Raw genomic sequence first — 121,896 nt, forward strand, 5'->3', positions numbered from 1 at the left:
AGCTCTCAGCAACCTTTTCAAAGAGCTGAAAATATGTATCTATATCTCCCTCATCAAAAGGAGGAACTAGATATACCTCTCTACTAGCCAAAAACCTCTCCACACGTGTTACAGCCTCAATCCTCCTACTTCTCTCCATCTCCATTTTTAACTTCTCTAATTGAAACTGTGTCACTTTCAATTGCCTCGTTCCATCTTTCAGCTACCTCTAACTCATATTCCCTCCATCTTTCAGCTTCTTCCAACTCAAATTTCCTCCGTTTTTCAGTCTCCTCTGCCTCATTTTGTTGTTTCTGCAACTCAAAGTTCCGTTTCTCTCTTTCCTCTTCCACCCTCCATTTCTCTTTCTTCTTTCACCCTCAATTTCTCCAATTCCAGCTTAGAAAATTTTCCAGAGAATAAATCTTTTAAGTCTTTCCCAACAAATTTTCCCTCACTTATATATTTCACTATAATCCTCTGTATTTGTATTTTCCTCATCCAATGCTAACTTCAGTCATTTTTAATGCCTTAGAAATAACCATCAGTTCCTCTTTTCTCTTGCTCTCCAGCTCTGCAGGTGACGATTATGACATGACAAGAATGTTTTATCTTCCATTCCTGCTGTTTTTCCACATACAAGCTTTAAATTAGCTTGAAAAATAAACAATTAACTAATAAATCATAAAAACTCCAATTTTCAAATCATTAACGGATGAGTCCTCATAAAATGTTACAAGTCCAGAGGACCCCAAAACCCAGCAGCAAAAATATGCACCGCGACAAAGGGTAACTTAAAAAAAAGTTCCTTTTAATTATCCTTGAACATGAAAATAGAATCAACCTTTAACTTATCTCTATTGACTCACTTAACCCCCTTCTAACTCTAAGCGCATATGTGTGTAATGTGTGTGTAAGTTCAGCAAAGTTCTTTGGTTCACAGTATAATCTCACTGGTTGCAGGCAATTCTTGTACTGTGCACAGAAGTTAACATTAATAAAGTTCACCAGGCTTTTATGCTTAACAGGTAAATGGTTACCACTCAAAAGGGTTCTTGTTGGTTTTCAGAAAGTTTTTTTGTTTCAGGTCACCACAGAGTTCCTTTCCATTTCTCCTATTCCAAGGGAAACATCAAATAGCCAGTCCTCTCCTTTGACCAGGCCATCTTCCAAATTTGTCCCTCTGGAACCAATGTCTGTGTCTCTTCTACTCCCTCCTCTCTGATGGCAACGCCTACTTTTTTTTCAGCTCTCTGCAAAGATCACATGAACTTCCAGACAGTAAATGCTCTTTCCCAAAGCTGCCCTGCATGTTGTTACATTTGTTGTCCTTTTGCAAACAACAGTCCATCAGGAGTCTGAGCACTCTTGCAAAAATTCTGTGCTTTAAAGTGTTTGTGTGTGACCTGCTCTAACAGACCTTTCCCAATTTATCTCCCAAACACCTCCATATACTCTGTCACACTTGTGATAAGGTTAGTTTTTTTGGTCTCAGGTAGAAGATTGTTTAGATTATTTTGAAAAAATTCTTTAGATCCAATTTTTTTAAAAATTGGAGATATTAGTGAATTGGGTTTGTTTTATAAATTGGATAAATTTCAATTAGCTTTTTTGAGATTAGTGTTAGCGGTGGCAAGGAAATGTTTAGCTATTTTGTGGAAAGATCAGATGGACCTTAATTTACAAAGATGGCATTTGGAATTAAGGTCAATTGGAGAAGATAACTTATAAATGATGGGATAAAAGATTTGGAGCAATTTGAAAATTTAAAGATTTGGGTGCAGCAGAGTTCCCCTAGTCCACATTAAGTGAATTGTGTTCAGGTATTTTTTTTTGGTAGTTAGGGGGTTTTGGGGAAGATGGGAGGGAGGCTGTAGTTTTTATGTTGGGAGGAGGGGGTTGGTTTTTTTTAGTAGTTTGAATTTTGATATATTGTTTTATTGTATTGTCTGTAATCATGGTTGTTTTTCTTATAAATATTCAAAAAAGTATTCACATTTGAAAAATTGTTCCCTGTACGCAAACTCTGGTGGAATGTTCTACAATTTATAATTAAAACAATTAAGCCTGATATTTTTAATGAAAAACTCAAGCGATCAAAATTTTAATTAAAACAAGATGAAATATTTACTCACAACGTTTTATATATATATCTGTTTTATTTCCCCTAGATATAAATATCGCAAACCCTGCGTCGTGAACTGCATCCTAATGGTGATCCTCTCCTTCACCTACCTCTCACTCCGCACGAGAAGGATGCGCAGAGAACGCTGGGTTGTCACGCAAGCGCACTGCTCCATGAAAGCCACCATCACCAAGGCAACGCAACTGTTTTAACTCGTCATTTGGACTCGCGTGTCGGAGCTGAGTTGGTGTGTCTGGTCGTCTGTGGCCACTGGAAGCTGAGTGAGGCATCCCATCGCACTGTCTTTAACAACTGTTGCAGCACAGGTGTCTCTTTATGTTGCTTTGTTGGAAAAGCCTCAACATTGACAATGTTTGAAAAATACTGCCGATTATAGCATCTTGACAGAAAGCACCTGAAAGTAAATTTACCTTATACTTAACACAGCACTACTTTAAGTGAATCTGTTCTCGGTTTCTTTTTAAGCAGTTCATTGGTACAATAGATACTGGGTGAAGTGCAGACAAATAACAATGGTGTCACATTTGCCTGTGAGTCATCAGGCTGAGAATTCAATTCAATTGAGAAAACTGGTGATACAATACCATCCGATATTCAGTGACTTTGCATTTTAGTCGATGTACTGGGCTGCGGTCCATGTCAATTACACATGAAGAGCTTTCTTTCTGCTGCATTTACAATGGTTGGTTTTATTATTTTTTCTATCCCATATAAATATAAAATTCGTATAAACAGCAAAGAAAGCATTGGTTGCCTGATCTTTTTCAACCAGATCCTCAGGAAAAGTAAATCAATATAATACTAAAGCACGAAAGTCTGCAGACATCATGGTTGGAGTAAAAACACAATGCTGGAGAAACTCAGCAGGTCGAACAGAATACTCTTTTGAGCAGAAGATAGATAACCAACTTTTCAGCCCTTCATTAAGATATGACAAAATGTAGGCAGGTGCCCAAATAAAATGGCATGGAGGAGGAGCACAGTCCCAAAGGCTTGCTGTTGTGATCTCTTTCCCTTATCTGCCTATTACTGCCTGCCCTTGGGACTGTGCTCCTCTCTCCCCACCACCCCCCCCCCCCCCCCCACCATCGTTTGGGCACTCAAAATATTGGTTCGGTATCTTTGCTTTTGCTCGCTCATAATTCATCCTAAAGGAAAGGGAGACATATGATTTCCAGAAAGAATTATGTCTCTTAAGAAAATGAAAAAAAAATCCGAATTTAACTCAAGTTTATTATCAAGTTTATGATCGCACAAGTACAACCTGACAAAACAGCATTCTCAGGTCCTTGGTGCAAAACATGCAGATACACAACAAGACATAATACGCAGACACTGACATTGACTTTTCTGGTTTCTGCTAGCCCACTATCCGCTCTCCCTCTCTTCCCCATCTCTCTGTCTTCTTTTCTCCAGCTTTCCACCCCTTCTCTCTCCATTCACTGAACCATCCCCTCTTCCCTTGTTTGCAGGTGTGTCCTCCCTCCCTTATCCACCTATTACCTCCTGCTTGTGGGACTATACTCCTCCCTCCCACCATTTTGTTCAGTTGTCTGCCCACATTTTGTTCATACCTTGACAAAGGCTCAAGCCCAAAACATTGGTTATGTATCTTTATCTTTGCAACATAAAGTATACTGTTTGACCTACTGAGTTTCTCCAACATTGTGTTTTTATTTCACTCACAGTGTCTCCAGGCTTTGGTGTTTTACTCATAACATCAACACAGGCAACAATACATATGCAGGGCAAGGACTTAACAAATAAATAAATAAATGTTGTTTCATAAATGTGAGAGTCTCAGATGGTTAGTATGAGCAGTTCCTTTTGTCATTTTGCATTCTCACTGCCATGGGAAGAAGCTGCTTCTCAGCCCGATGGTCTTACTCTGATACTCCTGTATCTTTTCCACAACAGGAGCAGTTGAAAGATGCTGTGTGCAGGGTGGAAGGGTTCTGCAACAATTTTGTGCGCCTTCTTCAGGCAACAATCCTCCCTGGCACTCTTATACTCCTGTAGATTGACCTCCATTCCATTTCTCTGCAGCATCCATACAGATGGCTACCTTCTGGCCCTGATGGAGATCTGCTGCCAGGTTAGTAAACTGGGAAATGGATGGCCATTTACCTCTCACATGATTGCATGAAAACTTTAACCAAGTAATAATGATGTTGGCATGAAGAAACAAGCATTTGCTATTCTATATCATTCTAAAGAACTTAATAAACCACATCAAAATCTATCTTAAAACATTTGAGTTCCCTCAGACTTTCATTGTGTCTTAAGCCCTTTAGGTAATCCTGTAATCCCCCTCCAACCTTTACAGAACTGCTCAACCTCAACATTCTTAAGTTTGCAATCTTGAATAATTTAAGATCTGGATTAAAATTCCACATCAACATCTTGATGATCTCTGTAAATTACAGGCAAAACTCTCCCCATTATCGATAAAATCTACATGGAACACTGCCATCAGAGAGCACCAGCAATCATGAAGGAACCACACCACCCAGCACATGCACTGTTCTTGCTGCTGCCATTGAGAAAGAGGTATAGGAGTCACAAGACTCGTATCACCAGGTTCAAGAACAGTTGATACACCTCCACCATCAGACTCCTAAAACACACTCAATCAGAGACTCATTTAAGGACTCTAACTTTGAACATTTATTATTGAATTATTTATTTTCTATATTGCACCGTCAGCTTGTCTGCACTTCTTTCTTTATTTACATTTCTCTCTTGCATATAGGTATCTTTTCTAAGTATGGGTTTTTGCACTACCAATAAGTAAAAATTCTGCCTGGCCCACAGGAAGAAGAATCTCAGGGTTGTATGTGATGTATGTACTCTGACAATAAATCTGAACTTTGAAAACATAATAAGCATATAGGAATTGGGGGCAAGGGGATGTTGATGGAATGTAGTGAGTATAATGAATATGGATGCCAAGAAAATCTAAATGGAAAATTATGGCAATATGCAGCAAGTCACCCCACATCTGTGTGAAGAGAAATGGGTGCAAATTGACATATCTTACCACAGAAATGATCTGCTGAGCATTTCTAACATTTTCTGGTTTTATTTTAGATTATCTGCAGTTTTCTTTATTTTCACCAGGAAAAATTAGGAGATTATTGGGATGTCTCAGCATTATGAAACTAGAGATAGATAGTAGCAGAATAAAGTAGGGTAGACAACCAAAACCTGACATACAGTAATCTCTAAGTTTACATGACATCAAATAATACAGAAGTTTGTAAAGATAGGATTTACTGTATTTAGTATGGAATCTTGTAAGAGAATATAGGGTTGATTGGTAACAGGACATACAGGACAAGCTGTGGGTGGAGATTATGTGGAGGAGTAAGAGACAACATATCTAACCACCTCCCTTTTCATGTTTGTTATCTCTCCTCACATTAGTCTTATGAAAGGGCCCTGACTCAAAACGTTGATTGTCCATTTCTTCATGGATGCTGCCTGATGCATTGAGTTCCTCCGATTTTTCATTGTTTGCTCAAGATTTCAGCATCTGCATTTTTGTGTTTCTTTAAAATTGGTATTGGCTTACTGTCATGTCTCTAAGTTTCCTTTTTCTTTTCAGATACTCGTTAAAACATATCTCTTTAAACAAATCTAACATATGCCTTGGTTTGTCACAACTGTCACAAAGCATCCCTCTTGGGCATTTTACTCTATTGAAGATGATATTACAAATGCAAATTATTACTGGTGTAACACTAGCTCTTGAAACCCATTGTGGGAACAAAACTTCTAATTGCATTGCTGTATTTGGAATAGTATAATCGGAAGATTTGTTTGCAGCATTAAGAACAACCCAAATGATCTAGGATAATCAATGGACATTTTTTTTAATTGCAGAAGACATTGAAAGGCAAAACAAAATGAGGAGAGGGAGCATTGTTTGTGTTTGCGTGCCATTTTATGACTTCATTTTTCTATTTTCTAAATACTTTCATGATAAAAACAGAATTATTTTGACACCAGGGTTTGGATTTTAAAGATAATTATCCAACCCATTAAGTCATATATTTCTAAAAGAGGCCAAAGAGAATAGTAATTCCTCTGAATTGTTTTCATTTTTTAAAAAGGTTATGCACAACATAGAAAAGTTAATTAAAATTAAAATGATTAAAAGTTTTGATTCGGTTAATAAAAGAGAACCATTTCCACTGGGCAAGAAGCTCAGTACACATAAGACATGAAATTATCAGCAAAAAGAAGGAAAAAAATGACATGTTATAATCTGAAATACTCTGGTAAAAGACCGGCAAAATTTAATGCAGAAAACTCCAAATCAGATCGAAGCACTCCAGGATAGATTTTCAAGCCTATAGAGAAAATAATTGAATTAACAAATAAATTAGAGGAGTCACGCGATGGAGTAGTGGCCGGACGGTGAACTCCAGCCCTCTCCAGAAAAGTCGGGAAAAACAAGAGAAAACACAAAGGCACAGAAATAAAAGTTACAGAAAAGTGAGTATAAAGGTGGAAAGAAGATGGCGACAAAAAAAGAAAAGTCGAAAGCAACGGTAAGAAGAGAGGAAGAGAAGACAAAGGAGGAAAAAGGTGAAGGCCTTACCTGTCCGAAGAGGCCCGCTGCGGAGAGAGAAACCCGCTCCCTCAGGTCGGTAAATAATGGACTACTAAAATGGCTCGCAGAGCCGAGCAAAAGTGCGCAACCGCGCATGCGCGAAGTTTCGCGCATGCGCGATGCGAATGAAAAAAAACACACCGACGGGAGGGGGGACCAGCTGGGGAGTCGATCTCCACAGCCGGCAACGACAGCTGCAGAACACCTGCAGCAAGAAGAGACCACAGAAGACAATAGAAACAAGAAAGAAGAGGAGGAAAGGGCAACAAAGAAACAACAGATGGTCAACCCAGAGGAAGAAGAAGAGGAAGAGTATGGTGAAATAGAAGAAGAAAAGATAGGCAAGGTAAAGGATATACTTGCTCTTATTAAAGGATACATGGAGTCATTTAAAGAATGGCAAACACAGGAATTTAAGGATTTAAGAAAAAGAATAAACAACACAGAGGAGAAAATAATTAAAATGGAGATGACCTTAACAGAAATGGGAAAAAAAATGGACAAGATGGAAGAGCGGGCAGTAGCAGCAGAAATGGAGGTAGAAGACTTAAAAAAGAAATTGGAGAAATCTAATAAAAAAACTAAAGAGACACAAGAACTACTAGCTCAAAAAATAGATACAATGGAAAACCATAACAGAAGAAATAACATAAAGATAGTGGGCCTTAAGGAAGATGAAGAAGGCAAGAATATGAGGGAGTTTATAAAAGAGTGGATCCCTAAGACCCTAGGATGTCCAGAACTACAGCATGAAATGGAAATAGAAAGGGCACATAGAGTATTGGCCTCTAAACCACAACCACAACAAAAACCAAGATCTATTGTAGTAAAATTCCTAAGATATACTACAAGAGAAAAGGTACTGGAGAAGACAATGGAAAAAGTAAGAGAGGGCAACAAACCACTGGAGTATAAAGGGCAAAAAATCTTCATTTATCCAGATATAAGTTTTGAACTCCTAAAGAAGAGAAAAGAGTTCAATACAGCAAAGGCGATTTTATGGAAGAAAGGGTATAAATTTATACTAAAGCATCCAGCGGTATTGAAAATATTTATTCCAGGACAACAAAACAGACTATTCTCGGATCCAGAAGAAGCACGAAAATTTGCAGAACAATTACAAAAATAGACTGAGGGAGGAAGACGGGTAATGAGAGTTAAAATGATCACGACTGATATGTATGTGGGTAAAGACAAAAATAGACTGAGGGATGAAGACGGGTAATGAGAGTAAAAATGATCACGATTGATATGTATGCAGGTAAAGAGGTATAAGAGTGAATAGAGACAATGAGCATACATGAATGTATCTGTACTTAGAGGAAAATATAGATAGTATAGACAAGAATTAATAAGGGAAGGTAATGGAATAGAGAGAATAAGGAGGGAATTAAAAGAGGGACCTTTGTGACATATGAAAAGTGAAATCTTTTCTGGGGGAGGCGGGGTGGGGGGAAATAGCGGTCACTGCAAAATCAGTTGACGCTTGCGAGTGGATTCGCAAATCCAAATGGAGAGGGGAGATGTGGTTGTCCGACAAGGGATAAAGGACAACTCAGGAGGTGAAGGGGAGATTGGGGATAAATAAGATAGAAATAGGAGAATAAGGAAAATGTTAGATGTTGTAGGAATGTTGTCTTATAAAGAGTTGAAAATAAGAAAACAGAAATGGAAAAGGAGGAAAGGTAATGATGGAAAAACGGAAAGAGAAGATAAACAAAATATAAAAGGGCTACGCTGAACTATATGTCTTTAAATATTAATGGAATACATAACCAAATTAAAAGGAAGAAACTACCAAATTTAAATGAATAAATGTATTCCATTAGAAAAAATAACATATTGGTTAAGAAATAATATTGAAATATTCGAACAAGTATAGGAGCCTTACATTAAATACAATAGCGAAAACCTACCGGGGACAAACATTACCTAAGTTGATGGAAGGAGAAGGAAAGAAAAGAATGGACTCAGTAGAATTTCTGGTGTAATTTTGTTGAATGACAACATTGTCTGACTGGCTTAATGCAACCTAGATTGTATACCTAAAATGGATGAGAGGGGGGGGTGGGGGGGTGGTTTGGGAGGAAAGGGGGGGGGGAGAAAAAGTCACTGTATATGTGTGAAAAGAAATAGTGTATATCATGGCTAATGTGATTTATGGTGTGAAAAATAAAAAAAATTTAAAAAAAAAACCAAATAAATTAAATTTATTGTTATATACCTAAGTACAATGAAAATCTTTGCATGTACATTGAACCACACAACACATAACAACTTAAGAAAAGGAAGAAAAGATAATATATAAGATAAAATAATATGAAAGAGGGAAAATACATGAATAAATATAATAATACAGGTAATAACTATTCAATTAGTTATAGTGTGAAAATTGGGCTGATCAATAGTGCAGACAGATCTTTGGTAGGTTAAAAGTAGTGTCATGGTGAAGATGATGGCTGCAAAACTGATTATTTGAGGTTCTAAAACTTCGTAACTAAAACCTAAGAGAAGAATGCAGATGAGAACATGATAAACAAATCAAAAGTGAAACTTATATTACCTATGTATTTTCCAACTGCAGTCCATTTGATTTATTGTGTCATTGTCACAATTTGTCCCCGGTCATTAATAAGATAATGAGAAATAGAAAATACTGTGGCAGTGTGACCAGTGGAAGAAACACAGCCACCACGTTGAGGGTCGTTAATGACTGTTTTCATTCAAATTAAGGGCAGCATGAGCTCAGTCATCTGGTGCATTGTGACATCATAATCGTTGCCAGGGTGAGCGCAGGAAGGGATGGTGGAGTCAGAGAGAAACCTCTGACGACGCTATTTCCCCATAGCTGCCCTGCCACGTGGCAATACAAGCAGGGCCGGTTTTGTCATGAGGAGGTGCGCTTCCACACAACCTCCCCCCTCCCCCCAGAACCGGCTACGCGTACTGTCGCTTTGGCATCCAGCCCTGGCGCTTGGGCGCAGCTCTCTGCACCGGCTGTGATAAGTCCAGTGGGCCGCCTTCAGGCAGTCCACCGTAAAAAGTTCCTCTCTCCCCCCCCCCCCAACGTCCAGGGTGAAGGTTCCACCGGACTGGTGCAAGACTTTGTATGGCCCCTTGTACAGTTGCTGTAGCGATCCATCTTGTGGTCCCCTCTACACGAAAATGTACTGGGCTGAGTCGAGCTCTTTGCGGAGATAAAACGCCTGGGGGTGGGGGAGCTAGGGAGGCCAGTCACCTGCGTAGTGGTGTCAGGGTTTGGGCCAAAAAACTCACCTGGCAGGGAAAGCAGTGCGCCATAGACCATCTCTGCTGCTGAAGCCTGCAGGTCCTCCTTGGGTGCCGTCATAATCCTGAGGAGAACCCAGGGTAGTTCATCCGCTCAGTCTAGTCCATTGAGCCTGGCCATAAGCAATACCTTCAGGTGCCTGTGGAACCTCTCCACCAACCCGCTGGACTGCAGGTGTTATGCTGTGGAGTGGTGGAGCTTGACCCCCAGGAGCTTCGCCATCTGAGTTCACAGGGTAGACATGAACTGCACCCCTCTGTCACTAGTGATGTGTGCCGGGACTCCAAGACGGGCGGTCTATTGGCTGACCAGAGTACTGGCACACTTCTCCGGGACGGCCTCCGGCCACCTTGTGGCCCAATCCACCACCGTGAGGCGGTAACGAGCCTCCTTGGACGTAGGCAGGAGCCTGACGACATCAACGTGGATGTGTTGGAATCTGCAAACTGCCGGATCAAAGTTCTGGATGAGGGCTCGCATGTGTCGCTGGACCTTGGAGGTCTGGCACGTGGTACAGTTCCTGGCCAGTTCTGCCACCTCCTTCTTCAGCCCGTGCCACACAAACCGCTCTGCGACCATCTGCATGGTTGTCTTTACTGCTGGGTGAGTGAGGTCGTGGATCAGACTGAAGACTTTCGACCTCCAGTGCGGCGGGACCACTGGGCATGGCATGCCTGTTGAGATGTCGCAGAGCAATGTGTCTGGGCTGCTGGGCACCCGGGCATCCTTGAGTTTGAGGCCCGAGATAGCAGTCCGCAAGGCCTGCGTCTCTGCATCGTTCCTCTGCGCCTAAGCCAGTTGCTCGTAATCCAGGCTGGGTGCGAGAGTATTGATGGCTGGATGGGAGAGCGCATCCGCCACTACATTGTCCTTGCCAGCCCTTTGTCGGATGTCGGTCGTGAACTCAGACACGTAAGAGAGGTGGTGCTGCTGTCTGGTGGACCACGGATCCTTGGCCATCGCTGGTGCTTGAGTAAGGGACTTTTGATCTGTGAAGGATACGAACGGCCTGCCCTCGAGGAAGTAGCGGAAATGGCCAAATACAGCACCAGGAGCTCCCAGTCTGAGGCACTGTATTTGAGCTCCGGTGGGCACAGCTGCTTGCTGAAAAAGGCCAGTGGGCGCCATTGTGCATGGAGCCACTGTTCCAGAACACCTGCCCACCCCCCACCAAGTGCCGTAGCTGTGGCTTCCACGGAGAGTGCCCTGTGTGCCTTTGGCCGCGGGTGCACCAGCAGCATGGTGCTGGCTAGAGCCTCCTTTGATGCGATGAAAGCCCTGTCCGCCTCCTCTGACCACGATAAAGTCTTTTCTTTGGTGGACATGAGCATGAACAATGGGCGCATTGTGCGCCCGGCTCCGGGGATGAAACAATGGTAAAAGTTTACCATCTCTGCAAACTCTTGGAGGCCTTTCAGGGTGGAGGATTTGGGGAATCGTTGAACAGCTGCTACCTTCTCCAGCACCGGCGTGGCCCCAGCCACCGAAATGGTGTGCCCCAGGAACTGGAAGGACTCCTTGCCGAACTGGCATTTGGCCGCGATGACTGTGAGGCCGAAATCTGCCAGCCAGGCAAAGAGTGTGCGGAGGTGGGCTTTGTGTTTGTCGCGGTTGCGACTGACAATGAGAATATTGTCCAGAAAAATGAACACAAATTCCAGGTCTTTTTCAAATGCGTCCATGAGGCGCTGGAACATTTGGGCCGCATTCTTTAGACCGAAGGGCGTACGCAGGAATTCGAAGAGGTTGAAAGGGGATATAATGGCCGTCTTACCCACGTCCTCTGGATGAACCGGGATCTGATGGTATCCCCACACGAGGTCCACTTTGGAGAAGACCCGTGCGCCGTGGAGGTTGGCGGAGAAGTCCTATGCATGGAGCACCAGGTACCTGTTGGGGGTGGTTGCGTCATTCAACCAACAGTAGTCCCCACACGGTCTCCAACCCCTAAATGATTTCGGGACCATATGGAGCAGCGATGCTCAGGCGCTGTCCGAGCGGCGGATGATTCCCAGTTCCTGGAGCCTGGAGAACTCCTCCTTTGCCTGCTGGAGCTTCTCGGGTGGCAGCCGTCTGGCTCTAGTGTGCAGCGGGGTGTCCTGTGTGACGATGTGGTGGAAGACCCCATGCTGGGGCAGGGCGGCGTTGAACCGTGGCTCTAAGATGGCGGGGAATTTGTGGAGGATCTCATTGAACTCGTCCCTGGCGGTGGCTATGGAGGCGATTTCGGGCCTGCGGGCTTCTACTGTGTCTAGTTGGGTGGAGTGGAATGTTTGGATGTTGACCAGCCTTTTGCCCTTCATGTCAACCAGTAGGCCATGAGCTCTGAGGAAGTCAGCCCCTAACAGCGCGGTGCCCACGAAGGCTAGGACGAACCTCCAGTGGAACTTCTCCTTCCCGAACTGGATCTGTGCCCTGCGGGTGCTGTAGGTCCTGATGGTGGAGCCGTTGGCTGCCCGCAGGGTTGGACCTCAAGGTCGGGTGCGAGTCTCTAATGCTGTGGAGGGAAGGATGCTGAGCTCAGCCCCTGTGTTCACCAGGAATCAGAAGCCAGTGGATCTGTTCGACACATGAAGGAAGCTGTTTGTGTGGCGAGCCGTCACAGCCATCAACGCTGGTGGTAGAAACACCAGGTCGACTGGGCCTCCTCTGGCTTGGTCTTGGGAGTGGGTTGTGGTCGGCTGGCTCCTGGTCATGCCATCTGGTTGAAGGCTGCCTCGTTCTCCCTCTTTATGCGCCAGAGGGCATCTGCACGGGCTGCTGCTATCCTTGGGTTCGAGAAGTCTTCATCTGTGAAGAGGAGCTGGATATCCTCCAGCATCTGTTTCAGGAATATCTGGTGGAAGAGAAAACAAGGCTTCCGCCAGGGCCAGCATTTCGTCCATCAGCACCGACAGACTACGGTCCCTAAGCCCATCTAGGTGAAGGAGCCTGGAAGCCCGTTGTTGGGGAGTTAGCCCAAAAGTTCCAAGCAGCAGGTCCTTGAGGGCAGTGTACTTGCCCGTAGCCAAGGGGTGGTGGATGATGTCGTCCACCCTCGCTGCCGTATCTTGCTCCAGAGTGCTCACGACATGATAGAACATCGTGGCGTCTAAGGAGATGTTGCGGAGTTGAAATTGTGCTTCTGCCTACCTGAACCACGTTCTCGGTCGGTGGGTCCAAAAGGGGGGAAGCTTGATGAAGACAAAGTTAGCCTCTGCTGAATCCATAGTGTTTTGAGTCCAGAAAAACATCTGGGCTCGTCAGGGGTCACCACTGTGGCGGTGTGAGCAGTGGAAGAAACACAGCCACCACGTTGAGGGTTGTTAACGACTGTTTGTATTCAAATTCAGCGCGCCCCTGGTCACCTGGTGCATTGTGACATTGTGATATCATAATTGCTGCCCAGGGTGCACGCTGGAAGGGATGCTGGAGTCAGAGAGAAATCTCTGACGATGCCATTTCCCCATAGCTGCCTCGCCACGTGGCAATACAACCGGGGCCAGTTCACCATGAGGATGTGTGTCGCCACACTACCACAGAATCACATGAATTATTTACCAGATTAATAAGCAAACATATAAATAATACAAAAATATTATGCTATTTTATATTGTTACTAGTAATCAACAGTGGTCCTAAGAATAGTGAAGAAACAGGACTGTTTCCCTTGCCAAGAAGACAATAATTTAGGTGAAAATTTAATGTTGTTGGTGGAAAGAAATCTGAAGGTTTTATTTTCAATCAAAAAATGGCGGTAACTGAGGTTGTAACAATCCAATGCCCAGTTCCTGGACCAAAGCCCTGCAGTTTATGACATTTTAAAAATATGAACATTTCTGATTCCATCATTTGTTCAACATGATTTGGCAACCTGACACAGCGTTCGTTCATTGCATGTATGCTATTGATCTATTCTTATATGAATAATACATTTGCTATCAAGAATAATAGGCACAGTAGATTACTCGTGTTACAATACAGAGTTGAGAGGTGGCAGAAGTAGAAATGCTTATTGCATTTAAAAAGAATCATAAACTACAGAGCTAATGGAGCAAGAACTGGGCAGTGGATTGTTGCAATCACTCTTTCACGCTAGCATAGTCTTGATAGCCTGAATTGCCTCCTTTCAAGTTGTTTGTATCAATGATTCATAGAAGGCATCCTTAGTGGTGATATTATCACAGTCATCAGTAGCAAAGTATCACATTTCAACTTTGACAATAGATTGCCTCTTCTGATGTTGCTAAAATGCTGATGTAGAACCCTGAAGCTGTTGAGAAATGACTAAACAATGTCATAAAGCAATTTGGTGGCAAATAGCATAGCTGACAAACATCAAGGTGTTTCGTTAGGAAGGATAATGCCCCACTCCACCAACCACCATCAATATGAAATTAAGTCAAGTATGTTTATTGCCATCTGATTGTCCTTGGTGCAAACCATTCAGACATACAAGACATACAACCAGACTTAACACAAGTACAGAAAAATAATACAAAAAAATAAATAAATAAACATTGTTTTGTACAAATGAGAGTCACAGATGGTCAGTGTGTTCTGTTCCTTTGGTCATTCAACATTCATACTGCCTGTGAAAAGAAGTTGTTCTTTAGCCTGATGATGCTGGCTCTGATACTCCTGCATCTCTTCCCTGACAGGAGCAGCTGAAAGATGCTGTGTGCAAGGTGGAAGGGGTCCACAATGATTTTGCGTGCCCTCTTCAGACAACAATCCAGGGAGATCACATCGATGTGGGGGGAGGGAAACTCCATTGATCTTCTTTGCCATTTTTATGGTCCTGTGGATTGACCTCCGATCCATTTCTCTGCGGCAACCGTTCCACACTGCGATGCAGCTGGCCAGGATGCTCTCGATAGAGCTCCTATGAAGGTTGACATAATGGTGGCCAGTAGCCTAACCCCCTTCAGTCTTCTCAGGAAGTGCCGTCGCTGTCGCACCTGCCAGACAAGTGAGGAGATGTTGAGTGCCCACGATAGATCACGAGTTAAGTGAACTCCAAAGAACTCTCTGACCTGCTGATCTTCTCCACCATTTTGTGTTTTTACTTCAACCACAAATTTTGGTGATTTACTTCTTAGCTTTGAACTCCAAGGAACTTGGTGCACTCCACTCTCTCTACTACAGAGTTGTTGATGTGTAGTGGAGGGTGTTTGTTCCTGGTCCTCTTGAAGTCCACAACCATCTCCTTCATCTTATCCACATTAAGATTCAGGTTGTTACTTCTGCATCATTTCACGAGATTTTCCACCTTTTCTCTATAGTGTGATTCATTGTTGTGGCTGATGAGGCCAGCTATTGTTGAGTCATCTGTAAACTGTTGGATCTGTATCTGATGGTGCAGTCATGGGTCAGTAGTGTAAACAGGAGCAGGCTGAGCAAACAGCCCTAAGGTGTGCCAGTGCTCTGCGTGACAGTACTCAATATTCTGCTACCGACCCAGAAGCTCAGAGAAATATATTGTAACCCCAGAGGTACTAGAGGTCAGCAATTTATTTTTCTATTCACTTCTAAGTGCTATGTAGATGCTTTAAAATCTATCAGCCAAATAATAGCAGATCTGATCTGGAATTTTTTTTACCAAAAATATAGACTTTATTCACAATAAATTATTTGAAAAACTGTTCAAACTCTCTTTGCACCCTTAGTTTCACATCCATACACTTCTGTCACTGTACATTGTTATATTCGATTCTATTTACACCATTACCACCACTGTGGCATCTTGTCGCTGCTTCCCCCTCTGTTATTTGAAGGGCTTCCTCTTGGTCTCAGCTCCTCAATGGCCAGTAATGGGAGGGCTCTAGAGTGTGATTATTCCCAACAGTGCCCTCGTGTTGGCTGCACCAAACTTTAGTGCATCCCTTAGCACTACTTCTGCAGCCTGGGGTGTGCCAATTCACAGCATTCCCACACCAAATTTCTGTGTGCTGAAAGACCAACGGGTTCCAGTCAGACAAAAGTGTGTTTTTCATCAAGTGATGGTCTTCCAGCAGTTCTGGATGTCTGACTCTGAGTGCATCCCGGGAACAGCCTGTAGATCAGAGAGTCCTCTGTCACACTGCTGCTGGCAATGAACCATGACAAGGACCTTTGCATCCTTCTTCACACGCTATTTGGGAATCTGCATTCAGCAAAGAGGTGGGCAACTGTCTCTTCTCCATCACAGTCTGTGGTGAAAGGCATTTGTATAGATGTATGGACTGGCCAGTCTGAACCTACCTAACCTTCCCTCATCCCTCTCTTGGCTCCTCCCTAGGTTTCCCAATAAAGGCTGGTGTGCCTGGACTTGTCCTCTCTTGCTTCTGTACCTGGAACCTGGTCAAGTAGAGTATCAGTAATGCTCAGGTTTTTGGTAATTATAGCTCTTTAATCACTCCATCTTATCGACCTGATTATTGTGTGCACCACAATTTAATTACCAAAACAAAAGCCATAGAAGCTCAGAATACAGGACAAAGCAGCATCGATCGGGAAGATGCCCGGTCACCCAGCTCACAGATAGTGGAGTCAACCCAACCACATGGAGCAGTAGCGGTTGCATCCCTGGGGTCTGCATCAACTCTGCAGTTGGTAATGGGAGAAGTTTGCCGGCTGACCCCAGGGAGCCCAACGCAGACGTTACCTTCAAGAGGTGGCTGCACGGGATACAGACATTCATGCGTTGCCACAACCTAAAGGATGCTGAAGATAAGTATGATCTCCTGTTTGCATCCGTGGGTGATTGGGCATTTCAAATAACTAGAGACTGCTGAACGTAAGAGCATTGAGTGACTCATTAAACTTCCTGGGCTGGTATAAGATCTCATAATTATACATGGAGAGTTTGATTTTCCACTGCATTATCTTATCTTTTTTTTATTTTACCCCACTGTTTGTTGCCCTCTGGTCCATCAGCAGGGTAAATTGTCTACCAGCCAAATAATGCCTCAAGTGGTGCACAGCTTCCACAATGGCCTGGGCCTCTTTCTCAATTGCTGAATGCCTGAATTCCGGGCCCTGGAGTGTTCCAGAGAAAAATGCCACTGGCCTGCCTGCCTGATTCAGCGTGGTTGCTAGGGCAACATCAGAGGCATCACTTTCCACTTGGAATGGGATGGATTCATCAATGGTGTGCATTGACTCCGTGGTAATCTCATCCTTGATGATCTCGAAAGCTTTATGAGCCTCCACTGATGGGGAAAAATCTGTTGTCTTCACTAATGGCTGGGCTTTGTCCGCGTTATTGGGGACCCATTGGGTATAATAGGGAAAGAACCTGAGGCACTTTTTCAGGGCTTTCAGGTTCTGGGGCAACAAGAGTTCTCTAAGGGAGCATATTCTCTCGGGCTCCGAGGGATACAATCCCTCCCTCCACCACGTACCCTAGTATCACCAGTCGTGAAGCTTGGAGCATGCATGCACTTCTGATTTTATGTCAGGTTTAAGTTTTTTTGCCATATCGAGGAATTCCCTTGGATTCGTATTGTGTTCCTCCACGTCATGGCTGTACATGGTGATGTTATCCAAATACCGGAACGTTGCTTCTAGTTCGTGATCGTCCACCATGTGGTCCATCTCCCTTTGGAACACTGATACCCCATTCATCAGACCAAATGGCACCATGCAGAACTGATAAAGTCAACTGTCGGCTTCAAAAGCTGTGTAGGGCCTATCCTCCAGGCAGGTTGGTATCTGATGTATGCCGACTTAAGGTCTATGTTGAAGAAGACCCTATATTGGGCTATCTCGTTCACCATGTTGGCGATTCAGGGTAGGGGGTAGGCATCCAGTAGCGTAAATCTATTCACAGTCTGGCTGTAGCCTATTACCATTTGGTTCTTTCCCGCCCTTTTACCACCAGCACCTGTGCCCAAATTCTGTGGGCCGGTTATCCATCCAATAACAGGAATCTGTACTTCCTGAATGTAGTGGATGAGTACTCCCAGTTCCCATTTGTTATCCCTTGTTTGGATATGACTGCAGCCATGGTCATGAAAGCACTCCGGACCATATTAACTATGTTTGGATACCCCAGCTACATACACAGTGATGGGTTTCTCCTTCACGAGTCAGGAGCTGTGACAGTATCTACACACCACAAGCAGAACTACTAACTACAACCCCTGCGGGATTGGGCAAGTGGAGAGGGAGAACCGTATAATCTGGAGAGCAATCCTGTTGGCCCTCACGTCGAAAGGGATGCCCATCTCCCAGTGGTAAGAGGTACTACAGGATGCGCTGCGCACTACCAGGTCCTTGCTGTGCACGGCTACTAATGCCACCCCCCACCAGAGACTCTTCTTTTCCCAGGAGGTCGGCATCTGAAACCACTATGCCAGTCTGGCTGATGACACCAGGGCCGGTACTTCATCACAGATATATTAGACCCCACAAGACAGTTCCCCTGGTGGAGAAAGTGCATCTGGTACACTCAAACCCATAATATGCATTTGTGCGTACCAGAAGGGGAGGGAGAACATGGTGTCTGGTGCACTAACACTGATCAGATGACTCCAGAAGAACCAGATGGTCAATCGACACAGCGCCCATCCACTCCCGCGCCCCCCAGATAACTGTAGAACCTCCCTCGCCAGCACCTGTCATAAGCCAAGCACCTGCAGCAATCAATCCCACAGAGATCTCGCCAGCAAGGAGCCCACCCCAACAGGGCTCTGTAACTGAAATTTCACCCACACAGGTACACAGTCCTGTGAGCTTGGTGCAAGAATAACAGGGGCCTCGCCCAACGCCTTGGAAGTCACAGAGGATCATGAGACCACTGGACAGGCTAAACCTGTGATGGACTCTATGAACTATGTATATATGTAATAAGTACAGTACGTGCTCCGTGTTGCCACATCACCCCACCAGGGTTTATCTCAAAGAAGGGGTGAATGTGGTTAAAGGAATTTGTACAGATGTAAGGATTGGCCACTCTGAACCTACCTGACCTTCTCTAACCCCTTCTTTGGCTCCTCCCCAGATTTCCCAGTAAAGGCTGGCATGCCTAGACTTGCCCCCCTCTTGCTCCTGTACCTGGAACCTGGCCAAGGAGTGTATCAGTAATGCTCAGGTTTTTGGTAATTAAAGCCGTTTAATCACTCCATCATGTCATTGTTATTATTGTGTGCACCACACAGTTATCTCGGGGAACAACGTGTGTTGTGGGTGTTGTCTGGTTGTAGAGGAAGGTTCTGACTGGGAGGGCTCTTTTCACCACCAGTCAGGCCATCCAACCAAGTTCTGATGCTTGTTTTTGAGCACTGCTGATAAAGCATTCCTCCACATGTCCTGGACACTCTGTTCAGGGAACCACCCACTGGGTCCATTTAGTCCTTGTCTCTCAGTGACTGCAGGACACTCAGTGCTGACCATGTGACCTTAAGTACTGTGACACCCTGTCCCACCTGATCATTTTCTTCCAGCAACTCCCACCATTGCTGGCACAACCAGCCGATAACTTCAACTGTGTCATTGATGTGACTGGACAATCCAGCAGTGCCAACAGCAGACTGGACACCTCTTGCAGACTTCTTATAGAGACAGTAAAGTCACAGCTGTGCCACACCTTCAGAAATCTTACAGGTGGAGCAAAGAAACAGCCCATCTGGTCGAGCTCAGACAGTTCAACCCATTTTCAGTTAGACTTTGTCTTCATGTCATGTTCTGTATCTACTGTCACCTGCAGGAGGACCAGAATGCGGGTCAGGGAATATGGAAGCTGAATATGAAATTGCTGACCCCAGAGAATGTAGAGGAACTAAACAAGGAATACACTGTTTGGAGAACAATGAGACCCTTCTTCGACTCCCCAGTGACCTGGTGGGAAATGATCAAGGAGCACATCAAGGGGTTCTTTATCATCAAATGTGTTCAGAAAGCAAGACAGAGGCAGAAGGAACTGAGCCAACTCCAGACTGACCAGCTGCAATATGTCCTTCTGCAGTCAAGAGGGGTGGATGTGAGGGAGGAACTCATAGAAGTTAAGATCTGGCAAGCCTTGCTGTTCATCTCAGAGTCCTCCAAGATCATCTTCCGATATTCAAGTCCACGCAGTGGAGCAGGATAAGATGAGAGAGCTTACGGAAGATCTTCAGATCCTTTTATGCTGAACGGAATGACACAAATGCTACAGACAGAATGGCCTCCCATAACTTTCTATCCTCTAACACAAAGGTCTTAGACAACAGCAAGCCAGAAAGCCTGGACCAACCATTTATCCTGAAGGATTTGACAGACTCTATCCATTCCTTCAGGTTGAGTAAGACTCCTGGAAGTGATGGATTACTGGTTGAGTTGCATATGGCCCTGTGGGACTGGCTGGATCTGGATCTTTTGGAAATATACAATACTATACTCCTGGCAGGCAGCATAGAAAGGGCATCAGTACCCTCATCTTCAAGCAGAAGTAGGACATCAAGAATTGGAGGCCCATTATCATTGTTAAACGTTGACTACAAAACCCTGTCCAAGGCAATTGCCAATCAAGTCAAATCTGCCCTTGGGCAGGTAATCCACCTAGACCAAACCTGCATGGGTCTGGATAAGAAGATCTCTGACAGTCTCATGCTGTATCACCAACATGCAGGACAGAGGGGTGGATACCTGCCTGGTCACCTTGGACAAGGAGAAGGCTCTCAACTGGATATCACACATGTACTTGATGGACATGCACTCCAAAATGGGGTTTGGAGAGAGAATTGGAATTGGATTAAATGCTACATGGACATCTGTAGTGCAGTTCAAAGCAATAGATGGGAAAACGATAGCTTCCTCATCATGTCTGGAGTTAGGGAAGGCTGCCCACTGATTCCGATCTTATTTGTGCCCTTTGCCAAATCCATCACGAAGGATGAGGATATGAGGAGTGATGTTTCCAGGCAATGGAGGCACAGATCAAGGCCATCCTGCACATTGTCAATGTTGCCATCTTCTGTTTGGACACACAATTAGTCTGAAGACTGATCAGCATCTATGGCCAATTTGAGTCCAAATTGTCACGGTAGAAGAGTGAGGCAATGCTCTTTGGTAACTGGTCTGGTTAATCTACCATCTTCTTCACAGTCAGATCTGACTACCTGAAGATGCTAGGGATTTGGTTTGGAGGGACTGAGGTGTCCAACAAGAATTGGTCGGAGCAGATTGCAAATGTCCACCAGATGGATGTGGGGGGCTCCCTTTCAATTACAGGGGAAAAACCTGGTCATCAGGTATAAGGTGCTCTCAGGACAACTGTACCCATCCCCCGCACCTCCGCCCTGGCAGTGACCAGAGCTGTTTTCTAGTTCATACGGGGATCCAAGATGGAATGGGTCCAAAGAGCTGCCATGTACAAATTGCTAGACAATGGGGCAATGGCATACCCAACATGGCCCTCATCCTGATGACCACCTTCTTGTGTGGCTGGATGGGGCTGTGCATGAAACCAAAGTACGAGGCCCTCTCGCGTGCCGCTATTTGCTGAGTTTCTACCTGTCCTAGGTGTTGTGAAAGATGCACCTCACCCCGTCGTCGAGCAATATCCCAGTCAGTTAGACTTTGCCAAACCATTTATCCTTCATGGAAAAGTCTTTGACACCTTTGACCACAAGGCCATCAGGCAGTGCTCAGCATGGAGTGTCTTTCAGACACTGAAATACGAGGACTCAAAGGACCTGATAGGGTGGTTCCCTGAGAAGACAGTCCAGGCCATCTGGTGGAATGCCTCATCGCCAGGGCTCACAAACAAGCACCAGGACTTTGCCTGGCTGGTGTTGAGAGGTGGCCTCGCAGTCAGATCCTTCCTGTACAACCAGGACATCACCCACCATGCACGTTGTCCTTGAGATGACTGCAGTGAGTGGAGACAGTCACCCACTTCTGCAGAATGCAGATTTTCTAAGAGGGTGTTGAGAGGAATGAAAGAATTCTTGTCACAGTTCATTCCCAGCAGCAGTGTGACAGAGGACTCTCTGATCTATGGGCTGTTCTGGGGATGCTCACAGAGTCAGACATCCAGAACTGCTGGAAGACCATCACTGGTGAAAGACGGACTTTGGTCTGCCTGAAACCTTTTGGTCTTTCAGCACATGTAGGTGCAGGTGAGGGAATGTTGCCAACTGGCATATTCCAGGCTGCAGGAGTACATGCTGAGTGATGCACTGAGTCTTGGGGCAGCCAATGGAAGGGAGCTGTGGGGAAGGACCACAGTTTAGAGTCCTCCCATCATTGGGCATTGAGGGGCTGAGACTGAGGGGAAGTCCCTCAAGCAACAGAAGTGGGGGGGGGGGGGTAAGGGAAGTGACAAGGTGCTACAGTGGGGGTAATGGTGTAAATAGAATCGAATGTAACAATGTACAGTGACAGGAATGTATGGATATGAAAGTAACGAGAGGATGTAACCAGTAGAGTGGATAGGGAGAATCAGTGGATGTGGTATATCTGGACTTTAGTAAGGCATTTCATAAGGTTCCACACAGAAGACTAGCGTATAAACTTAAAAAGCATGGTATAGGAGGTTTGGTATTAAGGTGGATAGAGAATTAGTTGATGGACAGGCAGCAAAGATTGATTCTTTGAATAAATGGATTCTTTTCAGAATGGCAGCCAGTGACTAATGGGGTACTGCAGGACTCCGTGCCGGGGCCACAGTCGTTTACAATATATATCAATGACTTAGATGTGGGAATAGATAGCAATATCTCAAAATTTGCAGTCAACACCAAGTTGGGTAGCGGAGTTGGCTGTGTTGAGGATGCTTGGAGGGTGCAGAGTGATTTGGACAAGTTAAGCAAGTGGGCCAAGACATGGCAGATGCAGTATAATGTGGATAAATGTGAGGTTATCTACTTTGAAGGTAGGAACAGGAAAGAGGACTATCATCTAAATGGTATCTGTTTAGGAAAAGGTGAGAGGCAGCGAGACTTGGGTGTTGCTGTGCATCAGTCGTTGAAAATGGGCATGGAGGTGCAGTAAGCGGTGAGGAAGGCGAATACTTTGTTGGCGTTCATAGGAAGAGGATTTGAGTACAGGTGTACAAAGATCCCGCTACAGCTGTACAGGGCCTTGGTGAGACCACATCTGGAGTACTGCGTGCAGTTTTGGTCTCCTTATCTGAGGAAGAACATCCTTGCCATGGAGGGGGTGCAGAGAAGATCCACTAGACTGATACCAGGGATGGAAGGACTTGCATATGAAGGAAGGTTGGATAGACTAGGCTTGTATTCTCTGGAATTTAGAAGATTGAGGGAGGATCTTATAGAAACATATAAAATTCTTAAGGGTTTAGACAGACTAGACACAGGTAGGTTGTTTCCAATGCTGGGAAAAGCCAGAACCAGGGATCACAGTTTAAGGATAAGGGGGAAGTTTTTTAGAACTGAGATGAGGAAAATTTCTTCTCTCAGAGGTTGGTGGATCTGTGGAATTCTTTGTCACAGAAAGTAGTTAAGGCCAGTTCCTTGTCAATATTTAAGAGTAGGTTAGATTTGGCCTTGTGGCTTAGGGATCAAGGGGTATGGGGTGAAGGCAGGAACCGGGTACTGATCAGCCATGATCATATTGAATGGTGGAGTAGGCTTGAAGGGCCAAATGGTCTACTCCTGCACCTATGTTTCTATGGGAGGGGGAACAGAATCTGAACAGTTTTCCTTTTGTATATACTTTATTATGAATAAAGTTTATTATTGGTTAAAACAGCAAGCTGGGCTGAGTAAAATAGAATTTAACCCAGAAAAGTTTGAAGAAGTTCATTTCAGTTGGTCAAATTTGAAGGCAAATGTTAATGAGGGGACTCTGAGGAGTCTGGAGGAACTGAGAGATCTTGGGGTCCATATCCAGAGCACACTTAATGCTGCTGCACAGGTTGATAGTGTTGTTAAAAGGGCATATGGTGTGTTGGCCTTCATGAACCATGTGACCGAGTTCAAGAGCTGTGAGGTAATGTTGCAGCTATATAAGACCTTAGACCCCCACTTTGAATATTGTGTTCAGTTCTAGTCATGTGAATGCTAGAGAGAGGGTGCAGAGGAGATGTTCAAAGATGCTGCCAAGATTGGAGAGCATGCCTTCTGAGAAAAGGTTGAGTGAACTTGATTTTTTTTCTCCTTGGAACAACGGAGGATGTGGGGTGGGGGGGGGGGGGGGGGGTGACCTGATAGAAGTGTATAAGATGGTAACAGTGATTAATTGTGTAGATACCAGAGGTTTTTTTTTCCCAGGGCTGAAATAGTTAATACGAGGGGGCATAGGTTTAAGGTTTTTGGGAATTAGTAAAGGGATGAATGTAAGAATTACATTTTTCACACAGAGAGTGGATGTGCATAGAAAACGATGCTGGCAACGGTGGTGGAGGCAGGTACAATTATATCTTTTAAGAAACTATTAGATAAGCACATGGAGCTGAGAAAAATTAGAGTTCTGCAGTGGGGAAATTCTAGGCAGCTATTCAAATAGGTTATTAGGTTGGCATAACCAAAGGGCCTGAACTGTACTATAGATTTCCATGTTGTATTTTCTGAACTACTACAATTCAAAGGCAATTAGGGACATGCAATAAATGCAGGCATTTTCAGCAATGGCTGGGTAAATAAATTAAGAAAAAAAATTATTAATTTTTATTTACTATTATTTTGAGAATCATCTCATGAAGTTTTACCATGATAAAATGGTACATAAATTAAACAAAATGTTGTTGAATAAGTTGAGGATCTTTGATCTGGAGAGAAGAAGAGAGGGAACCTTGCAGGCAAAAGGACTTAATGCAAGTATAGGTGTTCATAATTGCATTTCACTAAACTATAGTATGTCAGGTGTCTGAGTTAGTGAAAAGGTTGTCACTGCAATCTCCATTTATAGCAATAATGCCAAGGTTACAGATATCCTTCAGTATGACAACTAAAGCTTACAGTTATTCCAGGTTTAGACTTATGGGGTCACAAATATCTATAGCTTTATAATTTCTCTGTTGATTCTTTAAAAGGAGGACCGCAGAGATATGAAGGAACTGCAGGCTTCTTTGAGTGCAAAGCATAATCCACAAAGTATATAATCTTGAGTCAGAGTCTGAACACTATACAGAAAAAAAGAAATGAAAGACTTGCATTTCTATTGTGCCTTTCACCACTTAAGGACATCACAGCACTTTAAGCCAATGAAGTACTTTGCTTTAATCAAGGAAATTTTCACAATGCATATTCCAACAAACCAATGTGATAAATGAATAGATAACATTTCTTATTTGTGGATTGAAGGACTGATGTCAGCAGAATCACAAATGGCAGGAGGGAGATTGATCAGCTTTGAGTGGTGTCATGCCAACAACCTTGCACTCAACGTTAACAAAACCAAGGAGATGATTGTGGACTTCAAGAGGAAGTCAGGAGAACACGATCTAGTGCTTGTTAAGGACTCAGTAGTGGAGAGGGTCAAGAAATTCAAATTCCTGGGTGTTAACATCTCCAAGGATCTGTCCTGGAGCCTCCATATTGATGCAATCTCGAAGAAGGCTCGCCAGCGAATATATTTTGTGAGGTGTTTGAGGAGATTTGGTATGTCACCAAAGTCTCTCGAAAACTTCTACAGGTACCATGGAGATCATTTTGGCTGGTTGCATCACTGTCTGGTATAGAGATGCCAATTCTCAGGACACGAAAAGACTCCAGAGGGTTGTTAATTTGGCCTGCGATATCACGGCCACTAGACTTCACTCTATTGAGGACATCTATATGAGGCAGTGTCTTATTAAGAAAGCAGCCTCTATCCTCAAGGACCCCACCACCCAGGCCACTCTGCTACCATCAGAAAAAAGGTATAGGAGCTGAAAGATGAGCACTCACTGGCACAAGGACAGCTTTTTCCCCACTGCCATCAGATTTCTGAATTATCAATGAACCATAGACACTGCCTTACTTTGACTTTTCATGCACTATTTTTATTTATTGTTGTAAGGTGGTTTATATGAATGTTTGCACTGTGACGCTGCCACAAAACAACAAATTTCATGACTTATTCAGGACAATAAATTCTGATTCTGATATTGGTTAGAACATTGGGGACAACATTACTTTTTAAAGAGCCTTGCCCACATCTGACAAGTGGTCTTGGTGTAGCAAGTCGAATGGCTCAAAGACTTGTTGACTCAAACCAAGGCTTTTATGAGCAAAAGACTGAAGCGTACTACATCGAGGTCGACCAGTCCAGACTGACCTGGGTCTGGTTAGGAGCAGCCCTTTATGACCTGCCAGTAGGCGTGGCTACGGCTCTCAGCCAATCACTACTACCATGTGTAAATATATACAAATATACACATTGGTGATAGTATCTTGTACTATCACACTTGGTTTAATGTCTCATCTCAAAGATAGCATCTCCAGTAGTACATACAACAGCCTAGCTCCATGTAAGACTTTATAGCATAAACATCAGGCCCCTAGAGGCAACAATCCTGCTGTCTGGATAATCAGGAAACGTTCTTTGGCAAACCCTCTGGAGAATCTTAATGAACATTGCCTGCTGCACTTGAATCAAAACATTGAGCCAACAATAGAAATTGGAAAGTTGGAGGAATATGTTCATTAGTAAGGCACTGAGAATGATAAGAGAGTAAGCCCTCCCCCACCACTAGCTGCAAGAGTTCTTTGACATTGAAGAATGCTCTAATTCCTATTCACTACATTGGTTGAAATTCACATTGTCAGAATTGTGCTAGGTCTAAATATAGTATTTCAGAAGAAACACATACTGTATGCGGGCCATCAAATATTAACCAAACGCTTGCTCAGCAAAGTTACAGAAAAAAAATAGTTCACAGTGGGATTTATAAAATGCATTAAAAATATTGCTATCTGCCATCTACATATACTGATGCTTCGTCAAGAGGTGGGAAACATCTAGTGTTTCCTATGAGGATGATTGAAATGATTGTAGCTGATAGCCAATGAGAATTAAAACCAGAGAAAGCCCAGCTGTAGACTGCAGTACCTGTTGATTGTCCATGGTTATATTGATTGGCTAATCCAGAAATATGATTTAATAAAATTATATTAATTAAAATCTCACAAATATAGCTGATGAGTTTAAATTGGATAAAAAAATAAAGATTCACAGTATCTATTAAGATAACCTGAAATGATCTTTCCATGAATGATTTTTGAGCTGTTGAATAGTTCCAGAATTTTCTGGTTTTATTTGGACTAGCCACAGTATTTCACCTTTGTGTCTGTGTGAATTAATGGCTCTTTGAAATCCAATTAAAAAATGTTCACATGTATTTGTTCTGTTCTTGATATTTTAAAAAATCTAAATTAAAGTGACGATATAACTTTTTTCAAAAGACTAAACTCTTTTGTACTGTGGATAAGCTGAGCATTGAGATTTTGTAATTGCCTATTTTTTTTGTGCTTAGACAATACCTTTTATGAGACATGAGATACTTTGAACCTGATTTGATAAACTGAAATGATTAATGTAGGGAAGAGGTATTTGAGAAGTATAAACATTTGTAGAGCTAGATACATTGTTTCTATGACAGTGGGAGATTACACCAATTGATGTCATATCAATTATTAATTGAAATTAACAATTTAAGTTAAATCAAGGCAGTGATAGATTTTTGTTTTCTAAAGGTATCAAAGAGAAACTGAATGGAATGTGGATACAAACGCTCCAGCATCTGCATACTTGTTTAACTCCAGCCAGATTTAAAAACTGGTTAATGCAGCCCTGCTCCCATAACTTGTCATTAAAGAAGTCAGTGCCATGGCCTTCTCCTTTCTGGGAAAGCAGGATGAAAGAATATGTCCAATAGATTACATGAAGTGAAAATCTAAATACTGGATCTGTCACTATCCTAATTATTCAATCTTACCTTCTCCTGAACTGTGTTATCTGCTAATGTGTTCCCAACCTAATAGGAAACCAGTTAGAACCATAAAATATTACTGACAGAAACAGGCCCCTTCGGTCCTTCCAGTGTGTGCCAAATTTGCCTAGATCACTAACCTGCACCCAGTCCATGGCCCTTAATATCTCTCCCATCCATGTACCAGTCCAAATTCTTCTTAAATGTAAAAATTTAGCCCACTTTTACCACTTCAGTTGGCAGCTTGTTCCACACTCCCACTACTCTGCGTGAGGAAGTCCTCCCTCATGTTCCCCTAAACTTTTCGCGTTTCATTCTTAACTCACGTCCTCTGGTTTATATCTCACCTACCACAATGGAAAAAGCCTATCTATATTTATTCTGTCTATCCTCTCCTAACTTTAAATACTTCCATCAAATCTCCCTTCATTCTTCTATGCTCCAGGGAATAATGACCTAACCTGTTTAACCTTTCCCTGTAACTCAGTTCCTGAAGTCCAGGCAACATTCTAGTAAATCTTCTCTACATTCTATCTATCTTATTGCTATTTTTCCTGTAGTTAGGTGACCAAAACTGCACACAGTACTCCAAATTTAGCCTCATCGAGTTCAAGAAGGGTGTGCAGCATCACCTTTTCAAGGCCTATTGTAGATATTAAATAAATACCACTCTTGCCAATAAACGAGTGGGAATTTAATTCAAAATGCAAAGGATGTGCTTGGTTTTCTTTTAACACTCGTAGAAGCTTGTGGAAACTTGAGGAAGAGAGTGGAGAAGGGGAATTAAACAACATCTGAGAGCCTGCAGCAATGATTGCAATACCAGACAAGTAAAGGAACGAAATTTGGTGATGCCATGATTAGTATATGTTCTGAAACATTGACGATAAATGATAAAATATAATATTTACAAGAAAATGACAAAAATTAACTACATCTGTATTTTCAGCAAAGGGAACGGGATGGACTCACCAAGGATCTGAATATAGAATTAGGGATAAAATGTCATCAGAACTAATGTAGACAAATAACACAATGATAAAAATAATATCACTAAAAATTGATAAATTCCCAGCACCAATCTGAGGATATTAAAGATCAATTCCAAATTATAATCTTCCAGTTTTCTTTGTTTAGAAATCATTTCTTTACACTAGAAAATTGCTCATCGCTCTTTATAAGAAATAGAGAGGGAAAGCAGGGAACCTAACACTTGTTTGTGGGAAATTATCAGAGTCTTGAGTTAAAGATATTGCAGCAAAATAGTGTGAAAAATTCTAGTTATAAAGAGCCAGGATAGATTATTCTTGATATATTTAATTAATCTTTCTTTTGAATAGTGATGGTCAGGACATTACGTCTTTGTGTGGACTTCCAGAATGCACTTTGTAAAGTGCAGTTAGCATAGCAGTTAGCGGGAAGTTATTTCAATGCCAGCATCCTGGGTTCAATCTGGTGCAGTCTGTAAGGAGTTTCATGATCTGTGTGGGTTTCCTCCGGATGCTTCGATTTCCTCCCATCCTCCAAAAACGTACAGGGTTTGTAGGTTAATTGGTGTATTTGGACAGCATCAGCTTGTGTGCCAGAAGGGCCTGTTACTGTGCTATATTCACTAAATTTTAAATTTTAAGTGATTATTAGCTCAGGTTGAAGATTGTGAAAGTGAGAAAAATTATTTTTCTGATTGAGGAAATCAATTAAATGGTACAAAACAAAAATGGACATAATGGACAAGAACTCTAATATTTACGATAGGTCTAATAACATTTTGCAGGAATTGTGTTAGGGCCTGAGGCATCAACTACTTATTAATTATTCAGATAAAGCAATAGAGAGCATATATACACATTTGCTGTTCACACAGATTGCTAGCCTTACAAGTAATACAGATGGAAGCATAAAATTATAGATAGCCTTAAATTAAAGAGTGATTGATTAGGTAAAACACTGGCAATATGCCACTTTTTTCATTTTGAATCTAAAAAGATAGAACAATCTCTAATTCATGAAAAGATAAAAACAATGGCTATAAATATGATAGGCCAGATTCTTTGAATATAACGGATCAGTCCAGAAAGTATTAAAAAGATGAATAAAAGACGAGTACAAAGCAAGGATATGAAACTGATGCTGCACCTCCATTGGTTGGACAATGGGATTATTGTGAGAAGTGGCACCTTGTTTTAGAAAGGTTGCAATAGCATTCGTTGAAGTTGGCATGGATGGCATAGCAGTTAATGCAATGCCTTTAAAGCACCAATGATCAGAACTGGGGTTTGAATCCTGTGCTGTCTGTAAGGAGTTTATATGTTCTCCCTGTGTCTGTATGGGTTTTCCCAAAGGGCTCTGGTTTCCTCCCACTGTTCGAAACATACTGGGTGTTGTAGGTTAAGTGGGTGTAAATTGGACGACATGGACTCATGAGCCGAAATGACCTGTTACAGTATTATATGTATGTATTTTAAACAAATTTCAAAATGATACCTGGTTAAATTACAAGGAGCAATTAAAGAGACCAGGACTGTATTCCCAGAAATTTATAACAATGCTTTTCAATATACAAAGGAGAACTGTTATATTTTTGGAAGACTAGAATGGGAGAAATTTAGCCTGAGGTTTAAAGGAAGGATCAGAATCATTTTGTGGATAGGATAGTATGGACTTAAAGCCCCCTAACACACCCTGCAATTACTCTATAATTCTGTGAAATTTGAAACTCTTGTCCATATGTAGCAACAATCAATTAGTGGATTTTAATACTAAATTTGGTAGATTTCTGTTAAAGATATTGAGATATATTGCAAATTATAATTAAATATAATTTTTAATTCAAGATACAGCCTGGTAACAGGTCTTTCCATCCTACATGCCAGATTTCCACAAATATACTCCTGTGACTAATTAACCTACTAACCCCGTATGTTTATGGAATATCAGAGCACCTGGAGGAAATCCATGTGAACACAGGGAGAACATACAAACTCCTTACAGACAGTGCTGCCCAAGTCAGATTAGCCATGATCTCATTAAATGATGATCTCCTCCTATTTTTATGTATTACATCTACAATAAATAAACTGTGAATTGATTGTGAATTTTTGTTATCTAGAGACTATTCCATGGCATGGTCATGAAAAATCCTGATGCATCAGTATCAGCCCCAGGAGTTTCCTGTTTGGCTCCAAAATAGCAATATTGTGTTCAAATTTGACTCATGGAAAAGCTGCATTTCTCAAAATGTGATTTCCTCCATTTTTTTTCTTTTTCCAGACTAAGATAACAAGGTCTAAACCCTCTGCACCTGCACTGGAACACTCTTCCCCACTAGAATTGCTACCTCCCCTTGCGTTTATGCCAAATGAGGTGGATATGACCTGACCCACCCATCCCCTTTTTAGTTTCTGATGCTCCCGCTCTGTTAAATGCATCTCTTGGAGGAAGGCCAGATTTTTCCTAATTTTTTCAAGTGTGCCAAGACCCTTTTTCATTTCACCATTCCATTTAAGCCATTAACATTGAAAGTACCATACTTTACACTTTTAGCCATTACACCAGGGCTTCCTCCCTAAACGTTTTCCCTCCATCTCCACGGCCACCCCCCCCCTCCCCCCACACCGGCTGACCCAATCTCTTACCATCTGTCCATTGCTCCATTCCACCCAAGCTGTGACAGGCCCTGGGAGAAAAAAAGACACCACAAATCCATTCTCCCACACTACAATATACATACCTCACTCACAACCATATCCCTCCAAATAATAAAAGGGAACACATACCCCACACACATCATATATAAGTCACAGCCACCCTCCGCTCACACCTCTGGCGGTCAGTCTCCTCCTCTCGCCGCCATTACCCCCTACCATGCAGTCACCATGACTCTCCATTCTTACCCTCAGCACCCTCCACCCGTCCAGTCCACAGACCCTTACATATAACATCTTTTTATCATTTTTGTTTTTAATCAGAAAACATTCTTTATATAACACAGAAATCCAAGTTCTCCCAGTCTATCAGTTTTAATAATTTTTAAGTCTCATTGCCCCTTTTACTCTTTTCTACTTGGTCCACCATTTAGTGCCGGCAAGATAGTTATAAACTGATGCGCTTTCTCTTGTTCTGTAAAAAAGTTCCTTTCCCCCAAGCAACATAATTTTAAAGGTAGCAGGATGACGTAGAACACAATCACAAAGCCCTTTTGCTTTGCCTATCGCTTAATTGGTTCAAAATATTTCTGCTTCTTGAGCAGAGCTGCTCAAGAATATCTTGATAAAAGAACACTTTTGATCCCCTCTACCCCAAGGTAGAGGGGATCAATTCCTTCTGAATTGTCCCTTTTGCCGCTGTCTTGGGTAAACTTATACCTCTCATTTTGTTCATTTTAGATTGGTCACAGTGTTTGAGCTACCGAAAGAAAATAGACACACACACAGTTCAGTTTATACAAATGTTTATTACTAATTCAAAAGCTGATTTCACACTACAATATGCAAGCCCTTCCCAACTATACTTATCAACGCTTGGACTGGTCCCAACTGCCGAAGCGAGGCAACAACTGCACACTTGCAGTAGGTTGTCAGGGCGCTGATAGCAGCTTCTCCACCTCCCCCGACCGGGACGTTGCTCGGACTCTGGCTGTTCTTCCTTCTTGACAAGGGGTGTTCCCACCCCTCGGAGGGTCTAAACTTCAGCAGCAGGACCACAGGCTTATATTCCCCAAAAACAATTAATCATGCGCCTACTCCTTCTAATATTTGTCAGTCAAAATCAAAACTGAACATTACATTCTACAATTTAGAAGATTAATTATTATGGAACCAGGATGTTATGATTTTCTGGTTTATCTCGTAGATACAAAGACTTATTAAAACTTCTCGAGCAAGACAGATTGTGACCAATTCGTCAATTTCAGAGTGTTGCATTTGACAACTGCTTTCCCTGGGCCTCACAGTGGAATTCCATTTCAAAGTGTATCTTCAGATAAGTCCCCATGGCTGAGTTTAATTACATCTGCTAGTTCTGAAAGTAAGGTGACCTGCATGTGGACCCAGTGTCGTCAGTTCCACATAAGCAAAAAAGCATCTGGGTACATGGTTTTAATCCTCCATTACAGCCGCCGCCCCTCATATTTTTTCACCATCTTGAAAATATTTTAACTTTACAAGGATTGACCAGGATCTTTGTTCCATTCCTGGCTGGTTCCCAGCGCCTCCTTTCCTAGTACTTCAGGGATCCATTTAGTTATGAACCCTTTAAGATTCCCCCCCCCCCCCCACCCCAGAGTCTTCTTTCAATCCCAATATCTTAATGTTGCAGCATTTTGTGAAATTCTCCAGAAAGTCCAATTTTCCCCATACCTCATCTCTTTCTTTGAGGAGACCTTTAATTTCTTGCTCCATTGTGGCAATTCTATACTCCCCTGCCCTCTACCTCTGTCACCCTGCCTGTTATATTCACCAGGGCCCCCTCCATCCTGTCTAATATTTCTGACATCTCTGGCCCTTTTGTTTACTACCTTCTCCATCCTATTTTCCATTTGGGTCAGAGTCTGTAAAATGTCTCTTAAGGAGGGCTCCGGGCCCTCCTCCTCCCTTTTCTGTAGCAGCCCAGCCTTCCAGCTTCTCCTGGCCTTATGGCTGGACCCCTCACACACTCGATCGCCACCATTACCGCCATCGCTGTTGGCCCACTGACTCTCGTCTCTGACTTGTGCCCCTCGTGATCGCAGCGAGCGCTGTCGTGGTCGACCTCTTCTACATCCTCATTAGTTCCGAGCTCTTGCTGGCTCCACTTGAGCCTGCTACTCCCCAACTTGATGCACCTGGCCATCAGGGAGACAGCTGCTTGGCATGCAAACTTGCAAATTGCAAGGGAGAGACAGCTGTCCTCCCTCATTTCTGTTCACCCGCTCCAAGGCTCTTATTGCTTTCTCTGCCACTCGGGACCATTTCTCTGCTCTGGGCACAGCCTGTTTGTAGAATTCCCATTGGTGCTGAGCTCGGTGGGGCCCCTCCTTGATGGCTCTCGGGTCAGCACTGCCATTACTCCCAACACGAGGCACCTCCGCTTACCTCGGTTCCTTGTTTGGCCACCCATTTCCTTGCTGTATTCTTCCTTTTTTTGTTGATTGAAGCTTCTCATCCTCTTCTTATACTCAGACAAGATGTTTTCTCTTTTTTATCCAGGATTTTGGATCTTTAATGCTGTTTTATGGTCTAGGTCTGGGAGCTCTTAGGATCTGCAACCTCCTAGACACTCACCATCACGTGACCTCCATGTTTAACCAATCTTGTAGTTTTTTTAGGAGGCTACCAGGAAAGTTGATGACAGAAAGGTTGTGGATGTTGCCTAGCTGGACTTTAGTAAGGCTTTTGAAAATGTTGCCCATGGGAGGTCAGTCAGAAAGGTTCAGACGTAGTAGTGAACTGAATTCGACAATGGCTGGACGGGAGAAGGCAGAGAGAAGTGGTGGATGATTGCTTCTCAGACTGGAGGCCTGTGATTAGTGGTGTGTCTCAGGGATCGGTGCTGAGATCATTGTTGTTTGTCATCTATATCAATGATCTGGATGATAATTTGGGAAATTGGATCAGCAAATTTGCAGATGACACTAAGATTGGAGGCATTGTGGAAGGTGAAGAAGGTTTTCAAAGTTTGCAGAGGGGACTGGACCAGCTGGAAAATGGACTGAAAAATGACAGATGGAATTTAATGCAGATAAGTGTGAGGTGTGACATTTTGGAACTACAAACCAAGAAATGACATACACAATAAATGGTAAGGCACTGAGGATTGTGGTAGAATTAAGGGTACTGAAAGTGGCATCACAGGTGGATAGGGTTTGTGAAGTGGGATTCTGGCATATTGGCCATCATAAATCAAAGTATTAAGTATAGAAGTTGGGATGTCATGCATAAGAAATAAGTGAGTCAAATTTGCAGTGTTGTAGGCAGTTTTGGTTACCCAACTACAGGAAAAGATATCAATAAAAAAGAAAGAATGCAGAGAAGATTTACTAGAATGTTGTCCAGACTTCAAGAACTGAGTTTCAAGGAAAGATTATCAGGTTAGGTCTTTATTCCCTGGAGTGTAGAAGAATGAGGGAAGATTTGATAGTGATATTTTAAATTATGAGGGGGATAGACAGGTTTTTTCCACTGAGGGTAGGTGAGATTTAAACCAGAGGACATGGGTTAACGGTAAAAGGGGAAAGGTTCTGGGGGATCATTAGCCAGTACTTCTTTATCAGACACCTCAACTACAAACTCAATCAGAGAATCATTTAAGGACTCTTGTGCATTTAATTGATTTTCTTTTGTTCTCTCTGTATTACACAGTTTGTTTACATTCATTATCTGTTTACAGTTCTTTTATTTGTTTACATTTCATGTACAGTTTATTGCCACTATCAATTAGTGGCAATTCTGCTGCACCCACAGGAAAAAAAGAATCTCAAGGTTGTATGTGGTGTCATGTATGTATTCTGACAATAAATCTGAAATCTAGAATCTTCACAGAGAGTGGTGGGCATGTGGAATGAGCTGCCAGCTGAAGTGGTGAATGCAGGCTCAATTTTAACATTTAAGAATAATTTGGACGGGTACATGGATGGGAGAGGTATGGAGGGCTATGGACTGGGTGCAGGTCAGTGGGACTCGGTAAAAAGAATGGTTCAGCACAAGACAAGAAGATCCAAAGGGGCCTGTTTCTGTGCTGCAATCTTCTATTTTTTTTCATGCAGGCAAAAAGCTGATTCAAGATACTTCGGATAATTTATAGGTTTACTTACTCGTGGATAAGAGTGGGACGATTATTTTCTGTCTCTGGCTATGCTAGGGGGATTTTGAGATTTCCGTGGACCGTCCGGTAAGATGGTTCGTATGAGAAGTGATGCGTAAGTAAGTTTCGGTCCCTGAAGAGAAGTGTCTGAATTGGAACGGAGAGCCGGACCGCCGCTGGACGATGGGGACTCGACTCAGGTTCTGCTGCTCCAACTGCGGGAGGGAGCGAGGACAGCTGGGGTTTCCCGGAGAAGTGGAAGGGGGGGTTGGGGCCGGGCCGGGGCGGGGCCTGCGTCCAGGAAGGGGGCGGGGCCTGCTGCTCGCGCGCCGTGGCTGCCTGTCATCCTGTGACGCCCAGTCACGGAGGATTGTGGCAGGACACGGAGAGCGTCGCCTCGCATTCCGGGGAACGGAGTCGAGATACCGAAACGAGGACAATGGCGGTGCTGGATCTGGCCCTTCAGGGTCTCTCCATTTTCGGTCTGATCCTTTTCATCATTCTGTGGCTCATGCACTTCATGTCCATCATCTACGGGTAAGGCCGGGTTCAGGGCCTGGGGTAGGGGCTTTTTTTTAATTAATGGATGGGAACCGTTCTTCCCTCTTGTATTTGACTGGAGCGGGCCTCTTATCAAGAATATATAACGTGACTGGGGCCTACTGCGGCTCAGGGTCATTTCGGGTCCGTTGATTTACTGTTTTCCTCTTAGAAGAGAAACAGCATTTCTCAGGGACGAGTGGCAAGCATTTAATTTATTTACACTTCAACAAGAGCAATACTTTCAAAAGCCCTTGAAAAGAAAACCGGATCTCATCGACAAGGCAGTGGTCGTTTTAAATAAAAAGAAACACCGACTTTTTAAAATTCGGATTTTAATTCACTCGGGTTTACATTAAGATTTTTCATTGAATTCCTTAACTGATAGTGAAAATGACAAGATAGGAAGAACGACGAGTCTTAAAACAAAATCCTCACTTTACTTCCGCCTATGATTTTCATAATTTATAACGAATATTTTGTTCCGGGACATCCTACAAATCGTAGCCACTGAAAAAATTAATTGATCTCTTATAGAATAATTTTCTGAAGTCAAGTACTGTCTTTGAGAACTCTTCATTATGGATCATATTGTCAAAATAAACTCGAGGAAACGTCCTCAATAACTCGGTGTCACAAACTGTATTAAAATGCGTCTACGTATGCTAGTAATATTATGATGGGAATGATGCAAAGCATTTCTCCCTATCCCACCCCACCCTCCATCTTTTAGCAGTATATTTTTCTCTCTGTTGTTGGGAAATAGTTGTGTTTTGGTATAAGGTTGCCGTGTTTGCCAAAAGTTGGAAAAGATCTGTTTTTGAAAATCATTATTAATGGGTGGTTTTGTTTGTGTAATCCAAGATGAGGCAGGAATTCTGAATGTTAGCAGTGAAAGTGGCACCCTTACTTTTGTTGAGGAAACTATTATTTTGATTGTGACTTGAGAAAAGCTTGTACTTAAGTGGTGTAGGAAGCTCTACGTAATTATAAAAGTTGTCTTCAATTTTATTCATTTATGTCTTAATAAATGAATAAAATTTAAGTCAATTTTTATAATTTCATCGAGCTTCAGTTATATTTCCAGAGAACTGGAGGCAGAAGTTGGTATCTGAGAAAGATATTCGTTGATCAATGTAGTTATTCTTATCAGATGTGGTTGATTCATAATTTTAACTTGAGCAGAATTTTTAAAAACTGACCATTGAAAGATCGCAATTCCTGATCATCATTCAGCAAATTGAATTGAAAATCATTGTAGATCAAAGTGCAACCAATGCACATAGCAATTGTAGAATAGCATGTGCTTGTCTGTAAGCAGAGAAGTGGGTAGGCTCTACTTGGATCTATATGGCAATGTATTATGACATCTATTCCAGGGCTACTTTAAGCCATTTTTCTTGTGTTTTCTTCATCTATGTATCTGGAAATTGTTCCACTAATGTACAAGATGGAATTTTAACCAACCAACACTGTCAAAGCAATGCATGTGTAGTTGAAATGCTACAAAGATCACTTTCATTTTCAGCTGTCAGCCTTCCCTTGGGGACCTCCAGGCTAGGAAATTGACTGCAGCTGCCTTTTATACTTTGTTGGTAGAGTCACTCAAAGCCACTTCTTTAGGGGTATAGTGCTCTGAAAATAGACTCAATTATTATAATGCTGAGGGGTTTTTAATTGCAATTTTTGCCACATCACTAAATGGCATTCACTTTGAAATGTTTTTGTAATTACAACTGTTTTGGGCAGCAGTTGCTTAATTTATAAGGAGTAGGCTTTTCATTTTTATTTTGTAGTCTTGATCTTCATCAACTATGGCATTGAGCTAGTTATGAGTTGAGCAGATTCCCAAATCAATTATTAGTAATTTTGACATCATTGAACAACATTGTTTATTGAAGGCTGGCAAAAGTATTAGATCTTTCAAACTAGTTGAGTAATTTTGAGAAAACTTCTGGCATTGGTCATTCTGCAAGCATTGTACTGAGGGCTTGGATTGGGTGGAATTTAAATGTATCCATGAAAATAAATATATATAGATGCCCTCAATTGGGAAATAAGGCAGGGCATGTGGGAAGCACTTTGGGACCAGAGACCATAATTCTATTAAAATATCTAGGGAAAAATATGGGAATGGTTCACAAGTTAAAGTCCTAGGTTGGGGGCAAGGCTAATTTTGATGGCTTTAGATAAGAACTTGAAAGTTGATTGGAGAAGGTCTTTGCAAGTAAAAGAACATCTCTGCAAGTACAAGGCTTTTAAAAGTGAAGTAGTAAGAGTTCAGGGAGAACATGCTACTTTTATTTGTGAAAGTTAGGCCTGGAAGGATTAACAGTCCTTGGTTGATGAGGAAATTAAGGAAAAAGGAGATGTGTGTCACATATAGGCAGCTGGAATCAAGTGAATCCCTTGAGTATCAGCAATGTAGAAGAATACACAGGAGAAATGGAGATGGCAAATAGAACTTAATAGCTTTGGAAGGTAAAATAAAGGAGAATCCTTTAGATATCCTTTTATCATAAGTTTCATGAGAGCAAAAGGATAATGAGAGAAAGTAGGTGCCTTTGTATGGAGATGGTGAGGCCTTAAATGAATATTTTTCATCTGAATTTACTGTAGAGAAAATCATGCAAGCACTGCTCTGGGAGGGCCAGGTGAGGGCAGAGCTGTAGGTAACCCATTTAGCAGTGATTCTGTTAATGCACTTCTTGAAATTCATCCTGAGCATTAATTGAGTTACCAATGTATTGCACAATAAGAGAGATTTCACTAAGCTTCTCCAGAGCCTTTTGTATTTGTAGATTTTTCATGTGCCTTATTCAGTTGAATCCAAATAAGTTCCAACATCAATAATCTGAATGCCTTTTATCGATTTAATACAGACATCAGAGAAAACAACAAAATGGAGTGGAAAAACTCAGCAGGTCAGACACCATTTGTGTAAATATTCATCAGAAGTGTTGGACTAATTCGGGCAATTCTCAAAAAGCTCAAACAAGCCAATTCTGCTGTGCTTCTCTGATTTTGTGAAATAGTTAAGAACATAAGATCTGAATTTGAATGGGTAGTTTTGCCTTCTATCCAGAATCAGGGTGGTTCTTGCCCTGCTTTGGATCCCAAGTATTTAATGGATCATCCCTGTAATATCATTCACTTTTTATTTGTGATGCCAGCATGGGACACATCTTTTCAGCCTCTTTTGAAGCATTCATTCTCTCTGCAGAACACGAGTTTGCTCTTTCAATTTCACTTCCCTTCACGTGGCACCTTTCAATGCCACTAAAGGAAATGTAGACCTGTACTTTTACCTCTTCCCTTCCCCCCCCCCCCCCCCCCAAACACCCCTGTAAGGAATCTAGATGGCCCCATCAGGTGAAGCTTTGATTTACTTGTCCTTCTTTTAATTTATTGCACTGTGTTTGATATTCACAATGTATCATCTTTGTGATTGAAAAATCAAATGCTAAATGGAGTAACTACTTTGTGGAGTATCACTATTTTGACCAAAAGTATAACCCTTTGCTTCCTGTCTACTATCCAATCTCATTCTGACCTCATATGATTTTATCTTGTACCTTTCTAAGATAGCAACTTACAAACGTGTGCTTTAGGAGCAGGACCACTGCCTTGAAAATAGCGAGAGTCTTTCTTTAAACTTCCATTTGAAACAGAAAGATTCAAAGACACTTGAGCCTCTCAGAGGAAATTGCCATATCTATGATAAGTTGAATTAAATGTCCCACTCCTGCACTGACATATCTGTCCATGGCTTCATGTACTGTCAAACCCAGACCACCTGTAAATTGGAGGAGCAACACCTAATTTTCCATCTGGGAACTCTCTAACCAGATGGCATTAACTTCTCCAATTTATGCTACCTACTCCTTGTTATCCCTTACTTTCTCACCCCTCTGTTTTCTTTCCTCCACCTCTCTACCCCCTTCCCTCTCTATTCACAGATCCATTGTTTGCTGGTACTCCTTCCATCCCTTATCCACCTGCTAGCTTCTGCCTCTGGAACTGTGCTCTTTCTCCCCCACCACCATTTTGTTCATACCTCAATGAAGGGCTCAAACCTGAAATGTTAGTTATGTATTTTTATCTTTCTTTTATAAAGTACACTGGTTTGATATGCTGAGTTTCTCCAAGATTGTGTTTTTAGAGGAAATTCCTGCTTCACATTCCTGATTAGTTTTGTCAGAGTGGATCTTTTGTGTTTCAGTCATGTCTCTTCTCTCTCTTCTAAACTTCAGGGAGTACAGGCCTAGCCTGTTTTAATTGCTTCAGACACGTTTACATCCTTCCTTAAATAATGAAGCTTGTTTCTCCAGATGTGTCACACTCAACACTTTTGTATTCATTTTCTCTAGTAATTAACAATAACATTCTATTAGCTTTACTTATTATTTGCATATTCTTTATGAATTGTGTACTAGGACACCCAGTTCCCTGTACATCTCAGAGCTTCATAATCTCCTATTATTTAATCATTAAAATTATTTTATTTCCCTGCCAGAATACCTTTTTCCCACATTATACTTTATTTGCTAGACGTTTGGCCTCTCAATTAGGTACTTGTATTCATGGTAACATGTCTTGTTCAGTTTATTTTTCTGTCCATCTTTGTGTCATTGCCATACATTTTGGTGCTTACATTCAAATCACTTGTATCAATTGTAAAAAGCTGAAACCCCAGCACTGAACCCTTGTTACATCTTAGCAACCAGAAAAAATACATGTGCCTAATCTGTCTTTTTATCAATATTATTTCCCCTCCCATACCATTAACTTTTATCTTCCACAATTATCTTTGATGCAGCACCTACTTCATCAAAAAATTCCAATAAATTGATCAAATAATTTCCCTTTCACAAAACCATATTGACTTTGACTGAAACCATGAATGTTTCCAAGCTCTGAAAATATGAAAATGGTTCCAATGTTTTCTCTTTGTCAGTTGCCTCCCCTTTCGATTTGCTATTTTGCGATCCAATGAAACCTTGCCAAAATCTAAGAGTTTTGGAAATTTAAAACTAATGGATCAACTTTTTCATTAAAAACTTATTTAAAATCATCATTTGAAATCTGGTTACCCTGGTACTACTTCCCTGGCAATTGTAAATTTTCCTGAATTCCTTAATCTCTCTCCCAATTTCTGGAAAGTTATTTGTATCCTTTACAGTAAAGATTTTAAAACATTTATTCTTTTTCTTCTACTAATTCGTCAGATTCGCTTTCTTTTTGACCAAAATTTGCTTAACTTTGCTTGTGTAAGTATCTAAAATCCTTGCAATGCTTTTATGTTTATAGCCAGCCTTTACCTGCACTCTAAATTTTTTTTTAATTTTTTAAAGATTCTAGCTAATCTCTGGACATGTCACCTGTCTTGCTGCAATCTTGTGCCTTTTCATGGTTTAAAACTAACTTTTTCAGTAAAGCAAAGATAAATGATGGAACTTTTTTCTTCTTGGAATGTATCTATTCTGTGTAATCTGAGAGATCCATTTTAAATGTATACCATTGTATCTCAATGGGTTGATCCCTTAATTTAATTTGCCAGTTTATTTGGTTTTCTATTGCTCTATTTTTACCCATTATAATTGCCGGTAAGTGTAAATTTTAATGTCGGTCACCTCAGGATTTGGCATTACATTTTAGATAATAATTTTTTCCAGTTTTTATCAGAAGTGGCATATAATGTTTCATCCTTCTATTTTTCATCATCTGGGTACAATTCACGTTAGTCCTTGTTTACAGGAAATGTGTTTCCTTTCCCTGGAGGTGCATTTCTTCCACTGACTCCTGAGACTTGCCTTTTTAATAAGGAGCAGATGGCAGCTTTATGTTACTGAAAACAATTGTTGAATGAAATGTGATGCGTGTGTGCGCTTTAATGTTAAACTTAAAGCATCAAGTTTTAACTTCAGATATGCTTAAAACAGGTTTTCAAACTGCACCCGTAAACTCGTATTCCACCTTTAGCAATCCCTATGCCATAAATACTCTGTAATCAGTAAAGAATTGCTTAAGGTGGTATGTGGGTGGAAAGAAAAAGTTTGAAAACTACTCGTTATGTGCACAGTTTCATAACCAAAGGAAATGGGCCAATGATATTTTTTCCTCAAGCAAAATATTTCAGTAACAATTGGGTCTAGAGCAGTGGTTCTCTCCTTTTCCCCACTCACATACCACTTTAACCAATCTCTTACTAATCCCAGAGCAGTTATGGCATAGGGATTTCTTAAGGTGGAATATGAGTTGGGTGGGGGGGGGGGGGGGGGCGCGGTGCAGTTTGAAAACCATTGCCTTAAAACAACATACTCTGTGGCTAATCCACACACAGCCAGGTTAGCCATGATTTTATTGAATGGCCAATTTCTGGTCCTATTGCTTATGTTCAAATGTTTCTTGACTTAAACATTTACAGTCCTGTAGGAGTCATGGATTTGGATTTGCATAATAGAATATCTTTCAAATAGTTTTCCAAACTTCTAAGCTATGGTATCATGAAATGGTCTACTAGACTTATCCCTGCCCTCTCTAGAAGGCCCCTCAGATACCAGAATGATGCCACCAATGCTTTCTCCATAAAGTCCTCCAAGTTTACTGGAAAGATAAGTAAACCAATGTCAATGCTCTCTTTCAGCCAAAACATCCACTATTGAAGCCATAATTATACTCAATTTGTTCTGTTGGGCAAGCCACGTTGTCCTAGCACCTGACATTAAGACTCCCAAAATGCTCTCTTCTGAGTTATGTCATAGAATAGTTATTATGAGGTGGGGGCGGAAAAGGATTCAAGGCTTCTTGGAATAAAAAATGCAACATTGAAAAGTTCAGAAGAGTTTGTAGAGAGAAGAACCATGTATATGTAAAAGAGTTGTCAGATAAGTGAAGAAGCTGCAAAACTGGACCACTTGCAAATGATCTTGCAACTAATGGATCTGACCACAGCTCTGCATCCCTAAAACATATACTCATTGTCATAAAGTTTAACACCACAGAAATGGGCCCTTTGACTTAACTTATCCATGCCAAATAGGTTGTCTCATTTATTTTGTCACATTCACAAAAATAGGACAGACCAATCTAGCCCAGTGTCCAGGTGATGTTTAATCACATTAAACTTTTGCATTGTTCAGTTTAGCTTTTTCAACAACCACTTCACCCCAGGTTTTTTTTCAAATGTGGACCAAAAAAAGGAATCCTGGAGGTGAGGTGAAATAGACTGTCAATGACTGAAGACAGGATTTGACCGAGTGTGGCAGCAAGGAGTCTTGGTAAAACTGCAGAAGAGGGGTATCATGGGGAAATGTTCCAAGAGCTGGAGTTGTATTGGCCCATCTTCAACTACTTTGTTAACAACTTTCTTTCTCTTATAAGGTCAGAAATGGGAAAGTTCTCCAATGATGGATAATTTTGAATTCTATTTCTAACTCTCAGTAAAAGAAAGAATGCATACCTGAATGCAGTAAACCACAGACAACTTTTGGGCAAGGACTAATAAGGGGCAAATAACATTGAGCCACAAAAGTGTTAGGCAGTGACAATTTCTGATGAGAAAGAATCTGTCCTGGACATGGTGATGTTTATCATCACCAGAACCTTCAATATTCACATCCTGGAAGTCACTGTTATCCAAAAACTAAATCAGTCCAGCATTGTAACTGTACAGATAGACCCTGACATCCGATGTTCCAAAGTACGATATTTCGAAGTTATGATTATCTGAATCCGTTTTGAATAAAAGTAAGTCAGGGGTCTACCTGTATCAACATGCTTCCGGCCAGTCAGTGCACACAGACTACTCCCCCACCCCCGCACAAAAGTTATCATTTCAGTGCTCTTCTTACAGTGATGTCAAGGATATTGACGGATATTGCCCAATGCTGTTTTATAATAAAAGGTGATTTGAACGCATACACAGGCTGCCGTTGCTGGGGAGCGAGAGCGTGCATGCACTTCCAGAATTATGTTGCGAGGTGACGCAGCTGCCGGGAGCTTCCGACAACCCGGCCAACCTGTTCTGAACATTCCCTTCACTTAATCATTGTTTCTACACTTGCATCGATTGGGTCTTTTTGTGTAGCTCTTGCTATTTCCACTCCTCATTTTCTTTTGCCTGGAGAATATTATTAACTCTGTTTTCAATGATTTTTGTGGCTTATTCCAGGAATGATAAGGCTGTCACAGTATGTTTATTTTTGATCTGTACAGATAGACCTCAAATTACGATATTTTCGACTTGAAGTCCTGGAACCAAACCCCATTGTAAGTTGGGGTCTACCTGCAGTAGGCACATAAGTTCTGCATTTACAAGGGCAGGTCAAAGGCTGGGTTATCTGCAATCTGCATGGCACAAATCTGGAATATTTTCTACTCGAAACAATCAAATCAACCTCGTCCACGTGAAGCAGATCACCTGATTGGCGCTTCTTTGACCATCCTAAGTATTTATTCATACCACTACTGGTGTACAGTGGCTGCTCTGTTTGCCACCTGCAACTGTACTGTAGTTATTCGCTCTCGTTACTTTCACAGTGATTCTGAGTCAAAAAAAGACAAGGAAAGCAGGCACATCGAAGAACCTTGACTGACAGATGAGACTCCAAGTTGCACATCATCACCATTGGGTCTGAATTCTGGAACACTCCTCAAATGCAGTGAAGGACCTACATCAGAAGGTCTATATTGACTCATGACTCAGCTCAGCACAACCTTCACAATGGTAATTAGGGATGGACAATAAACATTAGTTTTTTTCCTGATGCCCAACATAACACTTACAAAATAAAAGTTAATGCAGGAAAATTCCACTGCGATGAAATATTAGCCAGAACTTTGATGGACTGACAAGGGAACTAAATGGCCATCCCTTTTTATAATAATTACAGCGAAGAATGTGCATCTTGTATCCATCATATCAATAGTGCTCTCTATCTGATAAGTATATAGTTCACTTAAATGCAAGTAGTCCTCCACTTAAGATTTTTCGAAGTTATGATACTTTCAATTTCAAGTTCCAGTCTGTTCCCTTGCTTGCAATGTGCAGTGCGCTACTCTCGTGATGCTGGGTGATGGCAGTATCGTACAGAATACTCTTTCTCGATGCTGACTCAGCCACACTTGCAGACTCTGTTGCTGTCGTGCAAATGAGTGCACTGTAAACAACCCATCATGTCTACTAAGTGCCCGTGTGCATTTCCTGCTTCTGGTGAGAAGATGCACTCCATCATGTCTACTAAAACCCATGTGCATTTCCTGCTTCTGGTGAGACACCCCATCATGTCTACTAAAACCCATGTGCATTTCCTTCAATAATGTGGAGCCATTGTGACGGCCCCTACCCCGGGAGAACAGGCAATCAACATCATTTTCATAATGTAAAGGTTAGCGGTGAGGCAGCAAGTGCCAATACTGAAGTTGCTGAAGCTTTTAAGGAAGAGGTACACAGGAGCCACAAAACATGTTTGCCAGAACAAATATTTCTTCTTTGGCTTGGCTTCGCGGCCGAAGATTTATGGAGGTGTATGTCCACGTCTGCTGCAGGCTCATTGGTGACTGACAAGTCCGATGCGGGACAGGCAGGCACGGTTGCAGCGGTTGCAAGGGAAAATTGGTTGGTTGGGGTTGGGTGTTGGGTTTTTCCTCCTTTGTTTTTTGTCAGTGAGGTGAGCTCTGTGGTCTTCTTCAAAGGAGGTTGCTGCCCACTGAACTGTGAGGCGCCAAGATGCATGGTTGGAGGCGAGATCAGCCACTGGCAGTGGTCAATGTGGCAGGCACCAAGAGATTTCTTTAAGCAGTCCTTGTACCTCTTTAATGTTTAATGTTGATGAAATGGCCGTGATCTGGAAGCATATACCAGAGGGTACCTACAGAGGCCAAGACAATGCCAGGATTCAATGTTGCAGGGTTTCAAATTGAAGCCTTTCCTAATTGCCACCATAAAGCATTCAAAAATGTAAGCAAACTTGTGCTTCCTGTTTATTATTACCATAACAAGAAAGTCTGGATGACATTAGCATTATTTGAAGACTGGTTTTGAACTGTTTTATTCAGGCAAAAGAATATTGTCAAAACAACTTCCCATTCAAGATTCTAGTGATCTTAGACAATGCTCCAGGGCATCCACGGCATCTCAGCGACATCCATTCTGGTGTAAAGGTTGTGTTTTTTGCCACCAAACAACCTCATTTATTCAAGTCAACTTTATCATTCATACCATGCTCACATGTTAGGAAGAGATAACGTTTCTCCAGGACCACGGAGCATATTTATATGGATATAAATTAGGAAAGCAGTTAACACATTAAAATATTATGGTATTAAAATGTATACACTGAAAGTCCATGGTGCACTATGCACATCTGTACTGGGAGTTCAGAAGCCTGATGGCTTGGGAGAGGGGGAGTTGTTTCCCACTCTGGATGTAAGGGCTATAGTGCTACGGTACCTCCTGCCAGATGGCAGAAGGGAGAACTGTTTACATGTGGATGTGTTCACAATATTTATTGCTTTCTGCCTGCATTGAGTGTAGTAGATGTCCTCTATGCTAGGAAGAGGTTCCTCAATGGTCTTTTCCACTGACTTCACTATCCTCTACAGGATTTTGCATCCGAGGTGGTACAGCTTCCAAATCAGGCAATGATACAGTTGCATAGGATGTTCTCCATACATCCTCTGTAGAATCTATCCTGGAGGATGGACTTTCCTCAGCCTTCATAGGAAATAGAGGCACTGCTGCGGTTTCCTGGCTGTGGAGCTGGTGTTGAAGGGACCAGGTGAGGCTCTCTGCCAGGTGCACACTGAGGAACTTGATACTCTTGATGTCCTCAACAGTAAGAGCCGTCAATGGTCAGGAGAGCGTGATCTCCCTGGGCCCTCCTGAAGTTGACAACCATCTCAACCAATGGACCGAGGCACAATAGCTATGTTCAAAGTGTATTATTTACGCTAAACATTTGCCCAGGTTGTTGAATTGACTGAATGTGGCTGAGCTCTCAGAGTTTTAGAAAGGTTTTAACATTCTAAATGCTCTCCAGAACATCACTGTAGCATGGGAAGAAGTTGCAAGGCAATGCATGACTGGCATTTGGAAGAAAGTTTTGAAGACATTTGTGAGCACTTTCAAAGACTTTAACAAGGATTCTTCTGTTGATGAAATACATAACAAAATATTAATGCTTGGGAAACAGCTATAATTTGAAATGGATGAGAATGTTCATCAGCTTGTTGGCATTGAGGCTGAAGAGCTTTCCAATGAGGAGCTGATCAAACTGGAGGAAGCAAGAAATAAAGAAACTGGAGTAAAGGAAGCAGAAGTTATACCTGAGGCACCAATGAAGTTCACAGCAAAGAAACTGACTGAGGCACTTGCAACTATCAATAGTGACATACGGATGTTAGAAGAAATGGATGTCAATTATGAGAGATTTGCAAGATGCATGCAGATACTGGATGCTCTTGCTTGCAACAGAGAAATTTACATTGAAAAGAAAAAACAATCTATCTAGTCAAAAATTTATATCTTCCTGAAGAAGACTATGCCTGTTAAATCATCAACAAGTGTTGATGCCCCAGTGCCTTCAACAAGTGAAGCAGTGTGTTCTACGAGCTTTTCTCGAACATCATCAAAAGAGTGAAATTGATGACCCTCTCGCTTTAGCATCCTCGCCATGCAGCAATTAATTTTAGTTCAATGCTTCAAACATAAAGATATTCTACATTTAATTATAAAAAATGGCTGGTGTGGTATTCTTTTTTGACTTTCAATTTTTTCAACTTACGATGGGAATGCCGGAATGCAATCCCATCATAAATTGAGGACTACCCGTATCAGATCATCTAACCTAAAATTTGTTAAGAAACATGATGATGTAGCATGGATAATGGAGGCTTTAAAAGTATACAATAACATGCTTAATTGTTAATAATCTGGAATTCAGGGACATGTTTGAATTCCCCCCTCCCATGGATGAAACCAAAGTTGGTTAAATAATGATATTATTTAGCAGTGGTAACAATGAAACAGCCAGCTTTGTAATGTCTTTGAGGAAATGAAATTCAATTTTTAGTCCATGAGCCACCTGTAGATCTATAGGAATCCAATTGACTCTTCAATGCAATTCCCTTCAAGAGTAAATTGGGATATGGCTTCCTCAAGATGTCCATGGTCTATCAATAATTCTTTTTATTCTAACCTAAAATTGCACAAATTTCCACAAATGCATTGACTTCAAATTGTGTTCTTTACTCATTTTTGTACTATAAAATGTTTTATTTTTGCTTAATAATTAGCTAAAAGTTGTTATTGATCAGATACTATTTATTGTCATATAATAAAACAAATGAAATATTACACAAACTTTCCTTTAATGTGCCCAGTGCAGCAAGGGAGGAATGGTCTTGGGGCCAATATACCAGCCTGGAACAAGGCTGCTCCATATCAGCTCTCTCTGCTCAACTTCAGCAACACTAAAATATATTTTGATGGGTTGCAAGACCAGCCTCATTCAAGGCCAATGCACCTGGCGTCACAACCAGGTGCTATGGTGTTGTGCAGCAGTGCTGGAAGATTGGTGCACGAGTGTCAATGCTTTGCTTCCCCTTTCATCCCACTGGCTGTTAACAGCCTTTGTCAGGGAAGGTGAGGGTCAACCCAGAATTGCCACATCAAGATCAGACTCTGGGTGGTCAGGCAGACTTAGATGGCAGCAGACTTAGGCTAGAAGCTCTGTTTCCCAAATGAAATCACAGAAACAAACCTCAGACCAGACCTTGTGCTGTGGTCGGCATCACTCCATTTTGTTTACATCATTGAGCTTACAGTGCCCTGGGAGGATGGAGTGGGGAAGGTCTACGAGTGCAAGAAACTGAGGTATGCTGAGCTTGCAGCTGATGTGAAGCAACGTGGCTGGAAATCAAGGGTCGAACTGGTTGAAGTAGGTTGTAGAGAATTTGTTGCCACATCGACGTCAAAGCTACTTCGGGAGTTGGCAGTGCGAGGAAAGGTACAGTGACAAGCAGTCAAAGATCTCTTCAGAGCTGCTGAAAAGGGTAGTCATTGGCTCTGGATGAGGAGAAAGGATTCCATCTGGGCCCCCAAGTGAGTGAATGGCATCTAGGGAGTGAGCTCAGGATGCTGGGATTTACTCCTGAACCCTCTGGAGGTGTTGTGGGTCTATCAGTGAAACACTGAGGAAGGAGGGCACCCACTTGATAAGCCAGAAAATGCCACTGCTTACTTGGCTAGTCTAGGCAGCAAGTCTCAGGAGTGCAATAAGGGATATTAACATTCTAGTGCTACATAACATACCATAAGACAGACAAAGATTCGCCATTAGCGTTGCCCAGCGCCCCTAGTCAGAGAAAGAGAAACAAAAAAAAGTTGCCTCCAGTGCTCCCACAGCCTCTGCAGGCGCACAAGACTCCAGTTCAAACTATCGGCAATCCAAACTCAGATCCAAACCTCTGACGGGATGAGAAGTACTACAGAGCCCAGGGCCCTTCAGGAGCCTTTCTTACCCTCAGCCTCCTTTCGAATTCTAGTTCTGACACCAGGTTCTCATAAGCTAGTGTCCAGCATCCAGCAGGCTGGTGTGAGTCTTTTCATCTTAAGTTGTCTGTAGCCTGTGTGTTCCTTGCCTGCAAGTCACCAACAACTTGTGTGTGTCCTTCAGCCGCAGAGCCCCTTATTGCTCTGTTACCGTGGTCACCATCCTTGGGGTCATCTCCTCTGCTTCTCCTTCTCAATGGGTGAGTATCCTCTGCGTTATTGGTGCCCTGCACCAATCTGCTGCTCCCAAAGAGTCTGCAACCCCCTTGAGAATGCTGCCCAACACAGGCGCTGCCATCTTGGGCCCAGACCCTGTTGTCACAGGATTTTAAATAAAACACTGTCAACTCCTTTAGCAGACCATTTAAACTCTCCACGGAGCCATCAACAGAAGGACTGGGCTATAGGACCCTGTTGAGGAATGCTGTGACTCTGCTCCTCGTTCTCCCCAGCTCCTCAGCAGCGGCAGCACTGCTATTACAGCAGCTTCAGCTGTGCCACTATTGCAGTGTAACTTGAGAGGCTGAAATGGATTTGGTCAGTGATGGTTAGAAGTTTTGATTGGCAGTGTGTATAAAAAAAAAAAAAATTGGTGTTCACTTTGATGAAATGCATTTCTTCATTCATTTTGAAATGCCTCAGAATTTCTGCACATTTCCTTGAATTCAACCTCAAACGAGGATGAGGAACCCATTTACTCTTTACATTTGATGGGAGTGCACCTATATTCATTGAATGCTGGGGATCAATTCTATATTCACAACCACCCTTACAGATTCTATGGAGTACACTTTAAAATAATGTGCAATATGACTTTGAGTGACATGGGAGATTAATAATGTGTTTTATTTAAAAAAAAAATGTTTATGCTCAAATTATATCCACAAAATCTTATTTCTTATTATAGCTTTAATTAATTAATTAATTTTGAATGCAATGGAAGGTGAGTGCTAAGAAAATCCCACACTGTCTATAAGGAGTTTGTACGTTCTCCCCTTCTCTGCATGGGTTTTCTCCGAGGGCTCTGGTTTCCTTCCTCTGTTTGAAACAAATGGGGTTGTAGCTTAATTGGGCAGCATGGGCTTGTGGTATAGGCTGTTTCTGTTCTGGATGTCTAAATTTAAAACAAAATTGCAAAATCATATAAGATGATGGAGGTACTTGGAAAGCAAAGGGAAGTTAGATTTGGGACCCTGTATCAGGGTGAGAGTGCAGTAAGGATGGTGCTATCTGATAAGTGGAACTAGACAAGTTGGGGATAATGGGCAGATGGAATCAGAATGGGGAGGTATGGGAAAGGTATGCAATGGGAGAAGAAACACTTGTGTGGGTGGTGGGCATAAAGAACCAGGTGTGGGACAGTAATTTAAGTAATGAGGGAATGGGGAATAAACAAAGGGAGTGAGAATGTAGATAGGATGAACAGGAAGAGAAATTGGAATAATCAGTGTTCATACCATTGAATTTTAAGCCCCTCAAGTGGAAGATGAGATGCTGTTCTTGTCTGCATTTGGCCTAACCCTGTGTGAACTTTGAGGACATTCAGGTTGGTATGGGAAGGGGAGTTGAACTAATATCCAGCTAGAAGCTGAAGATTGTAGGTGTTTCACCAAACAGTTGAGAGGAAGTGCCTCACCTGGATATTTAGGTCTCTGCGATGGTGATGAAGAGGAAAGTTTCGAGACACTTGTAGAGAAATGTGCCAGGCAATGTAATGGGGAGAGTTGAGTGAATCAGAGAGAGTGGTCCCTGAGGAAAGAGGGGAAACATAGAAATATAGGAAGTAGGAACAGGAGTAGGCCAAAAATGGCCCATCGAGCCTGCTCCGCCATTCAATACGATCATGACTGATCTAATTTATGACCTAACTCCACTTACCTGCCTTCTCCCCATATCCCCTAATTCCTCTATCATGTAAAAATTTACCTAACCGAATTTTAAATATGTTTAATGAGGCAGCCTCAATCACTTCCCTGGTTAGAGAATTCCAAACATTCACTACTCTCTGGGAAAAACTATTTTTTCTCATCTCTGTCCTAAATCTACTCCCCCGAATCTTGAGACTGTGTCCTCTCGTTTTAGTTTTCCTGGCCAGCTCAAAAAACCTTCCTACATCTATCCTATCCGTACCCTTCATAATCCTATATGTTTCTATAAGATCTCCTCTCATTCTTCTGAACTTCAGCGAATACAATCCTAGATGATTTAATCTTTCATCATAAGTCAACCCCTTCATCCCAGGGATCAACCTAGTAAACCTCCTCTGGACTGTCTCCAAAGCCAGTATATCCTTCCTCAAATATGGAGACCAGAACTGGACACAGTACTCCAGATGCGGTCTCACCAGTACCTTATACAGTTGCAACATTACCTCCCTACTCCTGAATTCAATTCCTCTAGCGATGAAGGCCAATATTCCATTAGCCTTCTTAATAACCTGCTGCACCTGCAACCTAACTTTTTGCGATTCATGCACAAGCACTCCCAAGTCCCTCTGCACAACAGCATGCTGTAGTTTTTCACCCTTTAAATAATATTCAGCTCTTTTATTTTTCTTGCCAAAGTGGATAACCTCACACTTTTGCCCACTCATCCAGCTTAACTATATCCCTCTGCAGACACTCCACATTCTCATTACAATTTGCTCTTCCACTCAATTTGGTGTCATCCGCAAACTTAGCTGCACCACATTTTGTCCCTTCCTCCAAGTCATCAATGTAAATGATGAACAGTTGTGGGCCTAACACTGACCCCTGCGGCACCCCATCTCTGCCAACCTGAAAAACTCCCATTTTTCCCAACTCTCTGCCTCCTGTCAGACAACCAATTTTCAATCCAGGCCATTATACTTCCCCGGACTCCACTTTCCTGTAACTTACTGAGAAGTCTCTTGTGCGGCACCTTATCAAACGCTTTCTGGAAATCCAAAAGATGTGACTGTTGGTGGAATACAGTTGCAGTTAGCAGAAATGGGAAAGGATTATACAGTATAAAGGATTGCATGCTGGATGTGAAAGCCACCTGTACAGTATGTTCAGGCATCCATGGGAAGTGCCGGTTGCATGAAAATTGTTCAAATTAATAACGGTACATCACTTACTTGTGTTCTATGGATAAACTTTTAAATAACTTGCTATTAAATAAATTGCTGAACTATATGACATCTCCATTTCTTTTAAATAAGTGTTTAGAGTGTGCTTTTTATTCTAGCTAAACTAATGTAAAATGCAGCAGTAATAAATTAAATGATTGTACTATCACATGGTGTGAAATCTTCAAAGAGGGTGTTGTTGCCAATCAGCCTACAACTTCATGCCCCTTATTTATAAAGGTAAATAAACAAAGTATTTTCCTCAAGTTACTTTGCTTAACACTTGAAATAAAATTCACATGACATTTTATGAAATGTGAATTTGGAATACTGTATAGATTTTCTTTCATTTATTGTACAAAACCATGAGGCAGAGATCTAATCAGATGTTACAAGGTGTTAACCTAATAGAGGATTCGGGTGAAATTCATCAATTGATGGCAAAATGGAAATTCTTTGACACACAGCGAGCTTTTATTTTCAAGCCTTGTTCATTTTCTGGATGGGGTTGTTCATGAGATTTTTGTTTTAATCGCTGCATTTTATTGAATGAATTTTTTAGGGTCTTTTAGTTCTTTTATCTGATAGTTTGACACAGTTACAAGAAAATCTGCTATCATGCTACAGAGTTGCACATCTAGCATTTTACTTGTCTGAGTAAGAAATATGGTGCTTTGTAATTGGTGAGCTTGTTATTCTGCTTTTCAATTTAATTTGTTTCTCTTGAGTTTGATAGAATGTTACATAAAAGCAACCCTTTTACACTGGGAAGTCTCGCATATAAACTTCCATTAAAATATATTTTGGGGTGAAAAAGATGCTAAGCATTCATTGCTTGACATTTCTAACTGGTACACAACACAGCTGTAAAAACATCTCTGGCTGCCTGCTCTGTGACTAAAAATTATGAATGTCAAATATGGACATCTCAGTCAAAAGATTTGGAATCAGTGCATATTGGAGTGTTAATATTTAAGATACTTTTTAAAAAGTATTTTTTTATACAGAATCTTTTTGTCAAAATATGTATTTTCCATCAGCCAGCTCCCCACCATGACTACCAGCCCCCCCACATCTCCATCGGGCACACAAAACTCAAAACGGTCAACCAGTTTACCTATCTCGGCTGCACCATTTCATCAGATGCAAGGATCGACAATGAGATAGACAACAGACTCGCCAAGGCAAATCTTTCTTTGGCTTGGCTTCGCGGACGAAGATTTATGGAGGGGGTAAAAAGTCCACGTCAGCTGCAGGCTCGTTTGTGGCTGACCAGTCCGATGCGGGACAGGCAGACACGATTGCAGCGGTTGCAAGGGAAAATTGGTTGGTTGGGGTTGGGTGTTGGGTTTTTCCTCCTTTGCCTTTTGTCAGTGAGGTGGGCTCTGCGGTCTTCTTCAAAGGAGGCTGCTGCCCGCCAAACTGTGAGGCGCCAAGATGCACGGTTTGAGGCGTTATCAGCCCACTGGCGGTGGTCAATGTGGCAGGCACCAAGAGATTTCTTTAGGCAGTCCTTGTACCTTTTCTTTGGTGCACCTCTGTCACGGTGGCCAGTGGAGAGCTCGCCATATAATACGATCTTGGGAAGGCGATGGTCCTCCATTCTGGAGACGTGACCCATCCAGCGCAGCTGGATCTTCAGCAGCGTGGACTCGATGCTGTCGACCTCTGCCATCTCGAGTACCTCGACGTTAGGGGTGTGAGCGCTCCAATGGATGTTGAGGATGGAGCGGAGACAACGCTGGTGGAAGCGTTCTAGGAGCCGTAGGTGGTGCCGGTAGAGGACCCATGATTCGGAGCCGAACAGGAGTGTGGGTATGACAACGGCTCTGTATACGCTTATCTATGTGAGGTTTTTCAGTTGGTTGTTTTTCCAGACTCTTTTGTGTAGTCTTCCAAAGGCGCTATTTGCCTTGGCGAGTCTGTTGTCTATCTCATTGTCGATCCTTGCATCTGATGAAATGGTGCAGCCGAGATAGGTAAACTGGTTGACCGTTTTGAGTTTTGTGTGCCCGATGGAGATGTGGGGGGACTGGTAGTCATGGTGGGGAGCTGGCTGATGGAGGACCTCAGTTTTCTTCAGGCTGACTTCCAGGCCAAACATTTTGGCAGTTTCCGCAAAGCAGGACGTCAAGCGCTGAAGAGCTGGCTCTGAATGGGCGCCTTTGGAAGACTACACAAAAGAGTCTGGAAAAACAACCAACTGAAAAACCTCACAAAGATAAGCGTATACAGAGCCGTTGTCATACCCACACTCCTGTTCGGCTCCGAATCATGGGTCCTCTACCGGCACCACCTACGGCTCCTAGAACGCTTCCACCAGCGTTGTCTCCGCTCCATCCTCAACATCCATTGGAGCGCTCACACCCCTAACGTCAAGGTACTCGAGATGGCAGAGGTCGACAGCATCGAGTCCACGCTGCTGAAGATCCAGCTGCGGTGGATGGGTCACGTCTCCAGAATGGAGGACCATCGCCTTCCCAAGATCGTATTATATGGCGAGCTCTCCACTGGCCACCGTGACAGAGGTGCACCAAAGAAAAGGTACAAGGACTGCCTAAAGAAATCTCTTGGTGCCTGCCACATTGACCACCGCCAGTGGGCTGATAACGCCTCAAACCGTGCATCTTGGCGCCTCACAGTTTGGCGGGCAGCAGCCTCCTTTGAAGAAGACCGCAGAGCCCACCTCACTGACAAAAGGCAAAGGAGGAAAAACCCAACACCCAACCCCAACCAACCAATTTTCCCTTGCAACCGCTGCAATCGTGTCTGCCTGTCCCGCATCGGACTGGTCAGCCACAAACGAGCCTGCAGCTGACGTGGACTTTTTACCCCCTCCATAAATCTTCGTCTGCGAAGCCAAGCCAAAGAAAAAAAAGAAAAGAAAAGAAATATTTCTAGAGCAAGTGGTTATGTTTTTTTAAAAAATCTAGTGTAAAATTCTGCTTGCTTGCAAAAGAACAGTTCTTTGTTTATTTTTACCTTTTTTTCTTCCTGTTGTGTGTATTTTTTTTACATGTTCCCTCAGGATTTTTAATCACTTCTGCTCTCCATTCTTTAAATTCCTGAATCTTTTTAACTTGGAGCCAGGAAATTTTACTTTAACACAATTACTGTATGTAATGGGGGAATTGAGCTTGTTGGAAGGAGAAATGAAACAAATGACAAGAAATGCATTTGCATTGTGAGATTGGTATATTTATAATGTCATAAATCAGATTACTAATGTTTCTTGTGCTGGTGGGGCCTGAGATAATTAAATATTAGCGTTAGTTCAGTGAAAAAACCATGGATAAATGTAAGCTTTCTTTTAATGATGAAAACAAATAGAATACATAATTTAACTCCAATGTGATCCATACTGAAAACTTGATATGCTGTGATCTTCTGTTAAGTGTTTTTTAACTGATATTTACCTTATATTGAAAATATTATTTGAAATTCCATTTTGCTTTCAGAATAATTAAAACTCATGTTAAAAAGAGTAACCAGTATGGTTTCATTACAGATTTTAATATAGTGACATCAGATTTTGAGCTTTGTTTTTTTTTAAAAAAACTCTGCATTGCATGATTACTGTAAATTCCAAGGCATTGGGTGTTTTCAGAACCAGCTTTTCTTTACAATGTTCCCTCCACCACTGTTTCTCCTCTTCTAGTTTTGCACATTGATTAGAAACGACCATAGTGCTTTCATTATTATAAATTCAAATCTCAAATTACTTTTATCAATCTCAGTTAATAAACTAATTATTTTGTCAAAAGAATATTGACGTAAAATACATTTTGCAGGCTTAAAGTTGTAAATCACAACTCATTGGGTAATTATCTCCTGAGATAACGGAAAGACAAGAATGCATGTAAGTAAACTGATTTGAGCATGTCAAAGAGAATGTGAAATTGTAAATTAAACCTTGGATTTAAGGTTTCGATGTATGAAGACTCATTTCTGAAATAAGGTCATATTCTTGCTGCTTGCGGAATCAACAAATGAAAACTATATTAATTAAAATTAGTGAAATTCACAATTCAGCTGACTCTAGTGAGCTCTGTTTTTCTATATTTGGCTACATTGCTACCCCCATGCTTCTCTATCCCACAAGTGAAGCATCTCCTGCGGTCACAGGGGTAGCTCCCAAGGGGATGATTGGTAGGAAGGGAAGACTGGACAAGGGAGTCATAGAGGGGGTGATCCCTGTGGAAGGTGGAGAGGGGAATATGTGTCTAGTGGTGGAATCACATAGTAGATGGCAGAAATGGCAGAGAATGATGTGTTGGATGCAGAGGTTGGTGGGGTGGTAGGTAAGGACCAGGGGAATCCTGTCCTTGTGTGTAGGGGCACAAGGGGCCAGGGCAGATGTGGGTATAATGGAGGAAAGGAGGGTGAGTGCTGTTGATGGTGGTAGAGGGGAAGCCACATTGTTTGAAGAAGGAGGACATCTCTGATGATCTAGCATGGAAGTCCTCATCCTGGGTGTTCAGGTGATTTACATTATGTCCAAATATATGATTGACAGTTGACTATACTTATTCACTCAGTGTCCATAGTCCTTGGGTTGAGAAATCAGGAAAGAAATGGAATTAAGAATAAAGGCTTGAACATCAGACGAGATGTTGAATAGTACGAATATAGTTAAAGGAACTTTGAAAATAAATGATCATCAGATCCAGTTGAAATATATTTCATGCTATTTTGGGGGGAAGGGGGGGCAGAAGGCAAGAAAGAAAGTTACAGAGAACTTGCATTCAATCTCTGTCAGTCCTTCCTGACTCCAGGAATGGTTATGGATGATTGAAAATATCCTCTCATATTTTGCCATTCCTCATCTTGCCCTTCTTGAACATTAGAATAATGGATGTCCTTTTGAAGCAGGTGGGGACCTCTGACCGTTGTAGTAGTGGATGAAAATGTTTGTAAAAACTTTAGCCAGTCGATTTGTACAGGTTTTAAGGACATGGCTACGTATCTGGGTCGATGCTTTCTTAGGATTTGTCCTCCTGAAGGTTCTGTTCATGTCAACCTCAAAGACTGGTAGCATAGAGTTTCCAGGGGCTCACAAAGGTTCTTCACTGTTTTCTCTTTTGAAGCAAGCATCAGAAGGCATTGAGCTCATCCAGGAGAGATTATCGCAGGTGATGATACTGCTTTGTTTTGCCTTGTAATGACATTTAAGGCCTGCCACAGCTGCTGTGTGACTGTTGAGACTTCAGCTTCGACCAGAATTGTATCTTTGCATCGATGATAGTCTGCAAGAGGTTAAGGCGGTCCAGTTGGTATAATGGTTAGTGCAATGCCTTTACAGCGCCAGTGATTGGGACTGGGGTTCGAATCACAGACAGTGAAATGCTGACTGTAAAGAGTTTGTATGTTCTCCCCTAGTCTGCATGGGTTTTCTCCAGGGGCTTCGGTTTCCTCCCACTGTTCAAAACATACCGTGGGTGTAGGTTAATTGGGTGCAAATTGGGCAGCATGGACTCGTGGGCTGAAATGGCCTGTTACAATCCTGTGTGTCCAAATTTAAAAGGTTGTACCTGAACTTTCTGCACGTTTCAGAATCTCCTATCCTAAATGATGAAGATGTGGTCTTGAGGAGTCTGCAGATCTCTTGATTCATCTATAGCTGTGATTAAGATATATCAGGATAGTCTTCATTTCATTTCCTGATGATCAATAACCTCTGTGACATATTCATTCTGAACTGCTGCCAAGATTACTATTCTGAATTATGACATATTCCCTAAGGTGTGAGACTTGGGAGTTAATACATTAGCACATGCATTCTCTCAGAGCCTTTTGTCCTAAAGGAGAATCCTGTTGTAATTACAAACTGCTGTAGTTATACATGTCAGGTGTTGTTATTTGATGGTCATTGTTGTAAATATTGGATGTCGTCTTGCTAACTGTCTTCCTTATGGTAGACAAAGTTAAAGAATTTCATGTATGTTACATTCTAAATGTAGTATTACTTGACAATAATGGAACCTTTACCTTTAGGTCAGGGGTTCCCAACCTATTTGTTCCTCTGTACCCCTTGGGCATTTTTATAGGTTCCCTAAAAATTAAGGATTTTTAAAAAAACACAACATTGTGCAATCTGACTGCAGATTACAAAACCACAGTAGTGGTTATTCTCTCAGACCCAATGTACCCCCTGAAAAGTGCAAATGTTCCACTGGGGGTACATGTACCCCAGGTTGGGAACCCCTGCTTTAGGTGTTTGCATGCAAAGTTATTGCAACACCGAAAGCTCAAAGTTTCTCAAATGTCCACTCTCATGTGCTCCAGTAGTATTGATGCTTTGCACTTGGTGTGTCAGTTTGTATGTAGTAGATATCTGTTAAATTTATAATTAGCTGTTTTTTAAAATGCAACTGAAAAGCATACTTTTAAAGCCATGGCAGAGTCCATTGTCAACCTCAGCCTGGCCACTAAATTGAATACATGAGTAAAAAATCAGTTTCACAGTGCCACTGTAATCCTGAAGGGCTCACTATCAGGTTTGAGTGAGAATTTTTTTCCAGCTATATTAGAAAGTTGTAAACCGTGTATCATCTCCACGATATTTTTCACCATGTAGAGATTGCATTCCCATAATTTGTTCAGTGGGTGAGATTATTGACAATCAATATTGGGGTTTTGCTTTGCATTGCCTGCTTCATCTTTGTTGTTGTATGTGGATGAATGAACTCTATGGGTTTTCTCTGTATCGGGCACACAAAACTCAAAACGGTCAACCAGTTTACCTATCTCGGCTGCACCATTTCATCAGATGCAAGGATCGACAACGAGATAGACAACAGACTCGCCAAGGCAAATATCGCCTTTGGAAGACTACACAAAAGAGTCTGGAAAAACAACCAACTGAAAAACCTCACAAAGATAAGCGTATACAGAGCCATTGTCATACCCACACTCCTGTTCGGCTCCGAAACATGGGTGCTCTACCGGCATCACCTACGGCTCCTAGAACGCTTCCACCAGCGTTGTCTCCGCTCCATCCTCAACATTCATTGGAGCGCCTTCATCCTTAACATCGAAGTACTCGAGATGGCAGAGGCCGACAGCATCGAATCCACGCTGTTGAAGATCCAACTGCGCTGGGTAGGTCACGTCTCCAGAATGGAGGACTATCCCCTTCCCAAGATCGTGTTATATGGCGAGCTCTCCACTGGCCATCGTGACAGAGGTGCACCAAAGAAGAGGTACAAGGACTGCCTAAAGAAATCTCTTGGTGCCTGCCACATTGACCACCGCCAGTGGGCTGATATCGCCTCAAACCGTGCATCTTGGCGCCTCACAGTTCGGCGGGCAGCAACCTCCTTTGAAGAAGACCGCAGAGCCCACCTCACTGACAAAAGACAAAGGAGGAAAAACCCAACACCCAACCCCAACCAACCAATTTTCCCCTGCAACCGCTGCAACTGTGTCTGCCTGTCCCGCATCGGACTTGTCAGCCACAAACGAGCCTGCAGCTGACGTGGACATTACCCCTCCATAAATCTTCGTCCGCAAAGCCAAGCCAAAGAAGAAGAGAGTGTTATTAGATCGGAGAGTGAAGTTAATTATGTCACAAATATTTTGTGAATCACTATTACAAGCCCCCCAGTTGTATTACAAGCCACCCACCCCCCGCTAGATATGGTGAGGAACGTCAATCACAAACTTAAGTGGGGATACTGTTTGCTCCTTGTTTTCTTGTCTAATTAGTCGAATGACTTTTTGACTTTTCAGCCATACTGGTGAGCCTGAACCAGATGATTTTTGCAGAATGGAATCACTGACCTCACACATATCCCTTCCCCTCTGTTTACTCCATGTATAACTACTGTCTTTGAAAAGCAGCCAACATGTTAAAAGATTCATCCCACCCTACTTGCTCTCTTTATACCACCACTGGCCCCACACTGGTCAGGAAGAAGATTCATGTACTAGATCACAACCATCAGATTTAAAATGTTTCTTTCCTGTTGTTATCAGACCCTTGAATGAACACTGACATAGTAAAAATTATGTGGCCTTTGTTCTGTACCAACAGATCTCTTTCTGACTCTGCACTCTTGTACTGTGATTTTCTTGTACTAAGTTTTGCAAACAGACCAGTAAGACATACATACAATCTCTAACGCTGCATCTTTGTACGTATGACAGTGAACCTGATCAATATCAAGGTCTCTTCTGATACTGAAGGCAAGACTCTCTTTGCAGGTACCACTTAAGTCACAACGGTTATATATTTTGTTGGAGATATTCAGGTTGTCTGAGTTAGCCTACCTTTGTAGGGTCCTAGAGGTATTCAGCATTGATTTTCATGTGACAATATTTCTTATAATCTCAACAGATGCCAATGTCTGGTTCGAGGATGTTGTCATTTTTTTGCATGTCTGTTAAAATAATGATTATGTCATGACCATGCTACAAGCATTTTGTCAGGAGAAGAAATCGTTTGGAGTAAACCGTGCCTATTTCCTTTTTGCCAGTCACACCCTCACAGGGAATTGTGTCTCATCCTGGCATTGGAGTCACCTGGAAGATTGGTTTGTCATATTCTGGACCAGTTGTCTTTCCCCTCTTTTCCTCCACCCCAAAAGTCGGTGGTCAGTTTAGAAATCTTCTTTGGCCACCTCTTTTACTTCCAGGGTTAGGACACTTATACTAATGCTTCGAACATGCTAGAGCTACAGAAAATAAGGATGTTTGCTTACTCCACAAGGAGTCACTAAGATTCTTCTTGTAATCCTCCAAACTATTTACAAGCATGAATGCAATTGATCACACCATTTTTCTCTAATCTTTGCAATGTTGTCCAAATAAATCGAACTGCCATGTGATTTTTTTTAAACTACAATAAAAATCCCCATTATATGGCACTCAATCAACTGGAAACTCAAACAACCGGCAAAAAGATTAAGGAAATAAATAAATTTAAATGTTAATAAAGTTTTAAATAAAAGTTTAAAATTGTAAAGGTAAATGTTCTCCGAAGCTACACACAACTCCTTGGTGAAGATGGGAGCAAACATTCAGCCAGCAGAGAGACCTGGTTATGACCTGCCTGTAGTAGCTGTTGTACAAAGTTTCAATAAAGTTGTGTTTTAATAAAATGGCAGTGCCCAGAAGGCAGAATCGGTTGATGCCACTGGGGCAACTCTCCCAAAGTGTGTCCCTATCCCTGCCTAGAAAGATTATTTATTTTTATTAGTATATTATTAAGTATGTTGGTAAGGCTTTATCTGTAAACTTGAGGGAAGTTTGGGGGTGGGGGGGTTAATTACGATGGTGGCATGGTTAGTCTATCGGCTAGTGCAAGGCTATTATAATGCCCATGTCCGGGATTCGAATTTAAAGATGCACAGACATTTGTGTGGAGGTGAATCAGATTTTCAGTGAAAGGGGAGGGGTTAATTATGATGGCAGCATAGTTAAAGTAGTGGCTAGCGCAACACTTTTACAGTGCCAGCAACTGGGGTTGGAATTTAAATTTTGTAAGTTACGGGAATTAACTGATTAAAGTGAACTTTACATAATTAAAGACTATAATACTGATTTTTTTAAATTATATTTTGCACTGTCTTATCTTTTTTAATGGTGTTTTCTTAATGCACATGTCTTGGACATTGGAAGAGTGAGACTCAGTCAACTGGAAAATTCACATGTCCAATACCTATGATCCCCGTAGGTGCTGGATAATGGGGATTTTACTATGCTCAGTCCCAATTAATGGATTATTTCATTATTATGCCCAGAGGCCCCCTGTTAGCTCAGGGTTGCAAAAATCTATGCACGTTTCCAGTTTCACTCCATATGCCCATTGTTTTATCACTGACTCTGGTAACTATATTGGGTCCTTGTCAAGTAGCGCATTGATGTCACAACTCTTATCCTTGTTTTCTACACCATTTCCCGAACATCCTCCAATCTCATTTTGAGGTGTGATCTTCTAAATATCATCACTTGTTCATTACATCTTTTAATCTACATTAGTACCTCCACAGCAACTATTTGAGGACAGTGTGCATGTCCCTGCCCCTTCTTTCTCTCTCCTTACACACTGGCCTTTGACCTAGCTCTTTTCAATTGTTCTTCTGAATTTCTTTGTGCTATCAATTCTCCATTAAAGCCATTCCATAAATGTTAATGCCTATATTGTATCTTTGAAAGACCAACCTCTTAATGAAAATTTCATGCCCCTTTCTTGATCCTTAAATATATCATTGTTTTTATTTATTACATTGAAAACACTTTGTTCCCTTTATCTTGATGTTGGAATCAAAAGCATCTGTTATTGGAGACACAAATTGATTAATCTTGCCCAGTATGGCCCTGAATGCAAGCAAGTGGAAAATATTGGAAGCCCAAGTACAATTGGCAAAGGCTTCTGGATCATTTCAGAAATTGATGTGTTGAGGAGAGCAATTTTGATTTGTTGAGCGAGGACAAAATAAAAATTAACCAAATTGAACACTTAATTTTTTTAATATAATTTTTTTATTTTTCACACTGTGAACCATATCAACCAAAATATGTACAAATGTATCTCATTAAATTTACACAGTGGTCTTTTCTCCAAATTCCCTCCCTCTCCTCTACCCACCCCCCTCCAAACCCATAAATATTCAACATATACAATACAATAAAACCATAAAACAATATTTTCACACAAAGGAAAATAAACAAGAAAAATGCATCATCTATTTATTACACACTGAATCTAATCGTTTTGTCTTCTTATCATTTTCATTCTAATTTTAGGGGATGGAGGTCATGGGCAAGCTCTCTTTGATATGTTCCATGTATGGTTCCCAAATTTGTTCAAACATTGTGACTTTATTTTTTAAATTACATGTTATTTTTTCCAATGGAATACATTTATTCATTTCCATGTACCATTGCTGTATACTCATGCTCTCTTCCATTTTCCAAGTTGACATTATACATTTTTTTGCTATCGCTAAAGCTATCATAATGAATTTTTTTTGTACTTTATCCAATTTGAGGCCTAATTCTCTTCTACTTATGTTACTTAAAAGAAATATCTGTTTTTTTTGTAATTTTATTTAGTACCTGATTTAATTCTGCCCAAAACGTATTTACTTTCGTACATGCCCAAGTTGCATGTAATGTTGTTACCATTTCCTTCTGACAGTGAAAACATCTATCTGATAATGAATCCCATTTTTGAAATTTTAGAGGAGTGATATATACCCTGTGTAACCAATTATACTGTTTCATGCATAACCTTGTGTTTATTGTATTCTTCATAGTTCCAGAATATAACTTTTCCCATAATTCATTTTTTATCTTTGTTTAGATCCTTTTCCCACTTCTGCTTAGGTTTATAGTTTATTTCATTTTCCTTATCTTGCAGCTCTATATACATGTTGGTTATAAATCTTTTAATTATCATTGTGTCTGTAATCACGTATTCAAAGCTGCTTGCTTCAGGTAATCTCAAGCTGTTTCCCAATTTATCCTTTAAATAAGCTTTCAATTGATGATATGCAAACATTGTACCATGAGTTATTCCATATTTGTACTTCAACTGTTCAAATGTTAATAAACTATTTCCCATAAAGCAGTTTTCTATTCTTTTGATTCCTTTTCTCTCCCATTCTCTAAAGGAAAGGTTGTCTATTGTAAAAGGGATTAGTGGATTTTGCATCAATAGTAATTTTGGTATTTGATAATTTTTTTTTCCTTTCTAAGTGGATCTTCTTCCATGTATTAAGTAAATGATGCAGTACTGGTGAGCTTTTATATTGCACCAGCTTTTCATCCGACTTATAAAGTATATGTTCCGGTACCTTTTCCCCTATTTTATATAGTTCAATCTTAGTCCAGTCTAGTTTTTCCCTTGTCTGATAAAAATCTGATTAAAAACTTTAATTGTGCGGCTCTATAATAATTTCTAAAATTTGGTAACTGTAAACCACCTTAATTATACCTCTCTGCTAATTTATCTAACACTACCCTTGGATTCCTCCCTTTCCACAAGAATTTCCTTAGTATTCTCTTTAGTTCCTTAAAGAATTTTTCTGTTAAGGGAATTGGTAACATTTGAAATAAGTATTGTATCCTTGGGAACACATTCCTTTTAATGCAGTTTACCCTCCCTATCAACGTTAGCGGTAATTCTTTCCAATGTTCTAAGTCTTCCTGCAATTTCTTTATTAGTGGCTGATAATTTAGTTTGTACAAGTGGCTTAAGTTATTATCTAACCTGATCCCTAGGTATCGGATTGCTTGTGCTTGCCATTTAAATGGTGATTCTTTTTTAAATTCTGTATAGTCTGCGTTACTCATCGGCATCACTTCACTTTTATTTGCGTTGATCTTGTACCCTGATGTTTCTCCATATTCCTTCAATTTCTTATGTAATTCTTTTACTGATACCTCTGGTTCTGTTAGGTATACTATGATGTCATCTGCAAATAAGCTGATTTTATACTCCTCCTTCTTTATTTTTATCCCTTTTATTTTCTATTGTTATCAGTTCTGCCAAAGGTTCTATTGCTAAGGCAAACAATGAGGGGGATAATGGACAACCCTGTCTAGTTGACCTACTTAATTTAAAGTGACTTGATACATATCCATTTACTGTTACCTTCGCCAACAGTCCATTATCCAATGCTTTAACCTCACTGACAAAAGGCAAAGGAGGAAAAACCCAACACCCAACCCCAACCAACCAATTTTCCCCTGCAGCCGCTGCAACCGTGTCTGCCTGTCCCGCATCGGACTTGTCAGCCACAAACGAGCCTGCAGCTGACGTGGACTTTTACCCCCTCCATAAATCTTCGTCCGCGAAGCCAAGCCAAAGAATACAATTTGTATATTTTTCTTGTAGATTGAACTTCTGTAATACTTTAAATAAGTAATTCCACTCTACTCTGTCAAAGACTTTTTCTGTGTCTAGAGCAACAGCCGCTGTTGGTTTCTTATTTCCTTGAACTGCATGGATAATAAGTTTGCAGACATTGTCCACTGTTTGTCTTTTCTTAGTAAATCCATTTGATCTTGTTTTACTATTTTAGGTACACAATCGGCCAATCTGTTTGCTAACAATTTCACTATTATCTTATAGTCTGAGTTAAGTAGAGATATTGGTCTATATGATGCTGATGTTAATGAATCCTTCCCCGTCTTTGGTATTACTGTAATTATTGTTGTTTTACATGAATCTGGCAAGTTTTGTGTTTCTTCTATCTGGTTCATTACTTCCAGGAGAGGAGGAATTAATAACTCTTTAAATGTTTTATAAAATTTTATTGGAAATCCATCCTCTCCTGGTGTTTTATTGTTCGGCAGCTTTTTTTAATATATCTTGTACTTCCTTTATTTCAAATTATTTTATTAGTTTGTTTTGTTCTTCTTGCAATTTTAGCAGTTCAATTTTAGCTAAAAATTTCTCCATTTTATCATCTTTCCCCTCATTCTCAGTTTGATACAATTGTTCATAAAATTCCTTTAAAAGTTTCATTAATCTCTGTTGGGTTATATGTAATTTATTTGTCCTTTTTCCTTGATGCCAATATAGTTCTTTTAGCTTGTTCTGTTTTAAGTTGCCAGGCTAATATTTTATGTGTTTTTTCTCCCAGTTTGTAATACTTTTGCTTTGTTTTCACTATGTTCTTCTCCACCTTATATGTTTGTAATGTTCCATATTTTATTTTTTTTGTCTGCCAATTCTCTCCTTTTCATTATATCCTCCCTTTTTACTAATTCCTTTTCTGTACTTACTTTCTCCATTTCCAACTGCTCTACTTCCCAATTGTAATCTTTTTTCATCTTAGTTACATAACTTATTCTCTGTCCTCTAATGAAGGCTTTCATTGCGTCCCATAATATAAATTTGTCTTTCACTGATCCTGTTTATTTCAAAATATGTTTTAATTTGGCGTTCAATAAACTCCCTAAATTCCTGTCTTTTAAGTAGCATGGAGTTTAATCTCCATCTATATGTTCTTGGTGGGATGTCCTTCAGTCCTATTGCTAATAATAGGGGCGAATGATCTGATAGTTGTCTAGCTTTATACTCAGTTTTCATAACTCTCCCTTGAATATGGGCCGACAACAAAAACATATCAATCCTTGAGTATGTTTTGTGCCTACTTGAATAATATGAAAATTCCTTCTCTCTTGGATGTTGTCTCCTCCATATATCCAAAAGTTTCATTTCCTGCATTGATTTAACCATAAATTTGGCTACTTTATTCTTTTTACTTGTCTTTTGTCCAGTTTTATCTAACATTGGATCCAAATTAAGGTTAAAATCCCCTCCTATCAATATATTTCCTTGTGTCTCTGCAATCTTCAAAAAAAATATCCAGCATAAACTTTTGATCCTCCTCATTAGGTGCATATATATTGAGCAAATACCAAAATTCTGAGTATATCTGACACCTTATCATTCCTTACCTCCCTGCCGGATCTATTATTTCCTCCTCTATTTTAATTGGTACATTTTTGTTAACTAGTATGGCTACACCTCTAGATTTTGAATTATAGGATGCTGCCGTTACATGTCCTACCCAGTCTATCTTTAGTTTGTTATGTTCCACTTCAGTTAGATGCGTTTCCTGCACAAATGCTATATCTATTTTTTCCTTCTTCAATAAATTTAGTAGCCTCTTCCTTTTAATTTGGTTATGTATTCTATTAATGTTTATAGTCATATAGTTCAACATGGTCATCTTATATCTTGCATGCACCTCTTTGCCACCTCTATCCCCTTTTCCCCATTTTCATCTCTTAGTTTTCTCTTATTACACTTAATGTACGACAACACATTTAAGTACCCCCGCAGTTCCCACATCCACTAATACCTTAACCCCAAAATTTCTCCCCCTCTCTGAGTTGCCCCATACCCCTTGCCAGGCAACCACAACTCCCCTTTTCATTTGGATTGCGATCTTGTTCGCAACGTCAACTGATTTTGCAGTGATGGTTATTCCCCCTCCACCCAGCCTTCTCCAGAAAACACTTTTTTTCCTCCCCTTACTCCCTTTCTTCCCTTCTCTTTTCCTTCTTTAGTTCTTTACATATACATTGGTTTTACATCTTTATATATACTTTATCGCCGTTCTTCATTCTTGTTACATCTCTTCATCGCTTCTCCCGTCCTGCAAACGTTCTGCGAATTCTTGAGCTTTCTCTGGATCTGAGAACAGTCTGTTTTGCTCCCCGGGTATAAATATTTTAACCACAGCTAGATGTCTTGATATGAATTTGTATCCTTTTTTCCACAAAGTTGATTTCGCTGTATTAAATTCCTTCCTCCTCTTTAAGAGTTCAAAACTTTTGTCTGGGTAAAAAAAAATATTTTTTGAGCCTTGTATTCCAATGGTTTATTATCTTCTCTAACTTTATTCCTTCCCCGTTCCAGTATATTTTCTCTTGTTGTGTATCTCAAAAGTTTTACTAAGATGGATCTTGGTTTTTGATGTGTCTGTAGTTTCTGAGCTAATGCTCTGTGTGCCCATTCTATTCCCATTTCTTCCTGCAATTGTGTCATTCCCAGAATCTTCGGGATCCATCCTTTTATAAATTATTTCATGTCTGTGCTGCTTTCACCCTCCTTTAGGCCCACTATTTTTAGTTGTTTCGCCTACTATAATTTTCCAACATATCAATTTTCTGAGATAACAACTTTTGTGTCTCTTTAATTTTTTTCACTTTCTTCCAATTTTTCTCTTAAGTCATTCACTTCCATTTCTACAGCTCCCGCTCTTCCACATTCTCTACTCTTGCATTTTATTTTTTGTTCTTTTCATTTTCCTTTTAATTGCATTAAACTCCAATGACAACCTGTGGCGGCTCATCACAAGACACGTGGCGAGGCAGCTGGCCAAAGTGGCGCCGTTGGGGGGTTTCCCTTCCTTCCAGCACGGGGCTCAGAAATCTGTGCTGGGGGACCACGTGATACCTGGGTGAAGTCAGTGCCCTCCAGCGAGTTTCTCAGCCAGGTTCGGACTGGGAGTATAAGTGCAGCCCAGAATAAACTAGTCTGCTCACTGAGCTCAACTCATCTGGTTGTGTGTGTGTTATTGCAGGAGCAGTGTAGCTGCCGCTACATTTGGTGACCCCGACTAGTTCAAATGTTTTTGAACCCATCATGAGCAAGCCTGGGATCAGCGCTATAGCCGTGAAACTACCTGAATTCTGGGTTCAGGAGCCGGAGACTAGGTTCGGCCACGAGGAGGCTCAGTTTCACCTCCGCCAGATTTCGTCCGACACGACCAAGTTCTACCATGTGGTCGCTGCCCTGGACCAGGCCACCGCGTGCTGCACCTTGTTCAGCACCCACCCGCCAAGGACAAATACAAGACTATCAAGTGAGTGCTTACCTGGTTCCTCTGTCTATCCAGACACCAGCGTGCCGCTCAGATGCTGCACCTCGACGCCCTGGGGGACAGATCCCCAATGGAGCTGATGGATGAGATGCTCGTGCTCATGGGTGAGCACACCAACTGCCCACTTTTCAAACACATCTTCCTCGACCATATGCCCGGGAACATCATGCCAGGAGAGCTTCACCGACCTGAGGAAGGTCACCCAGAAGGCCCAGGAGCTATGGCTTGCACAATTCCTGGAGGGCTCAGTGATCCAGCAGGTCATGAGGTAGGGGCACGACCATGCCAAGCCCACCCCTAGCGCTGCAGTAGAGCACCCAGCCCCTGCAGGGGCCCCCAAGAGCATAACCGAAGCCACAGCATCCGCTCCTGGCCTCTGCTTCTACCACTAGCGGTGGGGAGCCAAGGCTCGGAAGTGTTGTCAGACCTGCTCGTTCCAGGGAAACGAGGAGACGGGCCATTGTTAATGGCTGCGGTGGCTGGCCAACAACACAGCCTCCTCTACCTGCAGGACTCAGTCAGCAGCCGGTGGTTCCTCGTTGATACTGGAGCCCAGATCAGCGTCATCCCGGCCACAGCCATCAAATCCAGGAACCGACCTCATAGACCTCCCCTCCGTGCGGCCAACACAACGGCAATGGAGACAAGACAATCCACTTCCAGATCGAACAATGGAATTTCACGTGGAGGTTCACCGTCTCGTCCCTCTCAACTGCCATCCTGGGTGCAGACTTCCTCCTCACACACTGATTTCTGGTGGACGCCCGTACCTTCCAGGCCGTTCGTCTCCCGCTCGGAGCAACCACAGATGGCCACGATCAGCACGCCCTGAGAAGAGTTCAAGTGCATCCTGGACAAGTTCCCGAAACTCCTCAAGTCACTGTTCTCTGCTGCCTCGCCGCGCCACGGGGTGTTCCACCACATCCACACCCAGGGCCCACTGGTTCATGCCAAGGCATGCCAGCTCCTACCTGACAAGCTCCAGGTAGCAAAGGAGGAGTTTTCGCATCTGTTGGAGCTGGGGATCATTTGACGGTCCGACAGCCTGTGGACCTCGCTGCTTCATCTGATCCCGAAAGCCTCTGGCGGTTGCGGATAGTCTCCCTGTGGAGACTATCGATGGCTCAACGAGGCAACCGTTCCTGACCGTTACCCCGTCCCTCACAACCAAGACTTTACGGCCAACCAGCACGGTACGAGGGTTTTCCCCAAGGTTGACCTGGTGCGCGGATATCACCAGGACCCGCTGCACCCTGAGGACATACCCAAGATGACCATCATCAACCCCTTTGGCCTGTTCGAATTCCTGCGCAAGCCATTTTGGCTCAAGAACACCACTCAGACCTTCCAGCCCCTCATGGACTCTGTGGGCAGGGACTCGGATTTCGTTTTTATTTATTTGGATGACATCCTCGTCGCCAGCAAGGACTGGGCGCAAACAAAGCCCACCTGACGTGCCAGTTTGGAAAAGAGTCCATGCAGTTCTTGGGCCATACCATCACTGCCGAAGAAGCCACACCCGCTGCTGTGAAGTTCACCGCTATCAGGGAGTTCCCACACCTGGACAGCCTCAAGGGACTGCAGGAGTTCGCGGATATGGTCAATTTTTACAACCGCTTCATCCTGGGAGCTGCGCGCATCGTGCAGCCGCTATTCGCCCTCATCGCGGCCAAACATAAGACGCTCACTTGGAAGCCAGAAGCCTGCACTGCATTCGAGGCCACCAAGGACGTCCTCGTGAAGGCCACCATGCTCGCCCATCCGCACACAAACCTGCATATGGCACTCTCTGTCGATGCCTCTGCCACAGCTATCGGTACCATCCTGGAGCAGCAGGTGAATGGACATTGGAAGCCGCTGGCATTTTTCAGCCTCCTGCTCTGCCCGCTGGAACGCAGGTATAGAGCCTTCGACCATGAGTTACTGGGCATGTACCTAGCAGTGCGGTATTTCCGCTCTTTTTTTGGAGGGGAGGACTCTTACCATCTTCACTGACCACAAACCCCTCACCCAGGCGATGGTGAAGGATTCCTGGTAGGCCCGCCAGCAGCTTCACCTCTCTTTCGTGTTGGAGTTTACCACCGACATTCGGCACAAGGCAGGGAAGGACAATGTGGTTGCCGATGCACTCTCGCGACCGGCCATCTGCACGCTGACGCCCGGCCTCGACTTCGACCAGCTCGCCCGGGACCAGGAATCTGATGAGACGAGGGCCTCAAGACCACCATCACGGGCCTGCAGTTCCGAGACCTCCCTACTCCGAGCGGCGAAGGCACCATCTTATGCGATATCTCCTTGGGCACCCCACGGCCAGTGGTTCCCCAGCAGTGGCACAGGCAGGTCTTCCATCATATACATGACCTTACACATCGTTCCATTAGGTCCACGGTCCGGATGGTGGCAGAACGGTTCGTATGGCATAGGCTGCGGAAGCAGATCGCAGGCTGGGCCAGAACATGCACCCATTGTCAGAAGTCCAAGGTGCACAGGCACACCAGGGCACCCGTACAGGAGTTTGAGCACGTCTGGGAACAGTTCAGCCACATTCACGTGGACATCGTCGGGCCCTTACCCATTTCCCGAGGCAACTGTTACCTGTTTACAGTGGTGTACCGCACTACTCGCTGGCCCGAGGCGATCCCAATGCCAGAAGCCTCCATCGACTCCTGCTCCCGAGCACTGTTGCATGGTTGGGTCGCCTGGTTTGGCATCCCGGGTCACTTCACCAGCGATCGAGGTGGCCAGTTCACATCTGCACTCTGGGCACAGCTCGCCAACAGGTTGAAGATCCAGCTACACCGCAACATGGCCTACCACCCGCAGGCCAATGGACCGGTCAAATGTCTGCATCGCCACCTTAAGTTGGCGCTCATGACCCACCTCACTGGTCCCGACTGGGCGGACGAACTGCCTTGGGTGCTCCTGGCATCCGCTCCACTCCCAAGGAAGATCTGCAGGCGTCATCAGCTGAGCTGGTTTACGGTGCGCCGCTGGCACTACCTGGTGAGTTCGTCAACACACCTCACAATCCCCAGCGGTCTCCGCACAAACTACTTCCTCACCTCAGGGCACACTTGGACTTGTTCGAACCCCCACCGCCGCCTAGACATGGCACCCGCCATGTCTCGCGTCCCTGGCGAACTGCTTTCCACCGAGTATGTTTTCGTTTGGCGGGGCCAGACCGCGGCACCTCCTCAAGGGCCGTACAGGGTTGTACAACATTCTGGCTTAACGTTCACACTGGACATTGGCGCCAGGCAGGAGCTGTTTACCATGGACAGGCAGAAGCCGGTGCACCTTGATCCCACTGAGCCCATGGTCATTGCCCAGCCCAAGAAGCGAGGCCGCCCGGCGAAAAAGGACATTGGCACTGGTTGGGGGGGATGGGGGGCTGTGTGGCAGCTCACCACAAGTCAGGCGAACTGGCCCTGCGTGTAAGCCACGCGGCGGGGCAGCCAGCCAAAATGGCGCCATCGGGGGTTTCCCTTCCTTCCAGCACAGGGCTCAGAAACCCGCGCTGGGGGACCACGTGACACCCAGGTGACCTCAGCGCCCTCCAGCGCGGTTCTCAGCCAGGTCCGGGCTGGGAGTATAAGTACAGCCCAGCAGCCTGCAATAAACTAGTCTGTTCACTGAGCTCAACCCGTCTGGTTGTGTGTGTAGCTGCCGCTACAAACCATTCTTTTAGTGATCTCACTTGTTCCTCAAAAAATACTTTATCTATATTCTGTTCATCAGTTTTACCTTTTATTTCTCTTTGTCCATCTGTTTTACCTTCTATTTCTCTGTGAAGATCTTGGTCTTCTTCTTCCGTGTCTGTGTCTCTTCTGTTTTTCCTGATGAGCTACTTGTATCTCTTTGTTGGGCCTCTTCTTGCTGGGCCTCTTGTTGCTGTTCCCCCCCTCTTAGGCTGCTCGTCTGTTGTGCTTCCTGATGTTGGTCTTCTTGTTGATCTTCCCTCCGTCTGTCTTTCACATCTGTTTCATCGCTCCTTCTTCTGCTGTCTTCCTTATCTTCCAGCTGAGAGCCCTGGTGTCGGGCGTCCCTCAGCTGCTCGCTCTGTGACAGCCCGCTCCTCTGCTGAGCCCCCTTCCCGCCTTCTCACGAACACTTAGTTTGATGTACTATTTACAGGTTAAATGTTCTAACCTATTTTTATTTGACATTTTCCTTTGGAGGAAGGTCTTGACAAAAGATGAGTATGTGAAACTTCCAGTAAATGTCATTCAATTTTGCTAGTTCTAAATGTTTACAAGTTAAGCAATGCCTCACTACCTGCAATTAAAAGCAACATTTTAAAGTTCCATATAATTGTGGCTTAATGCTATTTAACACAGGATATGTGTAGGTTTTCTTCAATGACAAGTTTGAAATGATACAGTATTCAAACATTTATTTCCGCTTGTGACAGAGTATATAGATATGTTTTTGGGAGATAAATTGGGTCAGATTTTTTAGTGTAGGTCACAGACAAACACTTTAAAACAGATTTTATTTAAAATACTGGAGCTCTGCTTATGATAGACATGTCGGCCCCAGAGTCTTTGCAAAAGCTTTGGAGAATGCCCAAGAGACTTCACTAATGGATTGTTTACAAAAAGACAACAGATGAAAGAACTTGTTGGAGCTGCAGATTGTCTGGAGTGGAACTTGCTGTTCCAGGAGGGTCATATTGCTTTTCCAAGCAGAGAGAGCCAAACAGGTTTTTCTCGGAGAGAGAGAGAGAGAGAGAGAGAGAGAGAGAGGCACACAGTCCTGCAGTTTTACAGTCAACAGCAGCAGCTAGGACTAGAACAGGACAAGCTGGCGACCTTGTGGAAAACCCCACTTGGAAGATGGGTTGTGTGTGCTTCGTTCAGCCTGGTCAAAGCCCTTGTGGTTCATAAAAGAGGAGAGGACTGGCTGTCTAATGCTTCACTTGAAATAAAAGAAACAAAAAGGTACTCTGTGGAGACCTGAAAGAAAGAGGTTATCATCTGGAGAACCCTGAAAGGGCAAGTTTTGTCAGCAAGACACTGGAGTGGCTGATGGAAGTGCCTGAAACAACAAATCTCTCTCTGAAAACTGACAAGAACCTTCCTGAGCAGTAAACATTTACCTTTCAAGCACCAAAGCCTGGTGAACTTTATAAATGTTAAATTCTGTGCACAGTATAATAATTGTCTGCAACCAGTGAACTTGGAGGAATGAGAAGTGAGATTGGACTGTGAACCAAATAACTTTTCTGAACTTACACACACATTACATACGCGTGCGCTTAGAATTAGAAGGGGGTTAAATTAGGTTAGTTAAGTCAATAGTAATAAATTAAAGTGTGATTCTGTTTTCATGTTTAAAGATGATTAAAAGCAACTTTTGTTTAAGTAACCATTTGTCCTTGTGAACATCTGTTGCTGCTGGGTTTTGGGGCCCTCTGGGTTTGTAACACAGCACATGCAATTGGTATGAATTGTAAATGGGTTCATTTATTTGCTGTGATAATTTTCAAAACTATGCAATAGCCATCTTGCACGTCTAAGAAAAACATCTTTTAGCAGGCTTCCAATAAAAGGATTTGTTGTTATTGATCTGTTTAGCAACAGTACAACTTTGGCCACATCATGAAAAAAGCCACAATTTAAACCTGTGGATGCAGTGAACATAAAAACCTGGCAAAATATTTTGTACACTTCTAGTATTTTGATGCTTTTTTCTTAAACTTCTCACTGGTTTATAGTAACTGGTGAACTTGGATCAATCTAGTTTAACAGGCTTAGAAAGCATACCATAACAATTGGACAGCGTCTAGTGTTATACTAGCATGTGTACAGTTTTTTTTCCTCTTTGTTTAAGTATAGCATATACTCATTAAACTGTTGAATGCCAGATCTGTGATGTTCAGATCAGGCAATTCATAAATATGCAAAAATACCAGGTACAACCACCGGAAGGCCATTACCAACAAAAAAAATCAGTCTCTGTCTGATGTGTGGCAGCTGCGGCAGGGCTTGCACATTTTATAAGGCTAGTACGGTATCATACTAGTACGGTATCATTAACTGCAATAGATCTCTTCAGAGTGACCTCCATCCTTTCCTTGAAGTGGCCCTGTTCTCCCAGTTTCAGAGGCTAACGTGAATTATGACTTCAGAATCCTCTTGTCCAGATGGAGCACCTAGTTGCACCTTTAAAACTTGTGCAATCCAACTGACTGGAGTTTTTGCAGATATTTTCAACCTTTTGCTGCAGTGCTCTGAGGTCTCCATCTGCTTCAAAAGAAGAGCAAGATTATCTGCTTCAAGAACTATAGATCTGTGACTCTTGCATCTACATGATGAAGTGCTTTGAGAAGTTGGTTTTGGTGCCGATCAACTCCTTTCTCAGGAAGGACCTGGACCCACTTCATTTTGTCAATGGCAGACTCCATCATACTGGCCATCCACTCTGCGTGAGATCAGCTGGGTCACAAGAATACCTATGTCAGTCCGTTGTTCAATGATTATAGTTGGACATACAATGCCATGCCGGATAAATATGATGAAACAAAGGGATCAGAGACTCTATCCCACTCCTCTGCAAATGGATCTTTGTTTTCTTTTATCAGCAGACCTTAATCAGTGCAGATTAACAGCATCACCTCCTTATCACCAACTATCAACACAGACTCCCTGATACTGTATTCTTAGTTCCCTGCTCTATTCTCTATACTGTTATGGGCCCAGAGGACCCCAAAACCCAGCAACAATAGAAATTCACCAAGACAAATGGTTACTGAAACAAAAGTTGCTTTTAATTATCTTTAAACATGAAAACAAGATCAAACTCTAACTTATTACATTAACTTAACCCTCTTCTAATTCTAAGTGCACCTGTGTGTGTGTGTGTGTGTGTGTGTGTGTGTGTGTGTGTGTGTGTGTGTGTGTGTAATTTAACATTTATGAATTTCACCAGGCTTTGGTGCTTGAAAGGTAAATGGTTACTGCTCAGGAAGGTTCTTGTTGGTTTTCAGAGAGAAATTTGGTGCTCTTTGGACACAAACTGATTCATTCCGATCAGCCATGTCACTGTCTTGCCGAAGAAAATTTGCCCCATCAGGATTTTCCAAATGATAACCTCTTTCCTTCGGGTTACCACAAAATTCCTTTTCTGTTTCCCTTATTTCAAGTGAAACATTATACAGCCAGACCTCTCCTCTTGGGACCACAAGGGCTCTGTCCAGGCTGAACTAAGAACTCACAACCTATCTTTAAAATGGGGTTTGTCCACAAGTTTGCCAGCTTGTCCTGTTCCAGTCCCAGCTGCTGCTGCTGAACTGAAGAACTGAATTTTCTCGCTTTCGTTCTTGCATCCGTTCCCGCATCCTCCCAATCTTCTAAATTCGTTTATCTGTTGATTTCCAAAACAATAATCCATTATTCCACAGCATGTCCAATTAACACCTACTTGTGAAGCCCTTACAGGCATTCTTCAAAGATTTTGGAAAAGCACTCGGAGCCTGGACTGTCTGGCTTGAGCAGAGCGCTGGCATTTTAAATTAGATCTGCTTGAAGTGTATGTATCTGTGTGTGACCTAACTAAAAACCCCACTATTTATCTTCTAACAGCGTATCTATATACAATTTAAAATATAACATGATCTTTCACAATACATATGACTGCATAGCAAAGTTTGGCTCCAATGCAGTTATACATTTATTGACAATATTGTTGGCTGAATAACGAAATGATGAATGAGAATACGTAATGGAGATTGAGAATCTGGTTGGGTGGTGCCAGAACAACATCTTGCCCTCAACTTTACCAAGATCAATGAGTTTTTATGGATTATAGGAAAGGAAGTCTAAGGACCATTGCATTTATCTGCATTGATGGATTGGAGGTGGAAGGGATTAGTATCTTCCAAGTCCATGAGAGTTCATATTTCAGGAGACCTCTCCTGGAGCCAGAATATCAAGGTAACTGAAGAAGTCACAGTGTTCCCTTGACTTTCTAAGAAGTGAGGTTTGGAATGTTGTCGAATACTTCTATTGATCCACTGTCAGAAGTATACAGATTGTCTGCATGACGGTCTAGTTTGATCATTCGAATGCCCAGGAATGCAACAGGCAGCAAATATGGCCATATCCATCATGGACTGTCCTCATGGAAGACATCAACATGAGGCACTGCCTCAAGAAGGCAGCCAACATTTTAAAGGACTCCCACCACCCTGGTTACAACTACTTTTTACTGTTACCTTTAGGAGAAAAAAATGTAGAAGCCTGAAGCACCTCTAGATTCAAGAGCAGTTTTATTTTCGAACAGCTATCAGGCTCTTGAACCTCCCATTATGATATTAATTATAAACTGCTTTAGCAACACAAAAAGGCCTGTCTGCACTATTGCAACATCACTTATTTTGTTCACCATGATAACTATGAATTTTTGTTATATTTTGTATTTATTATCAATTTAATGTATACTATGGTTTGGTAGTTTTTTTCTAGTCTCTGTAGCAAGTGAGAATTTTGGTGCCTATGTACATTGTATTTAATTTACTCATTATCATAATCAAAACAAATCTATCCTTTTATTTATAATTAAAGTTCAAAAAGACTAAAAACAAAATGCCAAAACTTCTGTAAATCTTGAAATAAGACCAAAAACAATGCAGTAACAAGCAACATTAAATAAGAAGGAAGTGATAAACTAAGACATTTCCTCAAGTGCAAATGTTTGATAATCTGCAATGGGTTAAACCATTTTAAGGACAAAATTGAAATGTCACAAGAATAGAATAAATGTGCAATTAGTAAATGGCAACAGATATTGCATGTACAGGGATTTATGCTTGATCTGGTGAAGAAAAACATTATTAAGAGAAATAGAATGACTTTTTGATTTTTGTTGAATTACATCAAAATTAATGTCTTTAATCCTTGTGTCCATTTTTTAAAAATTATTTCAGAATGTTGGGTGTCAGTAAATAGTATACATGTATACTTTAATATTCCAACTTTTATTGATTATTATTCTGTTTCTCTCCAACCTTATTTTTTTTCCTTGAAAGGGGCATTTGTATTTTTTTAATTGCAGAGTACAAACACTTTTTTCCTTGTTTTACATACTGGAAATATTTTAAGTATTGTGCAAGGTATATTTAAACAAAATTAGAGCAAATGCATTTCGCCAATTAATTGGAATATTGGTAATCACTATACAACCTGTCAAGAGTACCAAGACCATTTCATCAACTATTAAGTTGTTTGAATTGAGCTCTGTGTTCATAATTGTGCTCTGTTCATACTCATCTTTGTGGCAGTTTTAAGTACAGCTCATTTAAAAAAACAATTAGTAACTATGATAATTCTGCATTTCCCCCCCCCCCTTCAGCCGCCTTCATCTGAACAAGAAGACAACAGATAAACAACCTTACAGCAAGCTTCCTGGTGTATCCTTGCTTAAACCTTTGAAAGGAGTGGACCCAAACCTCATAAGCAACTTGGAAACATTTTTTGAACTTGATTATCCTAAAGTATGTATGAACACTTCATAAAGCTCTTTTATAGGAGACAAAGTATAGATCATAAAAGCCTAATTGTTTCAACTTGTTTGTAATGATGAGAATTCCTGGAAGATTGCTGCATTATTTTTGCCTACACATTTAACGACACAAACTAAAATGACCTTTCAGATGTGCCCTTTGCATATCATTTAATATCTAGCATGTATCTGTAAAATCACTCTGTTGCTCTCCTTTGAATATTCTTTCTACACAGCTAAAATATCTTAATGGCTCAACAGTTTTTTGAGAAGGATCAGCCTAACTTTCGCTTCCTTGAATTTTCCTCATTTAAATTGACCATAACTGTACAGTACAGAAATTACAATAAAAGAAACAGGAAAAGCTGCAGATACTGGAATCTTGAGCAAACAATGAGAAGCTTCAGTGATTCAATGGGTCAGGCAGCATCCATGCTTAGAAGTGATCAGTCAAGATTTTGGGTGGGAGAAAGGAGATGGGCCATAAGGTGATGGGTATTAGACAGAAGGTAGGAGAGGGAGAGTGACTATGAAGGGAGTGTTTGAGAGAAAAGTAAGAAGAGAGTAGGTAAAGAACAGGATCGGACATTTTGGCAAAAAAAAAACAAGACTTTTGTAGCCTATCGGATATTTTGACGCCTGCAGTTTGGTGCTGGAGATTTTGCCATTCGCATTTGGTGACTGACATGGAGATTAATTTAAAATGTTTTTAAGTATAATGAATATAAAATTATTAATTTATCATTTTAATTAAATATATATTTTTAATATTTTATTTATTCAGCATATATAATGTCAAAAATTAAGAATATTATAACAGTTACATAATTTAAAAAATAACAAGTATATGTAGAAAGTCTATTTGTAAAAAACTAAGAAACTAAAATCTAAAAGCTAAAAAACTACAAGCTACAAAAAAACCCTAGTGTCCCACCCTCCCCCAAAATTAATCTAATCCCAAAACTAATATACAAAATATTCATTATAAAATTATTACAAATAATTAAATTGGATTGCATCAGTTGACACTCAAAGACATTAAAAACTTCATAAAATAATTTTTAGGGAAAACTTCATTGATCAAGAAAAAAATTATAAATTCATGATTTTAATTTCATTATTTTTGCATACAGACCCCAAATTTGCAAAAATAAAAAAATTATCTCTTAAATTATACATTTTTTTTAATGGAATACAACTTTGAATTTCAGCGTGCCATCTGTCTAATGTTAATGAAATCTCAAATTTCCATGTTACAGTGATACATTTTCTTGCTATTACTAAGACCAACTTGACCAACATTAATTGAGAATCTGATAACAATAATTTAGGAGTAACACTTAAAATTTCATAATAAAAACAATTCAGGATTTAAAGGAAAAGTCACTCCTATTATCCGTTGTAGAAATTTACTAATAGAAACCCAAAAAGGATTAAGCTTTAAACAAGACCATGTAGAATGAAGGAAAGTTCCAATTTCTGTTCCACATCTAAAACACTGATCCGATCTCCATCAACTCAATTTCTGAGGAGTAATATAATCTATATTGTACATTAATAGTATTTGTCATAACTTCTTTAAACAAATTCTAACAAACTTGTTGATCTATTATTGTGTCCAAATCTCGTTCCCATCTTTCCTTTGAATTAAACAAACCTATTTTAGGTGTCTGTTCTTGTAATAATATGTATGCAATTGAAATAAATTTTTTAACCATTCCACCAACCATAATTTGTTCCAAATTTGAAAGATCTTTTAAAATCATTTCCTGTCCCAATTTGTCTCTCAAAAAAGTCCTCAATTGAAAATAACAAAATAATGTGTAAAAAGGTATACCACATTTAACCATAATTGATCAAAAGACATCAATCTATTATTATGATAACAGTCCCCTAGAATAAAAATTTCATTATTGTACCATATATTTAAAAAAGGGTTATCTTTTGGGGGAAAAAGAACAAGAATTAATTATTGGTGTTTTTTAATGAAAGAATATATCCATCAATTTCTAATTTAACTTTATTCCAAATATTCAACATATGTTTTAATATCAGAGCTTCCTTATATATTACATTAGATTTAAAATCCCATTTATAAATGAACTCATCTGATTTAACTTCTCCTGTCTTGTTTAGTTCAATATCCACCCATGATGGTTTAATTTTACTAAACTTAAAGACAAAAAAAATTTAATTATGCTGCTCTATCATAATTTTTTAAATTGGGAAGTTGTGATCCTCTCTGTTCATATTTCCATGTTAATTTTTCTAATGACTTTCTTACCATCTTCCCTTTCCAAATAAATTTCATAACTTGTTTACTTAAATCCTGAAAAAAACTTGAGGTATGGATATAGGTAAAAGTTTTAAATAAATATTGAAGTCGTGGTAAAATATTCATTTTAATGCAATTAACTCTCCCAATTAATGTAATCGGTAAACTAACCCATTTCTTTAAATCTTTCTCTACTCTATCTTTTTAAATAATTGAATATAATTTAATTTATATAAATTTTTCAAATTAGTATCAATATGTATACCTAAATATTTAATCTTATCTGTCCATTTAAAACAAACCTCTTGTCTACATTGTGAATAATCTCCTACAAGCTCCATTACTTTTATCCCAATTTATCTTGTATCCCAAAATTTTCCCATAGTCTAACAAATGTCTAAAGTCTTGGTAATGATATTTGTGGAGTTGGGTTAAATAAACAAATAAATCATCAGCAAGTAAACTAGTTTTATGTTGTACCTGATTTATCTCAAATTCCTTCAATTGTTGATCATCTCTAGTTTTTTGTGCATGGTTCTATAGCTAAAGCAAACACATCTGTTGATAAAGGATACCCCGTCTACTAGATCTACTTAATTAAATGATGAGATATCTGTCCATTAGTAATCACTTTAGCTTTAGGACTCTATATAAGGCCTTAATCTAATTTATAAAATTAATTCCAAAACCAAATTTAATTAACACCTTAAATTAAAAAAATCCCATTCTAACCTATCAAAAGCTTTTTCAGCATCTAAAGCTACAATAAGACTTTTTTTTGAGCTAAATAAATTATACTTGGCAACCTTACTATATTCTCTGTTAATTAAATATAATTGAATAACATCTCCGCACTCCTGTCTCCCCTCAGTGGCATCTCCACACTCCAGTCTCCCCTCGGTTCGCAAGACTGTAGGTCTTGATGGGCAGCATAGGTCTTGACAGCAACACTGCAAATGCACTCTCCTCTCCCTGCAGTAAAATCTGCAGGTGACATCTCCTAATTTTAGCACCAAAATGTCCAACACCAAACTGTGGGCAGCAAAATGTCTGATGCCAAATCGTGGAGGCCAAAAAAATCTGGTGCCAAAATGTCCTAGATCCAGTAAAGAAGTGGAAACAGGTGTGGATTACCTAAATTTAGAAAAATTGATGTTTATGACATTGAGATTAAAGCTATCCAGAACGAATATGCATTCAAGTTTATATTTAGTGATGCCCTGGTAATGGACAAGGACAGATGTGTTTGTGTGACACCAGTTAAGGGAATTCCAATACAGTATCTACCAACAGAGTGCATATGGTCAGCAAAACTGTTGCCCAATCTAAGTGGGGCCTCACTGATGTAGAGGAGGCCACACCACGGTCACTGAATCCAATAGGTTAAGTTGGGTTATTCATTGCATGTAAAACTTTGCCTTGTCTGGAATGTCTGCCTGTGGCCCTGGATGGAGATTAGGATGGGTGTAGGGACAATTTCTGCGATTACAGAGGGAAATGCCTAATGGGTGAAGGTTGCGGGGGGGTGAGATGAGCAGACAATCAGGGAGACTGATCCTTGCAAAAAGTGAATGGGTGTGGACGATACCTCAAAGTACAGTTTGAGATGACCGCATTATGTCAAATAAGACCGTCAAGTCTTATAGGCATGGAAATTTTTTCTCTTGAGTTTCCAGATCAGAGGAAGCTCTCTGCATTTTGTACTTTAATTAACAGTGAGCTATTTTGCCCTGTAATAGCCATTAGATGTTTTGAACTAATTTTTATTGCAAATCTACCATGACAACATTGTACAGTAAAACCCTTAGTATCCAGAATTCAAGCAACTAGCAAAAAAAATAGAGGAAAATGAATTTAAATATTAAAATAAATAGGAATAAAATAATAGGTAAAAATTAATGCAAGTTTAATATTGTAAAAGTAAATGTCATCTGAAGTAACACGTAAGTAAAACTTTGGTGAAAATGGGAGTTAATATTCAACCAACAGGGTGCCTTTACTCATAGCAGCTGTTAGGATAAAATTGTGTTTGAATAAAATGGTATCACACAGGATAAAAAGCTAGTTGATGCTGCTTGCCGTTTGGGTGACTCTCTTCAAGTGCCTCCTTATGCCTGCTTAGTACGAATCTTTATTAGTATATTAAGTATGTTAGTAAGGCTTTATCTGTAAATTTGGTTGTGGGCGGGGGTGGTTAATTATATATAAAGTTATTATTCGCCTGTCTGGCAGCTTTGTGGAGGGGGAAGAACCTGCAGATACAGCGACTGTTAAATGTTTTCAAAGAATCCGATTGAAAATAGAGTGCTTTAAGATTTATATATTCATGCAAGTGAGGTTTGTTCAGTGTAATAAGTAGAATATAGTATTTTTTTTTTCTTTTAAGCTGTTTATTCTTAATCCAGATGTATTAGTTAGGCATTGCAAAAGTAAGTCTCAAGCAACTGGAAAATGCACTTGTCCGGCATCTACCAATCTTCATAGGTGCTGGATACTGGGGTTTTACTGTATATTTTGTAATAGTTGAGTTGCCTCCTCCTGTTATCCAGATCCTCCTAGCTTGCTATCACCTGCAACTTTGACTATTTTGAATTGGGTTTTTGAGTTCAAGTAATTGATCTAAACTAAAAACACATTGAATAGTTACATACAGTGCCCTCCATAATGTTTGGGACAAAGGCACTTTTTTTCCTTTATTTGCCTCTGTGCTCCAGTTTTAAATTTGTAATCAAACGATTCACATGTAATTAAAGTGAATATTCCAAATTTTATTCAAAGTTATTTGTATACACATTGGTTTGACCATGCAGAAATTACAGCACTTTCTATACATAGTTCTGTAATGCGTTGTGTGCGAGTGCAGTGAAAAGACTGAGACCACAGGCTGTGAGCTCGTTTAGCACAGCTGATTTACTTTGAATTTGTGCCGCAGCATTTAAAGCTGTCCTCGGCCCACCCCTAGCATTCCAGAACTTGTGTCATGCTCTTCCGGTCTGGACTGGAAGAGAAGGTCCTACGACGCCATCTTTACCATGGCTGCCCCACTGACCGCATGTGACAAGCGGGACTGGTTCACTGCTACAACTATGTGCGTTACCACACCCCACCCCCAAGAACTGGCACTGGTGGTCTCATGGTGTGTTGAGTGTGAGATTTGCTGCCTAGGTGGCTGGTCCCTACGTACTGGTGGAGGGATCTTTACTGGTTCTGACATGTTCAGATGGGCCTGTTTCAGGCAATCCAGTGTAAACAGTTCCTCCTTGCCCCCAATGTCGAGTACAAAGATGGATGCATTCCTTTGGAGCACCTTGTAGGGTCCGTCATAAGGACGCTGGAAGGGTGTTCTGTGTCTGCCCCTTTGAATGAACACATAAAGACAGGAGGTTAAGTCTGCAGGGTAGTTGAAAGGTGGCTGAGAGTATCACGATGGTGGTACCAGCAAGCCTAATTTGTCTCCGTCTTTCCAGTACGATGACAGTGTCGGTGGCTTGATATGGTGCTTAAGGGAGGAACTGGCTCAGGACTGCAAGTGTCTCGCCATAGACCAGCTCAGCTGCAGAGGCTTTGAGGTTGTCTTTGGGTGCTGTGCTAATCCTAAGGAGAACCTACGGTAGTTTGTCTACCCAGTTTGGCCTCTCTAGCTGTGCCATCAGTGCTGATTTCAGGTGGTGATGGAAACGCTCGACTAGCCCATTGGACTGAGGGTGATTGGTCATGGTGCAGTGTAGCTGGGTGCCCAGTAGTTTGGAGAGCTTGTTCCACAAGATGGAGGTGAATTGGGCTCCTCGGTCAGTCGTTATGTGTGCTGGGACACCAAAACGGGAGACCCAGGCAGAGAAGAAAATCCTGGCGCATGTGTCTGTGGTGGCATCCAGGATGGGGATGGCCTCTGGCCCTTGAGTGAAACTGTCCACCATTGTGAGCAGGTGGCATGACCCTTGTGAGACTGGCAGGGGGCCAACTATGTTGAGGTGGACGTGCTGGAACCTGCGGGTTGGAGCGTCAAACTGCTGGACATGGGACTTGGTGTGTTGCTGAACCTTCGCAGCCTGGCAGTCTGTGCAGGTTTTTGCCTACTCTGTAACCTGCTTGTGTAGCCCATCCCAAATGAAATGGGAGGATACCATCCGCACTGTCGTTCGGATGGAGGAGTGGGACAAGACGTGTATTGTGTTGAAAACTGTTCTTCACCATTGGGTGGGGATTAGTGGTCGGGGTTGGCTCGTAGAAATGTCAATAGACAATTTCGCAGAGGATAATCGTGCCATTGGTGTCCAGTGGGAGGTCCTGAAGCTGCAGACCCATGACTGCCATCCTGAAGCTGTGCGTCTCAGGATGATCTGCTGGGGTCGAGCCAGGTTGTGATAGTCAATGCCTTGTGACAAGGCATGGACCTTTGGCCTGGAGAGTGCATAAGCGACAACATTCTGTTTGTCCAGGAGGTGATGGATGGAAATGGTGAATTTGGAGATGTAGAATAAGTGCCGCTGCTGGCGAGCAGACCATGGGTTGGAGGGCTTGGAGAAAGCGAATGTCAGTGGCTTTCAACCCCTCCAAGAAGTAGCGGAAATGGCAGTTGGCAACGTAGAGGGCTAGCAGCTGTCGAATGCACTGTACTTCAGTTCAGGCAGTCACAGGTAGCAATTGAAGGAAGTGAGAGGCCTCCATGTGTTGTCCATGAACTGTTCCAGGATGCCGCCTACTGCTGTGTCGGACGCATCGATTGTGAGGGCTGTTGGTACATCCATGCGTGGGTGAACCAGCATCATTGTGTTAGCCAGGGCCTCCTTGGTCTTTTCGAAGGTGCCCTGCACCTTGTCTGTCCATGTGAGTTCCTTCGTGGAGCCTGACATTAAGGCGAAGTGTGTGCGCATGATATTGGCTGCTGTGGGGATGAATCTCTGTAAAAATCACCATGCCCACGAATTCTTGCAGTCCCTTCAGAGTCATCGGTTTAGTAAACTGCTGTATTGGCTCCACCTTGTCAGGCAAAGGAGTGGGCACCATCTTTGGTAATTTTGTGGCGCAAAAAGTCGATCTCCTCAAGGCCAAACTGGCACTTTGCCAGGTGAGGCTGAACTCAGCAAGTCAGTTAAAAAGCTGGTGAAGATGTGAAATGTGCTCCTCAGGAGTCTTGTTTGCCATTAGGATATTGTTGAAGTAGATGAAAAGGGAAGGCAAGTCTCTGCCGACCATGTCCATGGTTGCTGGAATGTCTGGGCTGCATTCTTTATACCTGCACTTGCCTCCTGAAGAGTGTTGCTAATCTGTTGGACATACATTTGGGGATTTTACTTCACTAGGATGAGAATTCTTCTGTCATCATCTGTGGAGGTCTTCCTTGGAATGCCAGTCCCTTTGCAATTATTGAGCTCACCAGTACGCTTTCTTGATGATGTTCCAAACTGTTGATTTTTGGTCATCCTAAGGTTTGGGTGATATCACTTAGTGTTCTTGTTTTTCAGCCTTGTAATGGCTTCTTTGACTTTTATTAGCACAACTCTGGTCCTCATGTTAAAAAATAGACTTTAAAGGTGATCAGAAGCTTAGAAGCAAGCCTAGCTCTCTATACTTGCACCAATGAAGCAATTAAGGATGCCTTAGTACTCACAAACACCTGTGAAGCCAAATGTCCCAAACATTATGGTGCCCTGAAAAGGAGGGATAAAAAGGACTAATTTCTACATGGTCTAACCAAAATGTATACAAATAACCTTGAGTAAAGTCTGGAATGTGCACTTTAATTACTGATGGATTGTTTGATTATAAAGGTAAAACTGTGGAGAGTAGGGGTAAATAAAGTGAAAAAGTGTTTTTGTCCCAAACATTATTGAGCACACTATATTTTCTACATCCCACCCATTTCTTCTCAAGACTATCGAATCTGCTCTCAATTTCCTATCTATATTTCAATTGCAATTTATTATTGCTGAAGCAAGTAATTAAAACGAGGAAGTAAATACCCTTGCTATGTTTACAATTTGTGAGAAATAAAGAATATTAAATTGACTTTAATTGAAAAGGAATGGATTTAGATTTTGCGAGGACTGTGCTATGCTTTGATTTTATTTAATGTTAGATTATTCAGATGGTTCAATGAATAAATTACTTTTCAGTTAGATTGTGCTAGGATCAGTTCCTAAATTAGTTACCACTAATTTGTTGGAGAATTGGGGGCGGAGTGGGTGGCTGGAAAATTTCCCTGAGCTTGGTTTTCTACAAGTTACTATTAAGGACAGTGGAATCATTCTTTTCTTTAGCATCAAGAATGCAGGCAACACTACACATGCAAAATGACCAATTGGGAAGTATCTCATGGTTCTAATTTACCCCTCTGCTTTGTTTGTTCTGAAATTTATAAAGTTTTAATGTTAATGGTTTTTATACCTGTCTTCAACTGTGCTAAATTCTGTACATTAACTCCAGAAACTCTTCAAGTACCTCAAATGTGTCTTTGATGGAGTTTTTTTTTTAAATCATTTTCAGTATCTAGATAGTAATTCAGTGTGGTCTGATTTGAATTTCTCAGCTACTTTCCAATGGCTTGTAGCTTGTGTCCAAATTATATCTTTAGAATGATGTGTTGAAACTACATTTTAAAATTGTAACTATGAACACATTCAATTTGAGATATGTCAACTTTGTCTTCTGTAAATTAGATCTCTAACAAAAGATGCTGGCAATTGTTAGTTAAGTTTGTTGTAATTGGTTTATGTCAAGGTTTCAAGTTGGTAATCAGATTGAGGGTTTTTGAGAATTAAGCAGATGAAATTTAAACATTTTTTGTTAAATTCTAAATCAAGTATGGGTTTTAACTCCTAGCTATGTAAACCTTTTATGATCCATTTTGATGTCAAATGAATTAAGAACAGGAGTAGGCGACTCAACTCTGAGTTTACTCCATTATTTAATTACATCATATGCAATCTGAATGTACTTTCACTTTTGCTTTGTTACATCAGAGACCAGCAGCAATAAAAATTTGTCAAGACAGGGCTATTTTTAAAATATTTTTATTATTAATTACTACTAATATAACACCTTATTTAAACTATGTGTGAATAGACTTGTATGTGTATGTGTGATACCCAAAAACATTACAGCTTAGGCACAATTCTTGAAAGTTATTCCAAAATTGGTTTTAGACATCCAGTGTTCACACAAAGGCTTCTAAACTGATGCAAAGAAGTAATTACGAATGAGGTGGGAGAGACTGAGGGATCGGACTGCTGAAAACTCATGAATCCTGGCTGAGTTGCCTCCAGAGCTAATGTCCTTTCAAATGAGTGGTTGTAACAATTCCCCTATTCCTTTCGTTGGGGAACCCAAATGTGTGACTTCACAAAACTTCTAAAAATCCTGGCAAGGTTCAGTCAAAATGACCGGCACAGTGATCACAAAAATCCAATGAGGCAAGTCTACTGCTTCCTTTACCCAGATATGGATCAAAAAAAGTGGCCTTTTCTTTGGTCATGATGGGGTTCAATAATTCCCCTTCTTCGAACTGATCTTTCCTTTGGTCAGGGTGTGGTATGCTAATTCTCTTTCAAAAATTACCTTTCCTTTGGCCATGGTGGGGATCAAAAATTCTCCTGACAGGGAGAAACAAACAAATTGTCCATACCACACCGAGCCATTCCAGCACAGTGTACCTTCACATGGCTGCTGCTCAAAGTGCTGTTCCATTTTAAAATGACCCCTGACCACAAAGTGCCTGTTACTTTTAAGAATGTGTTTCACATGTCTCTTCTCACCTGTCCCTAGATAAAAGCAACAAATGTTCCTTCGCTTCCTCCAGAGGATAAACTATGAGCACAGTCTATACCTGGATTGTTGCCAACTCAGTTCTCTCCACAGTGCTATGCAGGGTTGCAGCTTGATGTGTTAACCCTTAAAGTGACAGTCACAAAAATGAAATGGGACCTTGAAATATCTAAAACCTTTTGTCTCCTTCCTAATGGAGAATGGCCTCTGCCTTAAAAGTACTCAAAGACCCTGCTTGCATTGCCCCTTCTATGCCCACCATCTGCCTGACTTACTGAAGTCTGGTAGTCCTTTTATATCAAGTATTCATTATGCTGTTCTGGGTAATTGGAATGTTCTCTATGTCCATTAGGATTATTTATGACCAACTTGCACTCTAAGCTAGATAGCTTAGTTTTCATCTGTTGTGAATAAACTATGTACATTATCAGGATGGAAAGTCATGAATAGTGAAATCTATAAAATTATTGTTAAATTTGTTTCTCCTTGTTTACTTAGATCAGGATCTGCCAGGTTGACCTAATTTCTAAAATCCACGAGAGAAATATGGATCCCTTCTCTGTTGGTTTCCTCTTTGGGGGAAAAATAACACTTATTTTAATGCAAGGAATGCTAGGGGTATTTAAATAAAAGAGATGGGATAAACTGGATATTGAACTTGAATTTTTGCATTTAGTTAGCTTCTCAAGTATGAATGACTTTTTTTTCCCCCCCTGGAAGTTTCCATGAAGGCTCTGCCATTCTTTGCCTTTACCAACAGCATGGTTCTGATCTCCATTCTTTCCTACCCTTCCCTTGCCAGTTTGAAATACTGCTTTGCATACAAGACCATGAAGATCCTGCAATTGATGTGTGTAAAAAGTTGCTGGGCAAATATCCAAATGTGGATGCCAACTTATTTATTGGTAAGCAGATTTAATATAAAGTATTCCTTGTCTTGTCAGAAACCAGTGTTTTGCTGCATTTAAACAGGTTGTTTGATGATATTCCTTCAGAGGTTGCTTAAAACCTCTCAAAATCATGGATTGTAAATGTTTTAATTACATTTTATATGTACTGTATTTCAATTGAATACTCATATTAAAAATCAAGATCGTCTTTATAACCTGTTTAATAAATTAATGCAAATGCTTACCAATGTTACAGTTATGCTAGCATAACAGATGTTTAATTATTGTGCTGTTCATAGAAATAAAGAAAATTGTGGCACAGAAAGAAGTGAGCTGACCAATCATTAATCCAGACTTTTAAGTTACTTTCATCCAGATTTTTTTCTATGTGAGCATGTTTGTTGCTTCCACCATCCTTACAGGTGAAAAATTTCAAGACTTCATTACACTTTTGTGGAATAATATTTTCTCATATCTCTCTGATGCTACCTATTCTTAAATCCTCTTACAACAGCAAGCTCTCCTCCAGACAATATGCGGCTCCAACAAGCTCTTTCATCTGTTGCCTTTTCTAAACAACAATCCATTAGTGAAATATCTTGAGCACTCTTCAAAGCTCTTGCAAAACCTGTGAGGCCCCGATATGTCTAGCTTTAGTCAGAGCTCCAGTATTTCAAATAAGATCTGTTTTAAAGTAACCTACTCTAACAAACCTTTCCCAATTTATCTCCCAAAAACATATCTATATACTCTGTCCCAATCTACAAAATGTTACGCAAGCAGTACTTCAGTACTTCAAGGTGACATGGGAACTTTGCCACTTTGCTAATTCCAAGCTCTCAAGTTGTGTACCCTCCGAACTTGCAAGTAATTTGGTGTTAGTTACTTCAATCTCACCTTGTCTAAATTCTGGAACTCTACTCAACAGTACAGTTGTTACAAGCCCAAAGGACCCCAAAACCCAGCAGCAATAGATATTCACCAAGACAAATGGTTACTTAAACAAAAGTTGCTTTTAATTACCTTTAAACATGAAAACAGGATCAAACTTTAACTTTATCACTATTAACTTAACTAACCTAACTTGACCCCCTTCTAATTCTAAGCGCACGTGCATGTAATGTGTGTGTAACTTCAGAAAAGTTCTTTGGTTCACAGTCTAATCTCACTTCTCATTCCTCCAAGTTCACTGGTTGCAGGCAATTCTTATACTGAGCACAGAATTTAACATTTATAAAGTTCACCAGACTTTGGTGCTCGAAAGGTAAATGGTTCTTGTCAGTTTTCAGAGAGAGATTTGTTGTTCGCTGGACACACACAAAACTGATTCCTTTTAATCAACTATGTCAGTGTCTTGCTGAAGAAACTTGCCCCATCAGCGTTTTCCAGATAATAACCTCTTTCTTTCAGGTCATCACAGAGTTCCTTTTTGTTTCTCTTATTCCAAGTGAAATATCAGGCAGCCAGTCTTCTTTTCTTGTATAGACCACAAGGGTTTTGACCAGGCTGAACTAAGCACTCACAACCACTCTTCAAAATGGGGTTTTTCCACAAGCTCGACAGGTTCCACTGAAGAACTGAATTCTCTCTCTCTCTCGTGTGCGTGCTCTCGCTTGCTCTCTCTCTGAGAAAAGCCTGTTTGACTCTCTCTGCTTGCAAAACCACATGACTCTCTTAGAACAGCAACCTCCACTCAGACAGACTGCGGCTCTGAACCTAATTCTCCAAGTTCTTTCATCTGTTGCTCTTCAAAACAACAATCCTTTAGTGAAGTCCCTTGGGCACTCCCCAAAGCCTGTCCAGCTTGAGCAGAGCTCCAGTATTTTAAATGAGATCTGTTTTGAAGTGTTTGTATGTGACCTACACTTTAAAAAAAACTCACCGTACTTTATCTCCCAAAATCATAACTATATACATTATTAAAATACAACATATTCTGTCACAATCATCAACAAAAGAAATTCAATGGTTCAAGCCAATTGCCCTTCAATTTCAAGGGCAATTGGTTATAAATTCTGCTCTTGGCAATACTGTAATGTCCATGGCATGTAAATGATTATACAGACACAGGGATATCCTTACGCAGATCACCTTTCTCCCATGTACAGTAAGAATTCTTTTAACGTGATCTTTGTTAGGAAGTTGCTTACTTTGTTTCAAATTAATGAAACTGAGAATGTATGAGTGATCTCTCGCTGCTGCTGCATCCTGAAAATGCTTTTATTAGGGCCATTGCTGAAAAAAATTGCAAAATAAGTTGAAGGACACAAATTGCATTAAATTCAAAATAATAAATAAGTTGAAGGACACAATTGTATTAAATTCAAAATAATAAATAAGTTGAAGGACACAATTGTATTAAATTCAAAATAATAAATAAGTTGAAGGACACAAATTGTATTAAATTCAAAATAATAAATAAGTTGAAGGACACAATTGTATTAAATTCAAAATAATAAATAAGTTGAAGGACACAAATTGTATTAAATTCAAAATAATAAATAAGTTGAAGGACACAATTGTATTAAATTCAAAATAATAAATAAGTTGAAGGACACAAATTGTATTAAATTCAAAATAATAAATAAGTTGAAGGACACAAATTGTATTAAATTCAAAATAATAAATAAGTTGAAGGACACAAATTGTATTAAATTCAAAATAATAAATAAGTTGAAGGACACAAATTGTATTAAATTCAAAATAATAAATAAGTTGAAGGACACAAATTGTATTAAATTCAAAATAATAAATAAGTTGAAGGACACAAATTGTATTAAATTCAAAATAATAAATAAGTTGAAGGACACAATTGTATTAAATTCAAAATAATAAATAAGTTGAAGGACACAAATTGTATTAAATTCAAAATAATAAATAAGTTGAAGGACACAAATTGTATTAAATTCAAAATAATAAATAAGTTGAAGGACACAATTGTATTAAATTCAAAATAATAAATAAGTTGAAGGACACAAATTGTATTAAATTCAAAATAATAAATAAGTTGAAGGACACAAATTGTATTAAATTCAAAATAATAAATAAGTTGAAGGACACAAATTGTATTAAATTCAAAATAATAAGGTAACCTTAGAGAAATATTGTACCTTATTTGAATACTTGTATAAATTACTGTTTAAAAATATCTAGACTATATTGATATGGATATGTTGTACAAATAAAACATGCAGTTTGACACAAGAAAAAACTGCAAATTTGTCTTTAATCATAAACACCTAAACTCCCTCAATATGACAGCATATGTGTATTGTATTATAAATTTCATCTTCATATTAATTAATTGTCACTCTCTCAAAGTTGATTTGGGTGGTGATAATATTGAGTAAAATAGCTGGATGCAGGATGAAGCGTGAACTTCCTCTATTTTTCAAAATCCAGAAAGCTGGGGAATATAGTGTCTGATTTGTTGGAAGTGGATTGGTTCTTCCATCTTTCAGATTGCTTTCAATGTAACTTGTCTCTGCCTAATTTCCTTCTCTCCAAGCTGCTTTATTTACAATTACTTTGTTTTTATGGCCTTATTGATTGGGTTCCCGCTTTCAAAATCTCTCCAAATTTGTGCACTCTCCTAAGAATGGGAAAATTCCAATGATCTCTCCATTTTAAAAAGGAGGGGGGGGGGGCGAGAGGAGATGCTAACTAACTATTGATGTATCATTTTAATGACATTTGTGAGGGTTAATTCCAGTAAAACCTATCTCTTTAGGGCAGAGTTTGAGTGGATAGCTCTGATTAACTCAGTTGATTTTTTAAAAATCTTTGTAGGTTGTCAGTAGACAATGTAATTTAAATAGAAGAATAAGATTTGACAGGAGAGAATTTTAGCAAGAAAATTGAAATGAAAAGTTGGAAGTAATATTGTCACAATAATTTTAAGATGTGTTGAAGAATTAATGAACTTTAATTAGAGATGAGTAGTGAAGCGAAAGTCTGCAGACACTGGTTGGAGTAAAAAAGACATTGTTGGAGAAACTCAGCCGGTCAAACAGTATTGAGCTTAAGCCCTTCGAAACATTGGTTATGTATCTTTCTCTTTGCTCTATAAAGTATACTGTTTGACCTGCTGAGTTTCTCCAGCAGTGTTTTTATAAGGATGAGTAAGTGGTATTACCTTAATAATCGTTCAGGATCTCCTAGAATGATTCTTTTAAAAGTTGCTCAGTCATTATGTGAGAAGTGCCTTCGCGTTCACAAAATATGCTCGAGACAAAGTTGAGAACAAAGAACATTTATTTATATTTACAACATTGCAAGGTTGGGTACTCTCCCCTTACCTCGGGAAAGTACACCGAGGGCGAGAAGCCTCTTTGTTTTTATACAATTTTTACTTCACCTCCCCTTACATTTGTCTTACTTTTGTCCTTCTTGGATTGGTTTGGCACTTTTCCCTATTCGTCTGACTCTTGACTGACTCCAACTTTCTCTTATCCCCTGCTCACACCTCCTTTCCCCACCCCCTATTAAACAAGGTCTTTGTGTGTCCGTGCATATTTCTGGCTGCTTAAATTCCTCTGTTATCTTGTTTACTCTGTTATGCTTTTTTCATGCGCCATTTTACACAAAGAACATTTTAGCTTTTTCCCTTGCTTTTTCTTTCTACCTTTTATAACTGTTTCAGAACTCCTACCATTAAAATAATAACCATTTCTAAACTCCTACAATTATGTTCATTCTGTTCTTGTGTCATGAAATAGTAAGCAATAAAGCTTAGAATCAGATAGCAGTGCTTTTTCCTTCTGCATTAGAATTATTTATTTGCATAAATTACTGAGTGCACTGGTAGTTTGAAGGCAAAAGCTACAAAGGACCAATATAAGTGAATGAGGTTAGATAAATTGGGTTTGGAGCAGGTTTGTGTGGTGCATAAACATCTGTAGAGGCCTGTTAAGTCAAATGATCAGTTTCTTTGCAACAGTTACTATATACAATGGAGCTGCATGAATAAACTGTATAAAACACAAAATGCTGGAGAAGCTCTGCAGGTCAAACAGTTTCCTTTATACAGCAAAGGTAAAGATACATAACTGATGTTTAGGGCTTGATCCCTTCATCAAAGTATGAGAAAATGCTGGCAGACACAAGAACAAAAGAGTGGGAGGGGGAAGGGGGGTGGCAAAGGCAGGAGATGATAAGTGGAGAAAGGAGGAAGAGGACAGCAGTAATGAGGGGGAGGAGAGATGGGTGGGTGGGTAGATGAGCTGGAAAGGCAGGAAAAGGGGGAGGGTTGAAAGAAAAGGCAAGCAGGTTAATGGAAAGCACTAAAGTCAATGTTAATGCCATTTGGCTGGAGAGTGCCCAAACAGAAAATAGTGTTGATCCTCCAATCTGCGGGTGGTCAGGGTGGAATAGTGCACGAGACCATGAGTGCGAGAGTGTGACTCGGAATTGAAATGGTTGCCCACTGGGAGGTCACATGGAGTTTGGAATAAACTGTATAAGTAATTCACCCAACCCTAATAAAGTACAGACCACTCTGTTTCATTCAATTTAAGTAATGCTTCAAGTTGCCTTGCATGGCTCATTGATTCATTACATGTGATTCTCCTGCATTTCGGTATTCTCTATCTCATTCATATCGTAATAGGAATGAGGCCAAAGCAATAGAAAAGATAGTGGATGAAAAGATGACAGCCATCGATTTGGGGAGTTTCTCCATTACACAACTGGATCTATTTTTGAACTTTCATCTGTCTTTGATTCTGATGCTACTTAGATTATCTTTTCATTTATGCAGAGCCCCTTTTAAAATTGCAATTATTCATCTTTATATACCTGTAATCTTCTGCTCAGAATCGTGCAGTTAACAATGACTGGGATTTAATTATTAATGCATTTGCATACTGCACTTCTGTAATAGGGTAGAGACTGGTAATCTGCAGTTCCCATTTGTGTTCAATCATCATCATATTTTAGATATTTTAAATCATCTTAATTGATTCCTAATGCAGATCTCAATATTATTGTTTCAGGAAAATTGGTGCTTTAACTTTCTCATGAATGTCCGTGCATTTTTATAGTAGTTTGTGTAGTAGTCAGAGATTACAGCACGATTAGTGCAATGTTGTTACAGCATCAGTGACCCCCGTGTTTGAATCTATTGTTGACTGTAAAGAGTTTGTTCTCCCATGTTTGCATGGGTTTCCTCTGGGTGCCCTGGTTTAAATGAACAGGGTTGTAGGTTAATTGGGTGTAATTGGGCAGCATGGGCTCGAGTGGTGGAAGGCCCTGTAACTGTGCTGTATGTCCAAATTTTTTTTAAAGTTTGATAATAAAAGCTCACTATTTTATCCAATAATGAAATCTGGAAAAAAAAAACAATTTGCGGAGAATGCGGAACATTCCAATACATGAAACGATTGAGGCAGATAGTTTAAATGCATTTAAAGTGGTACTGTTAAGTATATGAAATGAGCTGTGTAGAATAATTTGGAGGTGATGTGATGATGTAAATATGGACCATCAACACATGGTTCCTTGTGATACTTCTGCACTCTTCAACTGAGTTAATATGGGGAAACATTTACTTGTATCTTGATTGTGCAGTTGTGGATTGAGCAAAGATTTGCTTTCCATGTGATCTACTGAGCAATGTGATACAATTAAAATGTGAAATTGCACTCTATTTTGAGATGTTTTTGGGTATTTAATCTCACCATTCTTAATTTTTTTTGGCTATACCCCCTTAGGTCTTGTTCAAAGTTTAAGGGCCCCTTTCCCTGATGAGCAATCAAGTTTAGTTGGTTTCTTCTGTACTTTTATCCTACCGACTCCATAAGAAAACATAAAAATATTTAATATCCCCCCTCCCCTTAACTGTGCAATGGCCTCTGGATTTGGGGAAGTATGGCCCCGTTGAGAATGGCTGATCTTGTCAAATCTTGTTTCTTTGTTAAAAATATTATTTATATGCCTTTTTTTGAAAAATTGTTCGTCAAGTAATACCAATGGAAGATTCTTGTCATTCTCAGGCGGCAAAAAGGTTGGCATTAATCCAAAGATAAATAACTTGATGCCAGGTTATGAGGTTGCCAAATATGAACTTGTATGGATCTGCGACAGTGGAATTCGAGGTACAAATTGTCTTTAACATATTCCTAAACTTTTGCAGTTTACAATTTGAATGTTTTATTCAAATGAAAATTCTATAAAGTGATTCTAGAAAACTGAAAAAAAAACAGAAAAATACAGGAAAAACTCATCAGATCAGGCTGCACTTGTGGAGACTTCTCTTTCCAATGATGCTGTCTGGTGTGATGAATTTATCCTAACTTTTTCTGTTTTCACATTTTTCAAATGCTCATTTACAAAAAGAAAACAGGCAGCAGGGAAAATTGTAAAGTTACGTTTTATAAAATAGAGTTGTTATAAATAGAAGCATCCAATGAGAAACAGTTAACATTTCAGCATGATGACCTTCAGAACTTAGAAAACAAAAAATGGGCATCTTTAGATTTACAGGGAAAAAAATGTCTGTAATGAATTGAAGATAGATAACATAGTTGGGGGTATTGAAGGCCAGTTAATTGTGCCTCATCTAAATAGAAGGAAAACAGGAGTGAAAAATATCTGCTAGCAATCTGAAGTAAAGGGTACTGTAAGTCAAGTGGATCCATGGTGAAAGAGAAACTGTTAAAACTGATTATGGATTGAAGTTGGAAATCTGAAACAATAACACTGAAAACACTTAACAGGCCAGAGATAAACTGTTACTACCCAAATACCCAGTTCACGTAAAGAGATGCACAAAATTATGAGGGTCATGAATACAGTTGACATCTGTTTAACAGGAGTGGAGAGAGGTTATGGGGAGATGTCGGATGTAGTTTTTTTTAAACACAATGAGTGGTGTGTAAATGGAATGTACTGCTGTGGCTCATGGTTGAAGCTGACATGAGGGAAGTTGAAGAGACTTTTAGATGGGCACATGAATGTAAAATGAATTGGGTTATGGACTGTGAGAGAAGGAGGAGTTAGATTGATTGTGAAGTAGGTTTGTTTTGGTCAGCACAACTTTGTGTGCCAAAGAGGCTGTACTGTACTATATGTTCTATTTTTGTTCTAAGGGAACATAAAGAAAAAAAATTAGAAGCAGCAAGAAGGATTTTGGTAAATATATTCAAGTTTGTGATCATCTTTTAAACTGTTCTCACTTTGCTCCTTGATGTTCAGTGAAACCAGATACTCTGACAGACATGACCAATATGATGACTGAGAAAGTGGGTCTGGTCCATGGGTTACCATATGTTGCAGATAGACAGGGATTTGCTGCTACTTTAGAACAGGTAAGAACAAAATTATTTGGCTGCTACAGTACTGTTTTGTCCAGTTAACTTGAAAGTAAACAAAGGGATTGTTGAATATATAGACTGACTGTTTTCTTAATGTTTTGAATATGTTGGAGAAGACATCTTCCTGGTAAATAGTTGTTTATCATGACAAGCTTGAAATATGACAAAACACGACAAAGTACTTTATGGAAGATACTCTTGAAATTTATAATTGTGATGTTGGAAAGTAATCAGTTGAAACATTTTTCTGCTACACTTTCAAAGTTATTTGCTTCATGTTTCTAAAGTTGTAAATAGACTTCACTTCCAACTTAGTAATTTTAGACATGATAGAACGGAGGTGGGAATGAAAGGGGGAGGAGTGGTATTGCTCATCAGGGAAAATATCACAGCTATGCTCTGGCATGACAGACCAGAGGGCTCATCTACTGAGGCTATATGGGTGGAGCTGAAAAACAGGAAGGGTATGACCATAATCATGGGTTGTATTATAGACCACCCAATAGTCAACAAGAATTGAAGGAGCAAATCTGTAGAGAGATAGCAGGGGTGGGGGGGGGGGGGGTGGCAAAGGCAGGAGATTCTTGGTGGAGAAAGGAGTGAGGAGACAATAGCAAAGAGGGGGAGGAGGGATACTGGGTGGGTAAGAGTGTGGTGCCAGAGTATTGGAGGGTAGCTTGCATTGTTCCATTGTTTAAAAAAGGCTCCAAAAGTAACCCTGGAAATTATAGGCCTGTGAGCCTGTTGTCAGTAGTAAATAAGTTATTGGAAGGTGTTATAAAAGATCAGATATACAATTATTTGGATAGCCAGGAACTGATTAGGGATAGTCAACATGACTTTGTGTGTGGTACATCGTGTTTAATCAATCTTATAGAGGTTTCTGAGGAGGTTACCAGAAAAGTTGATGAAGGAAAGGCTGTGGATGTTATCTACATGGACTTTGATAAGGTCCCACATGGGAGGTGAGTCAGGAAGGTTCAGACACTAGGTATGTTGTCTACATGGACTTTGATAAGGTCCCACATGAGAGGTGAGTCAGGAAGGTTCAGACACTAGGTATTTATGGTGAAGTAGTGAACTGGATTCAACAATGGCTGGACAGGAGAAGCCAGAGTCGTGGTGGATGATTGCTTCTCAGACTGAGTACTGTGACTCATGGTTTTCTTCTGTGATTGGTGCTGGGACCATAGTTATTTGTCATTTATGTCATTGATCTGGGTGATAATGTGGTAAATTAGATCAGCAATTTTTCAGATGACACTAAGATTGGAGGCATTGTGGACACCGAAGAAAGTTTTCTAAGCTTGCAGGGGATCTGGACTAGCTGGAATAATGGGTTGAAAAAGGGCAGATGGAATTTAATGCAGACAAGTGTGAGGTGCACTGAGGAATGCAGTAGAACAGAAAGACCTAGGAATATAGATACATAATTCTCTGAAAGTGGCATCATAGGTGGATAGGGTTGTAAAGAAAGCTTTTGCCATATTGGCCTTTATAAATCAAATTATTGAGTATAAGAGCTGATATGTTATAGTAAAGTTGGTAAAGATATTGGTGAGGCCAAATTTGGAGCAGTTTTGGTTGCCTAACTACAGGAAAGATATTAATAAGATGGAAAGAGTGCAAAGAAAATTTACTAGGATGTTGCCAGGACTTGAGGAACTGAGTTACAGGGAAAGGTTAAACAGGTTAGGATTTTATTCCCTGGAGCGAAGAAGAATGAGGGGAGATTTGATAGTGGTATTTAAAATTGAGGGGGATAAATAGAGTAAATATAGTAAGACTTTTTCCAATGAGGATAAGTGAGATACAAACCAGAGGACATGGAGGAAATGTTATGGGAACATGAGGAGTAGCTGCCAGCTAAAGTGGTGAATGTGGGCTCAATTTTACCATTTAAGAAGAATTTGGACAGGTACATGGATGGTTGTTGCCCTCAGTAGATAAAGCCTAACTGCATTTACTGTGTTCATCCCCCTCATAATTTTAAATACCTCTATTAAATCTCCCCTTTCTTCTATGGTCCAGCGAATAAAGACCTAACCTGTTTAACCTTACCCTGTAATTCAGTTCCTGAAATCTGGGCAACATCCTAGTAAATCTTTTCTGCACTCTTTCTACCTTATTTATATCTTTCCTGTAGTTAAGTGACCAAACTGCACACAATACTCCAAATTTGTCCTCACCAATCTCTTATACAACTTTAACATCCCAACTCTTGTAATACTTTGATTTATGAAGGCCAGTGTGCCAAAAACTATGTACCTGTGACACCACTTTCAGAGAAATGTGTATCTGTATTTCCAGATCCCTCTGTTCTCAGTGCCCTAACCATTTACCATGCATCTCCTTTTTCGGTTTATCCTTCCAAAATGCAACACCTCACACTTGTCTGCTTTAAACTCCATCTGCCATTTTTCCAGCTGGTCCAGATCCCTCTGCAAGCTTCTTAGTTGTCTACAACACCTCCAATCTTGGTGTCATCTGCAAACTTGCTGAATCACTAGGCAAAATAAAAGGTTTGGCACAGATTGAAGGTGCCTGTTTCTGTGTTGTAATGTTCTATCTTTAACCTTCAAAAGCCTCTAACTTCTAGCCAATAAATTCCCTAAATATGTACATTTCTTGGTCTCTCTCATCTTCCATAATTTTCTAGTGCTGTTTTTCACTTCTAGTCAATTAATGGCTAGCTTTATTGTTTTCATTAAAATCTGTTAAGTTTTATAGTTTCTTGAAAGATCTGTCTTGTGTTTTAAACTATTCCATGCAGACAAATATGGAATAGTTTTCTGGAACCTAGTAAAACCTAGTTGATTTCTAAAAGCACTTTTAACAAATCTAAAGTCTGTATACAACCTAAAGTTTAGCAATTTCTACTTCTTGAGATTATGTATTTATAGATTACATAAGTAATGTCATTATGAGCCTTAACTAAATGAGCATTTTGACTTGCTACAGCAGTATCTATTCAAAACTCTTTGATTTGACACAAACATTTGTGCAAATAGCTCTAAATGATTGTCAAATATATCTCAAAAGTATTTCACATTTAAATTTAAATAGAATGAAAAATCTTTGTCGTTACATGAGGCTGATGCATAACCTCTGCATCAAAATGGTATATTGACATTGTTACCAGAAATGTTATCTCCATATTAATTCTGAAAGGAACTGTTTCATATTCCTTCAAGATTGTTACCCTGCAACTTTTATTGATTTCATTGAACTTGTCTATTTTGCTTTCCAGTTAAAGAAATCCTGATGTCAGTTTCATTATATGATAATCAGCTTTAGCTAATGCAGATATTCCCTGACATAATGGGCTGATATGAGTATATGTGATATTTATTTAACATCCATTTTAGCCATTTAATATCTATATCAAAAATAAACTTTTACTGTCTTTTGACATGTATTAAATATAGTTCTAGAATCTTGATTGTGAATACATGTATGTAGTGTATGTATCTGACCTTCTGCAATCTCATTGTAATTTAGGTGTATTTTGGCACATCGCACCCAAGAACTTATCTCTCAGCCAATGTAACTGGCTTCAAATGTGTAACAGGGATGTCTTGTTTAATGAGAAAAGATGTGCTGGATCAAGCGGGAGGACTTGTTGCTTTTGCTCAGTATATTGCTGAAGATTATTTTATGTCCAAGGCAATAGCAGACAGGTTAGTATTTGGAAATGCATATGTAGAAAAAAAATCTAACCAGTCTTGAATTTTTGTTGTTAACTATCAAGTCCTTGAGTACATTCTGTGCTTAAATTTGTTTTTATTGTTGACACCATTGGTGTTGAGAACTTGAGCCTTGTTATAATTGGTTCTGTGTATTTCTCCAATTGCTGCATCTCAGTTTTGACTAAGGCAATCCATAAAACAAACACAAAGTGCTTATCCAGAGGGAAGGAGCAGTCTTTTGTCATCTTAATCACTTCTCATCATTATATGCATCTACTATAGCTTAAGTGATATTTTCTTGGGTTTTTTTTAATCAATTCATTCTAGAATGATAATAAGCTGTGTAAAAATTGGTTGTTCTATATCCCTACTGTCCATCTAATTGACTCCATGTCTCTTGGTACCTTGGCAGCATTCTCTTGATCTCAGACTTAAATCATTAATTGACCTAACTTCTTTAGTTTTTTATAGGAAAGGGTTACACTTGCAATGTCCTTTGTATTCTATTCTTCTTGAGAAATCCACACTTCTGCTGGCTCAACATTTTTTTTGACTTACCTTGTTCCAAATGTCCACGATCTGCCCTTTGGAAGATGATGTTTCTCCCGCCACCCTGTCAGTATTTTTCAAAGCACAAAATACCTAAGACTGCCCATTGTCCTTCCATGTAGCAGAAATTCTCTTACTCAAAATCCTTGTAGCCCAAGTAACATTACAGTAAATCAATGTTGCATTTCTTCCAAAGCTATTATATCCTTAAAAGATCACCTTTAGTAGGATTTTGGCTTACTTCAAAATGTATAAAAGTAGTGAACTCGAAGAAGACTTGTGCCTTTTGCTGCATTATAGCATTGGAAATCTTTGCAGATGCTAATGGGTCCATGTCTTTGACTTGCAGTGTGTTCTGATTACTGCAATAAAAGCAAAAGCTGAGCAGGATGTGTGTGCCCCAGTGTTATTATGTTCAAAAGTACTCTTTTAAACCTCTGTTATCCAGAATTCAAGTAACCAGCAAAATATTGAGGAAAATGAGGTAAAAAATACATGTTTAAAATTTGGCATATATTCATTTTATTTTTAGAGGATGGAAATTTGCTATGGCAAGTCAAGTAGCAATGCAGAATTCTGGCAGCTATTCCATTTCTCTTTTCCAGTCAAGAATGATCAGGTGAGTTTTGGTAATGTGGTCTAAATGATCTTGCATTGCAATATCTGTCAAACAATTGGTTCTTTCTCTGACACCACCCTAACTCTGTACAGTTACTTTAACAGCAGTCTCCATTTATACAGTTCCATAAGCATAGTAAAAAGTCCTAAGTTATTCTGCAGAAGTATAATCACAAAAATTAGAACTTGTGGAAATATTAGGAAGGAACTAACATTCTTTTTTTTTTGTTATATTTTATTTATCATTTTAAATATATTTAACAATAAACAACCATACAAAATGTCAAGAAAACTCATCCCTCTACCTCCCCTGTATAAGTCAAATTAAACAGGGAACAAAACGAAGAAAAAAACCTATTGTCAATGAGTACAGTAAAACACAGACATAATGATATCACAATGTTAAAATCTTTACAGAGGTCTGCTGGCTAGTCAGTAGCAATCGTAACCCAATGGCGGCACCAGTGAGATACTTATATGTTCTAAATAAGGCTGACAGTTTTTTTAGGAAAGTGTTGTATCCCCTCCTATGTTTTCTATGTGTCCTTTCCAAGTGGAATGTAGCTATTCATTTCTGAGGACCACTTATCAATGAGGAGATGGGAGTCAGATTTCCATGTTGCTGCTTTACATTTCCTAGCCCCACATAATGAAATTTCTGCAAAGTCTAAAACTGATTCGAGTGTCGCTGTGGGTCCGGATGCTGAGAAAGCCTTTGACAGGCTGAAATGGCCATGTTTATTTTAGTAACTATCATTCTTGATCAATGTAAGTTTTCCATCAATAAACAAGGAGATAACATCACAGACTGCTACAAAATACACTGATATCCCCCAACACCACAATCATGTGGTGTTTCAGGAGGTGCAACACTTGTGCTTGCACCTCCTCCCTTACCACAGTCCAGGACCCCAAACAAACCTTTCAAGTGAAGCAACACATCACTGCATCTAGTACACCCTTTGTGGTGCTCTCTACATCAGAGAGCCATCGCAGATTGGGAAATCGCTTCACTCAGCTCCTCCACTCCGTTCGCAACCACAGAGACTTCCCATTGACCAACCATGTCAATTCTGAGTCATACTCCCATGCTTGCATGTCTGTCCATGACCTTGTGTACTATCCCACCCTGACCACCCGCCGATTGGAGGAACAACACCTTATTTTCAGTCTGGGCACTTTCCAGCCAGATGGCATTAACATTGACTTTACTGCTTCCATTAAACCTACTTGCCTTTTCTTTCCCCCTCTCCCTTTTCCTGTCTTTCCAGTTCATGTACCCACCCACCCATCCCTCCTCCCCCTCATTGCTCCTCTCCTCTCCCTCCTTTCTCCACCTATCATCTCCTACCTTTGCCACTCCCACCCCCCCACCACTCTTTTGTTCAAATATCTGCCAGCATTTTCTCATACTTTGATGAAGGGCTCAAGCCCGAAACGTCGGTTACATATCTTCACCTTTGTTACATAAAGGACACTGTTTGACCTGCAGAGCTTCTCCAGCGTTTTGTTTTTTACTAGCTCAATTAATGCATCAGCAGAGGAGGGCAGGAGGCTGGTAAAGCAACACTGGGAAAGGTGAGTCTTTCAGCAGAAAATAATTGGAGGCAGAAATGGGTCATATTACTCTGTAAATTGGATGCACAGATTGTGTGCAAAAGGCTATTGCTTCAATGTTCACAGTATTTAGCTGAGGAAAATTACAATTCATCCAAAATTGAAGATTAGTTTGACCACCTAGATGTGACCAAGGATTTGAGGAAGTGAGTAATCTGCATGTTCTTGGTTGTCCATAAAAACTGCCGATTACGTATGTAGAGCTCGTCGAAAGAACCAAAGACTTGTTGATCCAAACCAAGGCTTTTATTAGCAAAAGACAGGAGCTCTTCACAGGTGGCCGACCAGTCCGGAATGATCCGACCTGGCTAGGGACACAACCCTTTAAGGCCCAGACGGTAGGCGTGGCTAAGCTCTCAGCCAATCGCTGTACGCACAGTCATTACACTCTAGATACAGTAACTATATACATTGGTGATAGGTCTGTACTATCACAACATAGTCCTGAGGCTGCTGGTAGGTAAAGCACTTGGTTGGATGAGCTGCTTCTGAAAATTGTCTAGTTGTATTTGGATGAGTGGAATCAATGTAGGACTGGGAATTTGAGCCTTCAGTGAGCAGCAGCTGAGGAGAGGGTGCAGGAGTTGAGGCAAGGTAAAGTCAGGTTTTTCTAACTTTTTTTCCTATTTCTGAGATAGTGGGAATGATAGCCAGGGCAGGGACATGCTCCTCTCGCGGAATGTGGATAGTCAGGAAGTCAACACTATGTCAGATGACTTCATCTGCGAGAAGTGCATCCAACTGCAGCTCCTTACAGAATAAAGGAATTGGAGTTGGATGAACTCCGGATCATTTGGAAGGCTGAAGGGGTGATAGACAGGAGTTACAGGGATTCTATCATTCCTAGGAGGCAAGAGGAAGGTAGAGGCAAATGGAACAGACAGGCAGTGCAGGCCATCCCTGTGGCCTTTCCCCTCAATAACAAATATACAATTTTTTGATTATTGTTGTGGGGGTGACCTACCAGGGACAAGCCACGGCGATCAGGTCTCTGGCACAGTTAGGTCTTGTAGTTAAGAAGGGAAGAGAAGCAAAGAGGTGAGCTGCAGTGATAGGGGATTCCATAGTTTTGGGTGGAGGGGTGGTGGACAGATATGAGGTTCTGTGGAAGAGATCAAGAGTCCCATATGGTGTGTTGCCTCCCTGGTGCCAGGGTTTGAGATATCTGAGATTGCGTTCACGGCATTCTCAGGAGGGAGGGTGAGCAGCCAGATGTCATGGTCCATAAAGGGACCAATGACGTGAGTAGGAAGGGTGAGCATGTCCTGCAAGGAGAGTTCAGGGAGTTGGGCGCTAGATTGAAGGCCAGGACCTCCAGGGTTATGATCTCATGCTGCGTGCTAGTGAGGTTAGAAATAGGAGAATAATGCAGCTTAACATTGTGGCTAAAGACATGGTGCAGGAGGGAGGGCTTCAGGTTTCTAGATCATTGGACTCTCTTCCAGGGAAGGTGGGACCTGTTCTGACAGGACAGATTGCATTTGAACTGGAGGGGACTAATATCCTTGTGGGAAAGTTTGTTAGTGCTGCTTCGGTGGGTTTAAACAAGATTTGCAGGAGGATGGGAACCAGAGTGCCAGAACAGATAGTGGAGCGGAGGAGGAAAAAGATGATGTGAAGACTGCATGTAAAGTCAGAAATCAAAGATTTGTACATGGTGGAAATATTCTTAGGTGCAGTTATTTCAGTGCAAGAAGTATTCTAGAAAAGGCAGACAAGCTTAAGAGCTTCAATTGGCATATGCAATTATGATATTGTGGCCATTGGAGAAACTTGATTGCAGGAAGGGCAGGATTGGGAGCTCATTGTTCCAGGGTTCCATTGTTTCAGATGTGATAGAGCAGGAGGAATTAAAGGGGGAGGAGGGGCATTGCTCATCAGGGAAAATATCACAATTATGCTTAGACAGGATAGAGCAAGGCCTCATCTGCTGAGGCTATATGGGTGGAGGTGAAGACTGAGAAAGGTATGATCATACTCATGGGGTTATTTTACAGAACACCCAATGCTCAGCAAGAATTGGAGGAGCAAATGTGTAGGAAGATAGCAGACAGCTGCAGGAAACAAGCTTGTGATAGTAGGAGATTTTTACTTATCACATATTGACTGGGACTCCCATACTATAAGAGGGCTGAATGGCTTGGAGTTTGTCCAATGCGTTCAGGGAAGTTTTCTGAAACAATGTATAAAGGAACCAACTAGAGAGAGAGTGCAATACTGGATATCCTATTATGAAACAGGACAGGTATGCAGGGAAACATTTTGGGTCCAGTGATCATCATGCCATTGGTTTCAAGTTAGTTATGAATAAGTATAGGACTGGTCCTTGGGTTGAGATTCTAAATGGAGTAATGCCAATTTTGAGAAAACGAGAAAGGATCTAGTTAAGTTGTTTGCTGATGAGGATGTTTTCATTAAGTGGAAGGCCTTGGGAGACAAAGATTTTGAGAGTACAAAACTTGTATATTCCTGTTAGGATTAAAGGGAAAGTTAACAAGCATAGGGAACCTTGGTTTTTGAAGGATATTGGTGATCTGGTTAAGAAGAAGAGAAAGGTGTACACCAAGTATAGGCAACAAGGAGCAAATGAAGTACTTGTGGAGTATTTAAAAAAATACTTGAGGAAATCAGGAAGGTTAAAAGAAGGCATGAGGTTGCTTTGGCAGACATTGTGAAGGAAAATCCTTAGGGTTTCTACAGGCATATTGGAGCAAAAGGATAATAAAGGTCAAAATTGGTCCCCTTGAAGATCAGAGTGGTCAGTTATGTATGAAGCGAGATGAGATGGGGGAGATCTTAAATGTATTTTTGTATTGTATTTACTCAGATAGCTGGCAGTCTAGGAAAATAAGGAAAACAAGCAGCAAGGTCATGAAACATACATATTAAAGAGGAGGAGCTGATTGCTGTCTTAAAGCAAATAAAGGTAGATAAATCCCCAGGGCCTGACAAGATATTCCCTTAAACCTTGAGGGAGATTAGTGTAGAAATTGTAGAAGCCCTGGCAGAAATATTTAAAATGTCCTCAGCCATGGCTGTGGTGCCAGCGGATTAGAGGGTAGTTCCTGCTCTTCTTTTGTTTGGAAAAAGGATCCAAAAGTAATCCAGGAAACAAAAAGCAGGTTAGCTTTGCGTCAGTAGTCGGCAAATTGGATGGCCTCGTAAGAGAGTTGATAACCAAGGACTGATTAGGGATAGTAAGCATAGTTTTGTGTGTGATAGGTCGTGTTAAACCAATCTAAGAGATTTTTGAGGAGGTTACCTGGAAAGTTGATGAAGGAAAGGCTGTGGATGTTATCTACATGGACTTTAGTAAGGCCTTTGAAAAAATCCCTCACGGGAGGTTAGTCAGGAAGGATCAGGTGCTTAGTATTCATAGTGAAGTAGTAACTGGATTTGACATTGGCTATATTGGCTATAGTGGTTGTGGATGATTGCTTCTCAGACTGGAGGCCTATGATTAGTGGCGTGCCTCAGGGATCGGTGCTGAGACCATTGTTGTTGAGATCTATATCATTGATCTGGATGATAATGTGGTAAATTGGATCAGCAAGTTTGCAGATGTCAAAGATTGGCAGCATTGTGGACAGCGAAGAAGGTTGTCAAAGCTTGCAGAGGGATCTGGACCAGCTGGAAAAATGGGCTGAAAAAGTGTAGATGGAATTTAATGCAGATGAGTGTGAGGTGTTGCATTTTGGAGGAACAAACCAAAAAAGGATATGTATGGCACCGAGGAATGCAGTGGTACAGAGGCATTAGGGAATACAGATACATAATTCCCTGAAAGTGGCGTCACAAGGTGGATAGGGTTGTAAAGAAAGCTTTTGGCATCTTTGCCTTCATAAAGAAGAGTATAGGAGTTGGACAAGACATTGGTGAAGCCACATTTGGAGTATTGTGTGCAGTTTTGTCACCTAACTACAGGAAAGATATAAATAAGATGGAAAGAGTGCTGAGGAAATTTACTAGGATGTTGCCCAGACTTCAGAAACTGAGTTACAGGGTAAGGTCTTTATTCCTTGCAGCGTAGAAGAATGAAGGGAGATTTGATAGTGGTATCCAAAATTATGAGGGGTATAGATAGAGTAAATGCAAGTGGGTTTCTTTCAGTGAAGTTAAGTGAGATACAAACCCATGGATTAAGGGTGGAAGGGGAAAGGTTTAGGTGGAACCTCTTCACACAGAGTAGAGGGAGTGTGGAATGAGCTGCCAGCTGAAGTGGTGAATGTGTGCTCAGTTTCACATTTAAGAAAAATTTGGTTAGGTACATGGATGAGAGGGCTCTGGATAATCGGAGTTGCACTGTAGTTAGGAACAGACTAGAAGGGCTGACAGCCCTGTTTTCTGTGCTGTAATGTTCTATAGTGCCAAGATCAATCTTGAGCTCTATGATGGAGATTGTTAATTACATGTTTTCACGTTCCTGCAGAATGGAAGCTTGAAGAGATTTAAATGGAATTCTGGATAAGTATTTAGTTGATATAGGAACTTTTGAGTGACATAGATGGTAGTAGCTTGCTGTGGACTCTGAAAAGGATAAAGGAAGTGACACAGAATCTGCGAATGAACCATTTAAAAAATTCATCATCCTCAGCGCATGAAGTAAAATTTAGTTTGTTCATTTGTGTGGTGGGAATGAGATCAATGTAGCATCATTGTGTTCAAGATTAATTTAAAGATTGGAAGAACTAAATAAATCTGGAGGTGACAAAGATACAGGTGTACAAAGATGAGCTGAGGGGGAGGAACAATGTTCTGGAGGTTGAGGGATATAGTCTTCGTGATAGAGAATGGCTTTCTGTCTAAGCATTTATTTAATATGCCTATTTTCAGCAACTTAGCTGAAAATAGTTATTCAGTCCCTTAGAAATCAGTCTAATGCTGTTTGAATGGGTGCCACCAACCCACTCATGAAATGTTCTTTCATCTTCTGAGTTGGCCCACTGTAGACCTTAGAATTGACCTTAACTCAGATAACTAACCCTTCAAGATTATGAGACTTGCGGTGCAGAATGCGAGAAATAATCAGGGACTTTTGCTTGTTAAAAATAACAGGGTGTTTTTTTAATGCTGATTTCAGCCAAGCTGTGATTAATTTAATTCAGCTAAAGCTGTTTTTTGGAGGAAGGGTTATAAATTTGCTTTTCGTTACCCTGCTGTGTTAAAAGTTTTTTATGGGGACTAACAGTCTCAATTTTTTTCTGATGATGCTGAAGCTTTGGAGTTTGCTAATTCTTTACCTGATAATAAGCAGGGTCAAAATTCAGATGAATTTTCTCAGCAATGTTGTTATTTTGAAGGGGAAGAATGGTAAATGAGAGATGGAGTCTCAGCAGTTGATTGATATTGGTATTTTTGATGATCAAGTGAATCATGATTTGGAATGAGTGTTTCATACTTGAGATGATTTTCAGTATTTTTTTTATTGTTCTGTTCGGGGGGGGGGGGCAACTGCAGATCCTTCCGAAGTCATCGGCCATTTTGTAGCATTTGTCACTCCTACGTAATTGAGGGAGGTAATACCATTGGGTATTTTTTTTGTATTGGGGTTTTTTAATGTTTTTTTTGTTCTTTGTTTCTTTTGGAGGAGATGTTTAATTTCTTTGTGTATAGGTGTTATGGGGAGGCACACGGTGGGATGATTAAAGAGCTATTAAATGGCTTATTTAAATTTTGTTACTTTTAATGTTAATGGGCTGATTAAGAGAAAGAATATTGTCTTATATTAAAAAATTGAAGGTTGATGTGGCTTTTTTGCAGGCAACTCATTTGGCAGATAAAGAGCATTAAAAATGAAAAAGGGATTGGGTTGGACAGGTTATATCATCTTCCTGTAATTCCAAAGCATGAGGGGTTGCCATTTTGATTAAGAAATTATCTTTTAACTTGGAGTCAGTTTTTGAAGTTGCTGGTAGACTTTTGATTGTTAATTGTACAATTTTTTTCTGAATGTTGGACCTTAATGTATGCTTATGCTCTGAATACTGATGATGAACAATTTATGGTGGATTATTTTCTAAATTTGAATCAGGCTCATGATAAAATGATGGTAGGAGGTGATTTTAATTGTTGTTTAGATCCATTATTGGACAAATCTCCTCAATGGATAATTAAGATGGCTAAGCAGTTGATGGTATTCATGAAGGAGATTAACTTAGTAGATATAAGGAGGAAATTGAACCCTAAGGAAAATTGCATTTCATTTAATTCATTTTATCATGATTTCTTCTGTAGAATAGATTTTTTTTAGAATTGGCACAGGGTTGCAAGGTCGAATTTCTGAAGCTGTATATAAACCTAGGATTTTGTCTGATCATTCCTCATTGTTTATTACTTGTGGTGCTTCAGAGAGGGTGGAGAATGTTTATCAGTGGCATTTCAATTCTTTTTTAACTGAAAGATCTGGAATTTTGTAAATTTATGCAAGATCATATTCAGAGTTTTTTAAAAATAAATGTAGATTCAGTTGATTCTAAATTTGTTTTGTGGGATGCTTTGAAGGCTTATTTACAAGGACAAATCATTAGTTATACAGTTAAAGTTAAGAAAGTATAAATGGCTGAGGCTGATAAGTTGGAGGAGGAGATAGAGATTTTGGAGAAAGATTTGCAATGAGTTTTGATGGAGGACAAAAAAATACGATTAGTTAATTTGAAATTACAATATAATTCATTACAAATGTATACATTTGAAAGGCTTTTACAGAGAACTAGGCAACAGTATTTTGAATTAGGGGAGAGAGCCCACAAAGTGTTAGCAGGGCAGTTAAATGGTAGATGCTATTCAACATCATCCGAGTGTTACGTATAAACTTCAAGAAATTAACGATGAGTTTTGTATGTTTTATGAGAAATTGTATACCTCTGAGGGTAGTGCAAGATGAAGTTAATATTGATACTTTTTATCTGGTTTAACCTTGCCCTCTTTAAGTGATAAGGATGTTAAGGAATTGGATGCTTGTTTTACTGTTAAAGAAATAATAGATGTACTTAAATCTATGCCGAGCGGTAAATCTCCAGGTGATGATAGGTTTACTTCTGAATTTTATAAGGAATTTTGAGATTTATTAGTCTCTTTGTTGATGGAGATTTTAGATCAGGCGAGGAAAACTATTTCTTTTCTGGATTCTTTTTCTAAAGCAGTTATTAATGTTATTCTTAAGAAGGATAGAGATCCTTTGAAGGATCAGTCTTGTAGACCCATTTCTTTGTTAAATATGGATTATGATGGTAGCCAAGGTTCTGGCTAATAGACTGGCTAAATGTTTACCGGATTTTGTTCATGTAGATCAGGCAGGTTTTATTAAGAACCGTTATTCAGTGTAAATTGTTCAGTAAATTTTATTCAGTAAAATTGATTTCTTTAATTAATACCTATCGGCAGCAATCTGACCAACTGATGGTAATTTTTTTGGATGCTGAAAAGGCCTTTAATAGAGATGAATGGGGTTTTTTGTTTAAGGTTTTGGAAAAGTTTAATTTTGGGCCTCTTTTTACTGGTTGGATTAAGGCTTTGTATAAAAATCCTACTGCGAGAGTGGTGACAAATGGACAGATGTCTTTACCCTTTCAATTATCTAGATCAACCAAACAGGACTGTCCTTTGTCACCAGCTCTGTTTGCATTGGTTATTGAACCTTTGACGCAGATGATTAGGCAAGATAGTGCTATTAAAGGTATTAAAGTAAAATAAAGAATACAAGATAAATTTGTTTGCAGATGATATTTTGATATATTTAACACATCCTTTGCAATTTTTGGAGATTTTATATAAATGTTTAGAACAATATAGAGCTTTGTCTGGGTTTAAAGTAAATTGGGAGAAGAGTGAAATTACTGTGAATATTCGTGTATAATGCAAAAAATTTTGTACCAAAATTTGAGCTCAAAGTCGGGGGGTCACATTATACACAAGGTTATTATTTTAACAATTTTTTCTGCCAGATTTAACAATAAGTAAGATTATCACCAGCTGCCTACATTAATGGCAGTGCGACTGGAAGTGTGGGGCGAGAGATGGCAGCGCAAATCGGGCAGGCGAGGGGGGAGAGCTGCCAGCGCGACTCGGGTGGGCGAAGGGGAAGAGAGACGACAGTGCGACTCGGGCGGGCGAAGGGGAAGAGAGACGGCAGCGCGACTCGGGTGGGCGAAGGTGGAGAGAGAGAGACGGCAGCGCGACTCAGGCGGGCGAAGGGGGAGAGAGAGAGGGCAGCGTGACTCAGGTGGCCGAGGGGGTAGAGAGGGCAATGCGACTCTGGCAGGTGAGGGGAGTGAGGACAACGCGACTCGAGCGGGCGAGGGGGAGAGAGAGGGCAGCGCGACTCAGGTGGGCGAGGGGGTAGAGAGGGCAATGCGACTTTGGCAGGTGAGGGGAGTGAGGGCAACGCGACTCGAGCGGGCGAGGGTGAGAGAGATGGCAGCATGACTCAGATGGGCGAGGGAGGAGAGATGCCAGCATGACCTGAGTGGGCAAGGGGGGGGAGAGACAGCAGCGCGACTTGTGCGGGCGAGGGGGGGAGAGAGACGGCAGCGTGAATCAGGCAGGCAAAGGGAGGGGGTCATATTATACACAGGGGTAAAATTTTTACCACTTTTTTCCCTCAAAAATGGGGGGGGGGGGTGGGTCGCATTATACATGAAATGCATTATACACGAATATTTACGGTATGGCTTTAGCTGATCTGGATTATTCATTGTGTAGACAAGTTGTGAAGTTTAAATAGTCTGGCCGTATTAAATATTTGTATTCTAATACATGTATTCTAACATCTTTCTGTCCTTCCCTTCTCAATAAGGTGGTCAAAGTTGCGAATCAACATGCTGCCTGCAACAATTGTTTGTGAACCGATTTCTGAGTGCTTTGTTGCAAGTTTGATCATTGGATGGGCAGCTCATCATGTTTTCAAATGGGACATAATGGTATTTTTCATGTGTCACTGCTTGGCATGGTTCATATCTGATTACATCCAGCTTAGAGGAATCCAGGTATGACTCATTACTTTAAATTTGTACTGAGATAGGTCTGCTTAATTGGTTTACCTTTTTGCAGGGAGATTTGTGCTGTCTGAATAAATCTGCTCAATCTCATGCCTCTACCAATGTTTTTGAAGCAATGCTGTTACAGACCCAACTTGTTGAAAATAGAAAAGTAATCTTAGAATGCTTAATACATTTAATCCTCTCACTGGAAATCAGGAACATTCATTGTGTGGTATTATTGTCCCGCATTGGACTTGTCAGCCACAAACGAGCCTGCAGCTGACGTGGACATTTACCCCCTCCATAAATCTTCGTCCGCGAAGCCAAGCCAAAGAACACATGAGCAACACAACCTGGCTAATGTAATTTTTTGGAATTGTGTAACCTCTCTATGTTTAGTTCAAATTTTCAGAAACTTTTGCAAAGTTGCAAATACTTGATTGGATGCCAGTTATCAATTATAATTGCTCAATACATTGATGTGGTTTAATTTTAATTTAATTTGGAGATGCAGAACAATAACAAACCTTTCTGGCCCACAAGCCCCTGTGCTGGCCAAAACCACCAAAATGACCAATTAACCTTTTAATTCAGTACATCATTGGAACATGGGAGGAAGCCGAAACACCCAGGGGAAACCCACGGAGACACGAGGGAAATGTGCAAACGCCTTGCAGGTAGCATTGGATTTGAACCAGGCCACTAGCGCTTTAATAGTGTTATGCTAACTGTTACACTAATGGTGCCACTCATGTAACAGATCTTTGTATCTTGGGACTGATGTTGGGGAAAGCATCTAGGCTGTAGCTTCTGCTTTCTTGGTTCAAATAGCCATCTTCTCACAATTCTGTGAGATGTATCCAGAAGATCAAGTTGATTGAGTGACGAGAGGAGCTGGTCCATTTAAAAAAGGATGCAGTAGGGAAGAAAATCAGGGTAAACAAAACCTTTTTTTCTACAAATGTTTAATATAGATGTTGGGATGGGTCATTAAAGCATTTGTGACATATGCTGATTTATGTTGGAATACTGTGGTAGTTGTTCAGTTTTGGGTTTTTTTTACTGCAGTGGTTTGCTTCAGCAGTTATTGGGTTTGCATTGCTGAAGGTGATTTTGGGGGGTGGGGAGGAGGAGGAGGAACACATTTGCCCCTTTTACACTTCTATCCCACTAAAGCAACCTTTCAGTGACCCGGGATAGGAATGGTGATTTTGCTGTTCGCACTTGTCTGCTCTTAACTGGGACATTGCACACGTTCACACTGCATACCTGTTCTACCTTCTACCGGTGACATCATGACAGAATGGTGGACCTGCCCTAAATCCTGTCAATATATTATGATCTTATATTTGCCTAATTATTACATAACTAAGCTTGATGTACAGCATATTATGAGCCCTTCAGCCCTGTTGTTGTTCTGACCTATATGAACCTTTGTAAGAGACCGTGGGAAAGTGCAAGCAATAAATAGCAATAGCGGACAATTTTTAAACAGAGTGGGAAAGTTGGTAGCGCTATTGTGCACAATTTTATAAATACTGTGGAAAAGAGCGACGGTGGACCTGCCCTCCGAGAATTTTGTGTGGCAGAAAAAGAGCTGAATGCACAGACCATTCTTGGAAGGATTTCTCTGTTGCGTGGCATTCTGGGAAATCAGGTCCACCATTGCTTTCTCCCCCACTGTCTTTATAAATTGTACACTATAGCGCTACCAACCTTCCCCTGTTGTTTAAAAATTGTCCGCTATTACTATTTGCTTCCTCTATATCTCTCTTTCTCTCACTTCCCCCCACTGCCCGCTGCGACTTTCCCATGGTAAAATTTATACATTCATTTTGATCTTTTCTTCCTTCATGTTCCTGGGTCATTTCTGTCCTAGAAATGCAATTGTCTATTCGACACTTGCCTGATTGCAATACTGGCATCTACAGACGCTGGGGATTGTACTAAGGGTCAAAGCAGTCTATCCTCAGAGTGAGATGATGTCATCTCATGCCAGCATTGAGATGATTTTAATTTCACCCTTTTTTTTAGGCCAATTGGCTGTTAATTCCTGGGACCACTTGCAAGTGTGAAAAGGGCTTATAAATAGATTCCGAGCTCAGTTCAAGTAATTTTCCCTTGAAGTCTCATGTTGGTGATTTTGCTTGTGCATTGCCTGCTAAAACACTGGTTCCATTTGAATTGGTTCAAATTGTGCTGTGCTCAAAATAGTTAGATTAGAAAACATTGTATTATAAGGAGCTCAAACCCCTTCCCAGGTCCAGGGCTTTTGTGTTGTTTCAGTGGAAAGTCTTTGGAGATTATTTTTGTTGTTGTCAAATTTACTGTCTTGTTTCAGTGCCATTTCTCATCATCATAAACTTCCTTATAACAAAGCCATAGATCACCATTGTCTGTGGACCGTGTTAAAATATACTGCTCTAGATAACTGGAAATGAGGAAATCATAATTATATGTATTAATCACTTGGATTTTTTTTTCTTCCCCATCTCCAATCCAGGGTGGACCTTTGTGTTTCTCAAAACTTGATTATGCAGTTGCCTGGTTTATCAGAGAATCCATGACAATATATATATTCCTGTCTGCCCTCTGGGACCCCACTATAAGTTGGCGGACAGGCCGCTACAAATTGCGCTGTGGTGGCACAGCTGAAGAAATTATTGATGTATGAGCACCACATCCTGACTGTATAAATGAAAAAAAGTATTATGATTGTACAAAGACTTTTAAATTGTTCTACATTCAATAGTTTTTACTGTGTGTCTTAGTATTTGGAGTTAATTTATTTGCCTGGCACTTGCAGCTGAAGTTAAAACAAACAATTGCAGGAATTCTTAAGGCCAAAAATGCATGTTTTTCTATCGTCTGTGCAAAATGGTGGGTTAGAAACATTTTTTTAATTTTTAACTTTTTTTATACATCAGATGCATGAAGTAATTCTTCAAATGTTAAGTTTGGTCATAAAACAACACTGCACGTCTTAGAAATAACTGATGGGTAAATACTCCTCTGATACAAGCTACATTACAAGCTCAAGAAAAATTGTAGAGAAAATCTCCATTGGGTGGTTGACAAACAGGCATTTTTTGGCCTTGTACAGTAATGACCAAAAGTGGGCTTAAGTCTAATAATTTAATCTGTAATCTTCTGGAACAACTTTACTGGTAATCACTGCATGTGCATTAGCTTTTTGTTGTTGCTTATTTAGAAGCTAAGAAGCCTTTTTTTTAAAGAATCAGTGCAACTAGGCTGCATAGTTGCATAGTATCTCCAGCTAAGTGAATGATACATTTCAAGATAAAATGAGATTGGACCTCTTTGTTACAATTTTGCCCTTGAATAAGGATGTGAAATTTGACAATTTGTAAATATTAAGGTATCCTTTTGCATAACTGGTAATAATAGTTGGGAGAGTTTGTTTGGGGTTATAATTACGACTGCAGAACCTAATTCAAAACTTGTCAGATTGGGTCTGCTAATATTTTCAATCTTGCCTACATTAATGAAGACTCATCTAGTGTTTATAGCATATTAATGTTTTTGAAAGAAAATCCTGTTGATGTATGCAGTCAAGTTTCTACTTTCCCCAGGCTATGAGTTGGTTTGTATTCAAAAATGGTGAATTTACTGAGCTCATTGTTATAACCAATTGTGGCGGTGAACTAGATTTCAGATTGTGTTGTGGATGGGTGGACTGGTGGTGGTTGGGTGGGGGGTGTGATAGGGTTGTTGATGAAAAAGCTGGTGTCTGCTTAGATGAATTGGGTAAGACTGAGGAGTGTTTGTTGTGAACTTCGTGCAAAATTTATGATATAGAGGAAGGGAGTGGGTGAGTTACAGCCATTTCTAAATGGCATAATGTACATGTCATAAACTACAACTTTTCAAATTGTTTGCCTTCTGAGCAACACCTAGAACCTTGTTTTTTTTTAAAAGTTGGTTTACCTGTACATCACTGCTGGCCAGTCAAATCCATTGTTTAAACAATAATTGTTTTTCAAATAGCATTACAATGAATGTTGCACTTTAAGGTCAGATATTCTGGTTCATTTGTGGCCAGACACATTTTAACTAATATTATTACTGATGCCTCCCTTGCCTCATTTTTTATTCTTACAATTACCCATATGATGACATTGTATTGGTTTGAAGGGTCACGCACTGTAACCATTGCACAGCTCGAGTGTAGTTTTCTGTATGATCCCACCCATCCTTCCATTGGCATGAATCAGGTGACTCCTGAGGATGTCCTGTGTTACAGAAACTGTCTAGTTGTGACCCACCAGTTTTAAGATTTAAAGTCATTTGAGCTTTACTGTTTACTATTGATTGTGTTTATTGTATGAATTGTTATTTTTTACAAGTCAATTTTTGTTAGCCTGGCCAGTGCTGAAATGAGAATTTTACTTGCTAATGTAATGCTGGTTTTTTTCCATGACATTTCAACTGTGAATTTCAAAACACATACATGATGGAAGGGGTAAAAAATTACAAAGCAGTGTTTAGCACCACTTAAACTGGCTTAACTGAAAATGAAGTGTCTTTGAAGCACAATCTCATGATTTTCATATCTTTTATTGAGCCATTTGTATATTTTTATCCATTATAAGAACAAAGCATACAAAGAGATGTCAATGGCAACTGTGGTTTATATCAACATTGTTGTAATGTTGCAATTGTGTATGGTCAGTTGACACAATCCTCGTAATTGTGCCTCCCTATGGGTGTTAAAATTCCACGGTCATATAAAGTTCATACTTGTGACAAAATTCATGTAGAATGTATCTGCTTTGTCCTTGTTGGTTTAAATCTGAGATTCCCATCAAGTGACACTGACATTAGCAACACAGAAAAACAAATGTGCTTAATTGTCAACTTAGTATTGTGTTCCAGACTCTGCCACTAAGCGCATAAATAATGAATTTTTTTTTTGCTTCAGAAGACTATATATTCCGAGATTGTACATTCGACTTTTTACTGAATAAAACAGATTTGAATGTAGTTGTAATGTGAATAGTTTTTGTATGAATTATTTGTCACTGCTTTATGAAGTGGTATAAGATCACAATGTATAGTGTTTGTTTTAATTGTTATTAAAAAAAAATCAAGTGGTGACCAATTGTTTTGTCTTTTTGTTGAGATAATATCACAAAACATCAAAAGAGCATCTAAAGCCTCTAGATTCTTGTTAAATGTTTCCACACATTCAGAGCATAAGCAATATCCAAAGTGGGATAAGGAACTGAAGCAACAAGCTCCTTCCTCAACATTGGAGAAACCAAACACAGATAGGGTCCTTGCATTCAGGGTCAACCTGAACTCCTTTTGCTGTAGTTTTACTTCTCCATCCCATTTCTCCTCTGACCATAGGCACTATAGAATAGAAACAGGCCCTTCAACCCATCTAGACTGTCAAACTATCATTCTGCCCAGAGCCAATTATCTCAATACCCATCCCATTCATGTACCTATGCACATTTTTATTAAATGTCAAAATGGAGCCCACGTTCACCACTTCAACTGGCAGCTCGTTCCCCACTCTGTGGAAACTCTAATGTTTTCTTTAAGAATTTCTCCTCTTGCCCTTGACCCATGTCAAAACTTAAGATGGGTTAAACACAACCTACCATCCACAAAACTATGTTGACTATCCCTAATCAGACCCTGCCTATCTAATACTTGTATATCCCATCAGTCTGCCGTCTCAATTAACCCAATATAAGCTTGCAGAGCATACTTTCAGTATTTGCACATTACCATCTGCAGTATTTTTCATTATTTAACCGGAGCAAACTTTGTATCAGATGTGGATACATAACTGTCATTTGTGTTTTATTTTGGCAGTTTTTCTTCCTTCATTAGTATAGTAATGTGTGCATTGCATGCTGGGAAATGTCATTATTTACACACAACACATCTTTCCCCTTTATATATAAAAAAATACTATGTTTACATAACAAAAGGATCTACATTCTGTGGTTAGTCTTTCTACCAGTTGCATCTGAGGACTTCTGGTTTAACTAAGTAGTTTAAGTTCATTCAGGGCATCCATAAGATTCAGCGAAGTTTAGAAATCCGTGAAGAGGTTTTTTTCCCTGCTCTTCCTTTTCCTGTTTATCAGCAAATTCATGAACAGTCAGCAGTAGCTGTTGACTTTGCTGTTGCAGTTCCTCAGCATCACGATACGTCAAAAGGTTCCAAGAACAGTGGTAACCCTTCACCATCAAATCCTAAATCAGGCCCTCATTTAAGGAAGTAAATCATGAAAATCTGTAGACGTAGTGGTTTTTATTCATTTAAGGACTTTGCACATTCTTTATGACTGAATATTTTTTATGTATTGCACAATGTTTGTTTACATTTATCTACTTTGTATACACTTTTTTTCTTGAGTACATTTTACAGTAACTGATAAGTAGTAATTCTGCCTGGCTCACTGAAAAACGAATCTCAGGGTTGTACGTGATGTCATGTATGTACTGTGACGATAAATTGGAACTACGATTAAATCACTGGTTTTGCTTTTCAGAGATGTTTCAGGGACATCAGTTCCCCTACTGAAAACTAATATTTTTCTCTTTCCTAGTTCTGTTGAAGGGTCTTGGATCTGAAAGGTTCTCTTTTTCTATCAAGAAGCAGCTTGTGGAATGTTTCCCACATGTCCAGTTTTTATTACTGCATAATTATGATACCAAGTTCCCACAAACAGCAACTTAATGATAATAATTGTTTTGCTGAAGTTAATAGAGGAATAAATATTGGTCAGGACACTGAAGTCCTAATGATAAAAACAATGAAATGAAGTTTTCCTGAAAGCATATGAAGAGTAGTAACTTCACATTTATGCAATTTATTTTTCAGGATGTGGGTGTGTTGTGAATGACGGAATAGATTCAATGGGTCTCAAAAGCTAGGACTGAATGCAGTCTGACAGTAATTGACTATTTACAGAAGCTGCGCTGGATGGGTCACGTCTCCAGAATGGAGGACCATCGCCTTCCCAAGATCGTGTTATATGGCGAGCTCTCCACTGGCCACCGTGACAGAGGTGCACCAAAGAAAAGGTACAAGGACTGCCTAAAGAAATCTCTTGGTGCCTGCCACATTGACCACCGCCAGTGGGCTGATAACGCCTCAAACCGTGCATCTTGGCGCCTCACAGTTTGGCGGGCAGCAACCTCCTTTGAAGAAGACCGCAGAGCCCACCTCACTGACAAAAGGCAAAGGAGGAAAAACCCAACACCCAACCCCAACCAACCAACTTTCCCTTGCATCCGCTGCAATCGTGTCTGCCTGTCCCGCATCGGACTTGTCAGCCACAAACGAGCCTGCAGCTGACGTGGACTTTTTACCCCCTCCATAAATCTTTGTCCGCGAAGCCAAGCCAAAGAAAGAAAAAAAGCATGGTAAAATCATGACGGGTATCGCTTGTGAACTAGAGTATACAGTGCAGTTACATACAATCAAGGAAAAGAGCCAATGCAATTCATGCCACCCAGGACACTTAAGAAGCTTCCAACCCTTCACCAGTGCACTCTTTACCAATCAATTTCTCCAGCACTGTTCCAAGGTATGAATTCCCAGAATGAAGGAGAATAGTTCCTTGGAGTAGGCAAAGAGGTAAAGGAAAGTGCACATGATGCCTTTTATAGTACTGGAGTCCAGTCCAGATAATCTGTAGGGAGCCAATATCTCGGTGCCAGCAAGCTCTAATTACAAAGGCCAATGGCCCAAGGCCAAGTACAAGGGTACTTAAAGGGGTCAATGGTCAGGTGTGCACTTATAGATGGGGTGGAGCCAAACCTTGATTGTTAGATTGTGTGTCTTCCGACCAGATAATGAGCATTGCTATCATGTGATAGCCACGACCCTTCACAATGCAGGGTGTTATTAGTAAAAGCAGGATTCATTGCTGTTCTGATTGTTTTTTAGATGATTGTAGTAAGCCGCCTTTGAGACCAAAGCAGTTATACTGTGACAGATTGTGTTATATTTTAAATTGTATATAGATATGTTTTAAAGGATAAATTGGGCCAGGGTTTGTAGTGCAGGGTACATACAAACATTACAGAACAGTTCTCATTTAAAATATTGGAGTTCTGCTTGAGTTAGGCTCTGAGTGCCTTTGCAAAAGCTTTGGGGAGGGCCTATAGTGACTTCACTAATTGATTGTTGTTTTGAAAAGCAACAGATGAAAGAACTCTGAGGATTAGGTTCAGAGCTGCAGGCTGAATGCAGCTTGCTGTTCTAAGAGGGACATAGTTTTGCAAGCAGAGAGAGTAAAAGAGGCTTTAAGAGAGAGAGAATTCAGTTCTACAGTTCAGCAGCAGCTGGGACTAGAACATGACAAGCTGGCAAGCTTGTGGAAAAAAAACCATTTTGAAGGTGGGTTGTGAGTGCTTAGTTCAGCCTGGTCAAAGCCCTTGTGGTCCATACAAGAGGAGATGGCTGACTGTATAATGTTTTACTTGAAATAAGGGAAATAAAAAGGAACTCTGGTGACCTGAAAGAAAGGGGTTACCATCTGGAAAAC

At 40.6% G+C, this 121,896-nt stretch overlaps 2 protein-coding genes across 6 annotated transcripts in view; one reads left to right on the plus strand and one right to left on the minus strand.

The window, feature by feature from the left end:
• The window catches only part of LOC138756661 (protein shortage in chiasmata 1 ortholog), a 241,433-nt gene extending 231,873 nt beyond the window's left edge, over positions 1 to 9,560 (minus strand). Inside the window, exon 1 of the mRNA XM_069923047.1 lies at positions 9,307 to 9,560. The gene's annotated coding sequence lies outside the window, so the exon portion shown is untranslated. The remainder of the gene's footprint in view (positions 1 to 9,306) is intronic.
• Positions 9,561 to 35,955: 26,395 nt separating this feature from the next.
• On the plus strand, positions 35,956 to 118,471 carry ugcg (UDP-glucose ceramide glucosyltransferase). Of its 5 annotated transcripts, XR_011353228.1 has the most exons (12): positions 35,956 to 36,169; positions 39,055 to 39,096; positions 78,519 to 78,660; positions 89,510 to 89,612; positions 96,590 to 96,691; positions 97,791 to 97,903; positions 101,411 to 101,589; positions 102,680 to 102,766; positions 104,287 to 104,343; positions 113,177 to 113,366; positions 114,192 to 114,296; positions 115,864 to 115,952. XR_011353228.1 is itself a non-coding variant. In XM_069923055.1 (11 exons), exons 1-11 carry the CDS (start codon positions 36,072 to 36,074, stop codon positions 116,032 to 116,034), a joined length of 1,284 nt encoding a protein of 427 aa, XP_069779156.1. In that variant the 5' UTR covers positions 35,958 to 36,071; the 3' UTR covers positions 116,035 to 118,471. The 5 variants fall into 5 exon arrangements, 4 of the variants coding, with proteins under 4 accessions (XP_069779156.1, XP_069779166.1, XP_069779160.1 ...); XM_069923055.1 differs by lacking the exon at positions 114,192 to 114,296 and having other exon boundaries at positions 35,958 to 36,169; positions 115,864 to 118,471; XM_069923065.1 differs by lacking the exons at positions 104,287 to 104,343; positions 114,192 to 114,296 and having other exon boundaries at positions 35,959 to 36,169; positions 115,864 to 118,471.
• Positions 118,472 to 121,896: the final 3,425 nt, after the last annotated feature.

This window comes from Narcine bancroftii, chromosome 1 (genome assembly GCF_036971445.1).
Source record: "Narcine bancroftii isolate sNarBan1 chromosome 1, sNarBan1.hap1, whole genome shotgun sequence".
NCBI lineage: Eukaryota > Metazoa > Chordata > Chondrichthyes > Torpediniformes > Narcinidae > Narcine > Narcine bancroftii.

Bases quoted from the DNA above. Each gene is read 5' to 3' on its own strand.
- ugcg (XM_069923055.1), top strand. From the start codon at position 36,072: ATGGCGGTGCTGGATCTGGCCCTTCAGGGTCTCTCCATTTTCGGTCTG. The intron at 102,767-104,286 runs GTGAGTTTTGGT...GTTTTTTACTAG, and splicing joins TTCCAGTCAAGAATGATCAG to CTCAATTAATGCATCAGCAG. The intron at 104,344-113,176 runs GTGAGTCTTTCA...CTTCTCAATAAG, and splicing joins GTAAAGCAACACTGGGAAAG to GTGGTCAAAGTTGCGAATCA.